The sequence below is a fragment of the Medicago sativa genome, chromosome 8 (assembly GCF_051527215.1).
Source record: "Medicago sativa cultivar Bolivia chromosome 8, Bolivia_mono, whole genome shotgun sequence".
Lineage (NCBI taxonomy): Eukaryota > Viridiplantae > Streptophyta > Magnoliopsida > Fabales > Fabaceae > Medicago > Medicago sativa.
Genome location: NC_140756.1, coordinates 21,037,842 through 21,154,507, shown reverse-complemented (window position 1 = coordinate 21,154,507; position 116,666 = coordinate 21,037,842). Strand labels below are relative to the sequence as shown.

Sequence of the window (116,666 nt, the reverse complement as noted above, 5' to 3'; positions counted from 1 at the left end):
ACAACGTGCAGGAGTAGTTTGTTGCTTGCTTGGTGAGTGCTCGAGGATAGCGGGAGCTACCTCCGTTATCTGTCTTTGGGAGTCTTAGTTTAGGCTCTGATTTAGGATTCTTTTATTGATTTTGTACTATGTTGCTGAGATGTTCTCATACGTTGAGTCGGAGATTTTATTTTGGTGATGTATGTAATATACTTATGACATGGCTATTCAGAGATGTATGTTGTTTTCCGCTGCAACGTTTGTGAAATTTGGTGACGTTTGTAATATACTATGTTTGTGAATTTTGATAAACTACATACTAAATCATATATTCATTTATTCAGAAACTACATTAACAACACCACGGTTCTCGGTTTCGGCACTAGATTGAGACAAAGTTGGTTGTTGTTTTGCAGAACAAAAGATTAAGGACCCGTTTGTTATAGTTTTTTTTTAAATAAATTTTTTTAATAAAGAAAATTTCGTTTAAATAACTTAACTTAAAATGTCATTCAAAATATTTCATCATTTTGTTATATTTTTTTATACTAAAATTTTGAAAAACTTTAAAAGTAAACTTATTAAAGAGTTTTGTTGATCTTATTTACATTCAATTAACGACATTATAAATTATATCTTCATTGATTGGTTGCTATGTGAAACACTGTTGTAAGTGTTGTTCTCCAACTTGATAAAGCCTGGCCCCAGGTAAGTTCAATATGAATTCTCCAAAACAATTGGCGGCGAATATTATATCATTATTAATTTTCTATATTTTTCATTTTAAATGTGTCAATTTCATTTTTTTTTGTACTGTTATAACTTCATGTGTTATTATAAAAAAATAGAAAATATATTTATAAAAGAAATCATATATTATTTTGTCAAAAAAAAGAAAAAGAATCAGATATTATAAAATTAGAACTTCACTCTTCACCAAGGGTGAGTTGAGCAAAGAGGATAGTCCCTCCACAAAATGATGAAGGCATGTAAAATAAGAGAAAAATAAATGAGTTGAATGCATTATTATAAAAATGAATTTAATGTAACATAATTTTTCGATAAATTTATCTTGATTAATTTTTTTTACACAATTGAGAGTTGTACGATGAATTTGAAGTTAAAAATATTTGGAGACAATATATTTAAATTCAATCTTCATTTTAAAATTTGTTTTGATTCTATATAAAGACAAAAACAATTATACTTCGGGAGAAAATAAGGGGTTTTTTTTTTAGAGAAGAAAATAAGGGTGGAAGTGTTAAGATATTTTTTTATTTTAAAGATGCTAAGATGTCATGTTAACTCCCTCATAATTGATCAAATAATAAATAACACTGGCATTTGAAAAAAATCAAATATACTAAAATTGTTTTTGTGTCTACAGTCACGTTTGTTAACTATAAAAGTGAATTTAAACATGCATTAGCAATAGCCGGTATTATTTATAATTTATTTATTTTTTTATAAAAAGAATGTTAAATAATTTATATTTGGATACATTAGCGACTTAAACACTAATGTATCAAAAACAAAATTCAATCAAGAGACAAAAATTCAAAACTCTAACTTTTTATTTAAATTCACACTAAAACAAATCGATCCTATTCGAGAAATAAACCACTGAAAAATAGTTTTTCTTTAAAAGCCCCACTCAAATGTATAAGTTTAAGCAAATGTATTGGATTCAAATTTAGGTATGAGTTTGAAGAATTAGTGTTTGTAATTGTACACAATGAAGACCTAACTTATACTAAAAGCATATCAAAATCAATTATGTACTTCTAGAATTAGTTTCATATCTCCTAAACGTTGAGTCTAAGCATGCGTTTACTATACAATAATTCAAGAGTTGTTTTTTGAAGTGTAGAACTAACTCTGACGTGTTTGATTATTTTTAAGTAGAATTGATTTTACTTTCACATTTGTTTCTACTTGAAGTTAAAATTTATAGATTTTAATTATAAAATTGATTTATACACGCAAATCCCTTTATATCAATTCTTTTAAAAATATTTTTTGTCACACCAAACATACAATAAAATTGGTGTAAAAGACCTAGCCAAATAAAGTTAAAACTTTGTATTGTTATACAAAGTTCTTTTTTGCTTTTCTGATTTGACAATTAAAAATCTTGATTGAAAAGTTACACTTATTCAATAAGATTACTCTTGACTACAATTATGAAAAAATCTTGATTGAAAAGTTACACTTATTCAATAAGATTACTCTCGACTACAATTATGAGTTATAGTAAAGATATATTGTTTCAGAAAAAATTGAATTTAAATAATGATTGATTTGACCAAATTTTATATACCTTTTAACCGAATTTTAAACTACCAAAACCGAGAAGTAGAGAGATAAGATACAAAACTCAACAAAAATATTTACATATTGCCCAACAATGGAAAATTTCAATTTCATATTTAAATCACAACTAATACAAGATGATAAAAGCTCATATAAAGTGCATCGCCTAACTAACATATTTAGAGGTTTAAAAAAAATAGTGAAACATTTTAAAATTAAAAAAATAAATTAACACAATGCTCAAAAAAACAAAACATGAAAAATATCAAGTTATGGTAAGGTCAGGAGGATTTTAGACCCTCATCTTGACCCACCGATCAAGATGAACATCTACAATTAAAATATGTTACATTACATGTATATTCCTATTTCCTTAAAAAAATGTATATTTTTATTTAAATTGATTTTTTTCCCCAAAATTTTGAGGTTTAGAAATATGTTTTGGATAATTGGATTGCTTGATCTTTGAGTTGATCGCAATAAAGTATCAATTTACATAAAAAGTATAAGGAGTAATACCAACTATTGATAAATAAATAAAGGGTCCTGCTAACCGGATAAATAAATAAAGGGTCCTGCTAACCGGTGCCCCGGGGCAGTGATTAAGCATACCATAAAAGAGAATTATTACCATAAAAGGAAACTGTTTTTGACTTTATGATAAATTAATTATACAATTTCAATACATTAACTACTATATAATTTCTTTTTTCATATCCTTAACCAGTGCCCCGGGGCACCGGTTAGCATTTCCCATAAATAAATTATTGATATTAAATGGACATCATAAGTTCATAATATATGGTAATATTTTTTCTTTTTGCAATACAAATCATAATAGTTAAAATATCAAGTGTTGATTTTCTTACTTTTTGTCAAAAAAATATTGATTTTCTTACTTTAATAACTATGTTACTTTCTTTAGATTTAGACAAGCCAATTCGTAAAAATATAGTAATTTTCTATCACCTGTATTACAATTAGTTAGATAGCTTATAATTTTTTTTGTGTGAACCAGATATCATTCGCATGCAAGTCTATAAGTAAAATCTATCTTAATAATATATTAAAAATTGGTGCAGCTCATAGTCGGATTCCAACCTCAATTTTTAAGATAACTTTATAAAATTTTAAAACAATAAAGAAAATCCAAAATTTATATATCTCAAAATAAAAAATAACCGGCAAGAAAATGTGTTGTGCCAACAAATCATTAATAAAAAAAATAATTAAAACAACATTTTTGATTACAGACAGATCTTTGAATCTACATACTCATAACATGCACTCATGACATGTCGGTAATAATTCACTTTATTTTCCTTTTTTTAATAATTAAATAAAAAAACAAAAAAAGCCAAAAAATGAAAATGTTAGAAAAACCAAACACATGCTCTATCATTCATCACCCTTTTCACATTCTTCTTCTTCTCACACAGATCTTCACTTTCTCTCTCTCAATTCATCTTCTTAGCTCAAACTCTTTCTGGGTTTTGCTTCAATTCTTCTAAAGATTCTAACTTTACAAATATCTTTGTAAATGGTATTCAAAATGTGGATCTTGTAAAAGCTATTGATTTTATCAAGAAAAAAAAAAGACATTTTTTTTTTTTTTTTATATTTTTCAGGTTCAGATTGTTCCACTTTTTCCTCTGTCATTGGAACAAGTTTAAAGGTGAAGTAGCTTTTTGAGGTTGTTGAAAAGGTTGTTACTTTACTCAACATTCTAGTCAATTTGTAAAAACAATGAAAAATGAAGACTTTTGAGTTGTGTTAAGTTGAGTTGCATTTCTTTACTTGAAGTTAAATAAGTTGACTTTGAAATTTGAAAAAAGAGAATTTGATGAAAAAAAAAGATAGGTGATGGTGCTAACTGCTAAGATGATAGTAGGTAGGGTATGATATATATGAAGGTATAAATCTTGTATGTGTGTGTGTTTATGTTTTACACTTTCAATAAATATTTGGAGGAATTGATGTTAGTACATCTTTAAGTTTAATGTTGTTTTGCTTTAAATGCTAAGATGCTAGAAGTTAGGTTGTCATAACTCATAGTACTAATAGCATCTAAATAAGGGTTGTTGTTGTCATTAGTTTTGGTTGTAAGAACATGAGATCAACTAAAAAAGTACTTTTAGATTCTGTGTTTTATTGATTGTTGTGTTTTTTTAAGCTACTTTTTTTCTTGTACTAGGTTCATGATGCTAGTGAGTTGTGATAACTTTTGAGGATTAAGTGCATAATCCATTATTATTGTGTTTTTGATTGTTTGGTATTTGGTAGTACTAATCAAAGACCATGTTGATAAAATAGTTTGGATTAAGATCAAAATTGTTGATGTTAGCTTACCCTTTTATAGCTTCACTTAGACTGAGATTTTGAGGTGATTAAGCTTGTAGTTCTAACTCAAACATTTTAATGATGCCAGGCATGAAAGTATCATTTGTCGGTTCATAAGATTGATCATAAGATTGATCAAGGCACATCATTGAAAGTGGAAGAGGTTTTTCGTTACTTTCAAGTTTGATTTTCGTAAATCGAAATGGGGATTCAGTGCTCGAGACTCGTTCCATGTTGTGTGAATTCGCAAGTTAAGGCGTCGGTTCTGGAAACTCCAGATGCTGGTAGGTAGATTCATATCATATTCTGGTGATTTTGTTGGTATTTGATAAGGAATTTTCTGATATATGTTTATTTAATATTTTTTTTCTTCCAGAAAATGATGATAGAAGTGAGGTTAGTAACTGGCCTACGTTCCGTGAGTTTACACTCGAGCAACTTAAGAATGCAACATCTGGTTTTGCTGTCGAGAATATTGTATCTGAGCATGGAGAGAAAGCTCCAAATGTTGTTTATAAAGGGAAGCTGGAAAATCAAATGAGAATTGCTGTTAAACGGTTTAATAGAAATGCTTGGCCTGATACTCGGCAGTTTTTGGTAAATGTTCCTTCTTCCACCAAGATTTATTCAACTGCACTCTTAGGTTTAAGTTCTTCTGCCAATAACCATGCATTGTGAAAACAGATGTTATTTTCATTCTTTGTAATGCATTCAAATATATGGTAATATGGTAAAAATGTAGATATGTGACACTGGACCATCTGTGATAGTGATATCCTAACCTAATAATGTTTTCTTTAAGGTTCTATTTGGATAAACAAATTAATTAAGTGTTTATTATCGTATAAGTGCTTATGCATAAGCTATTTTTATAACAAAAGATAAAATAAAGTCAAATTATCTACATATAAATTATAAGCTGTTTTCATAAGCTATCCTGTAGAGATTATGAAAATAACTTGAAAACAGCTTATGGACATGTCATAAGCTGTTTCCAAAAGCTATCTCAAAGAGCTCACAAGTGCTTATGCCACCAGATTAACTCAGATAAGCCAATCAAAACAGGTCTGAATTCCTTCTATGCAGTAGTCAGTTTCTCAAACAATTGGCTAGCATGTACATTCTTCCCATGTTGTCTTGGTCAGTTTGCGTATATGGAACATGAAAATGTGTCTGTTGCTCTACATTGTTGTATCTAAATGGTTAAGTTTCATTATTGCTATGAAGATAGCGGTGCATCCAGATTTGCTAGACACCTTCCTTTCCCTCTTTCTTTGCACTTTCAATTGATCAAAACAATTATGTTTCACAACTGCAGGAGGAAGCAAAAGCAGTTGGCCAGCTTCGTAACCAAAGGTTGGCAAACTTGCTTGGTTGTTGTTGCGAAGGAGATGAGAGGTTGCTTGTGGCAGAATATATGCCAAATGAAACACTTGCAAAACACCTTTTCCATTGTAAGTGCTCTTTTCATTTCTCAAATAACAACAGAAAGGGTGCTATGAAAGCATTTTGCAATTGTTGATTTTAGTCATAATTAGGATTGCATTCTCGATTCATTATTGTTGAGACAGTGTCCTTAGTTTCTTATTCATCCTTATTTTGAGAGGTTGTCTGTGTATATATTTCTACATCCCCATTGTGTAATGTGAGTCCGTCATTCTAAACTATTCAACTACAATCACATATTACATGACTATGTTTTATATGATAGTTCAATTTTTTTTTTTTTTTTTGTTTATATGTTAAAACCGATTTTATAAAGCAATTATATAATTCTTAGTTTAACTAGTGTGGAAGTATTCTTCTCTCTCTGAAAGGAATAAACTGATTAAGTGTATCAGATTTTAGCCTTACTATATGTTCACTTTCGATCTTGGAGGACATTTGATTCATAAGATTTGGTTGAGCAAACCTTGTTTCAATATTGCTTTTAAAAAACATTCTTTTAAGCGTCAAATTGCCAACAACTTAGCATGTCAAATTACCAAACCTTGTTTCATGATGTTGCGTTTTGTCTCTTCCAGTGTCATGTTTTCTACAATATATTGTCATAATGATTATGTTATTAAAGTGATGCTTTATATACATCAACCAGACCCTTGAGTTTATTTGGTGTGAAGTATTGTATTCATGTTTCTGTATCAGGGGAATCACAACCTATGAAATGGGCGATGCGACTAAGGGTTGTTCTGCATCTTGCACAAGCTCTAGAGTACTGCACAGGCAAAGGGCGTGCTCTATATCACGATCTCAATGCATATAGAGTTCTCTTTGATGAGGTGAGTTTTTGTGCCAACCTTTGCATTCATCTAAATAATTAGAATGATATAAAACATGTTAGAATTTTTGCAGGATGGTAATCCTAGGCTTTCTACTTTTGGACTTATGAAAAATAGCAGGGATGGGAAAAGTTATAGCACAAATTTGGCATTTACCCCTCCAGAATATCTCCGAACTGGTATGCCGTTGCCATATATAATGGCTATTGTTAGTTTTGTATTTCTAACATATGTTTTGCAATTTTTAATATTCTATTGAAAAGTTGTATTTAGTAAATCATATTTTCCGATCCTCAAATTTAGGAAATAGCAAATTAGTCCCTTCAATTGAAGAACATCAATCAATTTAGTCCATCAACAAAAAATGTTTCTTTAGTTAACATCCATCAAAATCAATGATATTGATAGAATAATTTCTTGTTGCATCAAGATAAGCATAAAACCTTTAAAATTGTGGTGCTAAACTTGGTAAAAGGACTAAATTGGCCGATGTTCAATACAAGGGAATGACTTACCATTTTGTAAATTTGAGGGACTAAATTGACCGACCTTACAATTTCAAAGACTAAAATGCTGATTTAGTTAATTTGTATTGCTTTTTATATGTTCATTCATATTTTGTAAGATTTGAGCAACACATAATTTCTTGTATATCTTCCATTTTATGTAGGGAGAGTAACACCAGAAAGTGTAATATATAGCTTTGGCACTCTTTTACTTGACCTTCTCAGTGGAAAGCATATCCCCCCGAGTCATGTAAGTCATTCTTGTAGGGATCAAAGTTAACACTTAAAAGTGATATTTTATATTATATATGAATTTGAATATCTGTAATATTTTAAGTTTTTGGTAAGCTATAAACCTGTGCATATCTAATTATTGGAGAACTTGATGCAGGCCCTCGATTTGATCCGGGACAGAAATCTTCAGATGTTGACAGATTCTTGTTTGGAAGGACAATTTTCTGACAATGACGGAACTGAGCTGGTACGCTTGGCATCTCGATGTTTACAGTATGAACCTAGAGAAAGGCCTAATCCTAAATCATTGGTGGCTGCTTTGGCTCCTCTTCAGAAAGAAACCGAGGTTGGCTCATTATAATTACGTAGTTAGGTTAAAATATCCTGTTTGAAATACTTGCTGCTTAGATTCTTTTGTAGAGTTAAGGCAGGGGTAGAATGGGATTCATATCTTTTATTAGGTTTATTTGCATAATTCCTATATCGAAATGATATTTTGACACAAATTTGATAGTAAATTTCGATAACAATTTGCATGGTTAACGCAATGCAATTGCAGTTGATTATATTCAGTGGGGTGTCAGTGTCTCAAGTCACAACACATTCACCATCCACTGAACGTAATTAACCACAATTTTGAACGTCATATGCCACGATTTAAGGTATTCGAATATACATTATATCCATTAACCATCCAAATTGTGTTCAAATATATATACTATGATCAAATATACAGAAAATCGTCGTTAATGACATTCAAAATGGTGATTACTTGTGTTTAGTCGGTGATTAATGAGTTGTGAAGCTTGTTATTTTCATTAATCATCAATCGAACTTAACTAACCATGTATTTGAACTGCATTAACTATCTAAACTGTTATTCCATTGTGTCAAAATAACATGGCTCTTTCCTATATTCACATTTTTTTCCTTGCACTCGCATACATTACGTACATGATGACAGCATATTGTAGTTAAACAAACTTGGAAGTGTACACTTGATTATCTTTGTTGTAACAAAATTTATTGATACAAACTTGTTCTTAGGTTCCTTCACATGTATTGATGGGTATACCCCATAGCACCAGTTTTGCATCATTATCTCCACTTGGTGAAGCATGTTCAAGAAAGGACTTGACTGCTATACGTGAAGTTCTGGATAGTATTGGTTATAAAGATGATGAAGGAGTTACAAATGAGGTTCTATATCTAAATCATATTTTAATGAATTTCTACATAAAACTTTCAAGTTTGTTTTGAGAAGATTGTAACTTATGTATTCTCTTTTCTGATATTGCAGTTATCATTCCATATGTGGACTGATCAAATGCAGGATATATTAAATTGCAAGAAAAAGGGGGATGCTGCTTTCCGACAGAAAGAGTTTAGAGAAGCAATCGAGTGCTATACACAGGTACAGTTCTTACGACTGATAAGTTGGATTAATCTTAATTGGCTTACCAATTTTTTGTTTCTAACATACTGATCAGTTAAATGCATATCACAATTAGACCTCTAGTCAATATTTTTTTAAAACCAAATTAATCAGATAGTTGGTAGAGATTATTTACACATGAATCATTTTGGTATCACCACCTTATGGATCCATCCTATTCAGTCATTTTATTTGGATTAGATTTAGTTTCTAATCATAGTAATTTAGTTAATGAGCTTTGATTGTGTTTATACGCAGTTCATCGATGCTGGAACAATGGTTTCTCCAACAGTCTATGCACGACGCAGTTTGTGTTATCTCATAAGCGACATGGCTAACGAAGGGCTAAATGATGCAATGCAAGCGCAAGTTATTTCGCCAATATGGCACATTGCATCATATCTTCAATCTGTTGCACTTGCAACACTTGGTATGGAGAATGAAGCACAAGCAGCACTTAAAGAAGGCACAACACTCGAATCGAAGTGGAACGCGACTTCAAAACAAAAGTGAAGACTTTGTACAGAGACAAATACTTGTTGCTGATTGTGTCTTGCATGATGATAATTACCCTAAGAAACATTTGATTATAAATTTCATCTAATAGATTCACCTCCTCAAAGAAATTGCATGTTCTTTTTATTTTTGAAGACTTTTTAAAGAAACAATGATTGGATGAATGTTGTTGGCAACACCCCCTCCCCCTTTTTGTTGGGTCGGCTAGGATGTTTATTTTAGCTATATGATTTTATTTGATTGATTGAGCATGAATCAAAATTTTATTAAATTTTTGGTTTAATTTATGAAAGGTTAAAAAAATGTGAAGAGTGAATGTATTTTTTGTGATGGAATGTCAAGGAAGAGTTGCCTTTTCTAAGTTCCCAACCTATCATCTATTTTGTCTATTTATTATTTATTTTTAATTTAATATACACTACCTCTCTTTGTAAATATAAAAAGTTTAGAAAATAATTTTATCCCTAAATATAAGCTTGTTTTCAAATGTAACTCTAATAAATAATTGAATATCACTAATTGATTTTGTTATTTTAATTGGCAATAATTAATATTACTATTGTTTAACTTAAATATATTTTTTTGACAAAAACTTAAATATTAACTAATGGGTAATTTTATTTTATTTTGCTAATAACTAATGTGTAATTTAAAAGTAAGGCAAAAATATCCATAGTTTTTGGTGGGACCTTATTGAGATACAAGGACAAAAACTAGTATTTTGGCGAGTGAGGATAATTTGGGGTTTTCAACAAACACATTAGCTTAGTGTGTGTTTTTGTGGGAAGTTTGTTTGGTCCAACGTTAACTGCTCCTCTGATACGTTATTTTGGTATCACTGTTGGTGTGGAGGGGTGCCTCTTAGAGAGCGGTTTCCGAGGTTGTTTGAATTAGCTGTAGACAAATTTATTACTGTGGCTAACATGTTGTCGCAGGATGGGGAGGGGTGGTGTTGGAGGCGGAGGTTGTGGGCGTGGGAGGAGAATGTCTTAGAGGAGTGTAGGGCTTTACTACTTGATGTTTCTCTGTTTCCTAATATTTCAGATTCTTGGGTTTGGCTTCCTGACCCTATAGGAGGCTATTCAGTTCGAGGTGCTTATGAGGTATTAACAGCGAATGTCAACTCCAACATGGATAGTGCTTTGGATTTGGTTTGGCATCATTAGGTTCCTTTGAAGGTGTCGATCTTTGCTTGGCGTCTCATTAGGGATCGGCTACCGACGAGAGCAAATTTGGCAGCAAGAGGTATCTTACACTTAAACAATGCTCTTTGTGTGACAGAGTGTGGTATGATTGAAACAACAGATCATTTATTTCTTTCTTGCCCGTGTTTCGCGGTTTTATGGGAGCAAGTGAGGCGCTGGATAGGCTGTCTGGGGGGTTGACTCCAACATTATTTCTAATCACTTCGTGCAGTTCACTTGCATGTCAGGTTTTGGCAAAGCTAGGCGGTCATTTCTTCAGTTAATTTGGCTTTTGACTGCCTGGGTGGTTTGGAATGAGCGTAACAATCGTTTGTTTAAAAATGTTGTATCTGAGGCTCCTAGATTGCTTGATAAAATTAAGTTGTTATCGTTAGCGTGGCTGAAAGCTAAAAAAAACACTTTTGTTTTTGGAACTCAGATGTGGTGGTCAAGTCCTATGGCTTGTCTGGGCATTGGCTAACCACTGGAGGCTTGTTTCATTCTGACATTGGTTCTTTGTATTTTGGTAGTGCTCTTTTAGGCACACCTTGTGCTGAAAGATTGCTATGGTTTTCGTAATATAATTTCATTTTGGCTTGTTCAAAAAAACAAAAAACCAAATCTTTTCCAACCATTTTTGTTAACTTTCTTCATCTTTCAAGTTTCAAAATCCATTAAAGATTGAAGCTTTTTCATGAATACTCTCAACAAACCATCAATGGAAGAAGATTACACTATCATGGAGGTGAAGGAAAGTTTCATACTTTCACCTTCTTCTGCTTCTGCTTCTGCAAAGGAACCTACTTTGAGAAATGCACACTTTCTCAAACCTCTTCTTTCAAAGGAACAATCATCATCATCAGTCATCACCACCATCTTCTTGTTCTGTTGTTGAACCAAAACAATGGTCTTTGAAAATCCAGTTCTGTGGTTGGCGCTATCCAAACCCCACCAAATGGGTTGATTGGGTTGATCAACTTAAGCCTAAATATGAATCAGTGTGGAAAAAAGCTGGAATCTTTGAAGCTATAATGAGTACTAAGAGTCACATAATGAAAGACCAAGACTTGGTATCTCAACTTGTCGACAAATGGTGTCCTGAGACCAATACCTTTGTGTTTCCCTTCGGTGAGGCGACCATCACTCTCGAGGATGTTGTAGTTTTGGGGGGTTTCTCTCTTTTTGGTGATCCTGTTTTCCCCTGAAATGAGAGAGGTTGAAAACAATTTGATCTCTGCAAGCAATGAACTTTACAAGACAAAAACAGGTGCACCTAGATAGAGCTTCACTATGGATGGAATTTTTTATCGGTAAAGGTAGTAAAATTGAACATGAAGCATTCATTTCTGCATGGCTGTCCATTTTTGTTTTTCCTCATAAAAGTTTGTTGATCAAAAGTTCTTTGTTTCCTATTGCTGTTCATCTTGCTAGAGGAAAACCTATTGCTTTAGCACCGTCGGTTTTGGCTTGCTTATATAGGGATTTGCGTTCGTTTAAGGGAGAAATTGTTGCTTTGAAAACAGAAGGTGTTAAATTTCCATTGATGTTTGAGGTTAATGTACAGTCACCCTTTTACTTGGTTCAAGTTTGGGTTTGGGAGAGGTTCAAAAATTTGCAACCAAAACCCAAGTTGATCAACATTGGAGACCATGTACTGATGAGGTGGCATTTGGTTAATCCCTTGAAAATTGATAATGTGAAGTTGGCATTAGATTCGGCTAAGGATGATTTTATTTGGCGTCCATGTGTTCAATTTGCTGATAAGTCTGGAATGTTTTATCCAAAGGATGAAACTTTGGTACCGCTTAAAAAGGATTTGGATATTGGTCTAAAGAAGAAGAAGAAGGAGGATTTGGATAAAAAAATTCTCTCATTTGTTATATCCTTGAGAGTTTCCGAGCTAGTTGGATTTGAGTCTATTGAGCAATGTCTTCCTCATAGAGTTGCTCTGCAATTTGGAATGGATCAAGATGTTCCAGCTTGTGCGCCTAGATTTGATGAGAATGAAACCATTGCTTGGAAAAATTACTGCAGACCGTTATCTGATGCAAGTTTATTCATTCCATCTAGATTTTTTGATGCCGGTGTTACCACACGTTATGCAACGTGGTGGAAGAGAAGTGCAAGTTCATCAGCATGTACAGCTCATGTGGAGATTCCGCTTGAATCTCCTCCTCCTAATCTTGTTAGCACTGTTACTTTTGGAAAGTCTTGTGACTATAGTTCAAAAGCTAGGAAGGGAGATGACATTGCTGATGGCGATGTTGAAGATGGTTTGAATGCCGAGAAAAATTCTGTTGATATTGTTACCAGCTCTGAAAATTCTGTTGAAGATGGTTTGAATGCTGAGAAAAATATTGCTGTTGATGGTCTTTCTCCTTTGATATCTGAAGCTGAGGATGGTAACCATGTCTTGGAAGATGTTCAGTCTAAAGATGCAGATGGGAGCATGGAAGCAAGGATGTCAAGTGACGATGTCTGCCAAGCTGAGACTCAAACTGAAAGGTATAGCTATTTATCTGAAGCAAGCATAGCAGAACTTGAGGATAGAATTAGCCGACTCGAGATAGCGCAAACAAAATTGAAGACTGCAAGGTTAGGCCTCAGTTGAAAATATTATTGGCTCATAAAACAAAAACCTTACCAATTGTTTACACATGTTACTTATTTCTTACTTCTTCTTTTTTTTTTTTTTTTTTGAGAGAACTTATTTCTTACTTCTTATACCCTTTTACTATGTTATTTATTATATCATACTAAGGTTGGTACTTTGTTCTGCTTTTACTTTCTGTATATCTTTGTAAACTAAGCTTGAGTTATCCATATGCTAGAATTGTGATGATGTGGCACATCTTAAACAGCTTCGCACATTCTTTGTGTTTATTATGAATCATAAACTCCAATACATTTTTTTTTATAAAGAAGCTAAAAGCTAAATTATCCCACCCAAATTGACACCGGGGAGAATCGAACCGAAAATCTTGTGGATGAGCACACTCCCAGATCCCAAGTAAATACCACCAGACGTGGATGAGCACACTCCCAGATCCCAAGTAAATACCACCAGACCAACTCAAGTGTGTTTTAAACTACTATTTTTATTAATAAACTAATGTATTTGACCTTTATTCATTTTTATTAGGAAACTAATGTCTTTAACCTTAATATTTATTCATTAGTTACATTTTTATTAATTACTAATGTCTTTATTATGTTTTTATAATGACTTTGTCGCACCAACCTTTAAAATACTATTTTTTTTATATATTCCCCAACTATGATTATTTACTCACTCATTGTATTAATGAAAATTTTTAATGAATAAATTGGTTAATTAGTTACAATTGTTTAGTAAGTTTCTATTTTCATATTATAACTCTTAGATTGACCAAATATTCTAGCCCTACTTTTTTTTTTTTATTGATATAGTGTTTGTTAGTTTAGTTTTCTAATTTTCTTATTTCTTTTTTTTACTTGATTTGGATATGATAATATTTAATTGTGAATTTGGAGAAGAGGATAAATGAGACTTCTATTTATGAATTAAGTATAATATATTATTCTATTTATGAATTAAGTATAATATATTTAAAAAATGAAAACTAAAATATATTTAAATAGTTTAAATTTAGAGTTTTTATGTAAATATTAATAATATAGAACATGAAGTAAAAGTTCAATTCATTTTTATTCATATATTTTCAATTGAATATGGAAGATTGTATCTCAAATAAAAACTGTATTTTAGTTTATAAAGGTGAAGACAAGTGTCTACCAATTTTTCGTATAAAAACAATCATTCGAATACTTTAACTTTAAATTGTTTCATACGATCAATATTAGTTTGTTCTTAATAGAAATTTAAGATTTGATCTTATCCCTCAGAATTTCAAGGAAAAAAGACCAGTAATCTAATTGAATTCAATGGCAAGTAAGTAAAACATATCAAATATTGTTCGAATTAGATATCTAACTTGAATCCTGTTTATCAAATTTTAACTTTAAACTTAATCTAAAATTGAAAATTTTCTTTTAATTTTGAAATCTAGCTATTACAAACTCTATTAAAGAAATGATGAAAACAAAAGTAATATATAATTAAGTTTAAATTAAAAAAATGAATATTAGATAAATCATATACAATTGATTTTTCTTCATTATCATGTATTGAATATGACTTTTGAAGTCATGTATATCAACCAACAATAGAAACAACCAACCAACTACATGAATGACAAAAATCATTCTTCTTAATTCTTCATGTATTAAATATTCTCCTAATCATACATGTCATGGTATAAATATTATATATGTTATAAATACAAAATGATTATAAATTATGATCTCTATTACATTTATGTATCTACAATCTATCAAATATCTGAACTTTTTCATAATAATCGCTTAAATTTTGCAATCTTTAATTATTTTTTTGATAAATTATAAAAAGTAGTTACCACTATGAACTTAGATGAGGAACATCGTAAAAATTGGCTATTGCTTTAATCTATTATTTCTTTTCATCCACTCTTTTGTATTATACTCTTTTCTATCATTTTTAACACAAATGTGTAAAAATAAAATACATTTGTGCAAACATGCTTTTAACAAAATCTATCATTAAAAATAACTAATTTTTTTCAGGTCATTTTTCATTATAAATTTATTCTCAACAAAACAATTTTTTTCAAACTTTTAATTTTAAAACATACACCATGATGTAGTTTGCTTAAGAAAAAGGATTCAACAAAAGTAAATTTAAACCATTAACTACAATTGACTTGATTGAATGGAAAAAAATTATATATGTAGGTGGTTAAAGAAAAAATAGGGTCTCATTGCACGTATTATAGTCTCGACTACTAAAGAGATTGTGCTAAAATCATATTTCATATGTTTTTTAAACTCAACATATTTATTTTAATAAAAAATCTGTTTTGTATTTAGCACCAAAATGCTAAATATAATATGCATCCTTCTTATTCAAATTAAATTATAATGAATAGATTATTTGTAAAAGGGATTAAAATGATTTTTTTTTTTTTTGAGAAAAGATGAATTATTATTATTATTATTATTATTATTATTATTATTATTATTATTATTATTATTATTATTATTATTATTATTATTATTATTATTATTATTATTATTATTATTATTATTATTATTATTATCTAAAAACTACGTTGTGAAGTGAAGTGAGATTCCGATGAATGAATATGGAACAATGATGTTTATGTTTTGTGGTTTGCGTTCTCTACTACAGTAATATTTATTAACTTGCCTTTGATTTATGTCTCTGTTATATCATAGAACATTCAGACTTGATCTTTACGTATACAGGTTATCGATATATTCCCACTTAAAGTTACAGTATACCATACTAGGTATTGACTATGGAATGGAATGATCATTTGGCATTTTTTAATGACAAATAGTTCGATATTGGCATTTTTTAATGACAAATAGTTCGATATTAACACGCGTAACCTATGCTACACTTGTATACTTCACTCAAAATTTGCATATACATTCGGCAGTTTTGTTAGGTAAAAACAAATACATACTATTAACACAACTTTTAAAAGCTTGGATTTGGGTGATGGGTGACCTTATTTGATGTGCAAAACACCTTGTCATGGAAAGGGAAACATGATAATGATATTATTGTCTGCCTCTAGTCTATTGAACCATTACATTAGATCAGAGACATTCACAAGTTCACATGGCTAAAAGAAAACCTTGACTCAAAATAATAATATTCCTGTACAAGATGACAATGAATTTATGGATGATCCTTGTTGCTGTCCGATTTCCCTATACGCTTTTCTTCAGTTTCTGATTTTGAACCCAAAAAAAATTCTTTCACAGTACTTTGTGCTGTAAGCAGCTGCTTTTTAATCTGCCAATAAGAAATTAAACCATCAGATCTAAGAAAAAACAATTCCCACATGTTTCTGTTAGATGATATGAAAATATATTTGTATTAACTTCAAATTGTAGTTTCTTATCCTAGAGTATCTTAGTATTCGGGTTAGACTTAATTCAATTCCAAAAGTTAACTCAAAGGGCGAGGATTATTCAAACTTTACAAGGACTACTTTGTCAATATCTTCAATTGTTGTGGGATCTCAACACACCACATAACGTTTAAGAATTGACATCTAGAGTGTGGACAAGAGAGGATAGCCCAATAACATATCAATCATAGGTTCATATACCACAATAGAAATTTGATAGTCTTCACCTCTTAAACTAGTTTTTGGGGATTGAGTTAGACTTAACCCAATTCGAAGATGGTTTGTGAGCCTATCCTAGATATGTTATTGGGCCACCTGATGTTGTCCATGTTCCAAATGTTTAAGGCGTGAAGGGATGTGTTTAGATCCAACATCAACTAGGGATGCAATATAACCAAAGTAGTCCTTACAAGGTTTGGAAAATCCTAAACCATTAAGCTAAATTTTGGGGTTGAGTTAGGTCTAGCCTGAATTCTAAGTAGTTCATCAATTCAATGTAACTTTAAAAGATGGTCCGTTTGAGTAAATTAGTATCCTGAATACCAACAAAGAGGTTTTAGAACCTTTCTAATGGTAAAGGATATATATTTGTCAACATTTGCAATGCCTCGGGTTATAATTCAATCCAACTGGCCATATGTTATACCTGACTTGATTTTCCAGACAAAAATGCAAGTCTAGTAAGCCTACTATGGTCCATTTTCTAGATTTAACTTTCATATATTTACAAAAGACAAACTATTGAAAATGGAGTCATATAACAATTTACAAAAACCTTAAAAAAAACATTTGGTTCGTCGGCATTTTTAACGAAAAAACAGAATCAGTGAAACCCTCGTGACCAAATGGCATAAAAGAAAAGAAATAGAGAATACAAATAATTCTAAAAACATAGCTATTGTTAAGGAAATTTTTATCCAGTCATTGTCACCTCTACGATACATGACATGAATATTGCACTCAATGCCTTTAGCTGCTATCCATCTCATCAAACACAATTCCCATACTTCACATAGCATGCCATCAGCTCCCAAAGTCCTTTTCTTTTCCCAAAAGATCTTTAGTTTTTCCAAAAGCTTTCAATTTCTTACAAGAGTTGCAGCATGATTAATGTGCTTATGGACCAAGTCCTACACAACATTCTTATTTTGGAATGCAACTTGCTAGGGCTGGACAACTTAACCGAACTTGCTAGAAATTAAACTAACCTAAGAGGAAAAACACGTATACCGGAAGATGTGATCGGGCGGCTGGTCTGCTGGTTAATAATGTTTAAATTTTGAGACAGTCTTAGACTCTTAGTCAGACAGGCTCAGAATTGGGTTAAACAAATCTGTCGGAACCTGAATGAACCCGACCGACCCAATAAGACATGTAGTGTTGCGAAGTTGTTTCTTAAAGTGAGGGATGGTGGGTTTATGAGTAAAAAAAAAAAAAATTAGAAACCTTAACACTATCACTTGTTCCATGTGCTGTTAAGCAGCCTCTCTTGTTACCATCCTATCCTCTTCATCACCATCTTCCGTTATTCTAAGCCATAGCCCTAGAATCATGAGATCACCACAAATCTGACACGGCAGCACAAATATGTGGCGAACTCACTGGTTCTTCATCTCCCACAAATCTCTATGAATATTAAACTAAAAACATGATCAATAGTAGGGACCCCAGCTAAATGCATATGTTAAGGAAAATAACATATGTTGGAATTGCCCTTGATCAAAATTTGGAAATAGAATGAAATAAAACAATAATATATGTTGAGTGAACAACAACATAACCCTAAATTCAAACTACTAACATTCATGAAGAGAAGGGAAGAGAGAGAGACTTACAGGGTCAAGAGCATTGGGTTTGGGGCCGTAGTCAGCGGTTAAGAGAAAGTAGGAAGCTGTAATAGTTGCAACAATTGTTAATCTTTTCACAAACTTGTCGGTTTTTGGGTTCATTAAACTCATCCTTCAGATTGTTTTGTGTACGAGGTTATGGTTGGAGTTCTGGATACACTGGTTCGCTTGTTTTTTTTTATTGAAAGTGTACAGATTTTTTGGTCAAACGAAAGTGTAAAGATAATCCAAAGCTCACATAAAAAAAAAAAAAAGTATAGAAAATCCAATTGTCAAACTCATATTCGTTTCTTTCAGATTTTTTTAAAATAAAACAAAATTTCTTTTTATAAAAACAAAATATTTTATAAAAAAAAATCATTTTTTACTCTAAAATGAAAATTCTATTAGAATTAACTTTTTCTAAAATCTATATCTTTTAAAATAAATTAATAAATAAAGAGATAGCACATGAACAACTTAAAATTTAATTTTTATGAATAGTAAAAAAAAAGAAATAACTTCAGATTTTCTAATTTATTTTAAATAAAAACATCTAGATTCTTTTAACACAAAAATTAACTATGGAATGATATCGACACGAGCCCACACATGTCCCTGCACATGGCGTGGGATGCATTGCTGCAACGACACTAGGTTCGTGAACATCAAGGACAACAAGATGGAGGTGAGCAACCCAAGAGTAGGGATTAGGGCAACAAGTCAAGACCAAGTTAGGTGGAGAAGTCCACAGGAGGTGAAGGTAAGTGTAATATTGATGCAACAATTGTCAAGGAACATGGATGTTATGGCGTAGAAACGCGGCTTAGAGGGAGGCATTTAAAGTATATATAAGGGTTAGAACAACATGGTTTCAATGTGTACCACAACCTTATGAGACAGGGGCAATGTGATTAAAGGAAGCAATAAAATGGTTTGATAACATGAGTTTGTTTAAGGTGATTACCAAACTTGGTTGTAAGCATGCTGTTGACGATATATCTAGGTGACTCAACACCAATTCCATGTTTTAAGCTATTCTTGAAATTTGCAAAACTTCACTTAGATTAACCAAAACTTAAGTTTCATAAGGAAACAATCAAATAATATACCCACTTGTTGGCAAGAGTGTTCAAATCCAAACCGATAAAAATAATCGATTGTTAAATGTGTACTTTATGTAGTTGGGATTCATACCTTAGTTCATCGTACCATACCGTAAAGATTGAAGCTCTTAAGTTAAACTAATCTCGTTGGTATGTATTGTTTTTAAAATGGTCTTGCTAACATGTGTATTTAAGACATTTGTTAAGAATAAAAAATGAAAACAATTTATAATTTTAATGTAAAAAAAGTTGCATTCTAATGTTTTAAAACGTTGAATTTTAAGATAAAATTTTACTTTAAACTTCTTATCAAATTCATTGAAGACACTTGTTAGCTTTTTCTTTTGAAAATGGTAACAATTGATGGAAGCCGAGAACCCCATCCACCACACCAAAATATCCTTGTGTTCTCAAATATCTTTTTCTTTTTTTGGTGGAATCTGTAAGGCATATCTGAAACGTGTAAAAACGTGCTTCACTCACAAAAACATTTACTAGGTTCTTTTAAGATTTTAAATTAACTAACCCACCAACCAATTTTTAACCAACTCCCCTCTCTTCTTCACCATTAATATTCTCAACACTCTCATGCTCTCCTCTTCTCTTCACCATCTCAATGTACCATCCTAAACACCAAACCAAACCAACCAAAACCACAAACCTAACTTCCCAATTCACTCCAAAATGCCACTCACACCTCATCCAACAACTAACCCTCCTCCCTTCCTCAAAATCCTACAAACACACACCCATAAAATGTTCAACACCTCCCCCCACTCCAATAAAAACCATAATCACCCTCCTCCGTACAATCCCAGACTGGGCAGACCAAAACCAAGAACGAGGAATGCAAAAAAACAGAACACTCTACAACCACACAAACTGGGTCACACACCGTTCCTCCCTCCGTCACGTGCGTCACTTTTTCTCTAGCTTCTCCTCGCGTGTCATCCTCTCTTTAGTCCCTCCTGTTCTCTTCTTCACTTCTTTCGCCGCCGTCATCGCCGCCTACAACTCCGCCGTCTGGTTCCATTACTTGCCGGAGTTTTTTCCTGTACTACGAGCTTCTTCACTTCCTTATCAGCTTACTGCTCCTGCTCTTGCGTTGCTATTGGTTTTCAGGACGGAGGCTTCTTATGCTAGATTTGTTGAAGGGAAGAAAGCTTGGACTGCTGTTATTGCTGCTGCTAGTGATTTTGCTAGACTTGTTATGGCTACTGTTGATGTCAGTGGGAAGGGTGATTTTCAAGTTAAGAAGGAGCTTTTGAATTATATCATTGCTTTTCCTATTGTTCTTAAGGTATTGTTACTATTCTCACACTCTTTCTATTTTTTTTATTGCTTTTTATTAATCATAGATATTTTTTGTCAGAGGAAAATATTGCTTTAGTTTTTTTAAGTTATCAAACACTAACATAGACACCAGACATAACACTAAGACATAGACACCAGTATTACATTAGTTGTAAGTGTCAGAAACTAACACGTGTTAGACACCAGTATTACATTAGTTGTAAGTGTCAGAAACTAACACGTGTTAGACATTAGACATTAGACATGCCTTCAATCTGAGGCTCTAAAGTTTTGGTATAAAAGGTATGAATAACATACACACACAACACTAACACGTAGACACCTGTAATAATAAAACATAAGCGATTGAATGTAAACACATAAGTTGGTGTCGTATTGTGTCAGTATTGGACACTTACATGTGTTGGACACCAAACACAATAGTATGTTATAAGCTATGGAACACAGGACACAACACCGATATGTAGGCAATGGGAAAATGGGAGTGACCAAGTGAAATCACACATGTCGGTGTTGTGTTGGTATTAGACATGTCTGACACCGGATGGCGGATACACATGTTCTGCATAGGTTATAATCCATGTTTTAATTTATGGTTGCTATTGCGTTATGATCCATCCTAGTATATCACAGTCACCTTTGTGAACTTAATCCCAATCGCATTACGGTTGCTGGGATATAAAAGACTTAGATTTCGTGGTCCAAATTGTTGTAACTATAGACTTTTTTTCTTTTTCTAACATAAGTGAAGTAAAATCTTAAAGTCGTGTAATCAAGAAGCTAATTCAACCTGGGTGTAAGTTGTGAATTGTTGGATTGTTAGTTATCTGAGGTCAAATAGATATTGGGTATTCTTCAATTTTGGTTTTCTTACTGATAGAGTGTTTAAATTGTTGAGGGTTGGAATGTTCGTTACTATGTACAAGATAGTTCAATGGTGGTTGAGATTCCATTTATTTTATTTCAAGGATGATTTTGAAGGGTTATCTGTAAGGTTTTTTTTTTCCTTCTTCAAAGTGTGAACAGTTGGGATTTTAGTTGCTCAAGTTCATACTAGTTCTATGTTTGTTGGCTTTTCATGTTCTTTTTCTCATTAATGATAGTGTTGAAATTGTTTTGTTCTGGGTTAGCATGTTGGTTGCTTAAGGTCAGAATTGTTTGATGGTTGTTTGAATTCCATAAAAAAAAAATTGATTTTTGTATGCTAATTTGGAAGGTGTTTGTTAGGTTTCGATCAAGTTGTGGGTGGGGTTTTGGGTTGGTAGTCGAGGTTGTTAGTGAAACTCATGGTGTAAACAATTTGAATGCAGTGACGTGTTGTGTCTAGGCTTGGATTCAGTTGCTTAAGATCAAATAAGTTCTATGTTTGTTGGGTTCTGGACAATTTTGGTTTTTTGTTATGTGTGTTCAAGTCGTGTATGTTTATGATTGAGTTTTTAGTTGCTTAAGATCAGACTAAGTTCCATGTTTGTTGGGCTTCCTTTTTTTTTTTTTTTTTTTCTCAACGGTACAGTCAAGGCTGTCTCCAAGGTTTTTTTTGAGTTGGTAATTGTTGTTGATGGGTGAAACTCGCCATTTTGTTCAGAATAGTTCCGTGTTTGATCGGTTTCCTCGTTTTTTCCCCAATGATATAGACTCTAGAGAAGCATGCATGCAAGGTTTTGTTAGTGTTGTTTAGCGTAACTTTTTTTAGTTGTAATTGATGGGTTAAACTCACCATTTGAATAATTTGAATGCAGTGTCATGTGTTGTATGGTTCAGACGTTGAGAGAGATCTTCAACATTTGCTAGAAGTAGATGATATAGCATTGATCATGAAGTCGAATCATCGACCTCGCTGCATTATTGAGTTTATATCGCAGAGCATTCGGCTACTAAAATTGGAGGATTCTAGAAGAAGCATCTTGGTAAGCGCACTTGTTGCATTTTAGTACAAAACTACATAATGAATTTGGGTAACGTTTTTTAAAACAACTCTTCAATTGCCAGAAACGAAAATTTATTTCCTTGGTAATCAGGCCAAGAAGTGTTGGATACAAATTTATTGAAATAAAACTTCACTCTATTAATTCTTTATTTTCAAACATTTCCCTATTTGCGGTACAGGAATCAAAGATCACTTGTTTCCATGATGGAATTGGCTTATGTGAACAGCTTCTGGGTATTCCAATTCCGTTATCATATACCCGTCTGACTTCAAGGTTTCTTGTCTTATGGCATCTGACGCTCCCTATCATACTTTGGGATGATTGTCATTGGATTGTCGTTCCTGCTACCTTTATCAGTGCTGCCTCTTTGTTCTGCATTGAAGAAGTATGTTCCTCACCTTACTTCAATCCTAGACTATTTAAATATATCAAATTATGATGTTCTAGAATCTGTTATGCTCCCTCCGGACTCAACCATCAGAAAATACCTACTTTCACACTTACTAAGGATGATAGTTTTTTTTTTAAGGATGATAATTATTAGTTAATAACATTTAATTTTATTGATTTCATGTAAAATACATTTACTAATCTACCCCTAATTATAATGGTCATCTGCTCACAATATTAAGTAATTAATTTTAGGGTAGTTTTGGAATAATAACATTATAACATTAAATGCTGATAGATTAATCAACATTTGCACTTTGCTCAAAAAAAAAAAAATCAACATTTGCTTATATTTGACTCCAACAAATTTAGACATTTTTTTGCTTATAATTGAGTCTAGAGTAGTGCGTTGTAGTTAACAGAACCAGGATCTTTAGACTATTACACAGTGTTTTATTCTTTTCTTTGTAATTCATCAGGTGGAAAAAAAATTAAGTTGACAAACAAATGTTAAAAGATAGGTGAGAATGATAGTGACAGTGCTTTTCATTTCAGCAGTTAGATTTTTGTGAGTGGACTGTATAATTTTTTTGGAATATCTTATGGAGTGTCTCTCCTTATATTAAATATTTGGTATATTATGGACTGCACTTCTGGTACTAAATTTAAGCCCAAAGCTAGAGACTTTAATTTGTTTTGCACTGATAGAAATTTGGAATTTCTAGACCATATTATTGAAATCACACAAGTTGCCAAACAGAACAGACTGTAGAATCAATTTTTCATCTGTTAAAATAGATTTGGTTGACTGCCCCAAATCTAAACTGAACTCTGCCAAAAGTAATTATTGAAATTTTCACTGTTAAAATGATGGATTCTTTAAAATGCAACTGCGATTAGCTAATTGAAAAATGTGAAAAATGATTGATGTAGGTTGGAGTTCTTATAGAGGATCCATTTCCAATGCTTGCACTTAATGATCTCTGCCAGAAGGCCCAGAAAGACATTCAAGAAGCCATTGCAACCGAAAATGTGATCCATGCGCACCTTGTTGCAAAGCGAAACTACCACTCTAAAGAGCATTCACCAAATGGCTGGCCTAGCTCCTAAATGGAAGAGAATTTTGCTTTGGATATCTTCTTCAACTTTTGCTTATGAGGTGGCTCTGTATGTTGTACTTGTATAGCCACATTAATTGTGGTTAGGAACTATATCATGTAATCAATCATGATAATTGTGCTACACTTGCACCAGATTGACAATTTCTTTAGGAAATTGCCTCAAATCTATCCATAGTGCTTTAGGAGTATATTCTGCTAATGTAGTGGGTCAGTATATATCACAAATCCATAATCATGTAAATATAAACTCATCAATTCAGATCTTAGTTTTGGTGGTTTATCAATGTATACTTAGTTTGAACTGTAGGTTTATGGGCATCGGCTTTTTGAACTGCTGTTTTCATTTTTGTTTTTAGAATTTTCCATCTTCCTATAATTGTTTCAAAGAGAGAGGGAGCTTTTCTCGTGTTTCTGTATCAATACGTTAGGAGAAAATCCAACCCTACGTCGAATTAGAGATACTATCTTGGTTCAAAGCAAGATAGATAGGCTAATTGAAGCCGCTTCAGTAAAGTAGTAAGGTAGTGCACAACAAGTTGGTGTATTGTATAAACAACCTTTACTGTAGAGCTACTTTTTCTTTTTACTGAACAAACAATTATAGGAAGATAACCCCCCTTTGATGGGGAGACCATTTTTTTTATTTATAGAACTTTCTATCACGGGGGAGATGACCTCCCTTCGATGCCGGCAACAAACCAGATAAAGCGAAATTACTGCAAGCATGAACCTCCTAATCACGTTCACAAAGTGTTTCAAGTCACTCTGTGTTCAGCACATAACCTTGACATGCCCTAAGCCCCTAACCTAGAGCACCCCCTTCTAGCTTGCACTCTCAATTTGAGGTTACTTAGGTATGTTGGCGATGACACACTCTTGGTCATCATTAAAGCACCCCGATATGTTTTCAAAATTAGCGGCAGATCCATAAATAATGAAGACAAAATATAAAGCTAAAATTGGTATAAACATGCACCAAAACAGAACCAATATATTTTTATTTTGAGTATGTAACAAAGACATTTGCATTCCAATGCTGTTTGTTCGGTTTTGGTGCCATGTTTATACCAGTTCTGGCTTTGTATTGCAGATTTTTTATTTTCAAAAACTGTAATATGATGTATATACATGTGGTCAGCAATTTGAAGGCATGTAAGCTACTCCATATTCCCCTCTAAAGACTGTTGCTTAACCATATAATTACCAGCCTAATTCCACATTTTCCGTAATTATAATTTGGTCTTAAAATATTCATTGAAAAAACTGCAACCATTACCCTCCGACTCATATAATACGTAGCAGACGAGAGACACACTTGGTGGTGTTAAACGAGTCCCATTGCTTTCATCTATATTGTCACAGCGACCACTTCTTTTTACATATTGATTTTGGGTGAACTTGGTGAAAAGAAATCATGGACCAAACTCTTAGACCTTTAACTTGCCTCATGCGTCCAAACAATTGAAGACAATGGGGGTTGAAGCAAAATTTGTTTATTTGCGATCGTAATTTATAAGGAAAATGTTCTTTCTTTTGGAGGAATGAGTAATTAATTGCTTTTCTAATCTAATCTCAAAGTGAGTAATTAATTGCTTTTGTAATCTAATCTCAAAGCATTCAGCTAATAGGTTTATAAAAGAAGTTATCAAGTTATTCATATACATAATTTAATGATTATCAAGTATAGGAGAAAGAATTTTTTTTCATATTTAATTTGATGCTTCACTTTCGTTTTATTTCCATGCTGTTATGGTTTCAGTGTGTGTAATGTTGAGTCAAGTATAAAGAAGGTGAGGTTTGTCATCTTAGTAGTGTACATGCCTAATCTTATATGCTTTCTTCCATCTGTGCATGTTCATAGTTTTAAAATTGGTCTGTAATTTCATGCAGTGTAGATGCTTAATCTTCTGGTTTGTTTATAAGAATGTCCAATAGGCAGTATAAATGAAGAAGTTGGAAAGGTAGGTATCAATTTATTATAGTTTGGAACAGTAGAAGATAGGAACATGTTTATATTCTCTACTCGAGTCTTCTACAAAATTTGAAGTGAATCCAAGTTGGCATACCCAGTTTGGTCCATCTATCACCAAACTCCAAGCAAAAAGGGTTAAAATAGGGCTGATTTGCAAAACTCATATAAAGAACTCAAGTTTGATCATAAGCTTCTAAGCATTTTTCTAAAGCTCAAGTTTAAGATTTGAGAGCTTTCAATTTTAATTTTCTCAAGTTGCTCATCTTATACACATATAAGAGCTAAATATAAGCCAAATGAGGTCTTTATGAGCAGTGAGTGACCTACAAATCTGGTCTAGATATATGATAACTTAGTCTGATCATGTGGTAAATTGTTCTCAAGCAACATTACCTTAGACACACTCTCACAAAACCACATGCAATGATTTCAGACTTGACATTTCATATTACATTTGAAATCCGTTCAATAAAAACTTATGAGTATATTTTTCTCAAATTTCAGAAATTTATTTATATTATTTGCAACAAAAAAAAAAAACTGTAGAATCAAAATCTGAGAATTAAAACTAGAGACAACTATGGCAACCAAGAGGTACCAATGAGATCTAACAAGGCAAGTATCCGAAATAACAAGAACCAAGTTTTATCCTTGTAAATGGCGTCGGTGAATGGATTAAACGACGCCATAAGGTTTTATCATATAACAGAAACTTAAAATCAAAACCAAGCTAAAAAATGTAATTGTAGCAGAGAACGGAAACCACAAAACAGATTGACATTCACACAAAATTTCACTTGTGGCTCAGGCAATTGTTGGGGAACTGTGAAGAGCTACATACTTTGAACATTCAAATTGAAATTTATGAGACAAAGAAGAGAGGCTGGTGTGGGAAGAAAAGCCATGACAGGTTCTGCACAAGTTTTATCTCTTTTTTTCATCCTCTCTATATGATAATATGAATGAATCAAAGAAAAATGGTAACTTTATTATTTTGTATGAAAGAAAAAGGGTGACCTGAAACCGTTTCAGCCAACAAAGAATAGTAGAATTTCAAATTGAAATGAAACAATCATAGCTAAAAGTTGAACTAAATAAGAAAGTGAAGTTCAAGAAGCAAGATACTTATATTCTAAGCAAGTCAAATTAGTGATAACCACTCAGCTAAGCAAGCAAATAAGGCACTGAAGTTATTGCAGTGAAATGAAGATCCAATAGTGATCAATAGCCATTATAGGACAGACATATCTTTTGATACGAAATATGTAAAATTAAAAGCATGTTCTCCAAATCATTTTGAGTGAAATACATATAGATTCATAAAATTAAAAGCCAACTCAATCATTTTGTCTAACCACCATCAATAAAACTACTTGCATATTCTTTCAGACCAGCAAAATAAATAGAGTAAAAGCAGAACAAAGTACCAATATTCATATCCTAAAAGTTCATGTTTCATATGGTCTTGTTGTCAGCTGTGACCAGACAAACCTTGCCATCTTTAATTAATTCTACTAAGTTGAAAAGATTAGGGTGGTGCAAAAGACAAAAAGCTAAAAACTCTGAGAAATTCCTTGTTCCGTTGAAATCCATTTCTGTCAAGTGGCTTCACCGTAACAACCTGCGTCTGCGTTGCCTGCAATGTAACACAGCACTTACTTAGGGTGTTACTCACAATCTTAATGAATAGGCTTTTTCCTTAACATAGTATTAAAAAGAGAATTTGGTTGAAGTAATACTTGACTTGTGCTTTTACTCCTTCCTTTTAGGATTAAAAATTTGATATAAATCAAAGAAAAACATTATAATGTAACAATTTATATACTTTTTCAATTTTCTATAAACAAAGAAAATGAGTGCAGAATTTGATATGATGATAATTATTAGACACAAATAGCTTGTTACAAAGAAAATCACCATTGCCGCCTGCCTGAGGTTTGAACCAACAATAATTTTAACATTTTTTGAGCTGCATCCACTAGGTTCTAATGTCAGTTTCACAAATTTAACAGTAATTGATGTGAATAGAACATAATTTTCAATGCCACCATTAATAGAGTTTACTATAACAAATGAAAGTGGTGATGTTTTAGATTCCCCAACTGGAACAATACAATTCAGATTTCAGCACATGCTTTGAATTTAAAATTACTTTCAATGCCATTAATATAGTTTCATATTGGACTAATAAAGTAAAAGCAGAACAAAGTACTAACATTAGTATGATATAATAAAAGGTTAATTATGTTTCTAGTCCCTATAAAATAGCGACCTTGTAAGTTTAGTCCCTACTTAATTTTAATAGCATTTTTAGTCCAACCTTAGTATGATATAATAAATAACATAGTAAAAGGGTATAAGAAGTAAGAAATAAGTTCTCTCAAAAAAAAAAAAAGTAAGAAATAAGTAACATATGTAAACAATTGGTAAGGTTTTTGTTTTATGAGCCAATAATATTTTCAACTGAGGCCTAACCTTGCAGTCTTCAATTCTGTGTGCGCTATCTCGAGTCGGCTAATTCTATCCTCAAGTTCTGCTATGCTTGCTTCAGATAAATAGCTATACCTTTCAGTTTGAGTCTCAGCTTGGCAGACATCGTCACTTGACATCCTTGCTTCCATGCTCCCATCCGCATCTTTAGACTGCACATCTTCCAAGACATGGTTACCATCCTCAGCAATAGATAGCAAAGGAGAAGGACCATCAACAGCCATATTTTTCTCAGCATTCAAACCATCTTCAACAGAATTATCAGAGCCGGTAACAATATCAACAGAGTTTTTCTCAGAATTCAAGCCATCTTCAACATCACCATCAACAATATCATCTCCCTGCTTAGCTTTTGAACTATTGTCACAAGACTTTCCAAAAGTAACAAGTTTAGGAGTAGGAAACTCAAGTGGAATCTCAGCATCAGCTGTACATGATGATGAACTTGCACTTCTCTTCCACCACGTTGCATAACGTGTGGTAACACCGGCATCAAAAAATCTAGATGGAATGAATAAACTTGCATCAGATAAGGGTCTGCAGTAATTTTTCCAAGCAATGGTTTCATTCTCATTGAATCTAGGCACACAAGCTGGAACATCTTGATCCATTCCAAATTGCATAGCAATTCTATGCGGAAGATATTGCTCAATAGACTCAAATCCAACTAGCTCGGAAACTCTCAAGGACATAACAAATGAGATAATTTTTTTATCCAAATCCTTCTTCTGCTTTTTCAGACCAATATCCAAATCCTTCTCAAGAGGTACTAAAATTCGATCATCTGGATAAAACATTTCACACTTATCAGCATGTTGAACATATGGACGCCAAAGAAAATCATCCTTGGCCGAATCCAATGCCAACCTCACAGTCACACTGTCAACTTTCAAGGGCTTAACCATCTTCCACCTCGACAGTAGAGGGTCTCCATTTTTAATCAACTTGGGTTTTGGTTGCAAATTTTTGAACCTCTCCCAAACCCAAACTTGAACTAAGTAAATGGGTGATTGTACATTCACCTCCACCTTGATTGGAAATTGAACACCTTCTAAGGAACATATTTTGCTATTAACAATTTTCTCCTTAAACAAACGTAAATCCCTATACAAGCTAGCCAAAACTGCAGGTGCTAAAGCAATAGGTTTTCCACGAGCAAGATGAACAGCAATAGGAAATAAAGAGGTTTTGACCCACAAGCTTTTATCAGGAAAAACAAAAATGGACAACCAAGTAACAATGAACGCTTCATGTTCAATTTCATTACCTTTACTATTAATGAAAATGTCCATCCATAACGACACTCTAGGTGCATTTGCTGTTGTCTCGTAAAGTCGATTTCTTGCAATGATGAGTTTAAGTTCAATCTTTCTCATTTCTGTTCCTTGAAGTTGAATGGAAACAGGATCACCAAAAAGAGAGTAACCCCCCAAAACCATAACATCCTCCAAAGTGATGGTTGCTTCACCAAATGGAAACACAAAGGTGTTTGTCTGAGAACACCATTTCTCAATAGCCTCATAAACCAAGTCATGGCTTTTCAATATGTGACTCTTAGTGCTCATTATAGGTTCAAAGATTCCAGCTTTTTTCCACACTGATTCATATTTAGGCTGAAGCTGATCAACCCAATCAACCCATTTCCTGTGTGGGTAGCGCCAACCAGTGAACTGGATTTTGAGTTGATTTGGTTGAAAACCAGAGGAAGAAGAAGATGGTGGTGGTGGTGGTTGGTTAAGTTGTTCATTTGAAAGAAGAGGTTTGAGAAAGTGTGCATTTCTCAAAGTAGGTTCCTTTGCAGCAACATTAGCATTAACAGAAGAAGGTGAAAGCATGAAACTTTCCTTCACCTCCATGATGGTGTTATCTTCTTCCATTGATGGTTTGTCGAGAGTATTCATGAAAAAGCTTCAATCTTTAATGATGATGGGTTTTGAAACTTGAAAGATAAAGAAAGAAAACACAAAAATGGGTTGAAATGATTTGGTTTTGTTTTCAAAAATGGTTTGCTTAATATGGTAGTGTAGTGCTGTGCTGTGCTGTGATCCTTACAGTTGTGTCTGTAGTAATTAACGTTGTTTGTACCAATCCTTCAACCAAAAAGCACACACTAAGGTAATGGGTTGGAATTGAAAACCCCAAATTGTCCCTTCACTCAATCTAGTTGTCCTTGTATGTTAAGGTACTGGTTTTGTTTTGTCGTAAAATATATAAATAGATAGACTTCATTTCAAAAAATGTGTGTAACTTCATTTCATAATGAGGTTAATATCTGTACACCGGCAGTATAAAACTTTTATATATGTGCATCTAATCAAATCATGTGATATTATAATGTCATCTTTTTTTTTTTTTTTTTTAAGAATTATAATGTCATCTTTATAAATCGAGTTTTAAAATACGTTCACAAATATCTACATTTTGCATGATTTGATTGGATACATGTGTAAATTATTTTATACTGTTTGTCGGTGTATACAAATTAAATCATTTCTTATTTATATAAAACATAAATAAGTATACTAATAGTACCTATCTGTTGTTCTCATTTTCACAACTTAGCAATTTTTCTTTTTAAATTCCTTTTTTGCCCCTTACATTCCACAATCTCCTCTTTTAATGGCTCATTTCATAGAACATTAAAACTAATGTACTGGTAGGTCAACATATTTTTATTACCATTGGTTCATTGAAATGGTTGTTTGTTACCTTTAGATAAGGTTTGTGTGTTTACAAAGAAATTGAAAAGAGACTAGTGTGGAATACATGTTTCACAAAAATGGAATGAAAGGCCATGACAGGTTGGTTCTTCACAATTTTTTTTATCTCCTTTCTCATTTTTCCTTTGTTACTCAGCAGAGGTTGTTTTGCTTTACTTCACTCTTCTGTCTCATATTTGTTTTGGGAAAAATTTCAAAGTAACCAAAAAAACAAAGAAAAATGGTTTTTCCATTATTTATTATTATTTTATATCAAATTACATATATTATTTTATTTTCTATAAACTGACATTTTTAATGCAATGAAAAAAATAAAAAAGTATGTCTGAGCCCAGGTTCGAACTGGGGACCTCTAGTGTGTGAGACTAGCGTGATAACCGACTACACCACCCAGACGCTTGTGATGTGTTGTTCCAATTATACTTAATCATAAGGTTAATATTTTATTTTATAAGAAATTTAATTATAGAAAATTATTATAGGACTAAAATCAAACAATTATTCTCTTATCTTGCAGTGCGGTTTTGAGACGAAATCCCTAATTCCGTGTTGGTGAGTTTCAATCTCCTTCATTCTTCTTCATAATTTACTTAAATTTCTAAACTTTTTCAATCCTGAAACCAAATTTGATTGACCCTTTTCGTTTTAGATCTCAATTTTCAACCATTGGTTTCGATTACATGGATAAACAAATTTGGGGAAAACTCTCTAAACCTAGCTTTAACAAATTCAATTGCACTGCAATTTTTTTTTTTGGTCGTGTAAATATTGAAACTTTGTAGAATAGATGTGGTATATATAATTAAATCATGTGATTTTAGTTTGATTAAGTTAAATGGTATTTTTTGTTTCATACATTTTGGGATTTTAGGTTGAATTTCAATGCTTGCAAAATGGATTAGACATAAAAGGGATCATTTTTCATTTCATAATATTATGTTTAAGCCTTATACATGTTAGTATGTTACATTGCAAAGAGAAAGAGATTAATTTTGTTTGAGGAAGAAATTTAAAAACTATCAACATTTGGATGAAAATGTTTAGGTCGTTGATATGTTAAGTAAAATGTTGTTAGCGTGCGTATTATTCGATCTGCAGTTTGTTTCGTGTGACTTCTGTTGACTTGATTGAGGTGAATATAACAAAAAGACCAGGTAATATGATTATGCTATGTCTTGATGAGAATATCAAGCCTTAAAAACGTTAAATGTGACATATCTTGAGCTTGTTCTTTTGACTTCGAGGGCTGAATCTATCATGAGTTTGTTGATTACATGTTAGAATTTCAGTTTGGGAACATGATGGCTTAGATGCTTGATATAAAATGTACACAAATGAATTGAAATGATGATTTGATGTTGGCTTTTCTGACATGTACATTTTTATTTTTCAGGTCTTCTGAATTAATACCAATGGAGCATTTAGATGACGGGGAAGCATCAGAAAATAACATTGATGAAGTAGAAGTCACTAATAATACTCCACTGATTTGTGGCCTTCCAGATGATATTTCTCTTTTGTGTCTGGCAAGAGTTCCTAGAAAATATCATTCGGTTTTGAAGGCTGTCTCGAAAAGATGGAGGGACTTGGTTTGCAGCGAAGAGTGGCTTTATTATCGTAGAAAGCATAAACTTGATGAGACATGGATCTATGCTTTGTGCAGGGATAAATTGGATCATGTTTACTGTTACGTTTTGGATCCTACCTCGTCAAGAAAATCCTGGAAGCTCATTCATGGGGTTCCACCTCACGTCATGAAAAGGAAAGGGATGGGTTTTGAAGCTTTGGGAAATAAGCTCTTCTTATTGGGTGGCTGTGGCTGGTCTGAAGATGCTACTGACGAAGTTTATTCATACAATGCTTCTTTGAACTCGTGGGTTGAAGCTGCTTCCTTGTCAACTGCTAGGTAAATATCCTCACGACTTTCCCTTCAGAAGCTAAGTTAATCACTTGAACTAATAAATATAAGAAAATATATATCCTATATTTTCCTCACCATTTTCTTTTACAATATTTCAAAACAGATCTAACATTTTTCGGAAATTTTGAAAATGCCAAAACATTGTTTATGAAAATCTATTCTTCCTAACTGGCTTCCCATGTTCTCTCTATAACAATTATTCACTGCGCGAGTATTTCATTTTCTTGTTAGCAATTTAAAATGAGTACATTTTAGAAAACGAAAACTGAAAATGTTATTTGAGTAAACATGGTCTTAGTATTTTACTTGGAAATAAATATTTGGATCCACAAGTTTTACTGTGAATGAAAATTGAAAATAAGGGTAGTGAGAATAGGGAAGAAGGAAAATTATGAGTTATGACTGTATCTTAAATCATATTTTGTCAAGTACCTTGTCAACTTCCACTCCTCCATTTGTTCCTTTCATATTTATATTTTTTTACGAAGAACAACCGCGAAGCTTGTAAATTAATGCTTCTAATAGTAATAGAATCTCCTACAGTTGCATTCTACATAGGTGGCATTATATATAATCTAGTATCTTAGTATTTGATCTTTCACATGCTTAGGCAGTCTTGAAGAATTATGTTGTTCCTTAACTTCGAAAATGTGGTACGAATCTTAATTTGATTTTCCTTCTCTTTTTTTTGGGGAGTTAGTGTTTTGACTATGAATTGTGAACCTTTTTTGTGCTAGTTAAATATCAAACTATATTATTTTGCACACAGTTCTGATTTACTTGAAAAATCTTTCACATGCTTGTATATTTGACTTGGCAAAATATCATTAATGAGGAACTATTAGTTCACAAATTCTTATTGATTTATGCTTGACTTGTTTTATATTACTACTATCGAGGAATAAGGTTATCCCTTCACGCCCAAAACACATCTGTCTTTTTCTAATTCATCTTTTTTGAAGCCTGCTAGGAAAGTGGAAGTTTTGTATTTTATGTTTAACTATTTACTATCTGTTTGGGTTGGCGGTGGGAAAGCCAAACCCACGTTTCAAGGAGCTACTTTCGTGGAAATCTAGAAGCTTGCTTTTCTAGCTTTTGCTGCAACGTGGTTTCCTACCGGCGTTTTGAAAGAATTAAGCCATTCCAAACACACACTTAATCAATACCTACTTTGGCCCCATGCTCTCTTGTTATCATGGTCAAAAAATTATCTCTACGTATTTTGTTTGTCAATTTTTACCTATTCAAAGCTAAAATTGCATGATATCATCATCTGTCATTAGCCCCTACTGTAATATAAGAATCATGATTCCTTCACATTTTTTTTTCCAGGTGCTACTTTGCTTGTGAAGCAATGGACGAAAAACTATATGCTATTGGTGGCATAGGTTCAAATTCAAGTGATCCTCATTCTTGGGATACTTTTGATCCTTCCACAAATGGTTGGACATCTCACAGAGATCCTAATATAGTTCCCGAAATTGAAGATTCAATAGTTATGGACGGCAAAATATACATCCGATGTGGTAAATCTCCTTTAACACCTCATGTGTATGCCGTTGTATACGATCCATCAAATGGCACATGGCAACATGCAGACACCGACATGGTTTCAGGGTGGAGAGGTCCTGCAGTTGTTGTCAACGGAATCCCTTTTGTTTTGGATCAGAGTTCGGGTACTAGGTTGACGATGTGGCATAAAGAGAGACGCGAGTGGATACTGGTCGGTAAGTTGTCACCGTTGCTTACAAGACCACCCTGCAAACTTGTTGCAGTTGGTAAAAGCATTTATATTATTGGAAAAGGGCTTAGCACTGTGGTTGTTGATGTTGGTGATATTGGAAATATGGGAAGGGCGATACCGGGTTCTTCTATACCGAAATTAGTCTCTGATCACAATGTAATTAGTTGTAAATGCTTGTCAATCTGAAGAGTAAATTATTTGTATTATAGTGTTCAGATACACGTATCATTGTTGCATAATACTTTTTTTTTTCTTTCTTCATTCTTTTGTATGATGATTTTATTAAGGTTTGAATTTACATGAAGAACTTGTTGAAAACAATCCAAACCTGTCACCAATTGTGACAATGTCCCATGCAAATTTTCTACTTTTTACAATTTGAGTAACAATGAATGAGCAATTGATTTTTGTTGAGGCACATAGATGTGTGGAAGTCCACCTTCATTGTTCACAAATAACATAATTCTTTTACATTTTTTTATAAAACTTATTTTCAGACACCTTTTATTTTATTCTTTCATGTTTTTACAGCATTTATTATTAGATAAAAACTAATAAGAGAAAAACATATTCAAATTGCTTCTTTGATTTGATTACTAAAAAAGTGTGGTACAAAAGTTTCTTTCTTCTTTTTTCTTATTCCACCTTTTGATTCTTTTTTGACACTAACCTTGTGAGTATTATTAAGTTATAATATTTGCTTATTTTTTCTGAAGAAATCATAATCTTTGCGAAACAATAATAATAACAACAACAACAATAAGTGTTAATAATTGGCTATTAGATGACACTATTCTTCCTGTAAAAAGGTTTCATACCATAAAAAATGCAGATTATTTCATTTATGAAACACTTTAAATGTTGTTATTGATGTAAAGTTATCCTTACTAAGATTACACCGATGTAGAATCCTTTTGTTAATAATGAGATAATCAATGAACAGATAACAATTGTGAAAACCAGAGAAAGAAGAGATTCTATTCCTAAATGAAATAACCCCACTATTTTATGCAAGAAGGGGGATTTTGTTGGCCATAACTAGCACCCTTAACAAATAAACACACATTGTTTAGTCTTTTACTACGACCAGAAGGCCGCAAATTAATATCCTCCACTCTAATGTTTTGGCATGGTTTATTTGAGCTGCATTCGAAGCTTGCTGCAACTTTTGTATTTCCACTTCCTCTAATATTTTTGTAAGCCACATTGCTTATTTGTACACTTGAAACCCCCTACACAAAATTATTGTCAGAAATTATTGTCTATAGAGAACTCAAACTTATAAAAGACTAAGCTGGGTATAAAAGAATAATATTCGAACGTAGAATACATGTACATACCTTTTTGGTGCACGGAGGACGTGGACAATAATCTTGATCAATGACAATGGGATATTGAACATTATCCATCACAATATCTTCATACACAAAATTCGAAACAACCAAAGTTTTCTTCAATTGAGACTCCCACGATTTGATTCTAACACCATTACTTGTGCCACTAAAGGTACAATTCTTAACAACAATGTCATCAATATCTTCTTCACCTTCATTCTTACCAAGACTTCCGACACTAATTCCATGACCAGGACCACAAAAAACATCTGAAATTCGAACATTCCTAGTACCCGAGAGCATAGCAATGCAATCATCACCGGTTCCAATGTTCACACTTGAAATATTTATTCCATTTGACCTCCCTATTTTGATACCATCTGTGTTGGGGCTATCATTGGGGGCTGTTATTTTCAGTCTTCTAAGTGTCATGTTTTCACACCCAAATAATACGAAATGACTTTGTTTGCTGTTGATAGATTCCATGTGATGGACATAACCATTGGCGATGAAGTCAAATTTCATTGTCTGTCCAAACATATCCACAAAATATATAAAATTTTAATTAACACATCTGAAACGAACATTATCTTGCTAAAATAATTATAGTATCAAAAAAATGTATTTTTTTTAAATAATGGTAATTTACAAGTATAAAAAAGTAGAGTTTTAAAAAATGTAACCTTTTGTATATTAGAATAATTATTAAAAACTTTACATTTCTTATTTCTTAACTAAATAGTGGTCAAAAGAACAAGCATTAAGGTTGTTTTACTTCTATACCAATGTTTGATGATTTATTTCAATTTCGATTTTATCATGATTTTGATTTTAATGGTGAGGCAAAGTGATCCTAGAAACTAATTAAACATGACAATAATGAAACATACTTTCATTAAGAGATAGAGTGTTTGTATTTCGGTCCAAATCTCTACTTTTTCCATACTCTATCTTATCGTTTTTTTTTGTTAACCCTCAATTCCCAACAAAATGAGCTTTAGTAATCTGAAATTCAGATACTCATTAGCCGCTTGAGCTCAATCACATTGTTATTGTATATTTTACAATTTATATTTTTTTTCCTCTTATTTTGAATAAAACGATAAGTTATTTTTTTATTAAAAATTAAGGGATAAAAAAAAATTAAAAATATATCTGCCACATCAATTTCATAGGGTATACATTAGTGATAATATTGATTTGTCAATATAAAATGAACTTACAGTAGGAAGAGAGCGACAATTTGAATTCTTTTTGCAATCATTAATTTTCCAAGCAGAAGATCCTTGACCATCCAATCTGCCACCTCCACCAACAGTCAATTTGTTAACATATCTAAAATTTATCCAATTATCAGTCTTAAATGAATATGGATCACTTGGAGCTTTCAATAGTCCTTCAATTTTAAAGTTCATCCAAGCATTGCATGGACCACTAAATACAACTTCCTTAAGCATATATGTCCCTTCTGGGATGAAAACAGTTGCTTTTCCATTCCATCTGCATGCATCACTCCATGCTTTTAAAAATGCCTTCATAAGAAAATAACAAACTATAGTTAGCTCATCAAAATCAAAATTGCAATTGTATGAAGATAAAAGAAATTAAAAGAAAAATGAGAAGGAATGATCATGTAAAATTACCACACTATTGTCCGTATTTCCATCAGAACGTGCACCATAATTCTTCACATTGAAAAGCTTGTATTGACGGCGTGCTTCTGCAATACAAACTAGTAAGCTCAACACAAACAAAAATTTTGCGCCCATTTTTCAGGTTTTTTATCCAACCTATGGTACTTTGGTTCTGACTTTATGAGATTAAGTACACTACTTTATATAGTACTTCTAAGAAATTAAGTGGATTTTATGCTGATGATTTCTTACTCATAAAAAAAATTTGTTGATGATTTCTTACCAAAAAAGAAAATGCTGATGGTTTCCATAACGTTTCAATAATAACCTATATAATTATTCTTTATAAAAAAAAAAACTATATAATTATTCTTTATATTTTTGGAAACATTAGCAGTATCCATATATATCAATTAAATTAAAATACTTTCCATAAATAAATGTCAAAGAAAAATCTAATATTATGGATAATTATTATCCAGGGATCAATTTTAGGAGAATATTTCATTGATTAGATGCCTTTGATTGACTGAAAATCAACGCTTGTACGGTTTAATTAATAATTGGATTGGATCATGTTACAATTAAGGAACAAAATAAATTAAAATAATTTAAAAAGAAATAAAGTTTTTTTCTCAATAAATAAACAAAGTATTGACTATAAAGATTTGGTAAAAAAAAAGAAGGTAGTATAGAGATTAACTTTGATACATCCGTATCCGATCCAATAAGTTTAATTTTCTTAACTAAATTGCAGTTTTGATTTTGAACTTGATCCCCCATAATAAATTCATGGGTCTGCCCTTAATGATAGTGTGATGATTTTTTACACTTTCTGCTAATCATGAATTGTTAATTTATTAAAAAAAATTAATTTTAAAGAAATTGACTTTTTTTTATATGGAGATCTCATCTTCATTTGAGAGATAAAGTATTTTTTTAAAAGAAATTGACATTTTTTTTACATAGAGATCTCCTCTACATTTGAGAGTTAAAGATTTTTTTTTATATACTTTTTTATAAAAGGATGTTGTTGATTATTTATTTCTTTTAATTTTTGATTTTTTTTTCTATTAGTTGGTTAATGTGTGTGTGATGAGATCACTTATACATATTTATCTTACACTTGTCCTCGTGAGCTTAGTACAACAAAAAAAAAATTAGTTTTTTTGGTTAAATAGTTATAAATTTAATTTATTTTAATGGTATATGGATTTGAAAATTTAATTTTCTAACTGAATTTCACTTTTCAAACTTGGTCCCTGGACCCCTAATAAAAAACTTTGGGTGAAAATACTTTATACCGTTTACTAATATAAATGTTAAATTATTAAAAAAAAATAACTTTCTTGGCATAAAAATTGACCTTAATCTCAACTACCTTAAATTGAATGTATTAATAATTGAAAAACAGATTCAATGTCTTTTTTTTACGAACAGGTTCAATGTCTTTAAACATGAAAAATATTATTCATTTCTAATAATTAACCATTATTAAAACTATACTCTGCATATTTAAGTATTAATAAAACAAAAAATTACTAATATATAAATATCAAATTTTCTATTTAAAAAAATATATAAATATCAAATTTTTAGTTTTGAAAAAACGTCTAGAGTCTATTGGGCAAGACCAAGAAGTTAGCTTATAAAAAAAGCCCCGCTTGATAACAATCTTTTCATAATGAGCTTATAACTTATTTTACGAGTTTATAGCTTCTTTTCAGATGTTATTTTAAGTAGTATTTGAGCTTATAGCTTATAGTTTATTATCTTTTGTTCCACTTTTACCGTTATTATTTTAACTAAAATCATATTTACCCTTTATAATTTAGGGAAAAACTAACTTGTGTCCTTGAGGCATAAGTTAAGAAATCACATGATATGAGAAAGATAAATTAAAGAATTGAAACAAAAGAAGGTAATAAATAATTAAGGTTATAATAGAAAAAGTAACATTAATGTTTCATTGATATTGTAAAAAGACGTATAATATAAGACAATTTTTTCTTCCCAAAGCGACATATAATTTATGACGGAGTGACTGTTGTTACAAGGAAGGAACAAGTCGGAAAATAATCTGAAAAAAGATTGAAGACAAAGAAATGGAATGAAAACATATTAAAGACAGAAATGGAATGATTTAGGTTTATAACACATTGCATAATGTTATAAATTAAACATTATACTACTCTTTACAAAAGCTAAAGCATAACAACAAACCGTTTAATATTACCATAGGCACATGTATATTGTATATAACATAATTTAAAACTTTTACAAAATTCATAGCATGTTGAGGATCAAAGATGTTTTGCTTTATTATTTCTGCACCTTGATCATAAAAATGAACAAAAATATGCCCAAAGAGGAAGAACAATGTGTTCAAAGGATTAGGCGTGTCCTCCAGTTACACATCAAGGTAAATAAAACTATTTGGGATCTAATAAATTGATTTTTGGTACTTTGGTTGAATAAATATTTTATCCCAATCAAAACTTACATTACATTTTCTGCATTACAGATCTAAATCTTTAAACCATTCAATCCCCAACAAAAAAAAGATCAACTATCAAAGCGTAGGTCATTTGTCTACTCCATTTCTCAGCAGTTCACAACTTAGATTTGATGGGTTTGATTTGGAGATTAGCATTCCTGGTTAGACCTTCTTGAATCAATGTTGCAAGAAGCTGCAAGTTCAACAGAATAGCACACTATAAGACATTTAACAAGGAATGTGTCAAGATGAAACGATGTAATTTGATAATCCTTTACCTCTCCCTTCTGATTGAACATTTGACCTATGACAAAACCACGTGCTTCATAAGCACTAGGAGTGAAGATCTGTAGAGTGAATTGAATTTCAATCAATATAACAGAAAATTAAGAGAAAAGAATTCAGAAGTAGACCTTGATGAAAAGAAGAAAAAAATTGAAAATGATCAACTTAATTGGTTCCTGGATCATAAACTGAAAACGTCTTTATGAAAAACTCCTTTGCTTTAATTTCACAAAATTTATATACAATAATGCAAAAATTACAGAAATAGTTTGATTTGCATACTCTAACAGTGTAATCAAACATAATACAGGTGAGAATAGACTTGGTTAAGCTTTGGATTTAATACATATCAATGTCGTTCTATACATGTGAAACAAGGAGACTCACCGCAAATAGCACCCACTCATCAGCTTTTAAGGGTCGGTGAAACCACATTCTGAAATGAAAATTAAAAAAGCATTAAAAAAAAAAGCAAGAAAGCAAATTCATGAATTGAAAACTTATTTCTCATACCTTGCATATTATGAATTATAAATTTATAATGTCAAATATATTACTAATGATGCAACTGGTAGGACTCAAATACTTACGCATGATCCAGACTAACACCACGTGCAGTGAAACCTTTCCCACGATGTGGATTCAAACTTACTTGAAGAAATATTAGATCTGAAGCATATGCCACCACACACCTTCAAAGTACAAGAAACAAATGATATGTGAGAAATCAGATTGCTCTTCCTCAATTGTTGGAACAATTAATTTACACAATGTTTAAGCATGCCCAAGTGACCATCCCATTGCTACTAAAAGGCAATTTAATTATTATCCAAATATGCAGGTATAAAATAAATGCATTTAGTACAGCCAAGTGATATTTTCAGCAATCTCAAATTTCTACAAACTCTCTCAACCAGTCCTTTCTAAGGAGAAGAACTTTTCATCCAAGACACATTTCAACCCAATTCAAAATTATTTAAGCATCTCCAAAATTCACATGCATTCAGCGGCACAGGGTTCCAAATGACACAAGCATTGCCTTTGGCATATCGGTAAAAGTTCTCCTTGCTAATTTTGCTAACACACCCAATGAACCAGAGTTACCAGGAAATTCTATATTAGAAAGATGGCTAAGATACATTTTGTCTCTTGTCTTATTTTTTAGTTTCAGCTGGTACCTTATCTTTTTACAGTTTTAATTGGATTACATATCTTACTTTTTAGTTTCAATATGGTATTTTATGTTTAAATTGTGTTAGAAAATGACCAAATTGGTATAGCTTTTGTTACACAAGGGATTATTTCAAAACAAAAAACGGGCATATTGCCCATTTTGGAACAAAAAATAGAAGATAAGGGACTCAATTGAAACTTTTAAAAGTTAAGGGACCAAGTTAAAACTAAAAATTAAGAAAAGGAACTCAATTGAAACTTAAAAGGTAAGGGACCAAACTGAAACTAAAAATGTGACCAAAAATGTATTTTTAACCCAGGAAGATATGTACCTATGCAAGGCCTGATCATCTGAAAGTTTGTCCTTTGCTCGAAACCAGTATCTCAAACTGCATACAGTGTGTTAACAAGTTCAGATAATGAGTTAAAAGCAGCTAAAACTTGATTGGAAATTATGCTAATTGAAGTACCATTATGTTCCTTTCGAAATTTTTCTCACCAAAGCACTACATGCATGCATGCTCAGCATAAAAGTAAGCAAAAAGTTGCATTAGAGCTCAGACTAACCTAGGAGGAGATTTTGTCTGATTTGTTGCAATTTTAGGTTCACAGAACCGTATCTCTATGGGCCAGGGAATGTACTCAGATGTAGCCACTTTGTTCCGGTAAGTTCTGAAGCAATGAATTTTGTCATTACGGTACATAAAATCATCATGGAGAAAAGTCAGAAAACCAGGACTCAATGTTACAACACTCAAGAAAACCAGGACTCTTAGAGTCTTAGTTTTTAAAAACCGATGCAAAGAATCATTTGCCAGTTCTTTTTCCTAATCAAACAGTAAAACCAAATTTTACAGGGAATATTTCGAGTTTCCATAAATTTTATTTTTATGAATGTAAATTCATAAAAAAAAAAAAAAAACCATTTTAGTACTATCTTTATCTGGCTTATTCTTTCAAAATATACTAAATCCAATTTTGTTTTTCACACCAAGACATAAATAGAAAATTGCAGTCTACACTGTTATTGAGAATTGAAAACTTTTTTCAGAACTAGAGGAAATCTACTCTTCAAAAGTGCACAGATCCTAATCTCATTGATGCGAGAATCCTGGAATCAGTACATACTTCAATTAAATTATTACTTACTAGCATTTCCCATTTCAATTAACACCCTTAAGAACACGCAAGACTACCAATACCGAAAGCTAGACTATCTGTTCTTAGAGTACACACAAAATCCACGCTCCAATAGATGTTCTTACACCCTTGAATTCATTATCCCTAAATGGCCTGGTCTATAAAATTGTTTATGAAGCAAAAAATCAGGAAAACAAAAACACCGAACTTCATGTCCAAAATAAAAAGGCCCAAGCTTAGAAGATAGAAGCTTTTGAGACTCAACCAACCAAAAACATCAGAACATTTCAAATTTGAACATATCTAAATTTGGATATATATTGGTCATGCTAACTTGTGCCTTAAGGCACAAGTTTAGTAGCTAAAAAAGGAATTAAAACATAAGTTTTGTATTGAAAAAATAAATTTTAATGTTTTCAAGATATTGAATGCACAATTTCCAAGATTATACTTCTATCTTTGACATCTTAACCTGTGCCCAGGGCACAAGTTAGCAGTGTGTGTGTGTGTGTGTGTTGGGGTATTAGAAGGTTAGGCTAAAAAAAGAAAAGAATAGTAATTGCAAATCCTTTAACTAGACCCTGGCAAATATATGCTGGCAGTTATGGCAACCTAGAAATGAAAAGAAAAAGATGGAAATGCAGTACGTTTATTTGATTTACAAAATGAAATAGAAAGTGATACAGAAGTAGTCTGACAACTCTAGTTGAGGCTGTTAGAAGGTAATTTACTAGGGTGTAGGTTATTTACTAGGGTGTCTTTGCCTTCAATTATCATACATCATTTTTTCAGTCATCATAAATCAAAACCTACTACCAAAATTATGTGTAGTTATTTGTAGGCAAATAAGGGAGCCAGAAAAATTCTTAGACAAACGATGCTTAGAAAATCAACTCACCACATATTAAATTTGTTTTTGTTTGTCCCAAAGGAGACCCTGTGATGATTAAGCACCAGCTAATTCGACTTGGAGGTCCCAGGTTGAAATCTAATAGTTCGAGCAAAGATGGATTAATAAAAAGGATATGGGTTTCCCCTTTCATGTAACCCAGCCTTTTAATGGACAAAACACTGTAATTTTATGAGTAACATTTGTATTGTCCAGAAAGATAAGTTTTGATATAAAATTAGAGATTTCCGGACGGTTGAATATCATGCAAACACAATTGCACACAAAAACAGATATATAGTTAAATAGCAACTTGCACCAACAAAATATCCCTAACAAGAAATCTTACATTGGCAAGCGAGGGTCAGTTAGACGTCTCTCCCGTAACTCTTCTAATGGAAGGAGCTACAAGTAACAAATCAAAAAAGATATTAATAATCTGGCATCCACAACAAATAAAATTTGTAATGGAAATAAGCTTGTATCTTGCCATTTCTGGTGCAGGGACTAATGGCATATCTACTTCCTGGTGGTCAAACCCTGATTCTTGTCTCTGTGGATCAAAGAAAAAACAATGATAAACATGCTATTGAATTTGGAAATAAATTCCTTGACTAGAGCAAAAGCTCATGTGTGAAAAAGAACATTTGTCAGTCACACTGACAACAGCCAAATTATAGTTCAGTCATGAAAAAGAAATCTAAAGATAGATACATGGAAGAATAAAATCAACAACATTTGAACCAACTTTTCCCCTTATTTATCTTGAATCAATGCAGAATTTCTAAATTAGCATTCAAATCAGTTCTGAATGTTTTAGTAACCTTTATGAGGAAATGATTTTGTTAGCCTTTTTCTCATACTCTAGCCATTCTTTCAGCTTATGAATTTAAATTTTTAGTCATATAATAATATCCAGAAACCATAAATCCTTTAGTAAAAACATGATGTCCCCCTATGCAGTTTTTTCACAGTTTTTGGAACTATAGAGCCAAGTACTTAATCAATTTAAATATCCTTATACACCTTATTTCCATTCCTCATCTTCACCTTTAAAGCACCAAGCTGGAAGGTGACTACTTACTTAGTCCTAAACTAAAATAATTTGCAAAAATTTAGATTCTTTTTAGTCAAGAAGAATATATTACATGAAATGAAGCCAGCAAAGTGAATATGACTTTCCCGTTTTGCATTGCATCCACTTTCCGTGTAGCAAAACTCCTTCCGTCGCTCATACGATGAACTTGATATATAATAGGCACTGGAAAATAATTATTTTCAGTATGTCTATTCTGTTTATTATTCTCTGCCAAAGCAAACAAATGAACTAGAAGTACAAATGGTGTAGTTTAAGTACGAGGATGGTAGGATGCATACAAAGATTTTCAGATCATAAAGAGTAAAATGCATGATTGTTTTAATTATCTTAAACGACAGAAACTTTAGAATCTATTCACAAAACAAAGTCAACAAGAAAACAGCTTTAAAATATTATTGAACAGAACCCTAGAACCCTTTTTCATGATTTATTTCACTATATGACACTGCAATATAATTTCATGTTTCTTAGTTTACGCATGAATAATAGCATTCACATCTCAATTCTCATCACATGCGAAAAGAAGTAAAAAAAAAGAAAAAAAGAAAGGGAAGCTATATCCACAGCAGAGCATTGTCGTCAAAGTTAAGTGATTAGAAATGCTTACAATTTAAGTCTCCTATGCGAAGAAAATAGGAATGCAAACTATGAAGTAACTTAAGACTGTCAACAGATTTTGATGCTGCAGCTAGTGCCTGCAAATTAGATATTATCTTGTAAGAAGTCTATATATAGGAGCTGCAACTAACATGGCCGGCCTGCTATAATATGAAGAAGATAATGCAGTTTTGTCAAACCTGTCCAACCAGCTGTCCCCCAAACACCTTTCCAAATCTTGGAGCATCTGGAAGAGTGATTCCTTGGAAGGTATCTACCTTCCAAAGAGAATAACAATAAGCTATAAGCTGAAGTCCACGTTAAGCATTTTACTATTTACTAACAAAGAGAAACAACTACGTCCTCATATACTATGGTGCTACTTCCTATGAAAGATATACCTGGAAAAACACATCAGACTATTTCTATTTACCCTTTTTAGGTGGCAAGTATATATATATATACATACACACACACACACACACACACGCACACGCGCGCACACACACACACACACACACACACACATACATATTCAATGATATTTAAATATCAGTATCGTCTTTCCTTTCCTTCCCCTATTTTTATTAGCTTTCATCATATGCATGTGAACATGTCTTTTCAAAGTGTCACATGTAGGTGTAAGGAAACAGGTATGTCAAAATGAGAATAATGTCATAAGTGGGCACAGTTTCTCATATAGAAGAATACGATATTGTTTTTCTAGTGCAAATAATCATCCATCAAAGACTTATTGCGCAAACACTTTGTAGAAATTATATGGGTTTAGGTAGGAAGAAGGAAAAGAGAGGATAAAGATTGTGAATAATAATATTCTCTTATATATAAAAGCACAGTGGATGTAATAAAAAAGATAAAATACCAAGCTCTATTAATATCAAAAGAAAACTATTCAGCCTCGTTAAAAACAAGGAAACAAATCATGAAATCAACAAAAATATGAAACCTATTCATGTGAGATCATCAAAGATACTCAATTATATTCTAAGATATAATCATGATATCATGAAATATTCTCAAGATATTGTAACACACTCCAACAAGAAGAAATCAAGAATTCAAACCTCTAATGGTTCTAATTGCAATACATTCTCCACAGATGAGGGTCTCTCAGGACATTTTTCTGCGGTCCATATAAACTTTGGCCATAGCAGTGCCAAGTGCTTCCGAGGCAGCACTAAGCATGTTAACTGTCACAGCAAACAACAACAGTCACCATAGCAGTAAATAATTCACTTGAGCGTATATCAGATTCTTCTACACTAGATTGTTAAATTGGAAAGTAGTAGGAAAAGAAACTAAAATGCAACCTTAGACAAAGCAACAACATCTGTGAGGTGAACTGTATTTGACAAACCTGAAAGTTGCACGTTCACATTATTCTTAGATATTACTTGACAAAGTAACATAAAAATCTCTTGTATCTCTAATTACCAAACATAAATCAAGAAAAACTAAATAACATGCACAAGAATCAGTGTACTTGGAAAATGAATGACTAGTTTAACCCACAAAAAGGTTAAAAGAGAGAGAGAACATAGAATTATAGTGGCAAAGTCCTAGAGGCCTACTTTTTTTTTTTTTTTTTTTCGAACAAGCCTAGAGGCCTACTTATTTGTGATGGTAAGAAATATTAGCACAAAGAATGAACCATTAGAGAAATCATGACAAATTGATAATCAAAACCAGTAAACCGTTTTCTGACTAACTTTAAGAAACCACATCCCAGAAAGAATCATGTTTTCTAGAAGAGATAGAGACTTCGTGTGAAGTTAGAAATTGATGACCTAACTGATGAACTTCACAGTGCAGAAGAGAAAATAATTAAGAATACCCAAATCGCGATGGCACAAACTACCTGACTAGCATATGTCGTGTGGCATGAAAGAAAAATACTTAATCTTAAACAATAAAGTGCAATTTGAGGCGTAAGAAGTTTATTACCACAACCAAAGTAGTCATATTTATTCAATTGGAACTCCGGACGACTTTCATCATTGTCTCTAACAGATCCAACAACCTCGGCCTACAAGCAATGAGGCCAAACATTTAGCAACAAAAAAAAATTTGGTCAAAAGAAATGCCAAGTAAATGCAACTCATTGTCATTTTATTAGCCTCTAGATTGGTGCAGGATGATACCAAAGTTGTCCTACACTAATATCCAAAGCAATTCAATGCAATTTGGTTTTCGTTTTTGTTTCTGTAAGGTCTATGATATGAAGATATTAACATACCTCTCCATCCCAGATGAAGTAAGTGCCGTCTCCTGGTTCACCCTCACGAGCAACATAATCCCCTCGCTCTACAAAAAAAGAACCATCGATTGAGAATTGAAACGGCAATACTTGTATCCTCCAATCAATTGTTACAATTCTAAATGTTAAAATACTAAAATAAATACCATGGATAAAGAGACTGCATAATGAAATAACGTCTTAATGAAAAGTTTAAGAACAATTTTAGAGCATATTTTCAGATAATTCAATGTGATGGTTCAGATAATTCTAAATGTCAATGCCTGTATCCTCCAATCGATTGTTACAATTATAAATATTAAATACTATAATACAAACCAACTCGCAAACGCATCCTAAATGCTCGTTTAGATGACACTTTTGCAAGAGTTAAAAGCATTGTAAGAATTAAAGCCTGTGTTTGCTTGTGTGTCCACTTATCCATTCTTCTGTCCTGACAATGTTTATGTGAGAAGCTATAAATTGTTGATTCAACTGATTACGCAGGGGAATGCTTTTCACCGCGATATCAAACATAGGAAAAATTGATTTTGGCTTGTTTAGGGATTCTTCATTAGAAATAATGTTTCCTCTAGAGTTTATTAAAAAACATATATATTTGACAAAAGAATTTATTCTATCTTGAAACTAGAATTTTTAGCTTTTACCTTCAAATGTGATTCTTAAACTTAAATTTATTATTGTTCAACTCACTTTCATATACATTCACATGAAACTTTCATGTGAACTTATCCAAAGTTCTAAACATAAATCATTTTATCTTTTAAACCCACTTTTAACTTAAATCAATTTTCACAACCAAACACACACACAAATTCAAGTTCACCAGAATCAATTCACCTAACTTCGCTTCATATCATTCCCACATTCAAATCCAAATATTCAACTAATCCCAAAACATTAATTAATAAATCAAAACCTAACATATCTCTTTACTTCATATTCATATAACCATATCAAAATTATTCATAATCTCAATACAACTGAAACGTTAAAAAAATCATTTGAATTTGATAAATTTGAATAAATACCGTAGTATTTAACAATCACAAGTTCTGATATCTTCCTTATAGACGAACTAGGCAGCCTCTGTAGTAACGGAACCCTTCCGAGAAACTCGAATACTGCAAAAAATCACACAAACGAAACAAAACTAATCAAAATCAATTCATAAACAATTCAAACACAAACGAATCGAAGAAAAAAAACTGAAAATGAGAAAACCAAACAGAGCGCAATTGGAAGTGATTTTTCAGCATTTGGTAACAGAAATTTACCTTCTTCTTTGTGCTCCATTTTCAGAGAGTTCCAACGATTTTACCGCACGTGTGAAACGTTTCTGCGTTCTCGCAATTTTCATGCTATATATATGTATGGAAGAAGGATGGGTGAGGATCTGGTGTGAGGTGGTGTAGTGTAAGAGTATGGATCTTTGGAGGTTTTGACCAATAGCGATGCAGTGATGCTGAAGATGAGTGTGTGGTGTGTGGAGAGATTAAAAAACTTCGGCATCCACGTGAACAACGATGGTCGGTGAAGCAAATTTCTATATGTTTTTATTTTTAATTAATTAATTAATTAATTAATTTATGGTTTGACTTAAGTGTTAAAATGGTGTTACTTGGCCATTTTTTTGTCATCCTGATAGATCATAAAAGCATTAAAAACTCTTCCATCAAGTTATTCAAACACAGACATCTTGTTTATATTTGTAAGTTATTGGTGTTTTAGTTCCGCATTGAATATAAACTCAATGTTTAGAATAAGGTCATCGATGACCCATTTCATTTTTTGTAGGTTGACCTTCTGATTCATACCCACCTTCTTCCATGTTGCATGCCCTTGTATCAACGCCCACATTTTATATTCTACAACAACTTCAGTAGGAATACGTATCTAATGAGTTTCTTTTGGAGTTTCTAATCAATTGTTAATGGCAGTCCATCATCACCTTTTTGCAACCAAGTCATCAATGAGTTTCACGATACACGAAGCGGTGGTCATGCGGGCGTCAAACACATCTTGGTTTGACTTACGACCAATTTTTTTGCCTAAAATATGATGGTTCGTGGAAACATTTAGAGCGTAATGTCAGATATGTCAACAAATTAAGCATTCGACACAGTTCTTGTCAGCCTTTTGCATACACCTCTGACCCTCCAAAGGTTGTATGAGAGGACATCACAATGGATTTCATTACCAACCTTCCACTTTCGCAATGGTTCACAATCATTTTTGTCATTGTTGATCGATTGTCCAAGTCTTCTCATTTTGGTGCACTGCCCACGTCATTCACTGCTTCTCGGGTTGCAGAACTGTTTGTTTCTATGTTTGTTCGTCACCATGATTTCCATCGGTCCGTTGTTTCTGATCGTAACCCGATTTTTCTAAGCTCATTTTGCTTGAAATTATTTGCATTGAGTGGACAAAAGCTGTCCACGAGAAGTGTGTATCATCCCCAAACTGACAATCAATCCGAGTTAGTTAAAAGAACTTTGGAGCAATACCTTCGCGCTTTTACGCAGAAACCTTCTTATTGGGTTTCTCTTTTACCTTGGACTGAATTTCACTACAACACAAAGTTTCATAGTGGACTAAAAATGTAACCATTTCAAACATTGTTTAGCCGGAAGCCACCCTCCATTTCGCTATATACTTGTGGCTCTACTACTACCATCCCAACTTTAGATGAAGCTTTACTTGACAGAGACGATATCTTATAGACTCTAAAAGCCAACCTGTTGGCAACTCAGAATTGTATGACACAAGAACCTAATGCTCATTGTTGTGACTTCACATTTGCGATAGATATTAACATGATATGGGTTCACTTGCAACCTTATCGTCAAAATTCTCTCTGTTGTCAACGCCAACACAAATTGTCAAAGAAGTTTTATGGGTTGTTATGGATTACCAAACATGTTGGACATGTTATGTACCGTCTTGACATATACGAGGGTAATCGTATTCACCCTGTTTATCATGTTTCAAACTTGAAAAATTATCGGAGCCCTCTTATTACTCCATCTTTTGAACTTCCATTTGAAAGCTTTGAAAACAAGCTGCTTGAGACCCCCTTATTCATCGTTGCCACACGCATTGTATTGCTCAACGATGTCCCGTCACAACAGGTTCTCGCTCAACGGTGTCCCTCTTTTGGTTTAGTCCTTCTTCAGTTTTGTTTCTTTCCCTTGTGGTTTGCTTAATAACAAAATAAAAAAATATACAATCTAATTAAAATAATTTATTTTAAACGATATCAATGATATTTAATTATCATTATATATTAAACAATGTGTTGCTGAATATTTTTCATTATATAAAAAGTGTGTGGTACTTGACATGTATTGTAAACACGTTAATTATAATTAAACCTGTGCAAAAAGTTATAATTAAACTTGTGTTAAGTATTATTTTAATAATCTAGTTATTTTAAACTAGCTTATGATGATGTACGGTCAAATATTAACATATTTTAGCTAATAAAACACAATGAATTTTTTCCTTAAAAAAAATAAATAATCTAGTTGTATGCTTGATTTCACTTTTGGAGGACTTAAAATTGATTTTGGATACTAGAATCGATTTTGATGTGTTTGATTTTTCTAAAATATAATTGATTTCGTTTTTAGAATTGATTCTATTTAAGTTATAAATTATAACTTTTAAATATAAAATTAATTTTTATATTCAAATCTACTATTCAACGCACTTTTATTTAATATATTAAAAAAAATATATCATTTAACTTTAAACTCAATTTTAATCATAATCAAATTTTCTTGACTTAAAACCAAACTTAACTAAGTAAAAAAAAAAAAAAAACATAACTTTCAAGTTACAACTGTATAAATAGAATGGAATATTTATGATTCCAAACAGTACATTCTGAAAACCAACCCCATCAACACACCTATGATGCCCTTGACTATCTGGTATGTTAGTCTCCCCTAACTCTCTCTCTCTCTCTCTACCAAACCTTCAAATTCTCTCTAGGGTACCCCAGAAACCTTCACCTACTCTTTTGCCATTTGACAATTTTGCATCATACCCTCAAAATTCAGTTACTTCCACGTTTTGGGTAAACTCAATTTCTTCAATTTTCCTAAATTTTACCAACTGGGCCTCTTTCAAAACTCTTCAGGCTCTCTAATTCACCTTAAAGTTTAGATTTTTATACTTTCTCTATTCAACTCCTTAGTTTTGTTCATACAATAGTTTTTGCTCACTTTCTATGCTTTAGTTTTGGTCTAGTTATTAGGTTCGAATCTTCCGGTGCCAAAAATTAATAATTCCTATATTGGCCAGTCATACAGGGCTTTGCTCTGACTTCAATTGACTTCGATTGATTCCTCAGATTAGTAGTCAGTCCTTGAGCCGGATACCAAGTTTCCAGAAGAAAAAGAATCTGCTCTTTAGGCTTTGTCAAATAGTGGCTATAGTAGCATTATAGCACTCTATCATAGCAGAATTTGAACAAACTGCTATTTTCCGCGATTCGCAGTTGACTAAGAGGGGTATTACCTGATCCAATCCAACCCTAGTGGCATAAGTTATATATATGAATGAAATAGGTTGATTTTTGATATATGTGTGTGAACTGTTACTTTGGTCTGGAACATTTGTTAACATGATTGAATTGAAGTATAGGCATTGATGTCATTTATCTGTGGGCTTCCTATACTTGAGTGTGTTTATTGTTTGGGTTGTACTCGTTGGGCTTGGAAAAAATGTCTATACTCTGCAGGCTACGAGAGTGAAAATTGGGGCCTAGCTACTGCAGAAGAGTTTGAGCCTATACCACGAATTTGTCGCACAATATTAGCTGTTTACGAAGATGATATACGCAACCCTCAGTGGGCTCCCGAAGGTGGTTATGGCATTAATCCTGATTGGATTGTCTTGCGGAAGGATTACGGGGATAACCAAGGTTGTGTTACTCCGTACATGATATACCTTGATCATGATCGTTCGGAAATTATACTGGCTGTTAGTGGACTCAATTTAGCAAAGGAAAGTGATTACGTCGTTTTGCTTGATAACAAGCTTGGACAAACGGAATTTCATGGTGGATATGTTCATAATGGGTTATTGAAGGCAGCGGATTGGGTTTTTGATGCGGAATGGGAGGTTCTGAGGAAGTTAATAGCGGAACATCCGACTTATATGTTGACGTTTATGGGACATTCACTTGGTGCTGGGGTGGTGGCGTTGTTGACAATGATAGCGCTTCATAATCGCGACAAATTGGGGATACAGAGAGACAGGGTAAAATGCTACGCCATTGCTCCTGCCCGATGTATGTCTCTCAATTTGGCTGTAAGATATGCGGATGTGATCAATTCAATCGTACTACAGGTCGGATAGTTTCCTTTTGTTATTATAAACTTAGTACTATAGCTTGTTTGATTTGCTCAACATTGACATGTTATAAAAGGATAAGATTATTTATGAAAGTTGATCAAGACATGTACAAAGTGATCACATATGTTGCTTTGAAATATTTCAAACAATAAATGAACACCTGCTTTTGGGAATTGGAATTTATATCATAATCATTCTTTCATCTGACATTTATTTTGTTATTAATTTGTTATTTTTATAGAAGAGATCATATGTAGAACCTAACCATACAAGCGAGGGACCTCATGATTTCTTATCTATCAATTTATTAGTTTTGTGCATTAATATTCTATACTTGTTTCTATACTTGTTTTTCTGCCTAAGCAGGACGATTTTTTACCTCGGACAACCACTGCTCTGGAAAGCGTCTACAAGTCACTTTTGTGGTAAGATAACTATTCCGACTTCAGTTCAGTTTTATTGTATGAATTAATGCCGAAGACATCAACAATTAATTTTACCAAGCCATCTGAGTAGAGAGGCAACATTGTTTAGAGATTCAAGTGTGCGTGCATTGTCATGGAATAATTTAAAACTATTCATTCAAATTGCGCGTTATCAAATTGTCGCATGGTGGCTCGTGGCTCCATGGCCTTATGGCATGGCGGATTCTGTACCAGCCACCATAGGTATTAGGCTGCAACACCCTTAAGCATAATTAAACTAAGTTCAGTTGAAAGATATAATGGGCCTACACTTAGTTCATGCTTCAAATCCAAAAGGGATTGTACTTGACAGGGTGATGTCAGAGACAGAAGTCATAAGGCCTAAATTTAACAGCTTTAAGCTCTTAGAAGTTTGTCCTTAATGACACATCTAATCCTCTATCAGTCACTACTTACTTTTTTAACATTCTTACCTACTGAATGTATTTTATATACCTATTTATCATATCAGCTGAACGCTTCTCTTGGTGAAAAATTAGTTCCATTATTCATTAATTTGCATCTGATTCCAACTGGTTAATATGATATTCTTTTTTCCTCGGTGAATACCGAAAACTTAATTTATTCACAGATTTTAGGATTTGTTGAATGGAGTGTGGTATGACGAGTTCATATTTTTTATTTTATTTTAATTAAAGTGACATCAATGGTCATTTTACAAGTGTCTCAAAGGGGATTTGAGAATTTGAGCTCTGTCCCCTTGAGGTTACCAGGTTAAAGCTCGTATCACTTAGCCGACATGTTGTGGACAGTATGATGAGTTCACAATTCTAACCACAGGAAATAAGATTTTCAATTTTTCATGAATATGCATTGGATTATTTAAATTCAGCTTTTGCCATTAGGATGAGCTCCAAACATTGTTATTTCTTTCATGGTTATGCATTGAATTAGTAAAATCCAGCTTTATGAGCTACAGTGGTTGTTTTCCTATCTTGGCAGTTGGCCTTGTTTATTGTGTCTCATGTGCTTAAAGGATACTTGCACACTGGAAGAGAAGAAACTTCGAGACCCAAGGCGTCTGTATGCACCTGGTCGTCTCTATCACATTGTCGAGCGAAAGCCCTTCAGGTACAGAATGGTGCTCTCTTAACAAAGTTTCACTGTGCATCTATTTATCTTGTACCATATGACGCCTTACTGAACTAACAAGGACGATCTTTTGATAGTCCTTGTGGTCATTATGTAATCCAAAATTATAAATTTTAACATTAAAAGCTATTCTTCGTAACTTTCTAATCATGGTCGAAGATAAGAAGAGTCAATTAATTGCGAAGGAACATGATGAATTTGATCTAAGGGGATTTTGGGCCCGTTTGTTTTAGATTTTAAAAAAATGGATTTTCCTTTGTATTTTTAAAAATGGATTTTTTAAAAATTTACTCAAAAATAGTAAAAGTTATTTCAAACTCATTTGATATAAGTTAAAAAAGAGATTTTGACATTCACTAACTTAAATATTCATTGTTCGAGATTTTACATAGTAAAAATCACATATTTTTTCAAAATGACATCTTTCGAAAATTATTTTTTATGAAAAGCTATTTGAAATAGCTTTTTTTTAGAGATTTTTTCAAAATTTCAGTATAAAAAAAAATTATAACCAAATGATGAAATACTTGGAATGATATTTTAAGATAAACTATTCAAACGGATTTTTCATTTGAAGCTTTGCTTGAAAATTTCTTTATTAAAAAAATTATAACAAAAACACATTACTTTCAGTATAAAAAAAAATTATAACCAAATGATGAAATACTTGGAATGATATTTTAAGATAAACTATTCAAACGGATTTTTCATTTGAAGCTTTGCTTGAAAATTTCTTTGTTAAAAAAATTATAACAAAAACACATTACACTACCAAAATCTATTTTAAAAAAAACTATAACAAACGGGCCCTTTATCGTGTAAATTCTGCTCAGGAGGCATTCAGTAAACATTCTCATTCATAAGATTTTTGCTGAAAGGTTTACACAGCTGTAGGCTAATCTACTTTATTTTTATTTTTTTTTTATAATAAGTTTTGGTCATTTGGAAGCCTGTGATTTTTTTTCTTCTCAAGTTGGTATTAAAATTTTTATGATTTCAAATACTAGTTGTTCCAAACCGAATCAGTTTGTGGGGACCTGCTTCAACAAAGTGCCAGTTATGAAACACGGACACAACACAAACATTAACACATCAACACAAAATAATTTGGAAAACTGAAGTAATTGAATGTAACCACATGTGTCGGTGTCTTGTTGGACAACTGTACGTGTCAGACACGGGATACGTCTTCAATTTGAAGTGTCAATGCTTCATAATTAGGAGAAATATTTACTCTAGTAAAAATAAAAATGGGTCCATAGGAAAGTTGTATAAGTTTGCCTTTGTTAGTTGTATATAACATAATCTGTTATCTGTAATATATTGTTCATAATAGAACAACTGGTGTCATTACCTCCCTGCGAGAAAAGACTTCGGTCGCTGGTTGTTTTGCTTAAATTGAAGTCTACCTCACTAAATTACAGTTTGATGCATAAATATGTTAAATTTTTATGCTTATGTACTTAAATTTACCAAATTATTGAATTCAATGCGTCAAATATTATCTGTATGCAGCAATAATTTCTAGTTTGGCCTCCTGATTGCAGGTTAGGAAGATTTCCACCCATTGTTAGGACAGCAGTACCTGTCGATGGAAGGTTTGATCATATAGTTCTTTCTTGCAATGCAACTACTGACCATGCCATCCTTTGGATTGAGAAGGAATCCCAACGGGCTCTCGATGTAAGCTATTAGCTTCTTTCAGTATTAGCAGAGTTTCTACCAAAACAGTAGACATGACATACAGTTCTCAGTAACTTTTGCTTAATTCATTTTGAAACTCTGGCTTGTGTTCTGTGAGTGATCATAAGTTCAAACCAATATTTGTTGGAAAATAAGGAAGATCATTCACTCTTTGCTGTATCAGAATATGGATATGAAGCTGAGTTTTGTAAATGCATGCCAGTTTCTATTTATATTTTATAGTTTTTTACTTTGTAGAAATATTTTAATGCGCTCTAATCTTGTGACACGTAGTCTATGATTTAGAAATTATATAAAGCCACACTTAAATGTTTCAATGAAGTTATTCATGCAGGGCAGTATATAGTATCTTGTGCTTGTCCCCAACCTTTAGTAAACACTAACGAGTTGTTTTTTTAGCATGTGCAAGAGAAGTTGTTTCTTCAGAAATGATATTTTGACATACTTTTGACAACAGATTTCAACAATAATTTAGACGGTTAATGCAGTTCAGATATATAGTTAATATGTTCACTGAATGGTTAATGAATAAAACAAGCTGTCACAATTCATTAGCATTTCACTTAACATAGTTAACCACAATTTTGCAGATGTCCGAATATACATGTATCAATTAACCACAGTTTGTGATCGAGTTTACACCTGAAAATCGTGGTTAATGATGTTTAAAATCATGGTTAATTGTGTTCAGTTGATGGTTAATGAGTTGTGACTCCCTGTTGTATCAATGAATCATCCATGGAACATGATAAACCATGTATTTAAACTGCATTAACCATATAAATTGTTTAAAATTGTGTCAAAAAAACAGCTCTTGTTTATTGATAGAATGAATCTATTATGTGATTTCTAAAATTGTTTTTGTAAGTTGAATTCTTTCCACCTCAAGGTTTTAATTATTATTATTTGATATACAGTATTTCTAAAATATTAATTTTTTTTGCATCAGTTAATGCTAGAGAAAGATCGGAATATGGAGATTCCGGCAGAGCAAAAGATGGTTAGGCAAGAATCTCTAGCTCGCGAACACAGTGAAGAGTACCGTGCAGCCCTTCGGAGGGCAGTTGCTTTGGATATTCCTCAAGCATACTCACCTTCCTCATATGGAACATTTCATGAAATTGATGCTGAGGAAGATTCTGGAAGATCTAGTGGCAAAGACTCTTCCTTGTCTCATAACAAACGATCAGAAAGTTGGAATGAATTTGTCGGACGCATGTTTGACGTGGACGACACAGGTCATATGGTGTTCAAGAAGACAACTCCTTAAATTATTTCTTTATATCAAGCTTCATGGAGCATTATTTGCTATTAGTTTTGGGTCAAGGGTGAAAATTCTTTGATTTACATTAAGCACCCATTTTAGTTTAGTATGATATTTTATTGTGATGCTCATTTTAGCTTGGTTCACCATGTGAATATTGTAATTTAGAGCCTATTTGGATTAAACTTCTTGGGAAGTATTTATAGAAAGAGAAATATGAATAGAATTTCGAAGACAACTATTAATTTTTAAATATCAGCTTCTGTTTGGTGTGAGTTGAAATTAGTTTCTGCATTTTTTTTTCTTTCAGAAGCTCCATCATTTAATTTCTTTTATAAAAAATTGTATGCTTATAAGTACTTATTCTGCAAGTAAAAATTCATTAACTTATTTTAATTGAAAATGATTATCCAAACTGGCCCTTATTGATTTTAGTAGTGAGAGAGCTCTGTTGAACCACCATTGTCCTGTATGATCGTGGAAACTTGCATAAACTTTGGAAAGTTGCCTATCAATCACCAATGTCTAAATTTTCTTTATTAAGACATGAGCTGCATAATATTTGGATGAACATTTTTTGATGGTCTTAATATACTTCGTGAATAGTTGCCCTAACAATCCCAAAGACACTAGTTAGCATTTCCCAAACAGAATATTAAGACCATCAAAACTTACTTAGAATGGAAGAAATATATAACACATTTTTTGGTATACAAATTCTGATACTAATTTGTATGTTTATAATTTTTGTATCAAAACCTTAAAAGTATTACAAATATGAGAGAAAATAATACTCACTTATTTTGATGTTCAAATGATGAGCAAAAGTGTGCGTCACCTGAAAGATTTGGCACTTGTGACAATCTTAAATAGGTTTGTCACTTTGTCCCTAATTGACTTTGGTTGAGTAGAGGTGGTTTGCTGGAAGTATTTGATTGGATCCAAAAGTGAGTAACGGGTCAGTAACAGCAAGATCAAATCTTCAAGCACCTTTTTGAATATAAATGAGATGCAATGCAATCATCATAATCCCACTACAATCTAGTGCTTAGATTTTGTGTCTTTCTTTTGTTTGATAAGAGATTCTAATAACCATATTATTCTTAGGTCAATCATAACATGACCACCTTACACATCATTTTGTCTCATTCTTTTCTTGTTTTAGAAGCTAGTAGTTAAACTGTTTTTATCCACCAACACATGGTTGGACAAATCTTAAAAACTATAACAAAACAAAACAAAAAAAACAGCACCTAGACAATAATATAGTACTAATAGTAATATGTTCTTTAAAATTTATGTGAACACTTGAAAAAATGTGAATTTGGACAAAATATTTTAAAAGTATTTTATAGTAATATGTTCTTTAAAATTTATGTGAACACTTTAAAAAATGTGAATTGGACAAAATATTTTAAAAGTATTTTATAGTAAATATGTTCTTTAAAATTTATGTGAACACTTTAAAAAATGTGAATTTGGACAAAATATTTTAAAAGTATTTTATAGTAATATGTTCTTTAAAATTTATGTGAACACTTTAAAAAATGTGAATTGGACAAAATATTTTAAAAGTATTTTATAGTAATATGTTCTTTAAAATTTATGTGAACACTTTAAAAAATGTGAATTTGGACAAAATATTTTAAAAGTATTTTAAAACCAAAGTAGTTAAAAAAATTACTTTCACAACTAAGAATTTAGAACCAATTAATGTAGTTAAACCTCATGCAAGTACATTTTGAAAAAAAATGTTATAGGACATGTTTTCATTTTGGACTAAAATACCAAAATAATTGTGAGTTGTTTCTTAGGCATGGGAATGTTGTTCATGTGAATGCACTAATGTATTCACATTTCAATTTCACAAATGAAAAGATGATAGATAAATCTGTGAATATTGTTTATACTTTGTGAACTTAATTGCTTCGACTTATAAGGCTCCAACATCTAGATACAAGTTATTGACCAAATATTTAGTCAAACATTTTTAAAAAGAAAGTGTGATCCATGCATAACGGAATTTATATATACAAAGTCATCGTGGTTGGGATGCTCGCTTATTACCAGACTGTCTTACATATATTAATAATATCAAGTAGCTGGTCAAATGAAAATGAAACTATATAAAAAACAATATATTTATTGTAAATTAATCAATCTAGTCATCTTTGATCACTTTTCTACCTCTCATATTAGAAGTGAAGAACTCTTTTAGGTGATGAAGATGAGAAAAAGATGTAAACAATAATTTAGTGCCTAAAATTGTAAGGTGAGACATTGTGTTCACATTAGTCCCTCTATGACAATTTTATGTATAAATGATGCGAAAAAGACCAATGTGATTGGGAATTCTCAATTTCATTCATCATTTTAAAATTATTATTAATTGTATGGACTAAATTGATGAATATCACCAACGAGGATTGAGTCTAACAGAAGGGACTAGACTCCTATTCTATAATATAGAGACAAGATTCGAATCTCGACTGAAAGAGGTATCCATATTTACCGTGTGACACTCCTCAGATAAGATTACCTCTGGTGGAAGAAATTTGTGGGAAACCAATTTTTTTTGGCCTAACACCCATAATTAATAAACTAAATTGGTGTTTCACATGGTAAACTAGTATATGCAATTTAAGCAACATAACTTGTATATTTATTCCACACCTGTTGATTATTTTTATAGAAACATTTTTTTAATAAATCATGATCATATAGACTCCACTTAGCCCACCAATCCATCATTCAGTTTAAACCAATCATTAATTTCCACAAATAATAATTCATTTTATAAACCTATTGACTCTAAGCAAAAGCACCTAACAAGTTAGTTTGATTTTATGTTACATATCTTTGTTGGCACTTCTAAACTGTTTCTTATTATATTCATCATTCTTCAACTCCAAGCTTCTGACCAAACTTTTATACATTAAATAGCACAAAACTTTGGTAACAATATACCACCATATAACTTTTTTTTTCTCATCCTAAACATAATAATGTCCAATTCATATCCTTATGTTGATCTTCCTATTATAGACATTTCTGAACCATTAAAACCATCTTCTTTAACAACTCTTTCTAAAGCATGCAAAGATTGGGGATTTTTCCATATAATTAATCATGATATCTCTAAAGATCTTTGTAGCCAGCTTCATTTATTATCTAAATACATATTTAATCTTCCTTCTGATACTAAACTTAAACTTGGTCCTTTCTCTTCTATAAAATCTTACACACCTCATTTCATTGCTTCTCCATTCTTTGAGAGTCTTAGAGTTGATGGACCTAACTTCTATGTATCTGCTAAGAGTTCTGAAGATGTTTTGTTTGAAAAACAGAATTCAAAATTCAGGTATTGTTTAAGAATTTTGTTATCCTTTTACATTAGTCCTTTTATTCAAAACTGTTTTTCTATTTCATATGTCTTAGAGCTTAGAGTTTGTATGGAATGACTTATTTGTGTTTATCTATTGGCATACGAACTTGTGAGACTACTCGGGTTGAGAGAGTTTATGGTCTGTTTGAATTGACTTATTTGAATTTATTTGCTGACATAAGTACTCCCGAGACTGCTTCAGAGAGCTTATGGAAACAACTTATAATACATCCATAAACTATTTTTAGCTTATGTCCATAAGCTTCATAGACTGCTTTTAGCTTATTTTCGTAAGCTCTTCAAGATAGCTTATGAAAAAAGTTTATATGAAAAAAGTTTGACTTTACTTTATCTTTTGTAATGAAAATAACTTATACAAAAGCACTTATATGATAAGCACTTATAAGATGTTCACAAGCACTAAAATGATGATCACTTATAATTAAGTTGTTTATTCAAACACCGCCAGCTTGGAACATGTTCATAAGCTGTTTTCAGCTTATTTTCATAAGCTCTTCAAGATAGCGTATAAAAATAGCTCATATAAAAAAAGTTTGACTTTACTTTATCTTTCATTGTGAAAATAACTTATGAAAAAGCACTTATTCTATTAGTGCTTAATTAAGTTGTTTATCCAAACACACTCTAGTTCTTTTTAAGCTTTTGTTTAATAAAAAATGCATAATTTCTTTCTCTTTTTATATATTTTCAACAGTGAGACACTAGAGAACTATTGTAGTAAGATGGCAGATTTATCAGAAAGAATTTTAAAGCTTGTGTTAATGAGCTTAGGAGAAGGATTTGAGAAACTATTTTATGATTCAGAATTCAAAAAATGTCAAGGTTACTTAAGAATAAACAACTATACATCACCAGAACTTTTTGATTTGGAAGATCAAGTTGAAGGACTTGGAATGCACACTGACATGAGCTGCATTACTATCTTATACCAAGATGAAATTGGAGGACTTCAAGTGAAAACACATGAAGGAAAATGGATTGATATAAGTCCTTCTGAAGGGTCCTTAGTGGTAAATATAGGTGATATGATGCAAGCTTGGAGTAATGATAAGTTAAGGTCTTCTGAACATAGAGTTGTTTTGAAAGAATCTGTGGATAGATTTTCTTTGGCTTTCTTTTGGTGTTTTGAGGATGAGAAAGTGATTTTGGCACCAAATGAAGTTGTTGGAGATGGAAATAAGAGGATGTATGATCCTTTTGTGTGTTCAGATTATTTGAAGTTTAGAGAGAATAATCAAAGAGGGAGATTTGAAAAGGTTGGTTATACAGTTAGAGATTTTGCTGGAATTAAGCCTCAAATGTAAATTCATCATAGAATATTTAATAATTTGTGCTTGCTTTGATTTACATTTATAGTGATGTAAGTTGTGAAAATAGTATATATAATATACAGAAAGACTTTGTTGATTTTCAAATGTAAATATTTAAATGAAGATTTTAAATTACGGTTGTGGTCGTGATATTTGATATTGTGGAGAATCACAGTTAAATGTGGCTGATCGGTCTTAATTGTGAAAACAATGTAGTGAGAGAGACATAAAAAAACCATGTTTTCGCAACTCATATTATTGGAAATAACAAGATTGAAGAGATGAAGATCCTTTTCATAGGAGAAGTAGGTTTGATACAAAGGAAAAACCCTTATATTTCATATTAAATTCTTTTGAGAAAGCTAATAAAATGAGTGTATACTAGTCCCATATAGGATTCAATGGACAAATCAATTGTGTAACTAACTCCTAACTAACTAATAGATACACTAACTCATAACTAATACTAATTAACCAACTAATTCTAACTATCTTAACACATATCGAAGTCATACACATTTTAAAATAAAAAAAACTTGGTTTAAATATTGAATCATGGTTTCAAACTGCGATCACGACCTTGATATTTGACGTTGTATAGAATTACGGTCAAACTTGACTGATTGTCTCAATTGTGAAAAATTACAGTCACAGACCTAAAAAAACCATGATTTTGCTGGAGGTCATATATCTTTTTTTTGCCCTTAGAGCACTTGTTAGCATTTTCCTTTTTTTATTCTCTCAAAAGCTAGCTTTAAATATTTTTCATTATTTTATGGTGAAAGAGAACAAAACACTGTTAGTTTTAGATTTGTTACATAATTGATCAGGTGTTTGTTTTATTTTATGATGATAATTTGGAGTTTCCAATTGCACATGAAAAGTCATGTGTTCATCAGTGCTAATTGTTGTTTTTGGTTGGATTTGCATAGCATTTATTGAACACATAGCATTTATTGAACAACAGTACTAATTTTAAAACAATATATATAGATCTAAGAAAAATATTGAATGCTAAAGCAGTCTCTATTTTATGAATATTAGTACCAAGTTGATATTAGTAAGTTATATTAGCTTCCAATAGCAAAATACTTGAGCTCTTGATGATTCTCAAATGCATGTGATAAAGAAGAAACCCCTCCTTGAATGTTTTTTAATTAGGTGTATAAATGAAGGTTTAACTTCAAGGAAAATGATCACTTTCACAAAAATGAAAAACATTATCACCCTTCTTCAAAGAACACGAGACATGGTAGGAACGATCGTATTTACAACAAACACAATAACTAAATGTGCATTACAGTATATCAATATCTAAACATAATTACATTATACATTTCACCTTTTCAACAATTAGCTCAATTTTCCTTCGGTTGTTTTTTCAAGAATGTGATGACAAGAAAATGGAAAATGGGGAATTAACTTAGCATATTTTCAACTATTTGAATTTTATATAATAAAAAGATAAGAGAGGACAATAAATATTTTTAAGGGAGCTTCTATGATGCAGTCAGGAAATTGACTTTTTTGAAAAAGTTAATTTTGATCTTAATGTTTGATTCATTTTTAAATTGTTGATTTCTGATTAATGATCAATAGTAATTCATCTAGTAATGCTTGCAACATCTTGGACTTACAAGTACTATTTTATTGTCGGAATCTTTAACATGCAAACAAAGTTGATGATATTATGTGATAGTCTTAAGTGTTGCACTTTGTGGGGGTGTTACACTTATACTATGAGTTGTTACACTTAAGTGTTGCACTTTATTCTCATGACTTTACCATAGAATTTTCCTATTTTTAATACACACAAAATGATAAATATAACATGAAACTCAAACACACATTACTACGAAATTTAGAATTCGAATTCAAGGAATTAAGTACAATGTAACAATATCAACATCGTTAGTGGAATTAGACCTATCAAAATACATGTCACATTTTTATATTGTGCACTATTTACATAACTTACTTTGATCATATTTTTAACTAATATATAAATGTTAGCATGTACGATGTTGTTCAATTTGTCTCGATAAATATTTTTAAAATATTAAATTTTTATAATTTTTTACTTTAGTTAATTAAAGATATTAACAGTCAAAGTTGTTCATTGACATGTGTGTATTTTGAAAACGGAGGGACTACAAAATATATGTCATTGTTAGTCATGGTTTTTAATTTGTTTGTTTTAAATGTGGTACATTGATTTTACACAATTTGTGAGACAAATATGTGGTTGTTAAAATTGAGTCGCTCACTTTCATGTGGTTGAAGGCGAAATTTCATTCTCTTCCCTTCAATTATCATGGTTGGTGGCTTAGTCCATTCACCATTTTGGACATAGGTTAATCATTATATGCTTTCTTTAGTCGCTGTTTTTTTTTTGTTTATCTTTGTAAATATTGTTGTGATTCTGGTGTTTTTCCCTGGCATACCTTGTGCTAAGGAGGACCTTTTGTTGTGGTAATATATTTTATTTTAGCCTCTTCAAAAAAAAAACTTTATGTGTTAATAAAATATATAAATTACATCAATTGACAATTATATTTATAAAGTATATGTTTTAACACATAAAGAGTTTTTCAATAGCATCAATTTTGTAGACCTATAAACAAAAAAACTATTTAGAGTTGAAAAAATACAAAGGAGTTAAAAAAAAGTAAATGTATTAAAATATGTAATCATAATAAAATTTTATATTTATCAATGACAAATTCGTATCACGTGTTTTTTTTAATATTTATCAGTGAGAAGTAATATGGATTCTAACTTTACTATGAGCCCGTTTGCTATAGCTTTTTTAAGAAAAAAATCACTTTTTTTAAATAAATAATCACTTTTAAGAGTTTTGCATCCGTTTGTTACAGATTTTTAAAAAAATCAGAATCTAAAAATAATCTAAAAACAGCTTCAAATGAGAAGCTGTTATGAGCAGCTTAAAATAAAATAGATTTTTTTTTAGAGGAGAGAGAAAATATAATTTAAAAGATTGAACTAATTTTTGTAACAAAAAATCTCTTTTATATAGTTGTATCCAAACAAACTAGATTATTTGTTTAAAAAAAAGTGATTTTTATTACAGTAAACAAACGCAAAATAGATTCTGATTTTTCATATAATCTCTAAATTATTTTATATCAAAATCACTTTTATTTTAATCCGTAACAAACGGGCCCATAATTTTTCACAAACGTATATTATTATTTTATAAGAAAAGAATGCATATCATTTTAAAATAAAATGCCTTTTCTTTAAAAACATCAAAATACATTCTATATACAATAAAACACATTTTTTGTGTTTAATTGAGCAACTTCACAAAGTTCAACAACCAACTCGTGGTAAAAGACGACCACATGTGGAGTGCCGTTTCTTTGAAAAAGATTTGGTATGTGACTCCGTAAAAATCTTCACTCACATAGGAATTTTTTTTTTCTCATGCAAGACTTAATTATCTTTGATCTTTAATCTTAAGTGTGACTTCCACTTTTTCAAAATGATATCTGTATAACTTTTGAGACAACTATCTTTCTCTTATACTCTTATTGTGTTCGTAGTCTTTCTATTACTTTGATTTTTGTGTCAATACCTATATTTCTTTGTATATGTTTGACTGTCCCATAAGTTGTTCAAATAACATATATCTTGGCAGAATGCACGGGAGAGAGGAGATAAAGTACGTTGTTCGTCTTTTTTGGTCGTTCACTTTTCGAACCCTGCAACATTTTCCTTAAAAAACATATGTGTGCTGCTGTGGTCATTCATTCTAGTTCACAATTTAATTGCAGATTTGGTTTTAGAGCTATTGTGACACTTCTTGTGCTTTTGTTTGGTTTATGTTTTAAGTTTTAATAAAATATTGCTTACTCAAACAAAGATAAAATGTTTGATTGGTGGTACTTGGTAGTTTTGCAGTTGAGTAATCTTGCATAAGATAAAACTCTTGTAACTTGTTGAATAAAATTATCAATCACATAACTGAAACAATTGATTTACCATTAATAAGATATATACTTAGTCATAGAAAAAGTTAGATTGAGTGATTAATTAATTAATAAATAAACTGAAATTGTCACACTTCATTGTAACTCCAGCTTAATACGTTAAGAGAATTAGCAAACATAATATATATTATATATCTTAAATTTTTTCCATGAATTGCATCTTTTAAGACTCATATTCAAACATATACACATGGAAACTGGAATTCTTGAAGTACTTCTTGTGAATGCCAAAGGCATTAGACATACAAACATTGTTGGTATCCTTCCTTTAATTTCACTCTATATTTGTTAGCATGTTTATTATAACACATGGATTAATTTTATTTTGATTCTAAACTTTTATTTTAATATATCATGAATATATTTCTATTTTTTTTTTGTCAAATTGAATCAATATAGTTTCTTATAAGCATTTTTTGTGTTCTAACATTATAGGAACACCTTCTTACTATGTAATTATTGAGTGTGGTTCTCAATCTCAAAGAAGCAAGGTTTCAAAAGGTTAAAGTTTCTAATCTTGTAATAAAATTTTGAGCTCATAAATTCTCTGATACGGTTCTATGCAGCAATCCAACCGGTCCAACGAAATTTCAATCATTGAATCTAGATTGTGGTTTCGTTTAATGATTGAGATTTAATTGTACCGGTTGGACCAACCACACATGATCAAGATTATAAATTTGTAGCTTATAAATAAAAATAACTGAATTTGTAGATGTGATATGCAGGAAAACATGAGAAACCTTGTTGGAATGAGAAATTCATATTTGATTTCTCATCTTTTGATTGCAAGATCAACTCAACTTATCTTAAATGTAAAATCATGGACACAGAACTCTTCACAAATGGTGGCTTTGTTGGTGAAGCCAAGTAACTCCTTTATCCAACTCTTATTTTCTCTAACTCAATTTGATGTCAACCAAAAAAGGCAAACGGTACCAATTTTACAAACTCTTTTTAATATATCATAACGCAAAAAACAATGAGCTGTTTCATCCGTAATAAAATATAAGCAATTTTTTTCTCTACTAGTGGTGTGTGCAACATGCAACAATTTCTATTAGTATAATATTCACAAAAAATCAATTAAATCAGCAATTTTAAGATCTAAAAAATGCAAATATACTACTACATTGTGTAAATTAGGTGATCAACTATAGCTTATATGTATAATTAAAGGTAAAATACATTTTATGTATAATTAAAGGTAAAATACATTATACAGTCTTTTAAATTAGATGTTTGTAGTAAGTCGGTCATTTAAAACCTTTTTAATAAATTGGTTTTTTAAGTTATAAAACATGCAACAAAAAAAAGTCATGAAATATTTGCATCGATGTCATTTTTCATCTTATCTAATTCCATTAAAAAAGTGTTTAACTGGCCACTTTATATTGAGGTGGCAAGTCCAAATCAACAAATTATATTTTTTTAATTTCTCAAAAAAAAAATAGTTATATTTTTTAGTTAATTTTTATTTAAAAAATTCTTAAAATATATACATATTCTATCTTGTTTCATTTGTTCCTCCCATGAAACAGGATTAATATAGGTGGAATAATCACTGAAGGAACTAACCAAGGATATATAGAAACACTACCAGCTGCATATAATGTGGTTCTTGAAGATGACACCTACAAAGGACAAATAAAGATTGGATTTAAATTCATCGCAAATGTAAGCTTAGGCTTTCTTTTTGTTTTTGAAAAAAAAAGTGAGTAAAAATTACTTGTATGTCTAAATGCTAACAAAAGAATTGATGTTATTCAATGCAGAGAGAAAAGTATGCGATGAGGAATCAAGAATCCATTGTGGAGAAGAAAGAACCAAGTCATTCAATTTGGGGATCCATTTGGAGAACATCATGGTGGAAGTTTTTGTTTTTCTATAACAAAAAGATTAATTCCAAAGATAAACGAAAGAGGAATTAAGATTAGGTTATTATTTTTCTCATCCTATGAGTTTCTCGCGCGTTTTATTGAGATTCTAAAATCCAAAATATTTTAACTTGTTTTTAAGGTTTTTATGAGGTGTTTATGCCGTTAATCTGAAAGGTGCGAGAAATCAATAGGGTGAGTAAAGAAGGAGTGTTAGGATTATCATTTGATGGAGCAACCAAGATAAATGTTTTTTTTTTTTGCATGTTCTTATTCTAAATCAAGAGTGCATTGCATGCTTTTAGACTTCATCTCTTGTTCAATGCAATGCTTGATTGACTTATTTTATGATATTCCAACTCATTATATAAGTGATTACTCACTTTTCTTATAATTGTTAGACTTCGTTTATTAGTTATTTTAGAGTGTTTTTTTCCGCGAGTTTCTTGTAGGTCACTTGTTTGCAAGATTTACTCTTCAACCTTGAGGTTTTTGGTTCGAGACTTGGCATCTTCGAAGAATTGGTGTTATTCAATGCAGAAAGAAAATTATGTGACGAGGAATCAAGAATCCATTGTTGAGAAGAAAGAACCAAGCCATTCAATTTGGGGATCCATTTGGAGAACATCATGGTGGAAGTTTTTGTTTTTCTATAACAAAAAGATTAATTGCAAAGATAAACGAAAGAGGAATTAAGATTAAGTTATTACTTTTTTCACCCTATGAGTTTCTCGCATGTTTTATTCGGATTCTAAAATCCAAAATATTTTAACATGTTTTTAAGGTTTTTTTTATAGGGTGGTTATGTCTTCGAATTCTGTAATGCGAACTGCATAAGGCGCGCGAGAAATCAATATGGTGGGAAAAGAAGGAGTCTTAGGATTATCATTTTGATGGACCAAGATAAATGTCTTTTTTTTTTTTTTTTTTGCGTTCTTATTCTAAATCTAGAGTGAATTGCATGCTTCTAGACTTCATCGCTTGTTCAATGCAATGCTTGATTGACTTATTTTATGATATTTTGACTCATTATATAAGTGATTATTCACTTTTCTTATACTTGTAAGACTTCGTTTATTAGTTATTTTAGAGTGTTTTTTCCACCTGTAGGTCACTTGTTTGCAAGATTTACTCTTCAACCTTGAGGTTCTCGGTTCAAGACTTGACATCTTATTTTTATAGTGAAAGGGCATGATTTATTGTAAAACATTTTAAACAATTTTCAATTTTAATATTTATCAAGAGTAGCAAATTAGTATACATATTTTTAGCAAGGAAGTTTTATTTAGTCACAAGATGAAATATACATTCACCTAATTGTTGTAGTCTGAAAGAGTAATGAACAATGGCTTGCAAAATATACAATTTTCATCACTATTAGAACAAAACTTAACCTTAAGCTCTCAACCAGGATTAACTTTTGGATTTTGAAGAAAGGAGATACTGTATGTAAAACTCTATTCAACAAATGTTTATAGGAATAAGAATATTTAACAAATATAAACATTTTTACAAGAAGAATCATGACAATAATAACATGCTCCACTTTTGTCTTCAATTCATCAAATGAGCTGATTTTTCATCCATTTATGCCTTGATCTCCTGAAAAGAATCAAAAGAGATGTATATTTAATTTCTTTTTCAATATTGAAATCTATGTGAGTGAAAATTCTATTGATAAAATTGAAATTGGCCAACAGTTTGCACATAATGAATGAACCAAGAAGTGAAAATTGATTTATATAGTGATTTTGAAAAATGTAGTTAGACAATATCAGCAAGGGACTAGTTAGTAACAAACTTATAAAATACTGAAAATTGATTTCTATATCTTAAGGTAATAACTTTGGCTATATGTAGCAATGAATGTGGTGAAAGAAGTTAAGAAAATTATTTTATAAATTGTTTAGATTCCAGATAACAAAAACAAATAAATCTGTTTATCATCACAAGCTCAGACAAATGTAGCAGGGTAACTTTATTCAACAAATGTGCATAAGATTTAATGGGGAGTTGAGTTTTGCTCGGTGTGTTAATTATCAAATGAACATTATAAATCTCATTCATAGATCATATATGTGGAAGAAGTTAAAGAAAAACGTACCTGAATCAAGAATGCAGCTTTTTCTTCTCTTACTTTACCATGGCTCATATTGTGACTTTACCATTTATTTGTATGACAGGGATGTGAGAAATTTTGGACCGATGTTCCTCCTTTTTATACCTTTCTTTTAATACAGGGCATTCCCAAATATATAGTACCTTAAGAGAGTCAGAGAGGCTTTCTTCTGGTAATGACTCAAGCTTTTCACAATAATAAAGTGAAAGTGCTTCCAATGAGGAAGGGAGGCAGTTTTCTGGCAATGACTCAAGCTTTTCACAATGAGAAATTTTAAGTGATTTCAGCGAGGACGGGAGGAAGTTTGCTGGCAATGACTCAAGGTCTTCACAATACCAAAATTCAAGATCTTTGAGAGAGGAGAGGTGTCGAAGCCCACTTCCATCAAAGGACTTCATTTTGTAGGGACGAGTGATAGTCAGAGACTGAAGGGAGATGGGTAGCAATGGCTTCTTAATCAAGGTGTTAGGTATCTCATCACCATTTCCAATTCTCAACCGTGAAAGAGCGGTCAGATCTTTGAGACCCCATTCCGTAACAGGCGGCGTTGATCTTTCCGACAAAATCTTAATTGATTCTAATTTGGGAGGCAGAGAAACATCTTCACAAAATGACAACTCTGGACAATCCAAAGACAAAACTTCAAGAGAAGTGAGCATGTCCATCCGAAGCTTGACTTTAAGTGATTCAATTGAGTGATAGGATTTGATTTCAAGAGATCGGAGGTTCGACGACCAACATGAAGGACTTTCTAAAATAAAAATGGAATCCAGACACCTACAATCAACTAGCGCTAGTCTTTGGAGCACAGGGAAACCATCAAGTGGAAAGGATGTAAGTGCATCACAGCTACTCATTAACGTAAGCATCACAAGAGACTTGTAATTGCTCCATGTTTCAGGAGGAAGGAAGGATAAATTTTCACAATTTTCAACATGAAGTGATTGCAATGAAGTAGGTAGACCTTCTGTGGGAAATGCACTGAGAGACGGAATGTGATAGAGTTCCAAGTGTTGAAGAAAATTGCTGCTCAGAATCAATTTTGGCACAGATGACAACGTAACACACTTTTCAATCACTACATCTTGCGTCATACACGGAGAGTCACTCCCAAGTAAAGACAGTTTGGTCCTTCCAGCTTGCACATTGATATTAATTTTTTTTATTGACGACAACCAATGCAAAGTCGACGGTGTTTCCAAAAGATGGGCACCATGTGTTATATCAATTTCTTCTATGCAAGGAAGGTGGCTAGGCAAATGTCCCCTTAGCTCATGACAACCATATAACCTCAGAGTTCTAAGACGAGGAAAAGAAAAATTATTGCCATCAAAAAGAAGCCATTCCTTCAAATTTCGCATGTAGGAAAATTCTATATATTCAAGGGATGGAAATGGTTGGAAGGAAGAATTAGAAGCTTTTCCTTCCTTGACACAATAGAACTCTTGGCCAATTGTCTCCAACATCAACATACTCGTTATTCTCAGGTCCTTGAGAGATGGTAGTTGCCCTAGCGGTGGAAGTGTCATGCAATATTCACAATTATAGATGTCAAGGTACACCATTTTAGAAAACGAAGAATCTCCCAACCAATTCGGAAAACCTGTCCCACCATACAAGTAAATGCTCAGTCCCTTCAAGTTTATTGGTGGATGCAACATATCAAGCACAACTTTCACTTTTAGCGAGTCTTCACTTAATTTTCCCCAATCCAGATTTAATTGCTCAATTTTCTCTTTGCTTTTCAGGTTGGCGTCTTCTGCCTCTGTGACATCAATGACATTATGCAGGTTCTTGACGGTAAAGCTTCCTTGTAGGTGCGGGAATTTCCTAAGTTCTTTGATACTTGGCCCTACCTGTGGCTTCCCCACTATAAAATCCGTCAAAGTTTGGAGACTTTCTATCCCAAAAATTTCCATTGGCAACTCCTTTGTACCTGTACAACTTATATCAAGGTGACGTAAGTTGATTAAATTTCCCATATGTACTGGCAGTTCAGTGAGACTCCAACAATGGGATAAAAGCAAGGTTTGCAAATTGTAAAGGTTGCATATTGTATCAGGCAAACTTTTGATATTAGTGAAGGAGAGATCTAGATATCGCAATTGCAGCAAGTTGCCAATTGAATCTGGTAGCTTGAAGATGTTTCTATACCTTGATAGTGATAACATACGCAACCTTTTCAGTGTTGGTAGCAAATCATCAACCACCTTGATGGATAAATTATCAGTACCCCAGAAACCCACGGGTAAGCCCGTGGGTAAGAAGCTTCGCAAGCATTTGAAATTGTAGAAATTCTTAAACTTCATGAAAGTATCATACTCTTCTTGATTATATGACAAATGACGAATATTTTTAGAGATGTTACCACATTCAAGTCTGCAACAACTTTTTCCTGATATGGATGTAGCTAGATCGTTGACAAGGTCATGCATGACAAACTTTTCTGCATGAGCATCATCATTTGATTGTTGAATTAACGATCTAGATAACAATTCAGCAAAACAATCATTGCCAAATTCCTCCACCGCTTTTTCACCTTCATAATAATCAAGGAAGCCTTCTGCCATCCACAACAAAACCAATTTCTTCCTATCAAGTGGGTAATCCTTTGGAAAAATTGAACAATAGGCGAAACATCTTTTTAAATGAGAGGGAAGATATTGATAACTCAAATGCAAAGCGGGCAGGATTGCATCATTTTTTAAGTTCCATATGTCGCTATTCAGAATTGCAGTCCACTCCTTTTCAACTACCTTTGAATGCATTAGTCCTCCAAGTGCTTTTGCTGCAACTGGCAATCCACCACACTTTCTAGCAATCTTCCTGCCAATCTCTTCTAGGTTTGGGTATTTACCCCGAAGAAAGTCTTCACCGCCAAATGCATGCTTCGAGAGTAAAGACCAACAATCTTCATCAGAGAGAGGTTCTAATTTATGAATACGAAATGTGCATGCAACCTTGGCAACTTTTTCTTCGCGTGTTGTTATGATCACCTTGCTTACAGTTCCTCTGTTAATCAAGGGAGTTATTAACTGATCCCAATCAAGATAATTGTCATTCCATATGTCATCCAACACAAACAAAATTCTTTTATCCTTCAAATACTTCATTAATTCAACTTGAAGGATATCAAGATTATTGCTTTCCCAGACATTTGAATTGACAGATGTTGTGTTTCTAACAACAGATTCAAGGAGAGACTTGGTTATCCTCACAACATCGAAATCCTCCGATACACAAACCCATGCTTTGAGATCAAAATGTTGTTCAACTTTTTCATCGTTGTAAACAAGTTGTGCAAGGGTCGTTTTACCGACGCCTCCCATACCCAAAATTGCAACAACACCTAAATTATTATATCTGCCGGTACCACAGTCTGATACCAACACATCAAGGAGTCTATCTTTATCTTCATTCCTTCCCACCATGACAGATTCATTCACCACCGAACTTGACGGTGTTCTACGAGAAACCCTACCTCTTACAGCTCTTTGCAAGCCCAAGATGTTACTCTGCTGAACAAAAGTTTGCAGCCTTTTACATATCTTCTCCATTTCAGAATTGCTCTCTCCATTTGAATTTTGAGTTGAAAGCAAGTTCCAAAACTGATCTGTAATGTTTCCATCTTGTTTCTTCTCTACCTTGCATCGCAAGGCATTGTAGCTGATTTCATTGAGCAAATCCTCAGCATCAAAGATTGCATCTTTCAACCGATCAAGCCATTGTTTGACTTTGGGTTGAAGGATCTGCTTCTCTTCTGCATCATCAAGTACTACTTCAAGAGCAAGTAGTGTTGTTTCCATTTCTTCCATCAATGATTCATTCAACTTGGTTTTTGTGATATAATCACGAAACTCAGTTGAAGTTAGTTTGTCCATTAGGGTTTGAACTGAAGCAGACAGAAATGCACCTCCAATCAAAGCTGCAGCCATATCTGATAGGTAAAGTAAAGAAGCAAGGATAAAAAGTTGTAAATATGAAATTTTGAAGAGCTATGAAGATTGAAGGATAGAAGTGATAGCAAGTAAGGAGCAAAGACTCAAGAAGACTTGGATATGAATGAATTGATAATGATAACAGTACTGTTTTTGGGTGGTTGGCAATGCATATGGTCTGATCCAAGTTTTAAAACTATGATTTATAAGTTCGAGTAACAAAAATGACATGTTTGGTAACTTTTTTCATGAATTTATAACTTATTTTCCTAACTTATAACTTATTTTGATAACTTTTTTTACTAGCTTACTCATAACTATAGTTTAAAACTTATAGTTTATCATTTTTTTCTCTCAATTTTAACTCACTCATCTTAGGCTTTGTTTGCGAGTTGGGTTTTGGAGGGGAAGGGAGGGGAAGGAAAGACTTATGGAGAGATAAACCCTTGTTTGCGAGTTTTAAAAAACAAGGGAAAGGTTTTGGGGGGTTTAGAAGGGCTTCAATTGTTCAATTTTAAAATTCCCCCAAATTGGGGGGGGGGGGGGGGGGGTTTGGGGGGTTAAGCATACAAAATGACAATTTTGCCCTCATAATAATTCAAATTGACAATTTTAGATATAACCTAATTATTACGATCTCTTTTCAAAACAACTTTTTCTAAAACAATTTAATACTCCCTTCGTTTTAAAATGAGTGTCGCTTTAGCCAATTGCACACAGATTATGGAATGAAATGAAATAATCATTAGACATAAAACTTTTACTAAACTGCCATTGAAAATTGTGAGAAAAAAGTTGAAGTATTTATTGAGGGTAAAGTTGGAAGAAAAAAAATTAAAGTTGTATTGAAATGTAAAGTGACATTCATTTCGAAACAATTTTTTTTGTCTAAAGTGACACTCATTTTGAAATGGAGAGAGTATTAATGAAACTTTTTTTTTCTTTAACTTCTACTACCTCCATTCCTTTTTAATTGTCACTTATTGACATTTTACACAAACCAAGACAATCAATAAACGTTACTACTTTTGATACAATTGTTTTTACTTTTACTATAATGACCTTATTAATTTAATATTTCATTTCATATGTTTCTCTCTCCGTAATAAATATTTAAAGGTAATATTAGTAAAACAACATTCAATGTTGCATTGAACTTTGAAAGTGACAGTTAAATAGAAACAAAATTTTTCTCTAAAAGTGACAATTAAAAAGGAAACGGAGGGAGTATTTGTGAAAGACTATTTTCACCTCGACGGTAAAATTTGCCCACAAAAGTACAGGGAAAATGACTAAGTAATATTGATAAAGTTGTTTGCATAATTGATATTATTGCATGGACCCAAAAGAAAGACTTGACACAGCCACCACACGGACATAGCCAAATATGGCACTTTGGTGCCATTAATGGCACCATGCCATTAGATCCCCACCACACACACATCCACAATGTTTGGGTGTCATCAATGGCCAGGATGTAATGGCACGGTGCCATTAATGGCACCCAAGTATTTCCCCCAAATATGGTGTCCAAGAATAATAATGCTGTGAATAGTTATCTGAGAAGGACCACTTCTTTCACTTATTTGCGATTAATATCTTTAAATGAATCTGAAACTTGAAAAAGTTTAGAACAGTAAGTTAGTACAAGTAACAAATAATTGATTAATGGTAGGTATGTTTACGTAAGAAAATTAAATGAAATTCTGGTGTGGAGAAAAGACTTTAATATGTTGATGTGTTTGTCTATACTCCTAAAATTTCAGTTGTGTTTCAAGAATCTATAGAAAAAATTAGGGAAAGGTCTTTGTTGAGGATTCTATGTGATATGAAACCTACTGAAGCATAGTATACAATGAGGTATGGTTGAGGATTCTTTGTATATAATGTATAAATTTTATGTGCATCTCATACCATTGTGTTATGCTGAAAGGTTGCTGAATTTAGGTAGTATTAATTATTGCTTCAAAATATACTATTGATACAAATTATTGGTGAAACCTATATATTATCCTATTGGAAAATGAGAATTTGCTAGATATAGATGCTTACATTTTTTTTTCCTTAGCTGATTTGGTTAAGTGAAAAATTAATTACTTTAAGGAATTGATGGCGATACGATCAAATGAGTAGACCAGATGAAGTTCTGGTCAATGGTTGAGTATAAACTACCAACATAGAAATTTCAGACATAAATCTAAGTCATATTCACTATTAGCAGTGAATATTGAGTCTCATCGAAATTTTGCCAACAATTACTACCATCAGTTTATCTTGAATCTAGTCTTTGTTGTTAAGGCGTTAGAGATTAAATGATGAATTTTATTCTATAATCATCCAAAAGCCCGTTGATTTTTCAGACGAATTTCTTCTTCCTTCGATATGAAGGTATTCTTAACGTCGAAAAACTTGTGAACCTCCTCCGATGTCTTGTGTAACGCCCGTCTTAATTATTTGAGTATTTAAAAATATATTTATATATATGATTTAAATGATTTTCATGATTGATATGTGTGAATTTTATGATTCATGAAGTTGAGTGGTTTATATGATTTATAAATTAATTATGTGGGGTATTTTGTTGTGGTGAAGTTGTTATGTTGGTGTGACTTATTTTATTATTAAATAAAATAAGCTATGAGAAATAAAATAAAATATTAAAAATTGGGCTGTGTTGTGAGATGAGCAATTAGTAGTGAGAAGAGTAATTAGGAGAGATAAATAGACAACAAAAGTTAGAAAACAGAATACGTACGTTTTTGGAGAAAAAGGGAGAAAAGTCAGAAAGAGAGAAGAACAAAAGGAGGCTATCGATTTCTGCTATTACCAGGTAAGGGTGAGACTAATTTTCAATATTATTAAGGGTATAATTCTATAGGATGAATTTAGCATGATTAGGTTAAGTTTTGGTGAGAATTGAGAATTAGGTTTAAGATCAATTTTGATGATTGAATCATGAACAGATGTTAGATTGATGCAAAATTAGTGTACAGACCTTAGATATTACTTAAGATGATAATTAGATGCTACTTGGATGAAGGAATCATGAATATAGGTGAAGAGTTGTGATTTTTAGGTTTTTGGCCGTACTGACATTCATCGCTCGCATCTGCGAGCAAGAACACTCGCAACTGCGAGCTAGAACCCAGAGCTCGCAACTGCGAGCAATGCAACTCGCAACCGCGAGTGACCTGTAAGCTCGCCATTGCGAGCAGAATAACTCGCCACTGCGAGTAAAGACTTAGGAACCCCAGAATGCACGCTTTACTCGCCATTGCGAGCAAAGTTACTCGCCACTGCGAGTTAGGCTGTTAGTCGCCCAAAATTGTCCCAATGCGATCCTTTCGCACGTGTAGTCTTGAGTTGACCTTAGAAGTAAGTAAGAGAGCTGTTTAGGATACTTTCATAAACTCCAGAAGTCTGTTAGGTGACTGAGATTAGTAGTGTTGTTGCATGAATGATATTATGATGCTTTATGATACTTATGTTGATGTAATTCATTCCTTAGATGATGTTAACACATTCAAGTGTTATTAAATGTTGTATCTTGCTGTCGTTTCCCGCTGTTGACTGTTAGTGTCTTGAAGTTGCATGAGTCGGTCTATGTTGTTGGAATTTAAGTTGTCCATGATTATGAGTCGTACGAGTTGTTCACGTTGTTGTCTAAGTTGTTGGAAGTTTGAGTTCATTGCATGCTCATTAAAGTTGGGGGCTTTAGGCCCGGCAGCCTTTGTGCTCATTAAAGTTGGGGGCTTTAGGCCCGGCAGCCTTTGTGCTCACACGTTGAAGAGCTTATTATGCTCATTTTGTTGTTGAATGGTACCACATGCATTTGCATATCAAGAAGTTTCATGTTGTTTAAGTTGTCAAGTTGTTGTTGTGTTGATAGAGTTGCATGGTCAAAGATGAGTTGTGTTGTCAAGTTGTTGTTGAGTTGATAGAGTTGCATGGTCAAAGATGAGTTGTGTCGTCAAGTTGAGTGTTAAGTTGATTATGATTTGCGATGAAAATTAGTAACGGTATTTGATGATTGTGTTTGTTATGAAATGAAAAATATGCTAATTGTTAATTGATGATATGTTATTAATGTTTAAGTTGTTAAATGCATTTTATTGGATTATATGCTTAATGTATTGATTATGAAATCTCACCCCTTCTGCGTATATGTTGCCTCGACCGTGGGTAATGTGCAGGTAATAAAGATTAGAGGCGTTCGTGAGTGGACTCCTCACTTGGTGTCTAGGTGCTCTGATACGTAACGGGATGGGGGCTTGCTTTTACTTCTATTCCTTACGTGTCTCTTTTATGAACTAATTTATGAGATTTTCCAATAAGGCCTGCGTGCCAAGACTTTAAAATGTTGAACTATTTTCCGCTGCAACAGTTTAAGATTTTTCATGATGTTGAATTTGAAGGATAATTATTATTATCCATTTTATGATTTAAATGAAGTATGTGACATTCCGTTGTGATCAAAATACTCTGATTTTAAATGAAATTTTTATGTTGGGAAAACGGGGTGTTACATCTTGCTCTTGATTTGTTTGCTATCAGTTTGGATTGTAAGACCCACCAGGGTCTTGTTATTTAAATCTTTGGTATCCAAAATGAGATAGAAAATGTAGCCTTAACAACTTTGACAAAACCAACGTCCCAAACCTTAAGATCATCCTTGTTACAAGCTTTTTGTTCTTCAAACTCGCAACTCCTACAGCCGTCTTCCAATACTCATTAACCTTCGCCAAGATATCCTTCGTTATGTTTGGAGTAGGAATTCTAAAATCATCGGCACAATTGTCCTCAATCATATGCTTGATTGTTTGCGATTCCAACACTTCCTCATCGATTTCAAAGGTCTCACTGTCAAAACACATGAGAGTGATCCTCATAGTCAATGACATTATGATTGGATTTTGATTTTTGGATATTGTTTTTCCTTACTCTTTTTGGAAAGTAAAATGCCCAAACCTCAATTTGTTTCTTTTTCAAAATTAGAAACTCCATAAAATTATATATCTATAGAGATAAGAAACAGAATAACTAACAAGAGTTGTTCGTGGAGAAATTGGGGACATCCACCATCTGCACCTTAGAAACTTGATAAAATTATATATCTTTAGCGTTATGAAACAGAATAACTGACAAGAGTTTTTCACAAAGAAAATGGAGGATATACACCATTTGCATTTTGCACCGACATGATGATAGGGTTTATAATTACCTTCAAAGCAAACATTTCAAAGATGGAAAACACTTGGGTGACATTGGGGTACCCACGTCATGTGACATTGACCAACTGTTAGGAGTTCCACATCGAGTATATCAAAGTGCTTGTTGTGGTGCTTAAGCCATGAGGTTCTCCCACCTATTGGACTAGTCTTTTGGGTTGGGCTATCCTTATGAGCTTAAGTCCTAACACACCAACCACAATGTCACATGACATTGACACCCCAATGTCACCCAAATTCTACCCTTCAAAGATAGAGGGTCCTTTAAGGGCCGGTTGATAGCACATGACACATCAGGAGGTGCGTTGTTGATGAACAATCCATATAAGACCATGCCAAAAATTAAGATATCAGTATCAGGAAGATAAACATCTGCAAACTCATTCATTTTATTGACTTAAAAAAAGGCTAAATCTAATTAGATATTGGGACAAAATTTGAAGTAATGCTAAAATTTCCAAATATAAACACAAAAAGAAAAATGCAGGTTAGAGATGATTTAGAATGTTATTTTTTATAGCGAGAGTAATATTCTTAGCATGCTTGGGAAAGTCTAACAGAAATTTGGTACACTCAAAAAATAAAATTTATAATAATTATTTGGCTTAATGATGTCTTTAGTCCTTGCAAATAGGCGCCATTTAAAAATTGGTCCCTGTAATCGCTAATCCTGTCATTTTACCCCTGCAATTGTTAATCATTTAAAATTTGGTCCTTTGACCAACTTAATCAATGCCACATCACCAGATTAGCAAAAATGGCATGGGAATTGACGAAATTACCCCTGGCTTATTTTTTTTCCTTAAAAAAAATTCTGTTTTTTCCCGAATTTTTCCCGAAAATTTTTCAGTTTTAATTTTAACAGTTTTTTTCCGAAATTTTTTTTGACTTTTAATTATTTTTTTCAGATTTTTTTAATTTAAAAAAGAATTTTCAAAATTTTGAAAAAAAAAAATTTTTTGAAGGAAAAAAAAATTTAGACCAGGGGTATTTTGGTCAATTCCCATGCCATTTTTGCTAATCTGGTGACGTGGCAGTGATTAAGTTGGTCAAAAGACCAAATTTTAAATGATTAACAATTGCAGGGGCAAAATGTCAGGATTAGCGATTACAGGGACCAATTTTTAAACGCCGCCTATTTGCAGGGGTGAAACACACCATTAAGCCTAATTATTTTTCCCATTTTTCTTTAATAGCATTACAATGTTTATACAACATTTGTTGTAATTTTCTTATTACAATGTTATCAGCCATATATTCAACTTTCACAATGTACTTTCATGAATCTATTGAAAACTCTATGACGAGAATAAGTTATTTGAGAAGAAAAGAACAAGAAAGACTGAGAGCATGACTCCAAGAAATGAGGGCAAGCTCCTAGAGGAGGATGAAAAAAATATTAAAACATAGATTAGCGAGACCAAAAAAGACAAGGTTAGCAAGACCAGAAGAGACTTGGAGAATAAAGCCACTACTAAATTTCGAAGGATTATAATTTTTTTATGAACTCTATGTAAGGTCAGAGAAAATCATCAATCTTATTAAGCGTTTACAATGTAATTTATGAACAAATTGCGGTTGCGGAATTTCACAGTAGATCTCAAGTCAAAGTTGAGTGAATAGGCAATTTCCCCCCCGAAATTGTAAGTTTCATCAATTACCCCCCTGTAGTTAACGAAACATCAATTACCCCCCTGAAATTGCATAACGTTAATCAATTTACCCCCTCCGTCAATTTTTCTGTTAACTATTTACGGTTATGATCAATTACCCCCCTGAAATTTTACACTTGTGTGCAAAATGCCCCCTGAACTTTAAAAAAATTGAAAAAATTATGGAAAAATATTAAAAAAAATTAAAAAATTCTGGAAAAATGAAAAATCAATAAAAAAAATATTAAAAAATTCTGGAAAATTGAAAAATTAATACAAATGAAAAAAAACGGAAAAAATTAAAAAAATCTGGAAAAATTAATAAAAATAAAAAAAATCTGAAAAAATTTAAAAAAATTAATAAAAATAAAAAATGATTAAAAAAATAAAATAATCAAATAAAATGAAAAAGAATGAATAATTTCTAGAAAATAAAAAATATTCTGATTAGTATATATGTCGAAATTTTGAAATTCTGGTTTTTTATGTATTTTTCGAAATTCCGAAAATTTTATTAGTATATATGTCGAGCGTAGGCTTTTTCAGTGTATTTTTTCCCTTATTCTCGGTTTATAAATACACAAAAAGTTCCCGGTTTATAAATACACAAAAATTCCCGGAAAAAATACTAATGAAAATTTCGAAATTTCGAAAAATACATAAAAAACCTAAGCTCGGTTTATAAATACACATATTTTTTCCCTTATTCTCGGTTTGTAAATACACAAAAATTCCCGGAATTTTTTTGAGAAATACTAATGAAAATTTCAAAAATTTCGAAAATTTTTCATTAAAATTTCATTTTTCCAGAATTTCATTTTTATTTTCGAAAATTTAAAATTTCATTAAAATTTATTTTCCAGAATTTTTATTTTCGAGAATTTCCAGAATTTTTATTTTCCAGAATTTCATTAAAATTTAAAATTTCGAAAATTTCATTTTTCCAGAATTTTAATTTTTTTAGAAATTTAGAAATTTTATTTTTTTCCAGAATTTTTTAATCTTTTTTATTTTTTTCAGAATTTTTTCATTATTTTTCATTTTATTAGATTATTTTATTTTTATTAATTTTTTCAGATTTTTTTCATTTTTATTAATTTTTCAATTTTCTTGAATTTTTTAATATTTTTTTTCAATTTTTTTTATTGTTTTTTCATTTTTCCAGAATTTTTTAATTTTTTTTAATATTTTTCCAGAATTTTTTCAATTTTTTTTAATTTTTCAAGTTCAGGGGGCATTTTGCACATAAGTGTAAAATTTCAGGGGGGTAATTGATCATAACCGTAAACAGTTAACAGAAAAATTGACGGAGGGGGTAAATTGATTAACGTTATGCAATTTCAGGGGGGTAATTGATGTTTCGTTAACTACAGGGGGGTAATTGATGAAACTTACAATTTCGGGGGGGAAATTGCCTATTCACTCAGTCAAAGTTGGTGTGAGTGAAGGGTTCTACCATTTGTATCAACGACAGATAACCAATAGGGATTAGTCTAACAACTACAACAACAATACTTGAATATTTATGAAAAATGTTAAATCCCACGAGTATGATAAAACTTTTCACATAATTATCATATATATTCTTATAATTTAATAAGGGTGTTATACCAAAAAAAAAAAATATAAGGGTAAAGTATATTCTTACTTCCTCTAGAGGACTAAAAATTTCCTTCAAATTTTAATCCTCTAAATTTTTTGTTTTCAAGTTTTGTCATTGTTTTACAAAAGTTTACGCTCGTGTTCTAATCAACTTCTTTTGATGACATATCATTGATAAGACCATAGAAGATTATTAGTTTAATATTTTAACTATTTAATCTTAAATTTAACAATTTAATCTTTAATTTGAAGTTATAGATAAATTAATAAAGAATAAATAGTTAAATTATTAAACTAATAATATTTTAAGATCTTATCAATTAAATGTCATAAAAAAAGTCGTTTTAAACACGAATTTTGTAAAAAAAGCAGGAACTTAAATTGAAAACAAAAAAATTAGTTGGGCAAAAAGTTGAAAGAAAATTTTGGAATGTCTAAATTTGAAAATTAATATATTTAGAGAGATTAAAAATATATTTAACCATTTAATAATAATAGATACCTTAAGTACATATTGCTATTACTTTAAATCATTTGACTTGTAATCTTCACGAAGGGAACATCAAGCATGTATTCATCAAGCTATCATGAGCCAAATGAAGAGCACATAGACTATATATTTTGAGAAATGGTTGCACGTCTTTGAGCATCTTGAAGCCTACCATAGATTATATCAAATTAGTGTTATCGACAAAATTAATTAATCTATTGTTCACATGTGTAAGACTTTAAATAACAAACGTGATTCAACTAGCCAACTAGGCCAGCTACTCTACAGGCAGTTCTATTAAATTTCTCCACCAACTATATAAAAATGCCAAAGTTAAGAAACTTTACTTTTCCATGAAATATAGTAATAGGATTAGATTAGAACAAAAAATGATTAGATTAGATATTAGTAATGAAATGGGTGTCTTAATGGATATATTATCTATATGAAAGCTAATGAATATGATGAAGTTGTTGTCTTCATGTCCTTAAAAGTTGACCCCATTATTTATAATAACTAGTTCTATGAAATAATTGAATATTACAATTATGAAAATCACGGTGATAATATTTATGTGTATATATGTTTAGCTTGCTATTTCATGCTCATATGGTTCACATGAAACCACATCAATCTAGAATGATCTAGCTATTTTATGAGCCAGAAAATTCTTGTTCAAATGCCATGTCATAATTCATACCATAAAATCGGCCTTTCTTTTAATGTTTTATAGAGAGAGAAAAATCTCCTAAAGTATCAGCTAGTTTTAATGATTAAGACAAAAAAAGACATGTACATCGTGTTTACATTTCATCATAAATAAAAGACAAAAAAATTGTACCCAAAAAAAAAAGACAAAAAAAAAATGCAAATAATTTCATAAAATTTTGATTTAAAATTTGTGTTTTATTTCAAGAAAAAGTATGTATTTGGTTAGTAATATTTCAAGAAAAGTATGTATTTGGTTAATAATTTAGGTTGTATAATAGACCATTTTAATTAACGTAAATTTAAGAGACTTACCAAAGTCATAAAATGTCTCAATCTTAAAAGCCCTTAAAGACGTATTTACATATCATCCTTCAACGAAGTTTTTTCATTGACTGCAAAATTTAACTTCAGATTATTCTAAAATATGAGCCACATCTTTATCAACTGGACCAACTTATTTAAAAAAAAATAAAAAAAAAACTGGACCAACCTATGTTTTCTATGGAAATTTATATTTAAAGAATCATTGTTATAATTTATAATTTTTTTCCATTTAATTATACATATGTTTGACAATCATGTATAGTAGTATAATGAAAACTTGCATCTCAAACTCCATTTCAATATAGAACACACCTTGCATGTCTAATTCAACTATCTTCTGCATTTTGATTTTCTCCAAACAAAGTATTTTTATTTTCTCTTTTTATCTCTTCTTTCTTCTTGTTTTATTCAAAAGAATCACTTCTTTCTTTTTCTTTTGGCATGAATAAAGGCACAAAAGCTAAGGAGGGAACAGTTTCAAATGATGTTTAGCTAAAGTAACAGTTTCAAATTCAAACAAGACAAATAAAAAAGGTTACATATTATAGAGACCGTTGCTTTTTTCTGTTTCTTTTGTGTTTTTTCTAACCGTTGTATATTTCAAGTTTTAGAAATTAACTGTTTTTTTTTTTTAGTCTTAGAAAGTTCTCAAATAATGCATTTTTTTCACAACACTTTTCAGTGAATTATTTTGAGTTTCAATAACAGGAAACATTCTTTGACAGCTTTTGCTTTTCCCTTTAATTTCAATATATTATAAGATCATTGTTTGTATACAACTTATAACTCAACTTCAATGATTATATATGCAGGTGTTGAATAAATTGAGCATATATTACTATTGAGTTAAAATGGACAATTCATCAAATTTTGACTCAACTTCTTCTGTGGATCAAAATGATCATTCAATCAGTGAAACTCCTGAGTACTCTCCATTCAGTGGTGATTCTTTCGAGTATTGCCGGAGTAACTCTGAAGTATCAAACTTGTCTGAGGCTATTGATGATAATAGCTATGTTAGTGACCCTTCACCTTCACCATGGATGAATGTGAAACATGGAGCTGCTCTTTCAAGGTTAGGAATGAAGCAGAGAAAGCATTCATTGGGTGAGAAATCTGATGATCTTGATCTCTTGGAGTCAGGTTTGTTAAATGTGTATTTTTTTTTTGTGCGATTTCGTTATAAGAATTAAGTGCTTATAGCATAAGCTTTTATCATATAAGTGCTTATGTATAAGCTATTTCTATAACAAATAGTCTCATGAGTGTCGATGTCAGTTCAAATAAGTCCAATCCAAATAAAACTTATATTAACTTAATGGATTTTTGCAGAGCTTGAAATGATGAAGGAAAGATTTTCAAAGCTTCTTTTGGGGGAAGATATGTCTGGAGGTGGTAAAGGTGTTTGCACTGCAGTTACAATATCAAATTCCATTACCAATCTCTATGGTAATTTTTTAACTGTAACAAAGCGATGAAATGGTTTGGTAATATACTGAGTACACGATCATTTTGGTTCTTAAATGCGGGTGTGAGACGCTGTCAAAAAGTCCCGAATGTATCAAAATTACAAAAAAAAACATACCTAAACGTGTCTTTCGTTAGTTAGTTTGATCCTCAAAAATGCGTCTTTCATTAGTCAATTTAGTCCATAAAACTACCAACAAAAGACCCTTGGGGACGTTTTTGTAATTTCAATACATTCAGAGAATATATCGACAATGCCTCACATATATTTACGGACCAAAATGATTGTTTACCCGTAATATGTTTGTTGGTTTATTTATTTAATATTTTGGATTGGGAATTCGCAGCGACTGTATTTGGACAAAATTTGAAGTTGGAGCCTCTAAAGCCTGAGAAGAAAGCTATGTGGAAAAGAGAAATGAGTTGTCTTATGTCTGTGTGTGATTACATAGTAGAATTTGCACCAACTGCACAATACTTGGATGATGGTACAATTGTGGAGGTGAACTATTTCTACACCTTAATTAGGCTTAGTGTGCATTTCATATAGCGATTTTTTAAAATTCTTCTCGTTACACTATTTGACAATACTTCGTACTAATCTCAACGTGTCTTATATAATATTTGATGATATCTTTCAGATGATGACAAGTAGACCAAGGGCAGATATTTATATAAACCTTCCAGCTCTACAGAAGCTTGACACCATGCTTATAGTAAGATAAACTTCAATTGCTTTTTAAATGTAACAACATTGTTTTCATCCACAAAGGCCATGTTCCTTACAACACAAGAATGCTTCTTTTACAGGAAATCTTTGATAGTTTCCAGGATACTGAATTTTGGTACGCAGAACAAGGAAGCATGTCAGGGAATTCGAACCGTAGTTCACATTCGAATGCAGGTTCGAAGGCAGGCTCGTTTCGAATTATTGCTCAAAGAAAAGATGAGAAATGGTGGTTGCCAGTTCCTTGTGTTCACACTGGTGGCCTCTCTGATAAGTCAAGGAAGCATTTGATTGAGAAAAGAGATTGTGCTAATCAAATTCATAAAGCAGCTATGGCAATAAATAGCAGTGTTCTTGCAGAGATGGACATTCCAGAAACATACATGGCAAATCTTCCTAAGGTTAGTCCTCATTTGGTCATCCATTTGCTTAAGACTTCTGTTATTTCCTAAGTTGTGTCTAAATTTCATAAGCATTTTATTAAACCCAATGTGTAACGAGTAAATCAGCATTTTAGTCCATGAAATTATATCTCCGGTCTATTTAGTCCCTCAAATTTACAATATAGAGAAATTTAGTTCCTTAAGTTAAACAATGTCTGTCAATTTAGTAATTTCTTTAAATTTGGCACCACGATTTTAAAGGTTCCATGCTTGTATTGATGCAGCAAGATACTCCAATCTAGTCAATATATAGATCTTTCATTGGTTTTTATGGATATTTACAGGGACTAAATTGATTGGTGTTCTTTAACTTAATGGACTAATCTGCTATTTTGTAATTTTGAGGGACCAAAACGCTGCTTTAATCATTTGAGTCTTCTAGAAAAATTTCATATATGGTACTAGTAGGGAAAATCGTATGAGATCTATCAGTCTTATGATTATCGCTTTCAAAACAATTACAAAAATCTAAGGATGATATAGTCAACACTCGTATTCAAAATTCAGTTTCATGCAAAGCATTTCATATGTATTCACATTGGTAGGTATGACTCATAGTTTACTGATAAGTGGACAGGTCGCTCATAGTTCACTATGGTAAAAAGGTAATCTTGTAAGCTATGCTGTAGTACTCAAACATAAGTTGTAATCTGTAATCTGTACTTGAATAGTAGAAAGGCACTGTGTCCACTCTACAGTAAGAGACGTAAGCACTGTTGGCTGAACTTTGTGATCAAGTCTTGTTTGTTCTTTGTCTGCATTTTTCGTGTTTGTTTTCTTTTGAACCAAAGATTGCTGTTCTTTCACGCATGTTTTGTCAAATTGAACAGATTTTTCTTTTCTGACCTTTTCTCTTTTGAAACATAAATTTCTTTTAGAGTGGAAGATCAAGTCTAGGGGACACAATTTATCGGTATATGCATTCCGGAGACAAGTTCTCACCCGGCAACCTTCTTGACTGTCTCAAAATAAGAACTGAACATGAAGCACTTGAACTAGCAGATAGAGTTGAATCTTCGATGTACACATGGAGACGTAAATCTTGCCTAAGCCATTCAAAATCATCATGGAACAAAGTAAAGGAACTCATGGCTGAAACTGACCATAGTGATAAAAACTTTCTCTTAGCTGAGAGAGCTGAGACTTTATTGTTTTTCTTGAAACAAAGATATCCTGAACTTTCACAAACCTCCTTGGACACATGCAAGATTCAATACAACCAGGTACTTTTAGCTTGATATGTATATATTCTTATCATATGCAACATATAACATTGAAAAAGAATTTAATAACTATGCACTGATAGATAGTATAAAAAAGTTTACAATATTATTTTCTAAAATAGTGGTATAGGCATCAACATTTTGAGCTCATGTATAAACTTTTTCACTCTGTCAATGCATTGTGAGCTCATGAAATTGTGTTTTGCAGGATGTAGGGAAAGCAGTACTAGAAAGCTACTCAAGAGTATTAGAAGGCTTAGCATTCAACATTGTTGCTTGGATTGAAGATGTTCTTTGTGCAGATAAATCTATGAGGAACTAAAATGTATAGAAACCATAGTGCTCTACCATTCAACACTTTCTTTTTGTAAGCCATAACTTTTAGGATAACTTAGATAGGTAAAAATTACTACATTTCTCAGTGGTATTGCATAAGAAAGTTTTTATTTTCACTTTTTGAAGAATAATTTTTATAATCTTCTATTTCAAAATAAAAAAAAAAAATAAGTATTGTGAGTGTAATTGTATATTGAGTATACCTAATTGTCTATCATAGCCAATTGTTTTAAATGAGTCTACTATTTTTTAATTGACCATTGTGCTATAGGCATGACAATTGTTAATGAATATTGGTTCAGTTGATACGGAGTTGGGACCATATCCCCCAAGGACGTGGGTTCAACTCCAGCTGACAGCGTGAAGATCCCTTTAGTAAATGATTTGTAACCATCTCTTTGAACTTTGAAGTCAGCCATAACCCTGATGAGCTAACCGAAGGAGTTTTCATTTTTTTTCACTCACTCGTTCATATAGACGGATTCAAGATTTTTAAGAAGTCCGGGCAACCGATTTAGAAATTTGGAGTATTCATTTTTAAATTATAAATATACATCATATTATGACCTCTATGATTTTTCATATTATAAAAATATTGAATGATTTTCTCATTTTCATATTTCTATTATGCAACATTTATCTTAATAAAGTTAAAGGCATACACAACAAAGTGATTTGACTCAAATGATTAATGAACTCCACCAAAGATCGAATAGTTTCGGAGAACCCGAGTTCGATTCCGAAGTGGAACAATCATTGGTCAAACTTTATTTACCTCCCGGTCGAACTTCAGAAGGACCCCTTTTTCCTAGGTACCGGAAGTTTAACTTAAAAAAAAGAAAAAGTACATACTCAATAAGTATAAACATGCTCAAGTGACTAATGAACTCTACCAAAGAATGAATAGTTTGGGAGAATCCGAGTTCAATTTCAGAGTGGAACAATTATTAATCAGACTTTATTTACCTTCCGGTTAAAAATTAAGTGCATACTCAATAAGTATAAAAAAATAACAGGAAGTTGTGAATTTTAAAATTTTATTCAAACAATTTTTAATCTTTCGCTCTTTCATTTTACAAATATTTTGTTTAATTTTTTTTTTTGGAATTTTGTTTAATTTTTTCTTTCTTTATTCATAAATATTAAATAATTTTGCAAAAGAGAGAGATTTTTTAAAAAAGAATACCACCCTTTTGTCAGAGAAAAAAAATGTCACGCATTTTTTTAAGCAAAGTAGAAATTGAATTAAAAAAAGAAAGAAAAGGAAGTACAAGACTGGGGGCATGAACCTGACCTAGAAAACCACGGATTCTAACCCTAATTGGTGATACGACAAACTAGTACACAAGTGGTGAAGAAAACAACTCTAAACAACACTACTACAGACAGTCCAGCGAACCCACGTGTGACGTGTGGATACAAACGGAACTGCAAACAAAACAAAAAAAGCAAAGTGAGTGTTTAGAGTATCAAGGTAGGTGTATGAATCGTCGGTCAATACAGAAACGATCCAAGGTTCAACAGCTCCCTAAACATCAGCAAGCCATAAATGCCCTTTCGGGCCAAACCAATCGGATTGAAGTCCAGATCATGGGATGAACAAACAATGGAACTCACTCCACCTACGACGCATAAAACAACCACGACGGATGAAACAGTTCTAAAGGTGCGATGAATGACTACTGCCGCCAACACGGGACGTCTACACATTAAACCCTTTCGAGCAACATCTAGCAAATCAAGTCCACACAGATGAAACAGAACATAATAGAACTAGATCTTTTTTTTTATCAACAATAGAGCCAAATCTTAAATCTAGAAAAATCAGATTTAAGATTAACCAGATGTCATGCATTGAAGAAGCCCGCTTTTGTAAAAAAAATTAAGATAAAGATTTGTGTTTTTTATGCATCAACAAACTAATTTTTTAAATATTTTATTTATTTATCATTGATGAATATTTATGAAAAATATTTTTTTATATATATTATCGACAAATATTTATCTCATATTTAAGTATCTTTAAAAAAAATTTATTTAAGTATATTTTTTCATAAGCAGCAAATATTTATCTTGTGTTTTTTTTTTTTTTACAAATAGTCATGTGTTTTGTTATTTTCATTTTATCACACTAATGAAATTATATATAGGTATTATCATTTTATCTATTCATGTTGAAAGGAAATATCAAATTTTGGTGTGGTTTTTCTTTCCAATTTTATTATTAAATCAAACTCATTTAATTATAATTTTATCGTTTTTTATTTTAAAAGAAAAATTGGTGAAGGGGAAATTATTACTTAATTTTTTTAAGAAACCAAAATATTTATATATATATATATATATATATATATATATATATATATCTATTGTAGCAAACCCCATATATATATATATATATTAGATAAAAAAGACTATTTTTTAGAGAAATCTATTATCTTCTAATTATGAAACTTAATGTTTACCAAAAATACAATCTTACCCTTTCTTAATTTTTTGACACGTCATCAAAATTTTATCCTTTTGTGTCATTTGCTTCAACCTCTCCCTAACTTTTCTTTCTCTTAAAAACAAATTAAAACAAACTCACTCGATAAATCATAAAACACACTAACTTAATCTTTTTTCAAAGAATAAACAAACTTAAACTTGATCTCAATAAAAACAAACTTTCCTATAATTCAACTTCTAAATATCTAAAGAGTTAAAAACAATTTACAATCTATTATATTTTTCTCTAATTAAGAGTTAAAAACAATTTATAATCTATTATCTTTTTCTTTAATTGTGAAAGTTAATGACCTGTAAAAATATAATTTTGCCCCATCTTAATATTTTGACACCTCAACATATATTTACCTTTTTGTGTCTTTTGTAACAAAAGATCCTATTTAGTTGAGAGAGAGTATAACTTTCGAAAGATTGATCAACCCTAATCCATCATAAAAAAAAAAATCAATAATCACGGGCGCAACTCAATGAACCTGTATACGGGTGCGAAACCAAGTTGCAAAAAATATGAAAAGTGAACATCTAGGAAGAATAATTAATGGATCGACCGTCATCACGATGTCAAAATCCAAGTGTCAATATCTATCTAAATAAATCAGCAAGCATAAAAGCTCTTTTTAACTTGAGGAACCAACATGTAGGCAAACAAAAGACCTTGAAACCTACAGATCATCTCAACATATTTGGAAAGAGCTGAGAATCAAAGGAGTCGGGTCACCATGTCATATTATAAAATAATATCTTATATTGCTGTTGATTATTAATTATTATATCTTTTAGAAATATTACTATAAAAAACACTGAAAATGATAAACGAGTCAGTAAATAATATAGTTATTCAATTCATACACGGGACTCATAACGACATCTTTATCAATAATGAAATCTTTATTATTTTTAATATTTTTACATATTTTTGGTTTACCACTTCATAATATTTAATAACAACAATTTCAATGATTTTATTATGGGCAAATAACATTAACCTCTCATACCCCTTCAAAAAAAAACATTAACCTCTCATATGGTCTTCTTAAATAACACAAACACCCACTCTATTTTTTAACTAAACACTAATCTTCCTTCTTTTTTTTTTATCAAATTGACAAACACTTCCCTTATATTATAACATGGTTTAAACTTTGTTAGTTCCGTTTTTATAGCAATTAACTTCTTCTACGAGTATGAATTCACTTAATTTTCGATCATATTTTCTTTCCATTTTTCACTTAGGTGATTTTTTCCAACATATTGTTCCTCAGTCAAGGTGATATAGTTTTTAAACTCTAATGTAATAAAACTCATATATCGAAGTTTATTTCATTTTCATTGATGAACCACAATGTCCATCCACCAAAATTCTTCTAATATCTATATTTTCTTTTGATCTCTTATGTAATTGCCGATGTTTGATTCTATTTGGTGGTAAACACAAATGTTGTTATTGTTTCTCCATTGTGAGAAAAAAAAATACATTTAACTTAATTATGAAAATAGAAAATAGATACAAACAAACCAAAATGACTAAAATTAAATTGTATATTTACAAAGTTATTAAAATGGATAAAACGAGGGGAGATTGAAGTCTTTGAAAAATTAGAACGGGTGCTTGTGTTATTTAATTTTTTTTAAGGAAAGTCAATGTAATTTGCCCTTTTATCATTAACGTCGGCTTTATTCATTAGTTTTTTTTTCCTCAATCCATATAACATTGCAATGTGCTTTGATGCATAGCCCCCTCGCTTTGAATTAACCCGTGCGGAGCACAGGCCCGTGCTTAGCACGGGTTTGTTGCTAGTATTAAATAAAAAGGATAAAAGTCATTCAAGCACAAGATGTGCCAGTATGATGGAATCAAAATGCACCGAGGTAAAATAACAAAATCAAAGAATCGTCAAACAAAGTTAAGAAATGGAATAATCAATACACATAAAAGGAGTAGACCATCAATCAAGTACTCAAATAAAAAAACGATGGTAGTCATCGAGTCTTCAACCATCACTAAGATTGAACCTTAATCTTATCAAGCGATAGCACAAGAGACATTTCTTTGTTGCTAAAAATCCGCAAGATTTTCGCTTTCAAAATGACCCAAAATCAGTTGGAAACTACAAAGAACATCTCTCATAAACCAATGAGACTTGTCAAACTGTAGAGCATGCAAACAAACATAGTTTGGAAGGATACAAGAAATCCCCAACCACTTAAGATTTGAGATCATAAGAGGAGAGAATGAGATAAAGGCGAGACACGTGTGAGTAGTAATTATAACAATCTTTTTTTTTTTTTGAAATAAATAATTATAACAATCTTGAAACCATTAGATTAAAATTAAATGTAGGACAATAATTTGGAGTAACTATAAAGAATTGCTCTTGTAGTCGATATATCCCACTCATATAGGTAAACAAGTTTTGTGCAATTTCTCTAAAAAAAAAATTGTGTATTTTTTTTTTCTTCCACATTTTCTATTTATTTTAAACTATTTTATTTACAATTTATTCTTCTTTAATTAATCTAAAGATTGAATTTAATCATAATTTTCCTTAAAAAAAAAGAATTTAATCATAATTTTAAATTTAAATCAAATATAATTGTAAACGATATAAATAAAATTCATAAAAATCTTAATTGAATTGTAGTTAAACAAAAATTTATAATTTAAAGAATTTAATCCAAAATTGTGTTCTTGATTTTGTAACGAGAAGTCCAATAACTTAGATTTATCTTTCGAAGAGGCCCATCTAAACTCAGACACACGGTGGAGACGAAGCGGAAACCGGAGGAAGAAAGGGTTTTGCAGACACCGTTCACGTTCAACAAGATTAAGGTACGTTTTTCTTCTCTAAATTCGTAGCTTATGAGGATTAGTGATTTAATTTCTATGGAAGAGATGCTATTTTCATAATCTGATTTTATATAAGTTGTTTCCATAAGCTATTTTGGGAAGCTTATTGAAATAATATAATAACAACTTATAGGTATGTTATAAACTTTTTTCAGAATCACTTATGCCATAGGATAGGATAAACCCAAATAACCTATACAAAAGCTCTTCCTTGTGATAGTGTTGTCGATTTCAACTCATTCATGTGTTTGTTGAGTTTCAATGTTACATACAATGCTGTTTATCTAATGTAATGTCATTAATCTAATAGAACTTAACATTATGGTAGGTGAGTACTAAGGTTGAAGTGTAGACATTGGTGGCTTAAACAATGGGATCTAACTCATTAAAGGATTATCTAAAAAAATATGTGAGTAATCCTGAAGATGACAAGAAAAACAAGAAGAAAAAGAAGAGGAAAACTCAACCACAACCAACTGGCTTGTTAGTTGTAGACGAAGATCCAACCTGGCAGAAGCCCGTAGATCTTGAAGAAGAAAACGATGACAAATTGTCAGGTATAATACCGTCTTTGGTTTCTGTATTATTCAATTAACTATAAATGATACTGTAGTCTGATATTAATTCACAATAACATTATTTTATTAGATGAGGAGAAGCCGATAGTTGACGAAGACATTGAAGTAAAGCGTATGAAGAGGCTTGAGCAGCTGAAGGCTAGACGTGCTTATCATGATATATCTGAGGATGGAAGTGGTTGGGTTCCACTTTCAAATAATGATACATCTCCACCCCGTAAACAGAGGGTTCGAAATGACACTCCTTCACCAGAACCACCTGAATTGAATACTTCAACTTCTAATAGAACGGGTGCTGATTTATCCCCTTCGCGCCGGCAGTTGAAACGCTTTGATACTCCATCACCTGAACGTGACTCACAACATTCTGGGGGAGTGAATTCTGATTTATCTCCTCCTCGTAAACGCAGAGATCAGAGTGTTACAGCTGTAGCTCGTGAACCAAGGTCGTCTAGATCAAAGTTTGAAGATAGTGATATGTCACCTCCTCGACGGAAACATGTCAGTAATTCGAGTCCAGATATTTCCCCTCCTCGCCGTAGTAGTCATCAAACATTTGGATCCAATGGGAGAAAAAAATATGACACTTCTGACTTGGAAGATCTTTCTCCACCTAGACGGGGTCGTCTTGATTCCCCCTCTCAAGATACTTTACATGGACAAGTGTCGTCTGATCTTTCACCCCCACGGAGACGCCAGCATAGTGTGGCAAGATCGAGTTTATCTGATGTTTCTCATCGTTCGGTGAAAGCTGTTTCACATCAATCTTTGGACAGTGACCTCTCTCCACCAAGGAAGAATCCAAAAGAGTTATCCGTTCCAGCATCTGTTCATGAAAGAAAAACAGGTTTAATTTCTGGTAAGGATATCAGAGAAGAGATTGACAGAAAAAGGAAGGATGATTTGTTGAGGTAATTGTTCAATTATTTTATGATTTTTTTCCAAGCACATATTCTTATGTATTAGATGAATTCCCAATAATATTCTTGCTTAATGCCATAACGTTGTGATTCTATTTTGTTTGCTTGTTTAGTTCCGAAGCAAAAGCATGTTTTTTAAGTGGTAATGGTAGTATGCAATATTCAGTTAGTTCTATCTGCTGTAGACAATTAAAAAAAGTCACACCACAAAGTTCAGCAACAAAGGCTGTTAACTGTTTGTTGATTATGGTTACACTTGAATAAGAATTTTTCTGGTGTGGATGACTTGAGAGTAATCCTTGCTAAGTCTCACGAGTCATCAATTTATAATTACAATTTGAAGCATAAACAATTTAATTCCTTAGTTTTTAGGGATTGCTAAACCGAAAACAACAAGCATGCAAAAGGTATAGACTAGTAGTTCTGAGGAATATCAACCGGAGCAACATTTAGATTAGCTTGTTTAATTTTTGATTTTGAAAGAGTTATTAATTATTGCTAGCAACGAAAAGAGACACAACTAAGACAATCACATCTCCAAAATTGTAAATTGTGTATAATGCTTGATTCCTTTTCTTGTTAGTTGTTTATAGCTGGTTTATTGTGGTATGTATTAATCCTTAAAAAATTTCTTACAATTATCTATTAAATTCAATGATAAAGAGATAAAACGCCAATAAAAATATATATGTCAAGAACTAATTCTTCTAAACCTGAAGATATTAAGTAGAGGACCCAGAATAGCTTTATCTATATCATTAATATGCCAAGGAAATTGGTTTGATTATTATCTATTCCTTTATGCAGACTTAAACAGATGGACCCTGTCATCAGTGGGCGCGGCGCTGAAGCTGTATATCGTGATAACAAAGGTAAAGAGTTGATGTCAATTTTTAGTTTATGTTTCTGTTCAATCTATTGGATGCCTTTGTATTGGGATATATTGAGAGAAAGACCGGGGGCAAGGAACCAATGGGCTGAGAGGAAGGCCTGAAGTTTAATGTCTGTTAGGATAGGAGGAGGGTTAAGAAAGGAAAATAAAAAGAGAAATGGCGTAGTTGTCTAGTAAGTTATTGCTAAGTGGAGGGAGTACATGTGCAGGGAGTGCGGGAAGGGATTCCGTTATACATTTTGGCATTGTGCAGATTTTCACTTTGGGCAGAGAGTACACCATCTCTACGAGGAGCTAAGCTTTGGGATTATAGGCAGACATAATTTTGTAACTTGATTATTTTCAGTAAAAATACATGCACACTTTTTCTTTGGGTCAATATCATTTTTTGATAACATGAGTTATTAAATCAAGCTGAATTTTGCAGGAGGACGCATTACCAAAGAGGAATATGTAAAGTCAAAACAGAAAGTAGACGATAAGCCCAAGGTATTTTGTTGACTGCATATTTATGTACCGCTGTGTTTCATATCTGGATGCAGCTTCCCTTTAGTTATTTTTTGAGTGATTTTTGTCCCTCTATTTTAAATTTTATCAAATATGGTCACTTCATCCATATTTTGTTCACTTATATCTTAAAGTCTCATTTTTTTTAATTAAAATTTTTAGCACTAGATGATAGGTTTGAGATATAAAATAATATCAAAAGTTTAAATGTAAAAAATTGCTAAAATTGAAAGAATTTTGTAGAATGCGAGGAACTAAAATTGCTCCAAAAACTACACGATCGAAATCGCTCAAAGCTAGAATTAGAGGGACCAAAATTGTATTTAAGTCTATATTATTTTTTAGGATCCAATTTGTGTTTATGTTATATGGGTGATTAAAAATATTCTTTCTTGATTTGTATATGTTAACATATTGAGGTGTTTCTTAAGGACTATCTGCAAATTAATGTATGATGTTAAGATTGAATTAGTCATACACTGTTCTGCATATGTTATCTCAATCAAGAGTGATTTCCTAGATGATTTTTGTGGGTTACTTTGAATGTTAATGAAGTACATATTAGGATGTTTATTTTCTTGCTCCAACATCAACAACCAAAGCCTTTTCCAACCATGTGGAGTCAGTTACATGGATCAAATAAATATCTTGTTGTGAATCAAATTTGATGAAAGACTACTAAATCTCATTTAATGGTTTGTCCTTTAGTTAGTTTTTAGTCTCCCTCTATTTTTATCTATTAGATTATCTTTCATTTGGTCTATCGCTTCATACAAGTTCTTCTACGTGTCTTCTGCACGCATCTACAAATCACCTAACATGAGACTACCATCTTTTCTAAGGTGTCCCAACTTTCTCTCTAATGGTTTAATTCTTAATTCTTTCTTATCATGCGTAGTTGTTCATCAATCAAATGATATACAAGACAGTAGGTATCGTCGTAGATTGAAAATTATATAATTATTTCCATACAGAATATAGTGTAAGTTATGTGTTCCATGTACACATATGTTAGCTGAAAGATAATTTTATTAATGCCTTGTGAACATATATTATTCTACCTATATTGCGCATCTAGAAAACAAAAAAAACATCTATATTTATTTAGTCATTTTGTTCCTATGCTGTAACTGAAGTATGAAAGTTTTTTGTATCGATGTTTAAAAGTTGATGTTATTCATGTTTTCCTAAGAAAAATGGCAAGTTGAGTTATTGGCTATCTTCTTAACTTTCAGGAGATTAAAATAGAATGGGGCAAGGGCCTTGCTCAAAAGCGGGAAGCTGAGGCTAAGCTAAAGGAACTAGAAGTTGAGAAGGAAAAGCCTTTTGCGCGGACCAGGTATACAGAAGAAAAAAAAAGTAGTGTTGTGGACTGTCTTAAATTTGCTATCTTATTACTGCAGTAACCTTTTACTTTCTTATTAAGTGTTGTTTAAACATACTATAGACTTTTAGTCACCTGCTTGATCATATCCTCGATAAACCTAAAATGGTATTCCTCAACAACTAGAGCTAGAGATTGACGTAGACAACCAATTTGCACTCGGTAAATTTTGACACCTAGGTTCTGGGCTGTGTGAATTGGTTTGGATTTGATTTATAAATGAATGGCAGTCTTTACTTGCTATAAGAAAGTAATCAATCAATTTTCATATAATTTCTCTATTAGCAGCCTTCCAGATTAAAGCTTTAATCCACTTTGTTGACTTAAGACTGATGATTGATTTGTAATAGTCTTAATAGCTGTTATATTTGTTCAGATGCATTAGTCTATCACATTTTGCACTGGTACTAATGTTACTTCACCCTTTTATCTGGGCCCTCACCTCCACTTTTGAGTAAAACGTTCTTACCATTGCTTTCTTCCAAGTCTATTGTTGAACCTGATATGCGTTGTTTGCTGTTGTAGTCACTCCATCTGTAATGAATGTAAACTCTTTTTGTAAATATTTTATAGTTACCTAATTTTCTGTGACAGTATAAAAGTTTATTTATAAAATGATTAGTATGTTACTGAAAATCTCTTTGGAAAACAAAGTCCTGATGTTGGTGTTTATCATGAGAGTTGATGTCATTGAAAAAAGGTTTATTTTTCCTTCTCCCTATCTCTTATATTGTCTTTGTTGTCTTCTTTTTAGAGACGATCCTGAACTTGACAAGTTGATGAAGGAGAGGGTAAGATGGGGTGATCCTATGGCACATCTAGTAAAGGTAATGCAACACAACTCTTATCGCTCAACACTTAAGATGAATGTGTTTGATCGGTTCTGATGACTGATATGTTTTTCGTGTCAATTATCATTTGTGCAGAAAAAATATCCAGAGCCTGTTCTTCCAAACTTGGGGGATAGCGATAAAATGAGGGAATCTGGTTTTGTTGTTCCTCAAGATATTCCAAATCATAGCTGGTTGAAGAGAGGTTTAGAAGCTGCTCCAAACCGGTATGGGATAAGGCCGGGACGACACTGGGATGGTGTTGATCGTAGTAATGGTTAGTTTCATATTAGTCATATTTTTTATACCTGGGTTTTATATTCACATCTGTTACAGAAATATTGGAAAACTGTTCTAAATTATTGTCTTCAACTCTTTCCTTGCTTGTAGGGTTCGAGAAGGCATTGTTCAAGAGAACAAATGAGAGACAAGCTAAAGACAAAGAAGCTTATCTTTGGTCTGTGTCTGATATGTGAAAACTGACATTATAACAGTATATAAAGGGTGGTTGATCGTGCAAATCTCCCAGTATTCAGGGAACCAGCCACATTTGGGAGGCATGTTTGTAATGATATATGAATTTGAGGGATTTAATGTTGAATATGGCCAAAGATTGTGCAATGGGAAAGGCTCTTGGTTTCATCATACTAGACACTAGATAATTGATAAGCCATAGTTTTTCTTCGGTGTATAACTAGTCTTTATTATTCAAATCCTGCAGAGAAATAGGATAAATTTTGTCAGCCTGTGTTTCATATTGAAAGTGCATTGGATGAGCCAAACTTATGTGATATAGCACAGTTTTTCAGAGCGCATTAGTTTTTTTTCTTTTTTTTTTTGGGTATGCAATTTTGACTGATTTAATTGTTTCTGTAGTTTAGAGTTGACATTGTGTTCCAGAGTTACAAACTTATGTGATATAGTACACATTTAGAAGAAGTTACAATTCTTTTTGAGGTTATTGAAACAAATTTAGCTATTTGATAGAGTAAATAATTGCAAAATCAGAAATCAAATGAAAGTAGATTTGAAAGAAAAAATGGTCACATAAGTTTGATACCTCATTGATATACAGGTTGGATTATTGTACCGACTAATTTGAGAGAACCAATCTCCTCGTCCACTTGTGCTTTGTATGGACTTGCCCGTTGAAATTGGCACCAAAAAGATTTGAATCTGAGATCTTGAGAGGACCACACTCTGAGATCTCGAGCCAACCACTAGGTCAACTCCAAATGAGTTAGAATAAGTATGTTTTAAATGCTGGAATGAATATTTGTTTTTGTTGTTACATTTAATTATATACTTTTTTTAAAGGCATTTAACCTATACTGTCACGTTTATTTTTATTTTTTTTTTGTTCAGCTTTATTTTCTCGCCCTTTATATCATTTCACGTCTATTTCTTGTAAAAAAAAAAACCATTTCAGGTCTAATTATTTTTTTTTTTTTTATAATTCAGGTCTAATTATTTTTTTTTGAAAGATTCCACGTCTGTTTATGTTTTCTATGTCTTGACCCTTATTTATGTTTTCTATTCTATGTCTTGACCCTTTATATTTTATATCATCACGTCTATTTTATCTTTTGTTATGTCTAAATCTGTTACTCGGTTTTTTTTTTTGTGGTGGCTGGGGTTTGAACTCCAGACCTTGCATATTTTATGCATTGTCCATACCAACTGAGCTAAGCTCACAAGGACATCTGTTACTCGATTTTATCATTATGTTTAATTTTTTTGTATATTGAAATAAAAATAAATACTGTAATATAAAATAAAAGATATACTAAATTAATAAATTTAAATCACTAAATTCTAAATACTTAAATAGTAATGGATGTTAATTTTATTATAAATTAAAATTGTTCTTTCATGTCATTTTACATTTATCAACTATTGTTAATTTTACCAAATACTTCAACTAGCATATCATTTATAAATCACCAATCACCAGCTATAAGTCATTAGTCATCCACTATAAACTATTAGCTAACTTATCAGTTATCCACTATTTTCACCACACAAAACCCTTTTGTGCAGCAAAATGCTTCTGAAGTGTTATTGTGAATACTAATCATTTAAGATAATTGTCGATTGAGATTCATTTAGAAATTTATCTTAATCATCATTCATCATTCCCAATCTCATGGTTTTCCCCAATCTCATGGTTTTCACCAATATACAGCTTAAATGATAGATAGATAGATATATGGATAGATAGAACGAACACAAATATAGGGATTTAAGTCATCTTCTTCCTCTTATTTTCTTCTCTCTCTTTCACCAAGTTGTATCTATCTTTATATTTTGAAGAGAAGATCAAGAGCGGAAAAAAAAAATTGAGAGAGATTACTTGTTAAATTATGTTTTATTTTTATCTTTTAGTTAATACTCCCTTTGTCCCTATATCTAAGTAACTTTTTGACTAAAAATTTATCTCTAAATATAAACCATTTTTCAAATTATTAGATGCATTTATTATTTTTTCCTAAACATTTCCCTAATTAATATTATTAACTTGTTTTAAAATATGAAAAGTCAAATTTAATACACATACAAACAAAAGACAATTTAGTAATATTAACACATAAAATAAACTTATTAATTGTACAAACCGCTTTTGTTAAGAAACGTGAAAAAATGCATAGAGTGTACATACGGGGAGGAGGGAGTAATTAACAAGTTTCAAAAAAAAAAAAAAAACAAGTAATTAATTACGAACCGAATTGCACAAGAATAACAAGAATGTGCGTCCATCATTCCCCCTTTAACAAAAATCATGCCCGTGTATTTGTGTAAATCAACGGACCATATCTATTCGTGCCTTTCGTTAGTGCGTGTTTGTTTCGTAAGAATGAGAATTAAAACCCTAAAACAAACAAAACTAACTCAGCAGCTCCATTGAGTATCATACCGATCGATCAACGCAGCCGGAAGTGAGTTGTCAGCCTCCGCCAGAAAACAGTGAGGTGAGTAATTGTTCCTGCTTTTCAAAATTGACCCTATTGTTTATGCTTTTCAAGAATTCTCGTATGTTCTTCTTTTACTTTTGTTTTCATTTTTTTTTATTAATTTTATTACTATGCTCTGCTTCGATTTTAATTGGTTAATAAAGCATCAAAGTAATATGGATTTGGGTTTCGCCTTTGATTTAGTTTTGGATTTGTAGTAGTCTAGTCATTTAAGAAATGAGTGAATACACAAATTCATCGTTGAAATTGTCAACATTGATCAAAGTGAAATGGAGATGAGTCTCGTGTTTTATGTGATATGAAGTTACTGTTCAAGTTGAAGGAATCTTTTTATCGGACTTCGGTAAGATCAACAATGTTGTATGGAACAGAGATGAAGATGTTGCTTTGGAGAGTTGGGATAGCACCTATGGTAGAAAAGATGGTGGAGAATAGGCTTAGGTGATTTGGGCATTTAGAGAAAAAACTTATAGATTCTGTAGTAAAGAGAGGAGATCAAATGGAGGATAGTCAGATCGCTAGAGGCAGAGGGCATTTAGGAAAGACTTGGAGATTAATGAATTGGACCAAAATATGATTTATGATAGAACATTATGGCATAAGTTGATCCATGTAGCCGACCCCACCTGGTGGGAAAAAGCTTGGTTGTTGTCGTTGCTAATACAATTTCAAGATGTATTTGCCAATTTGCAAAACACAAAGATTATTTTGACCAATGCTCACAATTTTGAGGACCAGTTTGTCTATTCATGCCGTAAGAAATTAATACAAATTTTAAAGAAAAAGGTCTGCTGCTGTTGGGGGGCAATATAAAAGGACAGGATTGCATACTGAATGTTGAATTTGGACTCAATTTTTTATGAATTTGTTGGTTTTACAGACTTCTAGATGGAGGATGAAGCATCTTATTAGAACCTATTATTATTTGTGAAATCTTATATATTTTAAATATCAGGGGTTATATGGTTGGGCTAAACCTTTACCCTGACTTAGTTTTACACCGACTTCTATTAAGAATTCATCATATTGCAACATAAGTCCACTTTGTAGCCGCCTTTTTAAAAATAACTGCTAAATATTGGATTCTCATTGGGCTTCAGTGTAAAGCTAGTTTACACTGATTGTGCATATCCCTCTTTCTCATATATTTTTACATATTGCCAAGCAAGCTAGAGTTGAGTACCCTAATTTACATTTCTTCATACTGAGAGAAAAATAAGGAAACTTGTCTTCTGGTTTGTAGTCTTATGTCTTCGGTGAAATTTGGCTTTTCCACGTTTTTGTAAAAAGGGTAATATTATATAAATGATGTGAAATATTAACGCTTTCTTTCTCTTTTCTCTTTTAAAATGGAAAAAATGAGGTTAGTGTCTGAAACATAAGGGTTTGCTGTTAATATTACATAGTTGGTAATTGTGCTATGGTTTGTTTATTAAACTTGAAGTTGCTTTAGCAAACGTTTTTATTATTTTATTCTTTTCTGTTGTTTGTTGTACTTCTTACCGATAGTGGCTGTTTTTGTTTTACAACTACATTTTTTATGGGGTTTCAATGGCTAGGAGTGACTTGAAGGCAAACTCACTCCTAGTATGAATAGGTGTTATTATTATTTCAATTTACAATGGTTTACTGCTGTCAGTCGCGGATCCCATAAAAACACCTATTCTTGTGAAAAAGAACATAATCTTTGTGATTCTTGAAAAAACCATAGATATTATTATTATTTCAATTTACAAGTTCTCAATGAGATCGAAGCTGATCCAATCTTTCCCATAATATGTTTTAACATGACATTTTTGTTTATATATATGATTTAATAGTAGTTCCAATAACTTCTTGCTCATTTAAATGTTTTCCTTTGTTCAGTTGCTTTTCTGTTCTATTCTACAATTTATAAACTATGAAGCATGGACGCAAATAATAATTCGAGAAAATGAAATAATTCAATGTAATCATAGTCAGACACTCATACTCCTTCAATCAGAAGTGTCCTTGCTTCAGAGAACTTAACTTGAGGCACTGCTTTAGAGTGCTACAAAGCTTTATAGCATTATTCTTTAAGGTTCGATTAAATCCGCATTTTAGTTCTTGAAATTGTGTTGTTCAAAAAAAAAAATCTTGAAGTGCTTAAATATATTTTTTTTAATCTTTTTTTATGTAAGGGACTAATTTGCAATTTCATTAATTTGTGGGATTAAATTGCCCTACTTGTACAATTTCAAAAACAATTAGTGACTGTTAGATTATCTTCATAGTAGATAATAGTAGCAACATTCTGTAAGACTTAGCTCAATTGGCATTGGTGAGATTGTTAGGTTGCAAATTTTGTGGTTATCCGGGATCCTTTGTGTGTGTGAGTTTTCTGGTAGCGCGTGCTACTCCGTCTACACACCCAACACCAACAAAAGAAAAAATAGTAGTAACAGCTCCTATAGATTAGCATCTAAGTTTTTATCCTTATAATTATTTACGTATAAATATATTGCAGGTAGTGCTTGCTGAAGAAATATCATCGTATAAACTGAGGATACAACAATTTCGTAGTTTCAAATGGCACTGGTTGTAATATGTGGTCAACCATGCAGTGGAAAATCCAAAGCTGCGCTAAGTCTAGCCGAAGCTCTCAAAGAATCGTCAGAATTCAAACATCAAGTGAGAATCATAGATGAAGCTTGTTTCCATCTTGATCGGAATCAAAGTTATGCAAATATGCCATCAGAGAAGAATTTAAGAGGAGTTCTTAGGTCAGAAGTTGATAGGTCTCTGTCAAAAGATACTGTTATTATCGTTGATTCTTTGAATAACATTAAGGGTTACCGATATGAGCTATGGTGTTTGGCTCGTGCTGCAGGGATTAGATACTGTGTTGTTTACTGTGATGTTGAGGATGATGGTTGTAGAAAATGGAATCAAGAGCGAAGGGAGAAAGGTGAAGATAATTATGACGATGCAATATTTGAAGATTTGGTAAGGAGGTTTGAGAAACCAGAGAGAAGAAATAGATGGGATTCACCTTTGTTTGAGTTGAAATCATCGGCATCGTCTTCTTTGTCTGATTCTGCCTCCGTTGTAGATGATGCTATCTCTTACATAACCAAAAAAGTGGACTCAAAAACCCGCGATGTGAAGATACTGCAACCAACTATTGCGACTCAAACTTCACGTTTTTCGGATGCAAATTCTCTCCATGAGCTGGATAAAGCAACACAAGAGGTTACTAATGCTATAGCAGAAGCGCAATCTCGTGATCTTGGTATGCTACCAGCTAATGGCATTTCTATAGGGAAAGACTTGCCTCCTATCAATCTTTCGAGATCAGTTGGGTTGCCAGAGCTTCGTAGGTTGCGACGTACATTCATGAAATTGACAGGACAAACAAGTTTGAGTGGGAGACCTCCTCCTTCTGATTCAGATAGTGCTAAAAGGATGTTTATTGATTACTTGAACAGGGAACTTGGAACTTCATGAAGAAAAGTATCTTATAACTGATTTTATATGTGTGCTTGATTAATTAAATACTGAGATATTTTATATATTTACTTAGAGCATTGTTGAATAAGTTGCTTTTTCACCCTCTAAGTTTTATTGTAATACCATTTTATTGTCTTTCCCAAATCCAACCTGTGATGTAAAGATGATAATAACACTTAGTTCCTCTCACATCAGAACATGTCCTCACTTATTAACATCTTGTGGTTTGTCCTTGAGACGACTTGATATGCATGATGATTAAGTTATATAGCATTATAGCTACTCCTGTCCAATTTGATATGTATGATAATTTCATTTTCATTCTAGCTTGAACTTTAGCTTGTTCGTGACTAAATCCTGGACACGAGATAGGCCTGTTTGGATTGATTTATTTTTGAGCTTATGAAAAATAACTTATTTATTTGCATAAAAGCTTTTTTATTTGCATAAGCTCAAAAATAAGTGAATACAAACGGGCATATAACTCGGCGAAAACTTTACATAATTGTGTATTACACTAGCCCAATCAAACTATACCTAAGAGTAGTTAAAAATAATGAAGTGTTGATCACTAAACCATACAGAGATAAAGAATCTTTTTATTACATTAGCTTTACACGATTTATTTATTTATTTTTAGATTAAGATAGAAGGGCTCCAAAGTAGTTTAGAAACTTGCATGGTCCTTTGTATGGACATGGCAACATGATCTTCAAACCTATGGAGGACAGGGATGGTTGTTGTCGAGGATTGCTAGAGGGTCACCCACTGTCTCACTTATTTTTCGCAGAGGATGTTTTGTTGTTTGCTCAGACAAAACGCTCTCGAGGTAGGGTGATCTCTAAGGTCCTTCATTAGTTTTATTGAATCTTGAGTGTGAGCAGCAACAAGAAGTCGAGACCCTTTAATTCCAGTGGTGTAACTAGCAGACTGTAGGCCAATGCTTTAAACATGGACAAGGGATTCACTTCACAGGTAAGTTGTAAAAGTACTTATGCTTCACAATGATTTGAGAACATAAGAATGACGACTTTAATGATTATTTTTATTGTATATCTTCCAAGTTTGTGACAGAAGGGTAGGTTTCTCAACAAACCAGGTTGGGTCACAATGGCTAATGTAAGATCCCTTGTTTCAATTTACAACATGCTAGTTTAGCCGGTTCCCTCAATATGTTTGTGACTCAATTGACAAGGGTGTTTGAAGGTTTATCTGGAAAGGTTGTTCGAATAAAGGACTTGCATTGGTTGGCCATATCACAAAGTCATGGAAGCAAGGGGGCTTGGGAGTTCAAAAGGCAAAAAAAAAAAAAAAAAAATCATTCTACTTTCAAAATCGTTGCTGAAGTATATTTTCGAAAGAAAAAAAAAAACGTGCGTGTCCTTCGAAAGTGTACTTTTAGACAAAAATATATATTTTTCGTTGTATGAAGTATACTTTAAGACACATGTTTTATCAACATAGGGTGGAAAATGAAACTCTTAAATCCAAAGCATTAACAAATTTGAGAAAGGGTCATTATTGATTTTTTGTGTTCTCCCGAGTGAGTGGAGGTTCTCCATAAACTTGGAAGGTACAAACTCACGTAGGGTGGGTCTACCGAGGTTGATCGATCTTTGTAAGGAACGTGAGTTTCTTTTGAGCTTGTGTCAGCTTTCTTTGACATGAGTTTTCCGTCAGTTGTAACCTTGGTTGTTCATAAGGACTCCCTCATATTGTAAAAGTTCGGGGCAACATTTATTTCTTGAAAAGATTTGCTTAGTCCATGCTGAGAGTAGAGCAGTGATAGGGGTTAAGGCATTTGGCCTCGTTAGTCATGGTTACTAGAAAGTCTTTGCTCAAGATTTTGTTTTCTTCTGGACGCTTGTTCGGGCATCCTTCTTCCTTGCACCATGGTATTTGCTGGTACGCGGTGTTTCAGATGGTTGAGGATATCGTTAAGTCATGAGATTCTCTAATGTTCTAGATCTTCTTATTGTGGTAGATTTTACACTTTTCCTACCATCGTTGGTGTGATATGAAAGATGAAAAGAATGAGGAATTTTATGAAAATCTCGTTTCAGCATACAATGCAACTAATCGTTGGATAGTTAGAAGTGCTGGTTGGAGTAGGTGTGATGCAGTGGTTTGTGGTTCTTCACGGAACGGAGTGATCTACCTGCAAAAACACTATAATACTTAAATAAAAGAGTATTCAAGGAGTTTTAAGGTCTGTCTCAATACGAGAGTGTGTATTTTTTTTTTTTGTAGTGATTTTCTCCTTTTATAGGTTGCTAAGAGTGTCACGTAAGCACAATGGTTAGGAGGTTGCGTCCTTTACTATGCATAGGCTAGGCAACCCTTTAAACGTAGTTGGAGGGTCCAAATATGGGTGTCCTTGTTCTCTATTATGTAGCTCGTCGCTGGTATATGTAGTTGTAGTTGGATTTAGACTATTACTTTTCCCATCCTGCTGCCTTCTTGCGCGCCCTGCAAAATTTTCAAAAATGTCCCTGGTTCAGATTATATAATCCGGACCAGATTGTTAGTGATATCCGGAAAACGAATTCCGGAACCGATGTTTGTTGCTTTTTTGTGTCTTTCTTTGATGTCAAGGGTCTCTGTTGACCGTTATATGAACCCCACACAAGCTGCAATGCAATTGCAGGGTTCATATGAACGGTCAACAATGACCATGACACCACCAACACCCCTAAAAAACTAAAAACATTTGAAGAAAATGAAAGAAAAGAGGTGAAGTGAAGAATGAAGGTATTTGTTGAAGATGGAAGCCTATTTATAGCCTAAAACAAGTCCTAGGTCATTAATACAGTCAATGAAAACGTGTTAGTGGTTGTAACCGTCCAAACCCATATTAATGGCTCTCTTTCAAAAGAATCCAATGCTGAAGCTTTCCGGATTATTAATTCCGGAACTTCCTTAGCCCTACAAGAAGTGCCAACTTTTCCCTTTTTTATCATTATCGCATTAATTCGGAAAATATATTCCGTAAAACTGATGTGTATTCCGGATTGTATATTCCGGAATGCATCTGTCATGGCCGGTGGTCTGCACCACAGGATTTTGTCGGTGGTCAAGTCAAAAAAACGCGTTTTACCACGTTTTTTGACTGCATTTATGGCCTCCAAACCGTTTTTGACCCACCCCTCCCTATAAATAGCCTTCCAAACCCCACCATTTCTCACACCATCTTCTCTCACCCTCTCCTCCTCTTCTTCCTTCTACAACCATGGTTTTTCATCGTTGGCCTTTCATAGATAAGGGCCTCGTTGAAAACTTTCAGGGTTTGTATGAACGGTCAATGAGGATGGAACCGCGCTGCAACTAAGTGCGGTTCATCTCAGGGTCATGTGGGTCAGTGTGGTTCTTAGCTTCGCCTGTCTGGGCGTATGTTTGAGCAGCCCCTACCTCCCTCAGGGGCATTTTTTCTTCTTCCCACCCTCCTCTTCCGGTTTTCCTCCAATAGGGAAACTACTGTTATGTCTTATCACATAGCAGTGGTTAGGCTCTTAGGAGATTAGAATTAGGCTCTTAGGAGATTAGAAATAGATTTAGGATCTTATGTAATAAGCTTAAAAAGCTTGAAAATTATTGTAATGTATTGTTCATATATTAATAAAATGAGTTGTTTTTATGTTTGTGTCTTTTTATTTCTATTTTTTATTTTATTTGCATTTTATTTTACGAATTGTAAAGCTTAAAATTACAAAAGTTCTGATAAAACATTATTCCGGATTATAAAATCCGGATACATCTGCAAAATTCTAACAATGCAATCCGGAAAACGAAATCCGGACTAGGGGTAAAATTGAAAGAAAAAAAAATAGGACGCGCGAGGAAAGACATAGGGTGGGAAAAGTAATAGTCTTGGATTTATGTGCCTCATTGGGCCTTCAGCTCCAAGATTAGGTCTTGGACCAATCCGAAACATTTTGTTAATTATATACGACGTGAGAACCATGTTCTACATCTTTTGTCAGTTTAGTACTAGAGGGTCGATCGAGTTGGACGCTTTGTTGGTCAGATTTGTCGAACATATTCAACAAAATTTGATCCGGCCAAGGAACTACGAAGAGATAAGGGCATTAAAGGATGCACCACACGAAGACATTGAAGGTGAGAAAAACACAAGAAGGGGGGGTTGAATTGTGTTTTGAAAAATTCTTCGTTTCTCCTAAAAACTGAACACACTGGTCAGAAGCTAAGTGTAACACCCCGTTTTCCCAACATAAAAATTTCATTTAAAATCAGAGTATTTAATTCGTAAAGGAATGTCACACACTACTTTAACATCTCAAAACAGATAATAATAATTATCCTTCAAATTCAACATCATGAAAATCTTAACTGTTGCAGCGGAAAATAGTTCAACATTTAAAAGTCTTGGCACGCAGGCCTTATTGGAAAATCTCATAAATTAATTCATAAAAGAGACACGTAAGGAATAGAAGTAAAAGCAAGCCCCCATCCCGTTACGTATCAGAGCACCTAGACACCAAGTGAGGAATCCACTCATGAACGCCTCTAATCTTTATTACCTGCACATTACCCACGGTCGAGGCAACATATACGCAGAAGGGGTGAGATTTCATAATCAATACATTAAGCATATAATCCAATAAAATGCATTTAACAACTTAAACATTAATTATCAACAATTAACAATTAGCATATTTTTCATTTCATAACAAATACAATCATCAAATATCATTACTAATTTTCATCACAAATCATAATCAACTTAACACTCAACTTGGTGACACAACTCATCCTTGACCATGCAACTCTATCAACTCAACAACAACTTGACAACACAACTCATCCTTGACCATGCAACTCTATCAACTCAACAACAACTTGACAACTTAAACATCATGAAACTTCTTGATATGCAAATGCATGTGGTACCAATCAACAACAAAATGAGCATAATAGGCTCTTCAACGTGTGAGCACAAGGGCTGCCGGGCCTAAAGCCCCCAACTTTAATGAGCACAAAGGCTGCCGGGCCTAAAGCCCCCAACTTTAATGAGCACAAAGGCTGCCGGGCCTAAAGCCCCCAACTTTAATGAGTATGCAATGAACTCAACTTCCAACAACTTAGACAACAACATAAACAACTCATACGACTCATAATCATGGACCGCTCCTTAAATTCCACAACATAGACCGACTCATGCAACTTCAAGACACTAACAGTCAATAGCAGGGAACAGCAGCAAGATACAACATTTAATAACATTTGAATGCGTTAACATCATCTAAGGAATGAAATACATCAACATAAATATCATAAAGCATCATTATAACATTCATGCAACCAAACTTCTAATCTCAGTCACCTGAACAGACTTCTGGAGCCTATGGAAGCAACCTAAACAGCTCTCTTACTTACTTCTAAGGTCAACTCAAGACTACACGTGCGAAAGGATCGCATCGGGGCAATTTTGGGCAACTAACAGCCTAACTCGCAGTGGCGAGTAACTTTGCTCGCAATGGCGAGCAAAGCGTGCATTCTGGGTTCCTAAGTCCTTACTCGTAGTGGTGAGTTATTCTGCTCGCAATGGCGAGCTTACTGGTCACTCGCAGTTGCGAGTTGCATTGCTCGCAGTTGCGAGCTCTGGGTTCTAGCTCGCAGTTGCGAGTGTTCTTGCTCGCAGATGCGAGCGATGAATGTCAGTACGGCCAGAAACCTAAAAATCACAACTTTTCACCTATATTCATGATTCCTTCATCCAAATAGCATCTAATTATCATCTTAAGTAATATCTAAGGTCTGTACACTAATTTTGCATCAATCATTTTTGGCAACCATGACAACCACACACCTACTATATTGATATTGCAGTTCTGGAAGACACGCATGTATTTAGGTATATCATGTTTTAATTTTGTGCTTTCTGCTGATATCAAGAATGAAATGTGAAATTATGTTCACTTGCTGTTGAATTTTTGAAAAATTAGGTGCTATGGGAGTTGCTAATGCCTTTAATGGGACTAAGCTGATACTTAATGGCGATTTGCCTGAAGTCGCTGCGTACATGACAGGGTAACCATTTACATTTTCATATGTTATAGAATAAAGGCAAGTTTTTTTGGTCGTAATTAAGTTGTCTAGAGGTCCTCCCATCGTTTATGGGTAGCTTATTTGGCATACGACCCTAATGATATCCACTAACAATAGTTTTCTGATGGCATGTTAGAATTTGTAATAAGTAAGAAAGTTTGAGAAGATGTGCACACAGAAAAGGGCAGCACAATATTAATAGTAACACTGTCAAATATTATTGTCCAATTATTATTAATAGGTTACATGAGTTATATGTTGTCGTCCCTTACCTTGCTACTTGAGTCTCGCTACTCCTCTATTGACATTGGTGCCCTTTTATTAGAATGAAAAATGCATCAATACAGTTAACTCGAAGTGTTAGCCAGATTTCAACGAACAGCTCCGCGTCTTTATCAGATGACTTGCTCAACACCAACCGAATGACAATTGAAAGCATGATTGAGTCAACTGAGGTGGCTATCTGTTTAATAAAATTTTTAGATGTATTTTTGGATTCATCTTTGTTATTTTTGTTCAATATTTTTATGCAAAAGGCTACGAAATATTTACAGATCTGTCAAGGTTCGGTGCTTGCCACTATATGTGAGATCGAAACTGGGGTTGATTGGTACTTTCGATCATGCACCCAGTGTGCTTCATTGGCCACCGTTTAAGATGGATATTTTATAGTTACATGTAATGTTTTTCAAAATATACAACAATTATACATGTAATTTCTTTCACCATTAAATTCTGCAAAAATCAAATAACCACATAGAAATTAATTAATCACAAAAAAATATAAATCAATTGAGAACACAAAAATTCATGGCAACATCACACGTCAAAGTTAGTCAAAACAAAGATCACTTAACACTTTATCATAATCAATACAAAAGTTTATAGTTTTGAATTGTTAGTAGCATTTTGGTTAAACCTACTCCATGGAGACCTCTATTATGAGTGTAAGGCCGTTTCAACTGCCATAACATGATTGTTTGCAACAAGTAGATATAAAATCTCTACTCCAACCATTCTGGCTCAACCTAATCATGCTAAAATTAGCTTAACTGAATCACTTATACAGCATCTTAAACCACAGTTTAGTCATTTAAGGAATTTTGCTCAAATTAGCTTAACTGACAGCTTATGCCCTCTAAACAATTCAATTTCTGCTCAAATTTTCCAGAAATCAAGCAAACAAAGTATACACAACTCCTAACCCATTTCTACAGCAATACTAACATGTTAATTCCAAAAATCAATAATGGAAGCTTTTGGAACAACTTATGCAACTTAACCACAACTTAAGCTATTAATCACTTGTACTTACATTTCAGTTTCAATCCAATTTCTATATCAATATCCCAAACATGCTCATGATTCATTTTACACAAATAAATGATCATAATATCCCAAAGTGATTTTACTTCGAGGAACTTACCATAAATAATCTCTTTTGGAAACTTTAATCCCTTTTAATGCTTCAACTTATAGCTTCTACTTCTTGGCAGCTCATGATTCGTTTTCCAAGCTTCAGATCAAAAGCCCAAACCCTAGCTTCAATTTATCTTGCTTCTAATCCCCAAATAAACCATGACTAAAGCTTCAAACACACCATACCTTAACCAACAAGCTTGATTTTGCTACAAAAGTGAAATAGGAAATGGTGGGAGGGAAAAGAAAGGAACACGTGAGAGGAAGAGGAGAGAAAAGAGAGGTGCTGATTTTTTGTGTGAAAGAAGAGTGTAGAAAAATGTGGAAAGTTTAAGTTTTGTCCTATTTGTACCCCTTTTTGTGCAAATGACCAATTTGCCCTTTCTACACTATTCTTCAAACTAAAATATCCGATAAAATGCCGTAAAAGTTTTAAGCGGCAAATTCCATTTCCCGTAGTCCGTTGGTATAATATAATTTGGTCCTAAAACGTCTTATGCGCAATTACCATTTTGCCCTTCTCTAAAAAAACAAAGATCAAATAATTGATACGGGGTATTACAAATTCAATGCAACATTTTCTAATATCAAGGACCTCATTTGAAAAAAGATGAACTCATGGAGACCGGAGAAATCGATCTTTATCTAAAGCCGGAAAAGAGGTGATGATCAAGTTCGTCCTTCAAGTCATTTCATCATACATTATGAGTATTTATCTCAAGAAAATTTTGTTACTTTCAAGCTTTCAGTATAACTATGGTGACTAAGAAAGGTTGGAATGTCTTACATAATCCGGACTCCTTGGTGGCTAAACTTCTAAAGGCCAAGTACTTTCCTCATTCAACTATTCTTGAAGCAAATCTTGGTTTGTAATCTTATTTATTCTTGACATAGTATTTGGAAGGCTTAATTGCATGTTTGGTCCCTTATGTTTATTTTAGTTTTCAAGTTGGTCCCTTACGTTTTGAAAGTTTTAAGTTGGTCCCTTACGTTTTAAAAATTTTCAAGTTGGTCCCTTACGTTTTGAAAGTTTCAAGTTAGTCCCTTATGTTTATTTTAGTTTTCAAGTTGGTCCCTTATGTTTATTTTAGTTTTCAAATCGGTCCAAAACATAAGGGACCAACTTGAAAACTAAAATAAACATAAGGGACCAACTTGAAAACTAAAATAAACATAAGGGACTAACTTGAAACTTTCAAAACGTAAGGGACCAACTTGAAAACTAAAATAAACATAAGGGACCAACTTGAAACTTTCAAAACGTAAGGGACCAACTTGAAAACTAAAATAAACATAAGAGACCAAACATGCAATTAAGCCTATTTGGAATGTTAGAGATGTCCTTTTACGTAGTAGTTGATCCTGTAGGTATGGATTAATTAAACTGCTTTCTCCAGATGATCTCCATCCCTTTTTGAGGAATGACGCTTTCGGAACCTTGTTCCTTAGCAGGGCCGTCTCAACAAATTCTTTGGCCCGGTTTTAATCTATTAAGGGATGTAAAAAAAAAAAAAAAAAATTGGGCCCCAAAAAAAATACACTAGACTAGACACTATGAAGAAAAATAAAATAATAAAATAATTGAAAAAAACACCTTAGTGGGACTTGAACCCATGACCACACCCTAAAAAACAAACACCCGCGCCACTGAAGCAGTGTGATAAGTTTGACAATATTTCGCTTTTAATCTATATATAACAATTAATTTGGCATCTTACAAATAAAAAAAATTGTTTTGGGCCCCAAAAGAAATGAGGCCCGGTGGCATAGCCCAGCCTCGACGGGCTATGGGCCGGCCCTGTTCCTTAGAGTTTCAGCTTTCTTTTTTTTTGTTCTTTTGTTTCTCTTTTAGTCTTGTAACAAAAAAAAATGAAAAGAATCATCTTGAAACAATTAATGATTCTGTGAAATGAATATGCTTATGAGTTATGTCTTCTCTCTTAATTGCTCTAGATTTTTTTCTTTTGGTCATAATCACTCTAGATATTTTATTCATTTGAGTTGGTGTGATTGTTTTTCTTATTTAGGTTACACAAGTTTTTGGATAACCATATAATCATGACATTGTAAAAAAATAAACTATAATTCATTGTATTAATGTTTGTCTGTATTTTTGTATGAAACACAAGGTTGATCACAAGAACGGGTGATGTACTCTCCACTCTTGATCTTGCAATCTCCATGTATTTGATTGTACGCTTCTTAAAATAAGAGGGATGTATCTGCAAAGACATTTCAACGCCAAAGTATGTAGCATTCAAAAGTTTCTAACACAGACGGGAATCATTGAAAATACCAAAGTAATTACGTTTGAAAAGCATATTTTAGAATACTCCCTCCATTCCTTTTCTTTTGATGTTTTAGCTCTTGACACAAGTTTTAAGGAGTAATTAAAGTATATAAACATTTGTGTGTGTTTTACTTAAATGTCCTTATTTATCATTAAATTCACATGTGATAAACCAAAGGTCACAACTACTTTAATAGTTTATTGTGTTTTCCAACAAGGGTAAACTTGAGAAAACAATAATAAATTCACTAAAACATCAAAAATTTTGGAATATAGTTGAAGTTCTAAAACATCAAAAGAAAAGGAATGGAGGGAGTAGTAATTAGCAAATAAAGTTATAGATTATGCCAAAGTATGAATTAGTATATGAATATAATAAAATTATTTGGCTTAATTTATAAGTACAATTTTATCTTTAAGCATCAGAAAATATACTACTAGTTTCCATATTTATAAATTATTTACGGCCCTGTTTATTTAATCTTTGAGTCCTTGGAGTTTCTTTCTTTTGAGCCTTTATGATTTCTTAAGAGTTAGTTCCTCTTGATTTTGGTTTTCCGGCGTCAAGCAAGTGTTAAGTGTGGAGAAATAAAATTTACATAATAGTTTGTTAAATGTTCTGCTTAAATAGACCTAATATGCATTTTATAACTTTGAATTTATTTTGATCCTAATTGCATTTTGAAAAGAAAAAAAAAATGAGGAACTTTCTCCATTCCAAAATAACTTCGTATGCACACATAAAGGAAAAATGCAATTTTTCTACCTTTAAAATGTATAATTTCAAACAGAATATTTCATATAAAAAGTATAATTTCAAACAGAATATTTCATATGAAAGTATACGTCAAAGAAATATGTTATTAAATAAAAAACATAAGGTGGAGAAAGTTTTTCCATTTCCAAAAATTACAAGTATCTTGACATTGCTCACGT

The 116,666-nt window shown here is 32.3% G+C and overlaps 14 protein-coding genes, 2 long non-coding RNA genes, 1 other non-coding gene and 1 pseudogene across 23 annotated transcripts; 11 read left to right on the top strand and 7 right to left on the bottom strand.

Annotated features, from left to right (window-relative positions):
• The first annotated feature begins 3,699 nt into the window (after window positions 1-3,699).
• LOC146897760 (serine/threonine-protein kinase BSK3-like) lies at window positions 3,700-9,963 on the top strand. 3 transcript variants are annotated; one of them, XM_085739445.1, is made up of 12 exons: window positions 3,700-3,835; window positions 3,921-3,967; window positions 4,721-4,916; window positions 5,009-5,229; window positions 5,951-6,086; window positions 6,778-6,911; window positions 6,985-7,090; window positions 7,582-7,667; window positions 7,809-7,997; window positions 8,699-8,851; window positions 8,952-9,065; window positions 9,345-9,963. In XM_085739445.1, the coding sequence occupies exons 3-12, from the start codon at window positions 4,835-4,837 to the stop codon at window positions 9,597-9,599; spliced, it is 1,476 nt and encodes a 491-aa protein (XP_085595571.1). In that variant the 5' UTR covers window positions 3,700-3,835; window positions 3,921-3,967; window positions 4,721-4,834; the 3' UTR covers window positions 9,600-9,963. The 3 variants fall into 3 exon arrangements, with proteins under 3 accessions (XP_085595571.1, XP_085595570.1, XP_085595569.1); XM_085739444.1 differs by having other exon boundaries at window positions 3,921-3,997; XM_085739443.1 differs by having other exon boundaries at window positions 3,700-3,997.
• Window positions 9,964-11,370: 1,407 nt separating this feature from the next.
• On the top strand, window positions 11,371-13,493 carry LOC146897759 (uncharacterized; annotated as a pseudogene).
• Window positions 13,494-16,430: 2,937 nt separating this feature from the next.
• Window positions 16,431-18,878, bottom strand: LOC146897758 (uncharacterized). Its single transcript, XM_085734582.1, has 2 exons — window positions 18,645-18,878; window positions 16,431-16,691 (listed from the first exon to the last, which is right to left on the bottom strand). The coding sequence occupies exons 1-2, from the start codon at window positions 18,765-18,767 to the stop codon at window positions 16,575-16,577; spliced, it is 240 nt and encodes a 79-aa protein (XP_085590708.1). The 5' UTR covers window positions 18,768-18,878; the 3' UTR covers window positions 16,431-16,574.
• Window positions 18,879-20,247: 1,369 nt separating this feature from the next.
• On the top strand, window positions 20,248-24,800 carry LOC146897757 (voltage-dependent chloride channel 1, chloroplastic-like). The gene is made up of 4 exons (XM_085733146.1): window positions 20,248-21,041; window positions 22,795-22,962; window positions 23,162-23,368; window positions 24,307-24,800. Exons 1-4 carry the CDS (start codon window positions 20,358-20,360, stop codon window positions 24,481-24,483), a joined length of 1,236 nt encoding a protein of 411 aa, XP_085589272.1. The 5' UTR covers window positions 20,248-20,357; the 3' UTR covers window positions 24,484-24,800.
• Window positions 24,801-27,684: 2,884 nt separating this feature from the next.
• LOC146897756 (uncharacterized) lies at window positions 27,685-31,087 on the bottom strand. Its single transcript, XM_085733144.1, has 2 exons — window positions 28,942-31,087; window positions 27,685-28,102 (listed from the first exon to the last, which is right to left on the bottom strand). The coding sequence occupies exons 1-2, from the start codon at window positions 30,855-30,857 to the stop codon at window positions 28,075-28,077; spliced, it is 1,944 nt and encodes a 647-aa protein (XP_085589270.1). The 5' UTR covers window positions 30,858-31,087; the 3' UTR covers window positions 27,685-28,074.
• Window positions 31,088-31,998: 911 nt separating this feature from the next.
• On the bottom strand, window positions 31,999-32,072 carry TRNAV-CAC (transfer RNA valine (anticodon CAC)). Its single transcript has one exon. It is a non-coding gene; the product is annotated as a tRNA-Val (tRNA).
• A 112-nt stretch (window positions 32,073-32,184) lies between these two features.
• Window positions 32,185-35,662, top strand: SKIP4 (SKP1 interacting partner 4). The gene is made up of 3 exons (XM_085733145.1): window positions 32,185-32,228; window positions 33,070-33,582; window positions 34,930-35,662. The coding sequence occupies exons 2-3, from the start codon at window positions 33,089-33,091 to the stop codon at window positions 35,525-35,527; spliced, it is 1,092 nt and encodes a 363-aa protein (XP_085589271.1). The 5' UTR covers window positions 32,185-32,228; window positions 33,070-33,088; the 3' UTR covers window positions 35,528-35,662.
• Window positions 35,663-36,182: 520 nt separating this feature from the next.
• Window positions 36,183-38,980, bottom strand: LOC146897753 (exopolygalacturonase-like). Its single transcript, XM_085733143.1, has 4 exons — window positions 38,319-38,980; window positions 37,899-38,207; window positions 36,682-37,203; window positions 36,183-36,573 (listed from the first exon to the last, which is right to left on the bottom strand). Exons 1-4 carry the CDS (start codon window positions 38,442-38,444, stop codon window positions 36,343-36,345), a joined length of 1,188 nt encoding a protein of 395 aa, XP_085589269.1. The 5' UTR covers window positions 38,445-38,980; the 3' UTR covers window positions 36,183-36,342.
• A 1,625-nt stretch (window positions 38,981-40,605) lies between these two features.
• On the bottom strand, window positions 40,606-49,610 carry LOC146897752 (acyl-CoA hydrolase 2-like). The gene is made up of 17 exons (XM_085733142.1): window positions 49,545-49,610; window positions 49,299-49,391; window positions 48,247-48,314; window positions 47,955-48,036; window positions 47,321-47,367; window positions 47,075-47,200; window positions 46,190-46,267; window positions 46,000-46,087; window positions 45,442-45,554; window positions 44,784-44,846; window positions 44,643-44,698; window positions 42,832-42,936; window positions 42,597-42,653; window positions 41,682-41,783; window positions 41,479-41,527; window positions 41,085-41,153; window positions 40,606-40,999 (listed from the first exon to the last, which is right to left on the bottom strand). The coding sequence occupies exons 1-17, from the start codon at window positions 49,561-49,563 to the stop codon at window positions 40,922-40,924; spliced, it is 1,293 nt and encodes a 430-aa protein (XP_085589268.1). The 5' UTR covers window positions 49,564-49,610; the 3' UTR covers window positions 40,606-40,921.
• A 2,537-nt stretch (window positions 49,611-52,147) lies between these two features.
• Window positions 52,148-58,449, top strand: LOC146897751 (alpha/beta-Hydrolases superfamily protein). The gene is made up of 5 exons (XM_085732007.1): window positions 52,148-53,625; window positions 53,998-54,056; window positions 55,059-55,187; window positions 56,756-56,891; window positions 57,862-58,449. Exons 1-5 carry the CDS (start codon window positions 52,924-52,926, stop codon window positions 58,180-58,182), a joined length of 1,347 nt encoding a protein of 448 aa, XP_085588133.1. The 5' UTR covers window positions 52,148-52,923; the 3' UTR covers window positions 58,183-58,449.
• A 2,573-nt stretch (window positions 58,450-61,022) lies between these two features.
• On the top strand, window positions 61,023-62,997 carry LOC146897750 (gibberellin 20-oxidase-like protein). Its single transcript, XM_085736583.1, has 2 exons — window positions 61,023-61,537; window positions 62,277-62,997. Exons 1-2 carry the CDS (start codon window positions 61,182-61,184, stop codon window positions 62,884-62,886), a joined length of 966 nt encoding a protein of 321 aa, XP_085592709.1. The 5' UTR covers window positions 61,023-61,181; the 3' UTR covers window positions 62,887-62,997.
• A 4,098-nt stretch (window positions 62,998-67,095) lies between these two features.
• On the top strand, window positions 67,096-68,836 carry LOC146897749 (Calcium-dependent lipid-binding (CaLB domain) family protein). Its single transcript, XM_085736460.1, has 5 exons — window positions 67,096-67,162; window positions 67,341-67,406; window positions 67,634-67,775; window positions 68,447-68,582; window positions 68,681-68,836. The coding sequence occupies exons 1-5, from the start codon at window positions 67,096-67,098 to the stop codon at window positions 68,834-68,836; spliced, it is 567 nt and encodes a 188-aa protein (XP_085592586.1).
• A 1,371-nt stretch (window positions 68,837-70,207) lies between these two features.
• On the bottom strand, window positions 70,208-75,014 carry LOC146897748 (putative disease resistance RPP13-like protein 1). Of its 2 annotated transcripts, XM_085733141.1 has the most exons (3): window positions 74,903-75,014; window positions 70,887-74,865; window positions 70,254-70,384 (listed from the first exon to the last, which is right to left on the bottom strand). In XM_085733141.1, exon 2 carries the CDS (start codon window positions 74,834-74,836, stop codon window positions 70,931-70,933), a length of 3,906 nt encoding a protein of 1,301 aa, XP_085589267.1. In that variant the 5' UTR covers window positions 74,837-74,865; window positions 74,903-75,014; the 3' UTR covers window positions 70,254-70,384; window positions 70,887-70,930. The 2 variants fall into 2 exon arrangements, with proteins under 2 accessions (XP_085589266.1, XP_085589267.1); XM_085733140.1 differs by having other exon boundaries at window positions 70,208-70,384; window positions 70,887-75,014.
• A 1,378-nt stretch (window positions 75,015-76,392) lies between these two features.
• Window positions 76,393-79,317, top strand: LOC146897747 (uncharacterized). The gene is made up of 2 exons (XR_015021646.1): window positions 76,393-76,699; window positions 79,033-79,317. It is a non-coding gene; the product is annotated as an uncharacterized LOC146897747 (long non-coding RNA).
• Window positions 79,318-85,081: 5,764 nt separating this feature from the next.
• On the top strand, window positions 85,082-89,276 carry LOC146897746 (rop guanine nucleotide exchange factor 3-like). Of its 2 annotated transcripts, XM_085733137.1 has the most exons (8): window positions 85,082-85,380; window positions 85,659-85,989; window positions 86,179-86,295; window positions 86,661-86,815; window positions 86,955-87,029; window positions 87,124-87,441; window positions 88,362-88,706; window positions 88,915-89,276. In XM_085733137.1, exons 2-8 carry the CDS (start codon window positions 85,698-85,700, stop codon window positions 89,026-89,028), a joined length of 1,416 nt encoding a protein of 471 aa, XP_085589263.1. In that variant the 5' UTR covers window positions 85,082-85,380; window positions 85,659-85,697; the 3' UTR covers window positions 89,029-89,276. The 2 variants fall into 2 exon arrangements, with proteins under 2 accessions (XP_085589263.1, XP_085589265.1); XM_085733139.1 differs by lacking the exon at window positions 85,082-85,380 and having other exon boundaries at window positions 85,423-85,989.
• Window positions 89,277-94,252: 4,976 nt separating this feature from the next.
• On the top strand, window positions 94,253-100,303 carry LOC146897745 (pre-mRNA-splicing factor of RES complex protein). Its single transcript, XM_085733136.1, has 9 exons — window positions 94,253-94,383; window positions 94,730-94,958; window positions 95,050-95,890; window positions 96,707-96,771; window positions 97,219-97,280; window positions 98,534-98,637; window positions 99,437-99,509; window positions 99,609-99,789; window positions 99,903-100,303. Exons 2-9 carry the CDS (start codon window positions 94,772-94,774, stop codon window positions 99,986-99,988), a joined length of 1,599 nt encoding a protein of 532 aa, XP_085589262.1. The 5' UTR covers window positions 94,253-94,383; window positions 94,730-94,771; the 3' UTR covers window positions 99,989-100,303.
• Window positions 100,304-102,398: 2,095 nt separating this feature from the next.
• LOC146897744 (KTI12-like, chromatin associated protein) lies at window positions 102,399-106,191 on the top strand. Of its 2 annotated transcripts, none has more exons than XM_085733123.1 (2): window positions 102,399-102,481; window positions 104,973-106,191. In XM_085733123.1, the coding sequence occupies exon 2, from the start codon at window positions 105,035-105,037 to the stop codon at window positions 105,950-105,952; it is 918 nt and encodes a 305-aa protein (XP_085589249.1). In that variant the 5' UTR covers window positions 102,399-102,481; window positions 104,973-105,034; the 3' UTR covers window positions 105,953-106,191. The 2 variants fall into 2 exon arrangements, with proteins under 2 accessions (XP_085589249.1, XP_085589250.1); XM_085733124.1 differs by having other exon boundaries at window positions 102,399-104,546.
• A 4,028-nt stretch (window positions 106,192-110,219) lies between these two features.
• On the bottom strand, window positions 110,220-113,766 carry LOC146897743 (uncharacterized). 2 transcript variants are annotated; one of them, XR_015023512.1, is made up of 3 exons: window positions 113,448-113,763; window positions 112,294-112,484; window positions 110,220-110,493 (listed from the first exon to the last, which is right to left on the bottom strand). It is a non-coding gene; the product is annotated as an uncharacterized LOC146897743 (long non-coding RNA). The 2 variants fall into 2 exon arrangements; XR_015023511.1 differs by lacking the exon at window positions 112,294-112,484 and having other exon boundaries at window positions 113,448-113,766.
• Between the last annotated feature and the right edge of the window lie 2,900 nt (window positions 113,767-116,666).

Bases quoted from the DNA above. Each gene is read 5' to 3' on its own strand.
- LOC146897760 (XM_085739445.1), top strand. From the start codon at position 4,835: ATGGGGATTCAGTGCTCGAGACTCGTTCCATGTTGTGTGAATTCGCAA. The intron at 7,668-7,808 runs GTAAGTCATTCT...AACTTGATGCAG, and splicing joins AGCATATCCCCCCGAGTCAT to GCCCTCGATTTGATCCGGGA. The intron at 7,998-8,698 runs GTTGGCTCATTA...ACTTGTTCTTAG, and splicing joins CTCTTCAGAAAGAAACCGAG to GTTCCTTCACATGTATTGAT.
- LOC146897758 (XM_085734582.1), bottom strand. From the start codon at position 18,767: ATGAGTTTAATGAACCCAAAAACCGACAAGTTTGTGAAAAGATTAACA. The intron at 16,692-18,644 runs GTAAGTCTCTCT...TCTTATTGGCAG, and splicing joins AACCCAATGCTCTTGACCCT to ATTAAAAAGCAGCTGCTTAC.
- LOC146897757 (XM_085733146.1), top strand. From the start codon at position 20,358: ATGTACCATCCTAAACACCAAACCAAACCAACCAAAACCACAAACCTA. The intron at 21,042-22,794 runs GTATTGTTACTA...ATTTGAATGCAG, and splicing joins CTTTTCCTATTGTTCTTAAG to TGTCATGTGTTGTATGGTTC. The intron at 23,369-24,306 runs GTATGTTCCTCA...TGATTGATGTAG, and splicing joins CTTTGTTCTGCATTGAAGAA to GTTGGAGTTCTTATAGAGGA.
- LOC146897756 (XM_085733144.1), bottom strand. From the start codon at position 30,857: ATGAATACTCTCGACAAACCATCAATGGAAGAAGATAACACCATCATG. The intron at 28,103-28,941 runs GTTAGGCCTCAG...GTTACATTGCAG, and splicing joins ACAGAATTGAAGACTGCAAG to GCAACGCAGACGCAGGTTGT.
- SKIP4 (XM_085733145.1), top strand. From the start codon at position 33,089: ATGGAGCATTTAGATGACGGGGAAGCATCAGAAAATAACATTGATGAA. The intron at 33,583-34,929 runs GTAAATATCCTC...TTTTTTTTCCAG, and splicing joins GCTTCCTTGTCAACTGCTAG to GTGCTACTTTGCTTGTGAAG.
- LOC146897753 (XM_085733143.1), bottom strand. From the start codon at position 38,444: ATGGGCGCAAAATTTTTGTTTGTGTTGAGCTTACTAGTTTGTATTGCA. The intron at 38,208-38,318 runs GTAATTTTACAT...TTTCTTATGAAG, and splicing joins GAAATACGGACAATAGTGTG to GCATTTTTAAAAGCATGGAG. The intron at 37,204-37,898 runs GTAAGTTCATTT...ATGTTTGGACAG, and splicing joins ATTGTCGCTCTCTTCCTACT to ACAATGAAATTTGACTTCAT.
- LOC146897752 (XM_085733142.1), bottom strand. The intron at 44,847-45,441 runs GTAATATATTCT...TTTGATCCACAG, and splicing joins CTTTGCTGGCTTCATTTCAT to AGACAAGAATCAGGGTTTGA. The intron at 42,654-42,831 runs GTTAGTCTGAGC...CACTGTATGCAG, and splicing joins CAGACAAAATCTCCTCCTAG to TTTGAGATACTGGTTTCGAG.
- LOC146897751 (XM_085732007.1), top strand. From the start codon at position 52,924: ATGTCATTTATCTGTGGGCTTCCTATACTTGAGTGTGTTTATTGTTTG. The intron at 53,626-53,997 runs GTCGGATAGTTT...CTGCCTAAGCAG, and splicing joins TCAATTCAATCGTACTACAG to GACGATTTTTTACCTCGGAC. The intron at 54,057-55,058 runs GTAAGATAACTA...CTATCTTGGCAG, and splicing joins GTCTACAAGTCACTTTTGTG to TTGGCCTTGTTTATTGTGTC.
- LOC146897750 (XM_085736583.1), top strand. From the start codon at position 61,182: ATGTCCAATTCATATCCTTATGTTGATCTTCCTATTATAGACATTTCT. The intron at 61,538-62,276 runs GTATTGTTTAAG...TATTTTCAACAG, and splicing joins AAACAGAATTCAAAATTCAG to TGAGACACTAGAGAACTATT.
- LOC146897749 (XM_085736460.1), top strand. From the start codon at position 67,096: ATGGAAACTGGAATTCTTGAAGTACTTCTTGTGAATGCCAAAGGCATT. The intron at 67,407-67,633 runs GTTAAAGTTTCT...TGTGATATGCAG, and splicing joins AAGAAGCAAGGTTTCAAAAG to GAAAACATGAGAAACCTTGT. The intron at 67,776-68,446 runs GTAACTCCTTTA...CCCATGAAACAG, and splicing joins GGCTTTGTTGGTGAAGCCAA to GATTAATATAGGTGGAATAA.
- LOC146897748 (XM_085733140.1), bottom strand. From the start codon at position 74,836: ATGGCTGCAGCTTTGATTGGAGGTGCATTTCTGTCTGCTTCAGTTCAA.
- LOC146897746 (XM_085733137.1), top strand. From the start codon at position 85,698: ATGGACAATTCATCAAATTTTGACTCAACTTCTTCTGTGGATCAAAAT. The intron at 87,030-87,123 runs GTAAGATAAACT...CTTCTTTTACAG, and splicing joins AGCTTGACACCATGCTTATA to GAAATCTTTGATAGTTTCCA. The intron at 88,707-88,914 runs GTACTTTTAGCT...TGTGTTTTGCAG, and splicing joins GCAAGATTCAATACAACCAG to GATGTAGGGAAAGCAGTACT.
- LOC146897745 (XM_085733136.1), top strand. From the start codon at position 94,772: ATGGGATCTAACTCATTAAAGGATTATCTAAAAAAATATGTGAGTAAT. The intron at 95,891-96,706 runs GTAATTGTTCAA...TCCTTTATGCAG, and splicing joins AGGAAGGATGATTTGTTGAG to ACTTAAACAGATGGACCCTG. The intron at 99,510-99,608 runs GTAATGCAACAC...TCATTTGTGCAG, and splicing joins CTATGGCACATCTAGTAAAG to AAAAAATATCCAGAGCCTGT.
- LOC146897744 (XM_085733123.1), top strand. From the start codon at position 105,035: ATGGCACTGGTTGTAATATGTGGTCAACCATGCAGTGGAAAATCCAAA.